Genomic DNA, 144,179 nt, shown 5'->3' on the forward strand with positions numbered 1-144,179 from the left:
GGATGAGAGGGGTGTGGAGGGGTGTGGATTCAAGTGCAGGTCAGTGGGACTAGGCAAAAAATAGTTCAGCACAGACAAGAAGGGCCAAAAGGCCTGTTTCTGAGCTGTAATTTTCTATGGTTCTAAGTACATGGGGTTATGGGAAAGGGCTTTGGTGGGGTCCTCTACCGGAGAGTTGGCGGAGACTCGATGGGCCGAATGGCCTCCTTCTGCACTGTAGGGATTCTGTGATGGGGCTGCACGTTGCTCTGGGACATTCCTAATGAGGAGGACCTTAGGGGGCAGCCAGGACGAAACTCCTGGCTTGTAGCTAATGAACGGCAGTCCAGACGCGCTTTAAATACGGAGACGAGCCCTGTAACCTCATGAGGTAACAGTGAGGACCGCAAATTCATTCCTGTCCCTGCCCCAAAATTCAACAAGTTACACACGGATGCAAAAATAATAAGCCAAACGGCGCAAGATTGCTGGTGGCCATCCCGCTCGTGGAATTCACTCAGATTTCATATCTGAAACCAAACTTTCGACTCCAGAATCAACGGCAGCGTTGGGTTCATGTTTTCTGGTGAGGAAGATCATCTGGAATGCTGAATTAACTGGAAACTGCAGCAACTGGGAAAAATAAACTACTGGGTCACCTAATCAACAGTGATGTTGAACCAATCGAATAAACTGGAACGTGGGAGCCACTGAAAAGCAGAATCCTCTGGAATGCAGACTTACCTCAAACTGGAACACCCAATCGATTGGTCTCATCGGACCAGAGTCAAGTGGAACACAATCAATAGGAGCAACAGAGTCAACTGGGTCTAAATTTCACCTCTTTTTGAAGGGATATGAGACATTTACTTCTAAATTCTGAGCTGTTGGGGTTTATTTTCAGAGGGTTGGGGCCCCATTTTACTATTTTGATTCTAAGTGCTGAATCTGGGCGCAATTCTGATCAGACTTGGAAATCCGCTCTCAGGAGCCACCAATGGCACTGAGCCCGAAGAAAAAAAATGGCGAGTCTGAATTGCGCTGTGGGTGGGGCTTCTCGCACCCGAATCGTCGCAGCTCCGGTCAGAGATGGAACTGGGCGTGCGCTGTGAAAACAAAGTCGAAAAACGCGCCCCCATCGCGTCGCTCCCGGGCCACGGAAAGCCAATGAAGCAGTCCGGGAGCGAGAAGCGGGAACGATAGCCCCCACAGACATCGCCCCCACCCCCAGAGCGTAACTGTTCCCCTTATCCACCCACCTCCCCCGTCACCCAGACCAATCGAGACCCCCTGCCCCCTCCCCCCTTCCACTGCTGCCGATCACCCGCAGAGTGGCAGCATTCCCCCTCTCCTCCCCCGCACCAGAGATCCACCTAGCCCCCCTCCCCCCCCCCACTCCTCCACCTTTCTCCCCCCACACCAGAGAATGATCGAGCCTCCTTCCTTCAGCCCCCAATCCGCCCCTGCCCCCCCCCCCACCAAACAGTGATCTGGTCTCCCTCCTCTCTCCCCTTCCACCCGAGAATGATCGGGCCTCCTTCCTCCCCCACCTCCACCAGACAGCAATCTGGCCTCCCCCTGCCCCCTCCCCACCAGAGGATAATCTGGCTGCCTCCCTTCCTACCCCCTCCCCTGCCCCAACCGCTGATCTGAGTCAGGGAAGCTCTGAACTTACGTCTTCTGAAGCTGCAGCGCCCAAAACAGACCTTTGACCAGCTTGACTGTTTCGCACTGAATCTGGACGGGCGAACGTGATGGTAAAGGGGGAAATGCTGGTCAAGTTGGGCTGGCAGCCCACTAATTCAATTTAAATGCGTGAAAATGCATTTAAATCACCATTGCACCTGCTGCGGGGGCAGTTTGGATCGCGGCCATTTTCAGACTTTGGTAAAATGGGCATCTGCGTGGACGTGGGTGTGGATCGCACTAATAGCCTCACGCCCAACTTTACCAAGTTTTCGTGCATGGTAAAATCGGGCCCTAGGTATTGCCAGGTTTTATATTGGCCTTGGAGGGAGTGCAGAGGAGGTTCACTCGGCTGATACCGGAGATGAGGGGGTTAGCTTATGAAGAGAGACTGAATAGACTGGGTCTGTACCTGTTGGAGTTTAGAAGGATGAGGGGGAATCTTGTAGAGACGTATAAGATAATGAAAGGGATGGATAGGGTAGAGGTAGAGAGATTCTTCCCACTTAGAAAGGATAGCAGGACTCGAGGGCACAGCCTCAAGATATGGGGGGGTTGTTTAGATCAGAGTTGAGGAGGAACTTCTTCACTCAAAGGGTGGTGAATCTCTGGAATTCTCTGCCCGTTGAAGTGGTGGAGGCTACCTCGCTAAATATATTTAAGTCATGGGTAGATAGGTTTCTGACAGACAAGGGGAATTAAGGGTTATGGGGAGAGAGTGGGAAAGTGGAACTGATCCACTTCAGATCAGCCATGACCTTATTGAATGGCGGGGCAGGCTCGAAGGGCTAGATGGCCTACTCCTGCTCCTATTTCTTATGTTCTTAAACCTCTATGACTCTATAAGTAAATATTCTTAAATCCCGAAGGGTGATTTGGCCTCCGGGAACGCTATTCCTTACTCTGACTGTCATCACTAATGCTGTACCTTTTGTGGACTTTATTACTTGTGCACCGCCACATTTGCGCAGGTTTATAATTAACGCTAATGCTAAGGTCACAATGAAAAATAATACAATCTCTTGCAGGATTGGTGTTCCCAGCGAGCTTCGCCCACCTGAGAACCAACCACCCTGAGTAAATGGTTGAGATTGCTTAAGTTTCTCCATCTCTTTTTCGATGTGGGCAACCAGATTGGTTGTGTTTTCTGAATTATCTGGTCTGCATGTGCGACACTTTACCACACATGTTCCACCCCTGAATGCCAAGACATAAACTGTTGCCATTTAATAATGAAGTATTGCAGTGCGTATGGCAACATCATTGACCTTAATAAGGATCTTACTGCTCACTTGATAATGGCTGCATTATTGGCAACTTGTTCCAAAATCAAGCGTGCAGCTCAGTTTCTCGCATTTCTCTCCCAACTCCATATGAGAGAAACATTATGCCAAAAAACTGTTCTGTCTCTGTAATAGCTTGCTGATATCTTGGTAAGAGAGGGAGTTTAGGAATGTGACTATATGTATGGTTTACATATCCAAGGTAATATGATCCCTTCCATTCGACAGGGAGCCAAGGATATGCCCTATTCCCACAAATCCAATACGTACCTTTGAGAGTTGGGTAAGCGTTGCCTCCCTTAAAACTATAAGAGATGTTGCAAGATTGCTCGTTACTGGGTGGACTCAGGCACAGCCGACTAGTTCGATCTACCGTGTAGTGACATTCACTTCTGCTTAGGTTTCTCCCAGTGCCTCCCATATTCTAAGCATAATATATCTCTTTTGGCTTTGGTGTTGTCTGTCTTAGGCTGGGAGATGTTTTATCAAGGTTGTCGAGAGGTGTGTTTCTCTTCATACGGCTCAAACTCCCTGTACAAGACTCACTGCTATTCCTTTCTCTCTGCTAAAGAATCCTAATATTCAGTGTTCAGAATACTTGGAATTCTGGGTTGTTTGGTCCGCCATTATGAACTCTGCTCATGACAGGGGCAATGGTTGGATAAGTATTCCCATCCCCTTTTGCATGGATGAGGATATATGAGCAAATCCAACACTTTGATTGGTTGGCTAATTTAGTATATGAATCTGCCAGGTATGAATAAGTATTAACACGTATTTCCTGAGGGGAGCATTGAATGACATTAAATGCTGGTCCTATCTCAGCCAGAATCTGTATACTCAATGTTAACAAGAACCATAGAACCCTACAGTGCAGAAAGAGGCCCTTCGGCCCATCGTGTCTGCACCGAACACAATCCCACCTAGGCCCTTCCCCCATACCCCTACATATTATACCCACTAATCCCTCTAACCTACACATCCCTGGACACTAAGGGGCAATTTCTTAGCATGGCCAATCAACCTAACCCGCACATCTTTGGACTGTGGGAAGAAACCGGAGCACCCGGAGGAAACCCACGCAGACACGAGGAGAATGTGCAAACTCCACACAGACAGTGACCCGAGCCAGGAATCGAACCCAGGACCCTGGAGCTATGAAGCAGCAGTACTAACCACTGTGCTACCGTGCCACCCTAAGGTATAAATAAGATATATGTAAGATATATATAAGATATACAAGATATAAACACATGTATTCTTCATGATAGTTTCTACAGCCCTTGAAAAAAATTCCAGCGATTGGTCAATATCATGTAAGTGAAATTTATTTGCAGATTTGTGTAGCAACCATGTTACACTTTGTTACATGCCATTTACTTGACATCAGTCTTGGGTATTGTCTGTTGATTCTTGCTTGATCTTGCTGTAGATCCAGAGATCTTGGCGCACAGGTAATATTCCGTAATATAAACAAAATGCCTTTCAGCTTTAAGTTAGTATCTTATCAGTTGGATTATTCTACCTCCTCTCTTCTAATACGCTCCTGATTTTCTTGTGCCATGACCTGACCCAATCTAGTAGCTCGTCTGCAAAACCCTGTTATCATTATGGCCATTATAATAACCCCTGGTTAGATGGGATCATTCATTCACTGGGGCAATTCCATTGTTGCTGGATTGCTCATTAGGATATGGTTTCAGCTGTTCCAGTGCTGCCATCACGGACTGGATTTTTCATCAACTAGGACGCATATTTGTCCTGTGACAACCACTTCATAGGGTCCCTTCCAATAGCCCATCACCCTTTCTTGTCTGTCATGAGTTTGGGTGGCACGGTAGCATATTGGTTAGCATTGCTACCTCACAGTTCTAGGGTCCTGGGTTTGATTCCCAGCTCGCATCACTGTTTGTGTGGTGTTTGCGCATTCTCCTTGTGTCCATGTGGGTTTCCTCCGGGTGCTCTGGTTTCCTCCCACAGTCCAAAGATGTGCGGGTTAGGTTGATTAGCTGTGCTAAAATTGCCCCTTAGTGTCCTGAGATGCATGGATTAGTGGATAAATATGTAGGGATATGGGGATAGGACCTGGGTGGGTTTATGGTTGGTACAGACTCTCGGACCATATGGCCTCTTTCTGCCCTTTAGGGATTCTCTGAGTTTCACCATTACCTTATTTGCTGATGTTGGTAATGTAGGAGTATTCTCTGCTGCCATTTTCACCCAGTCTTTATGCTGCTGTTGAATGATTCCCTGTTTTTTGAGGCAATGTAGGTAGTCTACTAAATCCCTCATGCATTGAAGTACTGCTCCTCAACCGATTTCAAGTTCCCCTCTCCCTGTTATTGCCTCCTCTGGGGGGGTGCAATGCTGTTCCTGTCATTAGTTCACAGGATTAACCCTGTGCTCTGTTGCAGCAATATTGCAGGCAAAGTATGTACCCAATTGTTTCCTTCTTCTAAAATAGCCTTAGCTAAACTTATTCTTCAATGTACAGTTCATCCATTCTACTATTCCTGAACTCTGAGGATGGTATGCTATGTATGAAACCTTTGTCTTATCCTGAACATCTGGCAATCTTCTCTTAAGAGTCTTCCTGTAAAGTGAGTTCCCTGGTCAGAGTCTAACTGGAGAGGCATTCTCCACCTCGGTATTATTTCATTCGCTAATATCAAAGCTACAGTTCTGGTTGTGGCATCTTTACACCGAGATGTTCCTATTCATCCGGTAAACAGATTGACAATTACTGAACAATCTGTTTTTCCTTTCACTGGGGGCGATGGTCCTGTAAAATCCATTTGTAAGTTTTCCCAAGACCCATTGGCTGATTTCCCATTTTAAACCTGGAGGGAGACCAGACCACACCATAATCATCGCTGGCAGATTCTGCCATGTCCCTTCCCATGCCTTTCCAACACCAGCAGTCTATAAGTAATTTGGTCGTGTTATCTCTCCCTGTATGAGCTAGTCTTTGGTATACTTTTAACAATGTTTGCTGTATTGTTATTCTTTCCCTTCTCCATAATCCATCATGGCCTTTCTCTGTCCTCTGTAATTCTCCCATCTTTGTTTCTCTTCTACTGATGTTTCACATCAATGTCTGTGCTATCCCTAGCTTGCAGTGCTGCTACTCCTGAAGTTTGCATCCATTCTCAATCCTGTTCTAGTAAATATTTTGCTGCCTGACCTGCCCAGCTTTCTGTGCTTGACTTTTAATCCTTCTATGGACCTACACTTTTATTACAGCTGTTTCTAGGGGGCCATGGTTTGGTTGGATTAAATCTCTAATCAAAATCTTTTCTGTATGCGTCCTCTGCTAGAACTTATGAAAGCACGCCTACTCCAAGCTGTCATGTAACCCTGCATTACACCAAATGCATATCTGCTGTCAGTATAGACGTTAACTCGCTTCCCTTTGCCCCACTCTAAAGGTTTTTTGGAATCTCTTTCTTACCTTGGGATGACATGTCCTGGGTATGTCACTTGTAGTTCCTCCAACTGAACCTTTCTGGGATTCAACTTAAATCTGGCTTATTGAATGACCTGAGAGGACCCTATGGAGGGCTAAACAATGTGATATTGAACTGTCTGACGCTATCAGACTGTCATCCACATATTGTAAGATAGTTGTTCCTGCACAGTCTAAAAGATTGATTATCTGCACCATTTATTTATGAGAAATTATTGTGGACTGTTGTGGAATCCCTGTGGCAGAAGAATCCAAATATACTGCAAGTTCGCAACTGTGAATGCTGTGCTCCTCAGTTATAGGAATCGATCAGAATCCATTAGTTATATCTAGTACTTTGAATATCATCTGTTTTGGCCCAAAGCTATTCAGAATGCTAGCTAGATTTGTCACCATGAGATACTCTCAAGTCACGTAGGGTGGTTTAAGGCAGTATAATTCATGGTCAATCAATTTGTAGCTGCCATCTGATTTTGTTAACCGACCAGATGGGTGAATTAGTTTCGGAAGAGGTCTTAGTTACTTTGTTTCTTCTCCAAATCTACAATGATTTTGACAACCTCCATTGCGTCTGATTTAATGGGATACTGTTTATGTGGAGGATGAACTTTTCCATGGATTGTTGTGTGAGGAATGGCTACGTACCCACAATCCTGTTTATGTATGGCTCAAACCTTTCTCCCTGAAAGTTGGCACCCAGGTTGATAAGGTTGTTAAGAAGGCGTACGGTGTGCTAGCTTTTATTGGTAGAGGGATTGAATTTCGGAGCCGTGAGGTCATGTTACAACTGTACAAAACTCTGGTGCGGCCGCACTTGGAGTATTGCGTACAGTTCTGGTCGCCGCATTATAAGAAAGATGTGGAGGCATTGGAAAGGGTGCAGAGGAGGTTTACCAGGATGTTGCCTGGTATGGTGGGAAGGTCTTATGAGGAAAGGCTGAGGGACTTGAGGTTATTTTCATTAGAGAGAAGAAGGTTACGAGTTGACCTAATTGAGACATACAAGATGATCAGAGGGTTAGATAGGGTGGACAGTGAGAGCCTTTTTCCTCAGATGGTGATGGCTAACACGAGGGGACATAGCTCTAAATTAAGGGGTAGTAATTATAGGACGGATGTCAGAGGTAGGTTCTTTACTCAGAGGGTAGTAAGGGTGTGGAATGCCCTGCCTGCGGCAGTTGTGGACTCGCCAACTTTAAGGGTGTTCAAATGGTCAGTGGATAGGCATATGGATAATATTGGAATAGTTTAAGTTAGAGGGTCATTAGATTGGTTCCACTGGTCAACGCAACATCGAGGGCCAAAGGGCCTGTACTGCGCTGGAATGTTCCATGTTCTAAGGATACAGTGCAGCTCAATTTCCCCAAACTGTCCCACTCTCCCAGTTTGGTCAGAGTCACTATCCTAGAAATATTACATCCTTTCTTCTGACCCCATCGATTCTGCTTACAAGGCTTGCACAACTTTATAAAGCCCGCCTTGGCATCAATTATAGCTCCCAATTGTTCTAGCAGTCTATTCCTAAAATACTTCCTTCCCCCATTGCTCATGTCCAAATCTGGACCTGTTCCTCTTTACCCTCAATCTCCAATATAGTGAGTTCACTTATGTTATGGTTCAGCTCAGAAACTTCAAAGTGTTGTATGGAGCCCGCCTGAATCATAAGTTTTGCACCTTGTATTTGGTTAGGGTAAGCATGGTAGGTTTCACTTCAGGAACGATTCAAATGACCCACTAGGGAGCTTTTATCAAAGAATGTGTATTTAAGAATATAGTTAACATTTATAGTAAGAAAATTAGCAAGAACTTTTATCAATCACAAACAAGAAACAAAACAACCACGGTAAACAACTCCTAACAAATATATCTAAGATGTTCCAATTAAAACCAAAACCTTCCATGGACAAAACCCTTTAAACAAGTTCAACATAGCAAAGACTAATGCTCACATGATAATGGAAACTGAGACCTTTGGCTGAAGTGTTCAGTGCTCTGGATTCACTCAGAATGAGTTAAAGACATAGCAGCTTCTCAGAACCTCAGGGAAAGACTCTCTGGTTAAGCTACCAATTGCAGAATCTTTGTGCAGGGATCCAAGGGCTTTCTTTAGATAACCAGCAGAACTTCCAAACCAACAGGGAGAGGGAAAACACTCCTTTTTAGCTTACTGTCCCTTCTAAAACTAGCTCAGAACTGAAAATGAAAGATCTGTCAAGCAGCTCTTTTCTCCCCTCCTAACAATGCAGGGTCATAAAACCAATCCCAGAGAAAACACAAACAACTCCCATTTAAAGCACTTAAGGAGTAAAAAAAGGACTCATTGTAGTCAGCCCAGCAATAATGCGAAAAACAAACTGAGGCTGTGAGCTGAGGAACACTGAAGCTGTGGGTGATGATAGAAAAAAACTCTTAAAGGTACACCAACATCACACTTAATACTGTGGTCTTAGTTCCTCCAGTTACTCCTTGCAGTATGGTTTGGTGAGTTTCCTGCAAGTTTAAATCTGTTATAGATATAGTTGCTCCTGTGTCTACCAACATGATACAAGACTGGCCTCCTAATGCTGCTTCCACACTCATCCAGGGATCTCGATAGAGGCGAATTGTCATTTCAGCCCTAACAACTTCTGCAACTCAGCTGCTGTCACCTGGATTACCGGCTATGACAACTGCTGTGGGGTTTTGGGGTTGAGCCCCTGGAGGGTGACCTCATCCACACGGGACCCTGTTCTTCCCTACCCTGCCCCTTCAACCAGCAATCTTTTAGATCATAACCTGACCTGTGGCAATCGTGGCATTGGCAATTGTATGGGTTTCTATGGGTTGACTTTGGCATTCCCTGGCAATATACCCTCTCTTGCTACACACAAAGCATGTTCCTCTAATTCTAGGCTGTGACTTGTTGATCTGTACCAGGCTTAATTTGGGATTTTTCTGGTTTCTGCTTTCATTGCCCAATTCATAACTCCCCAGTAATAATTTCCTACTGGGAGATCCATTTGTATAAATTGAGTCAGGGCCGGGTTAGATCCGTCCTTGAGTAGGCCTAGAAACGTATCATCATCTCTCATAGGTTCGTCCATCCCTCCTTCATCCACTTAAGCCCTAATCTTTCTTTCTCCATATTCTTTTCCAGTTTCCTTGGGACTTTGTTTAATGAAAGTAGTTTGTGTGTTCGCTACCTGTAGCTCACAATGTATCTCACTTAAATCTCTCATATTCTATATTCTATAACCTACTGCAGTTATCCATTCTCTCCCTCTTAAAGCATCGGGCAACATTTGTCACACTAGTCCAGCTAATTTTCTCTTTATTAACAACCTTACATTATCTAGCATTAGATTATCAACCTCTCTTAATTCCTCCATGTTTTCCCAAAAAGCCGAATTCTGGTGGTTACAGTATAACGGATCTAACTTATCCATAAACATGTTTCTCAGCTGCCGTCTGCAGCAAGTCTTGGATCGTTGTGATGGATGCTCCTCCCGCGTTTGCAAACATTTTCACTCTGGTTTGGATTGGTGCTATGGGGACGGACGGGGCTATCGCACTGTAGGAACTACTTCCTCCGATGAATCTTCCAAACCTACTTCCTTTTCATCGAATTCCCCTGGGAGTGGGGGATATAATCGTCCTGTCACCAGCCTTCCTCCGGGGGTATTTTTGGTTTCTTCCTGTGCTGCCTTTACCACACACCTCCCTCTGGAGGAGGTTTCTCATCGTAGCTGCTGATATAATGGCAGCCATCTCGAGTTTATATTTCACTTGATCTTTCCACCACGCCTTCTGCTTGGCAGCAGGCACTTCTGGATTATACCCTTTCTCTACAATTTTCTTTATTGATTTTCCATGCTCTGTCACTACTGCTTGTATCAGATTATCTTCACCTCCCCACTGAAAATTTCTCACTGCTGGATTGACTGTCACCATCATGCAGTCCCCTGGATAGCGAACGCGGTACCGTTGTTTAAAAAGGGTAGGAGGGATAACCCGGGTAACTATAGGCCAGTGAGTTTAACGTCAGTGGTAGGCAAGTTGATGGAGAGGATTCTTAGGGATAGGATGTATGCGCACTTAGAGCGTTGCGATCTGATTAAGGATACGCAGCATGGCTTTGTCAAGGGGAGGTCTTGCCTTACGAATCTGGTAGAATTTTTTGAGAAGCTGACAAAAACGGTCGACAAAGGACGAGCCGTTGATGTCGTCTATATGGATTTCAGTAAGGCGTTTGACAAAGTCCCTCATGGTAGGTTGGTAGAAAAGATTAAGGCTCACGGGATACGTGGCCAGGTATCTAGATGGGTAGAGAACTGGCTTGCAAAGAGGAGACAGAGAGTAGTAGTGGAGGGGTTCTTTTCTAGCTGGAGGTCTGTCACTAGTGGTGTGCCGCAGGGCTCAGTACTGGGACCTCTTCTCTTTGTAGTGTATATAAATGACTTGGAAGAGGGAGTAAGTGGTGTGATCAGCAAATTTGCTGATGACACCAAGTTGGCTGGGTTGGCGGGCAGTGAGGAGCAGTGTCTGGCAATACAACGGGATATTGATAGGCTGGTATATTGGGCAGATACATGGCAAATGGAGTTTAATCCGGATAAATGTGAGGTGATGCATTTTGGCCGGAATAATGTAGGGGGGAGTTATACGATTAAGGGTAAGCCCATAAGGAGTGTAGAATCGCAGCGAGACCTGGGGGTGCAAGTGCACAAGTGTTTGAAGGTGGCAGTACAAGTGGAGAAGGTTGTGAAGAAAGCCTATGGTATGTTAACCTCTATAGGAAGGGGTATAGAATATAAGAGCTGGAGTCTAATGGTGCAGTTGTACAGAATGTTGGTTAGGCCGTATTTAGAGTACTGCATCCAGTTCTGGTCGCCTTACTACCGGAAGGACATGGAGACTCTGGAGAGAGTGCAGAGGAGGTTTACCAGGATATTGCCTGGTATGGAAGGACTGGGTTGAAGAAATTGGGGCTCTTTTCCCTTGAAAGACGGCGACTGAGGGGGGATCTAATAGAGGTATATAAGATTATGAAGGGTATAGATAGAGTAAACAGAGGTAAGCTATTTCCTATGTTAGAGACACACAGGACAAGGGGCCATGGGTTTAAGGTGAGGGGGGGAGCGGTATAACACAGATATTAGAGGGAGGTTTTTCACACAGAGGGTAGTGGGGGTATGGAATGCTCTGCCAAATAAGGTGGTGGAGGCAAACACGCTAGAGTCATTTAAGAGTAACTTAGACAGGCACATGAGTGGGTTGGAGATGGGTGGATATAGGAGATTGTTTTAAATAAGGTTCATTAGCATTGGGGCGTCCCTGGTAATGTAAATGGATATGGTATGATAATAATGTTTTTTCTCCTTTTCATTCACAGGTTTTAAGTCGGTCCGCCTTGTTGCCCAACGAGGGGCATACACGCGATGGGTCGTACTTGGGCTTCTCTTGGTTGTTCGAGATTGGCCTCGTGCTTCATGTCAAAGAACAAACAACAAAGAACAAAACAGCCCGGGAAACAGGCCCTTTGGCCCAACGAGCCCGTGCTGCCATTTTAACACCACCCATCCCCCCCTCCACCCACGACCCCTGTCTAATGTTTTATGGCCATCCACATTGAGGGAAACTGATTTAGGGACAATTTATTCCTGCCAATCAGCCTAACAGCACATCTTTGGGGTGTGGGAGGAAACCGGAGCATCCGGAGAAAACCCACGCAAGCACGGGGAGAATGCGCAAACTCCCACAGACACCGACCCAAATCCATGTGTCTGCACAGCAATCAGCGATAGTCACTGAGCTGTCGTCTTGCCCAGTATCTGGTCCAGTTTAGGCACACACTAACGACATGAAGCACTAGGCCAATCTCGAACAACCAAGAGCAGCCCCAGTACGACCCATCACGTGTATGCCCCTCGTTGGACACAAGGTGGACCGACTTAAAACCTGTGAATGAAAAGAGAAAAAAAGACACTATTGTTGTACCATATCCATTTACATTACCAGGGACGTCCCAATGCTAATGAACCTTATTTAAAACAATCTCCTATATCCACCCATCTCCAACCCACTCATGTGCCTGTCTAAGTTACTCTTAAATGACTCTAGCGTGTTTGCCTCCACCACCTTACTTGGCAGAGCATTCCATACCCCCACTACCCTCTGTGTGAAAAACCTCCCTCTAACATCCGTGTTATACCTCTCCCCCCTCACCTTAAGCCCATGGCCCCTTGTCCTACATGTCTCTATCATAGGAAATAGCTTACCTCTGTTTACTCTATCTATACCCTTCATAATCTTATATACCTCTATTAGATACCCCCTCAGTCGGCATCTTTCAAGGGAAAAGAGCCCCAATTTATTCAATCTTTCCTCATACCCCAGTCCTTCCATACCAGGCAACATCCTGGTAAACCTCCTCTGCACTCTCTCATTAGTGTACGCTTAAACTGGACCAGATACTGGGCAAGACGACAGCTCAGTGACTATCACTGTTTGCTGTGCAGATACATGGATTTGGGCCGGTGTCTGTGGGAGTTTGCGCATTCTCCCCGTGCTTGCGTGGGTTTTCTCCGGGTGCTCCGGTTTCCTCCCACACCCCAAAGATGTGCTGTTAGGCTGATTGGCAGGAATAAATTGTCCCTAAATTAGTTTCCCTCAATGTGGATGGCCATAAAACATTAGATAAGGGTCATGGGTGGAGGGGGGGACTGGTGGTGTTAAGATGGCAGCGCAGGCTCGTTGGGCCGAAGGGCCTGTTTCCCGGGCTGTTTTTGTTCTTTGTTCTTTGTCTCATAATTTTTTCTCTATTCTTGAGTCCCTCTCTAGAGACCTGAGATCCCTACATTTGGACTTACTGTTCCCCATCTCTGTGTGACCCCATTCCCTGGATGCCTCCCAGGTGTGTAGCTTTTCAGCTCTGCTACTTGGAGTGTGCCAGGATTCCGTCCCTGGTTCCCCGCATTAAATGCACCCATGCCTCATGTCTTTTTCTATCATGCGGCTTTATCACTCTGCTGTACAGACCAGCACTGCAAGAGTCTGTCCTTGTTCCCCACCCCCCCTCCTTTAAGTGTGATTTCTTTACAACCCCTCACACTTGTTTTTGTAGGCTAACTTATTGCTCTGACAGGTTGATGCATTCTCCTCTAACTATTTGGGTGATAACAATAAAATATACTCACCTTCTTGTAGCAGATGCATCCTGCTGCAGACTCCTGAGCCTCTACCCTGCTCGCAGCACCAAAATTGCTAGGAGCTTTTTTTCAGAGGTTAGGTATCGCCAAAACTTCAGCTAATACAAAGACTCATGGAGACAGTGACCCGGATAAAGACATATCTTTATTTGACCAAGGATCAATGGGAGAAGTAGCACTGGGCAGTCCAGAAGAAAGGTCTTGAACATTCCAATACGACTCTGAAGTTACAATGCATCAAACAGATCAACCATACATTTCTCAGGTTTCACTTTTCCCACCCATCCAATGAACCAATCATTATTAGTACAAATCAATCACTATTAACAATTGTCATATACCTTAGCCAATTGCATTCTGTCCTCTGACATTATGGGATTTTGTTGGTCTGTAGAATCCGGATGCTTCTTCCCCCTGTCGCTCAGCAAACCCAGACGCTTAGCTACAAAGGTCAAAGTTACCGTTCCCACCAATTCTCATTCACATCAGTGGCCAGACCAGGCAGCTGACGTTCTGACATCTGAGAAGAGCTGCCTTCTCAGGACAGCCCTGTTGATGAAGTGGTTTTGAGAATCAGACTGTTCGTAACTTTTACTGATAAAACTGTGCACATTCTGTGGTTTCATTGTTCCAAAGAATTTGGTCTGTCTGCTAAGTCTTCATCCCACGATGCCTCGCACCTGCCTGCCTTTGGCAAAAGTGCACAGTTACTTTAAAAATACGTTTTAGAATCCAAAATACGTTTAAATCGGGAATACTTGTTCAAATCTCATACTTACTTAAATCTCTTACTGTGTTCATACTGTCTTCATGTAGACAGTTCCTTTGTTAGACTGCGGGCAGAATTTTCCCAGCACGTCCTCCCAAGGTTCAGACGATCCCACCTGAGGCCAATGGAGAACGTTATTCTCCGAGCCTCGCCCACCCCCGGAATCGGGACAGGTATGCCGGTAAAATTCCGGTCTGTGAATCTGATCCGAGGTTATTCCACTCAGTGCTGGTAGTTTTATTAGTGTCTTAAATCCCTGATTATTTGAAATTTCTCTAACCTACTATGAATTCCTCCAACATGGGCCATGTCTCTGAGACTTTTCATTCTTCTTCACTGCATGGCTACAGATGAACTCTGTAGAAAATAAGTGACTGAACTCAGGTAAAGTGGCTCGAGAAGGGAGAGCTGAGTTGGTCTGTACTATCTGATATGAACCAAAGTGAGTTCCTGAGCATGTCATCTTTCTGGTGCCTGTGTATCTAACACTACAACTCCACACTGTCTCCTTGGTTAGTGACACAGTGTGGCTGAAGTTAATCCTTCGATCTTGATTGTTGTGACAACTGTTTCCAGTCTCGACAGGATTTCTAAATATCACAGAGAACACAGACAGTCAACGTGACAACAGCAATGGTCACCATACCTAACACAGCACATCTACATATATTACATGTTCGGAAGGTTCTCATATTTCCACCATGATGTTATTATGTTCCAAAAGCTTGGTGTCTAGCTGATCCTATTCAACAGGGTAGAGTTGAGGAAAAAACAAATGGTCAGTTGAGCTGGAGTTGGAAGTTAGCTGTGATGTCCAGATTATATTACAGTCTTCTCTGACTCTGCTACTATTCATTCCTCTCTTCATGCTCCTGCTTCTCGCTGGCCAACTAGTTGGCATGAATTACGCTGGTCAGTCAATCCAATATTCAGTAGGCTTGGAGTGAGAGGAATACACTCAGCTGGGGAGAAGCTTAATGGAGGGCCAGAGTGAGCTGGGTCAGTTAGAGGGACAGAGTGAGCTGGGTCAGTTAGAGGGACAGAGTGAGCTGGGTCAGTTAGAGGGACAGAGTGAGCTGGGTCAGTTAGAGGGACAGAGTGAGCTGGGTCAGTTAGAGGGTCAGAGTGAGCTGGGTCAGTTGGAGGGACAGAGTGAGCTGGGTCAGTGAGAGGGACAGAGTGAGCTGGGTCAGTTAGAGGGACAGAGTGAGCTGGGTCAGTGAGAGGGACAGAGTGAGCTGGGTCAGTTAGAGGGTCAGAGTGAGCTGGGTCAGTTAGAGGGACAGAGTGAGCTGGGTCAGTGAGAGGGACAGAGTGAGCTGGGTCAGTTAAAGGGTCAGAGTGAGCTGGGTCAGTTAGAGGGCCAGAGTGAGCTGGGTCAGTTAGAGGGACAGAGTGAGCTGGGTCAGTTAGAGGGACAGAGTGAGCTGGGTCAGTTGGAGGGACAGAGTGAGCTGGGTCAGTTAGAGGGACAGAGTGAGCTGGGTCAGTTAGAGGGTCAGAGTGAGCTGGGTCAGTTAGAGGGACAGAGTGAGCTGGGTCAGTTAGAGGGACAGAGTGAGCTGGGTCAGTTAGAGGGACAGAGTGAGCTGGGTCAGTTAGAGGGTCAGAGTGAGCTGGGTCAGTTAGAGGGCCAGAGTGAGCTGGGTCAGTTAGAGGGCTAGAGTGAGCTGGGTCAGTTGGAGGGCCAGAGTGAGCTGGGTCAGTTAGAGGGATAGAGTGAATTGGGTCAGTGAGAGGGACAGAGTGAGCTAGGTCAGTTAGAGGAACAGAGTGAGCTGGGTCAGTTAGAGGAACAGAGTGAGCTGGGTCAGTTAGAGGGATAGAGTGAATTGGGTCAGTGAGAGGGACAGAGTGAGCTAGGTCAGTTAGAGGAACAGAGTGAGCTGGGTCAGTTAGAGGGATAGAGTGAATTGGGTCAGTGAGAGGGACAGAGTGAGCTGGGTCAGTTAGAGGAACAGAGTGAGCTGGGTCAGTTGGAGGGACAGAGTGAGCTGGGTCAGTTAGAGGGACAGAGTGAGCTGGGTCAGTTGGAGGGACAGAGTGAGCTGGGTCAGTTGGAGGAACAGAGTGAGCTGGGTCAGTTGGAGGGACAGAGTGAGCTGGGTCAGTTAGAGGGACAGAGTGAGCTGGGTCAGTTAGAGGGACAGAGTGAGCTGGGTCAGTTAGAGGGACAGAGTGAGCTGGGTCAGTTAGAGGAACAGAGTGAGCTGGGTCAGTTGGAGGGACAGAGTGAGCTGGGTCAGTTAGAGGGACAGAGTGAGCTGGGTCAGTTGGAGGGACAGAGTGAGCTGGGTCAGTTAGAGGGACGGAGTGAGCTGGGTCAGTTATAGGGACAGAGTGAGCTGGGTCAGTTAGAGGGACAGAGTGAGCTGGGTCAGTTAGAGGGCTAGAGTGAGCTGGGTCAGTTGGAGGGCCAGAGTGAGCTGGGTCAGTTAGAGGGCTAGAGTGAGCTGGGTCAGTTGCAGGGCCAGAGTGAGCTGGGTCAGTTAGAGGGACAGAGTGAGCTGGGTCAGTTAGAGGGTCAGAGTGAGCTGGGTCAGTTAGAGGGATAGAGTGAGCTGGGTCAGTGAGAGGGACAGAGTGAGCTGGGTCAGTTAAAGGGTCAGAGTGAGCTGGGTCAGTTAGAGGGACAGAGTGAGCTGGGTCAGTTGGAGGGACAGAGTGAGCTGGGTCAGTTAGAGGGACAGAGTGAGCTGGGTCAGTTAGAGGGACAGAGTGAGCTGGGTCAGTTAGAGGAACAGAGTGAGCTGGGTCAGTTGGAGGGACAGAGTGAGCTGGGTCAGTTAGAGGGACAGAGTGAGCTGGGTCAGTTAGAGGAACAGAGTGAGCTGGGTCAGTTGGAGGGACAGAGTGAGCTGGGTCAGTTAGAGGGACAGAGTGAGCTGGGTCAGTTGGAGGGACAGAGTGAGCTGGGTCAGTTAGAGGGACGGAGTGAGCTGGGTCAGTTATAGGGACAGAGTGAGCTGGGTCAGTTAGAGGGACAGAGTGAGCTGGGTCAGTTAGAGGGCTAGAGTGAGCTGGGTCAGTTGGAGGGCCAGAGTGAGCTGGGTCAGTTAGAGGGCTAGAGTGAGCTGGGTCAGTTGCAGGGCCAGAGTGAGCTGGGTCAGTTAGAGGGACAGAGTGAGCTGGGTCAGTTAGAGGGTCAGAGTGAGCTGGGTCAGTTAGAGGGACAGAGTGAGCTGGGTCAGTTAGAGGGTCAGAGTGAGCTGGGTCAGTTAGAGGGACAGAGTGAGCTGGGTCAGTTAGAGGAACAGAGTGAACTGGGTCAGTTGGAGGGACAGAGTGAGCTGGGTCAGTTAGAGGGACAGAGTGAGCTGGGTCAGTTAGAGGGACAGAGTGAGCTGGGTCAGTTAGAGGAACAGAGTGAGCTGGGTCAGTTGGAGGGACAGAGTGAGCTGGGTCAGTTAGAGGGACAGAGTGAGCTGGGTCAGTTAGAGGGACAGAGTGAGCTGGGTCAGTTATAGGGACAGAGTGAGCTGGGTCAGTTAGAGGGATAGAGTGAGCTGGGTCAGGTAGAGGGACAGAGTGAGCTGGATCAGTTAGAGGGACAGAGTGAGCTGGGTCAGTTAGAGGGCTAGAGTGAGCTGGGTCAGTTAGAGGGACAGAGTGAGCTGGGTCAGTTAGAGGGACAGAGTGAGCTGGGTCAGTTAGAGGGACAGAGTGAGCTGGGTCAGTTAGAGGGACAGAGTGAGCTGGGTCAGTTAGAGGGATAGAGTGAATTGGGTCAGTGAGAGGGACAGAGTGAGCTAGGTCAGTTAGAGGAACAGAGTGAGCTGGGTCAGTTAGAGGAACAGAGTGAGCTGGGTCAGTTGGAGGGACAGAGTGAGCTGGGTCAGTTAGAGGGACAGAGTGAGCTGGGTCAGTTGGAGGGACAGAGTGAGCTGGGTCAGTTGGAGGAACAGAGTGAGCTGGGTCAGTTGGAGGGACAGAGTGAGCTGGGTCAGTTAGAGGGACAGAGTGAGCTGGGTCAGTTAGAGGGACAGAGTGAGCTGGGTCAGTTAGAGGAACAGAGTGAGCTGGGTCAGTTGGAGGGACAAAGTGAGCTGGGTCAGTTAGAGGGACAGAGTGAGCTGGGTCAGTTGGAGGGACAGAGTGAGCTGGGTCAGTTAGAGGGACAGAGTGAGCTGGGTCAGTTATAGGGACAGAGTGAGCTGGGTCAGTTACAGGGACAGAGTGAGCTGGGTCAGTTAGAGGGCTAGAGTGAGCTGGGTCAGTTGGAGGGCCAGAGTGAGCTGGGTCAGTTAGAGGGCTAGAGTGAGCTGGGTCAGTTGCAGGGCCAGAGTGAGCTGGGTCAGTTAGAGGGACAGAGTGAGCTGGGTCAGTTAGAGGGTCAGAGTGAGCTGGGTCAGTTAGAGGGACAGAGTGAGCTGGGTCAGTTAGAGGGTCAGAGTGAGCTGGGTCAGTTAGACGGACAGAGTGAGCTGGGTCAGTTAGAGGGACAGAGTGAGCTGGGTCAGTTGGAGGGACAGAGTGAGCTGGGTCAGTTAGAGGGACAGAGTGAGCTGGGTCAGTTAGAGGGACAGAGTGAGCTGGGTCAGTTAGAGGAACAGAGTGAGCTGGGTCAGTTGGAGGGACAGAGTGAGCTGGGTCAGTTAGAGGGACAGAGTGAGCTGGGTCAGTTAGAGGGACAGAGTGAGCTGGGTCAGTTATAGGGACAGAGTGAGCTGGGTCAGTTAGAGGGATAGAGTGAGCTGGGTCAGGTAGAGGGACAGAGTGAGCTGGATCAGTTAGAGGGACAGAGTGAGCTGGGTCAGTTAGAGGGCTAGAGTGAGCTGGGTCAGTTAGAGGGACAGAGTGAGCTGGGTCAGTTAGAGGGACAGAGTGAGCTGGGTCAGTTATAGGGATAGAGTGAGCTGGGTCAGTTAGAGGGATAGAGTGAGCTGGGTCAGTTAGAGGGACAGAGTGAGCTGGATCAGTTAAAGGGACAGAGTGAGCTGGGTCAGTTAGAGGGACAGAGTGAGCTGGGTCAGTTAGAGGGCTAGAGTGAGCTGGGTCAGTTGGAGGGCCAGAGTGAGCTGGGTCAGTTAGAGGGCTAGAGTGAGCTGGGTCAGTTGCAGGGCCAGAGTGAGCTGGGTCAGTTAGAGGGACAGAGTGAGCTGGGTCAGTTAGAGGGTCAGAGTGAGCTGGGTCAGTTAGAGGGACAGAGTGAGCTGGGTCAGTTAGAGGGTCAGAGTGAGCTGGGTCAGTTAGAGGGATAGAGTGAGCTGGGTCAGTTAGAGGGCTAGAGTGAGCTGGGTCAGTTAGAGGGACAGAGTGAGCTGGGTCAGTTAGAGGGTCAGAGTGAGCTGGGTCAGTTAGAGGGACAGAGTGAGCTGGGTCAGTTGCAGGGCCAGAGTGAGCTGGGTCAGTTAGAGGGACAGAGTGAGCTGGGTCAGTTAGAGGGTCAGAGTGAGCTGGGTCAGTTAGAGGGACAGAGTGAGCTGGGTCAGTTAGAGGGTCAGAGTGAGCTGGGTCAGTTAGAGGGACAGAGTGAGCTGGGTCAGTTAGAGGGCCGGAGTGAGCTGGGTCAGTCAGAGGAACAGAGTGAGCTGGGTCAGTCAGAGGGACAGAGTGAGCTGGGTCAGTTAGAGGGACAGAGTGAGCTGGGTCAGTTAGAGGGCCGGAGTGGCCTGGGTCAGTTAGAGGAACAGAGTGAGCTGGGTCAGTTAGAGGGTCAGAGTGAGCTGGGTCAGTTAGAGGGACAGAGTGAGCTGGGTCAGTTAGAGGGCCGGAGTGAGCTGGGTCAGTCAGAGGAACAGAGTGAGCGGGGTCAGTTACAGGGACAGAGTGAGCTGGGTCAGTTAGAGGGACAGAGTGAGCTGGGTCAGTTAGAGGGCCGGAGTGAGCTGGGTCAGTTAGAGGGACAGAGTGAGCTGGGTCAGTTAGAGGGACAGAGTGAGCTGGGTCAGCTAGAGGAACAGAGTGAGCTGGGTCAGTTAGAGGGACAGAGTGAGCTGGGTCAGTTAGAGGGACAGAGTGAGCTGGGTCAGTTAGAGGGCCAGGGTGAGCTGGGTCAGTTAGAGGGCCGGAGTGAGCTGGGTCAGTTAGAGGGACAGAGTGAGCTGGGTCAGTTAGAGGGACAGAGTGAGCTGGGTCAGGTAGAGGGACAGAGTGAGCTGGGTCAGTTAGAGGGACAGAGTGAGCTGGGTCAGTTAGAGGGACAGAGTGAGCTGGGTCAGTTAGAGGGACAGAGTGAGCTGGGTCAGTTAGAGGGATAGAGTGAGCTGGGTCAGTTAGAGGGACAGAGTGAGCTGGGTCAGTTAGAGGGACAGAGTGAGCTGGGTCAGTTAGAGGGACAGAGTGAGCTGGGTCAGTTAGAGGACCGGAGTGAGCTGGGTCAGTTAGAGGGACAGAGTGAGCTGGGTCAGTTAGAGGGACAGAGTGAGCTGGGTCAGTTAGAGGAACAGAGTGAGCTGGGTCAGTTAGAGGGACAGAGTGAGCTGGGTCAGTTAGAGGACAGAGTGAGCTGGGTCAGTTAGAGGGACAGAGTGAGCTGGGTCAGTTAGAGAGAGAGTGAGCTGGGTCAGTTAGAGGGACAGAGTGAGCTGGGTCAGTTAGAGGCCCAGAGAGAGCTCGGTCAGTTGGAGGGACAGAGTGAGCTGGGTCAGTTAGAGAGACAGAGTGAGCTGGGTCAGTTAGAGGGACAGAGTGAGCTGGGTCAGTTAGAGGGACAGAGTGAGCTGGGTCAGTTAGAGGGTCAGAGTGAGCTGGGTCAGTTAGAGGGACAGAGTGAGCTGGGTCAGTTAGAGGGACAGAGTGAGCTGGGTCAGTTAGAGGGTCAGAGTGAGCTGGGTCAGTTAGAGGGACAGAGTGAGCTGGGTCAGTTAGTGGGACAGAGTGAGCTGGGTCAGTTAGAGGGTCAGAGTGAGCTGGGTCAGTTAGAGGGACAGAGTGAGCTGTGTCAGTTAGTGGGACAGAGAGAGCTGGGTCAGTTAGAGGGACAGAGTGAGCTGGGTCAGTTAGAGGGACAGAGTGAGCTGGGTCAGTTAGTGGGACAGAGAGAGCTGGGTCAGTTAGTGGGACAGAGTGAGCTGGGTCAGTTAGAGGGTCAGAGTGAGCTGGGTCAGTTAGAGGGACAGAGTGAGCTGGGTCAGTTAGTGGGACAGAGTGAGCTGGGTCAGTTAGAGGGTCAGAGTGAGCTGGGTCAGGTAGAGGGACAGAGTGAGCTGGGTGAGTTAGTGGGACAGAGAGAGCTGGGTCAGTTAGTGGGACAGAGTGAGCTGGGTCAGTTAGAGGGTCAGAGTGAGCTGGGTCAGTTAGAGGGACAGAGTGAGCTGGGTCAGTTAGTGGGACAGAGTGAGCTGGGTCAGTTAGAGGGTCAGAGTGAGCTGGGTCAGTTAGAGGGACAGAGTGAGCTGGGTCAGTTAGTGGGACAGAGAGAGCTGGGTCAGTTAGAGGGACAGAGTGAGCTGGGTCAGTTAGAGGGACAGAGTGAGCTGGGTCAGTTAGTGGGACAGAGAGAGCTGGGTCAGTTAGTGGGACAGAGTGAGCTGGGTCAGTTAGAGGGTCAGAGTGAGCTGGGTCAGTTAGTGGGACAGAGTGAGCTGGGTCAGTTGCAGGGCCAGAGTGAGCTGGGTCAGTTAGAGGGACAGAGTGAGCTGGGTCAGTTAGAGGGTCAGAGTGAGCTGGGTCAGTTAGAGGGACAGAGTGAGCTGGGTCAGTTAGAGGGCCGGAGTGAGCTGGGTCAGTCAGAGGAACAGAGTGAGCTGGGTCAGTTAGAGGGACAGAGTGAGCTGGGTCAGTTAGAGGGCCAGAGTGGCCTGGGTCAGTTAGAGGAACAGAGTGAGCTGGATCAGTTAGAGGGACAGAGTGAGCTGGCTCAGTTAGAGGGACAGAGTGAGCTGGGTCAGTTAGAGGGTCAGAGTGAGCTGGGTCAGTTAGAGGGACAGAGTGAGCTGGGTCAGTTAGAGGGCCGGAGTGAGCTGGGTCAGTCAGAGGAACAGAGTGAGCTGGGTCAGTTAGAGGGCTAGAGTGAGCTGGGTCAGTTAGAGGGACAGAGTGAGCTGGGTCAGTTAGAGGGCCGGAGTGAGCTGGGTCAGTTAGAGGAACAGAGTGAGCTGGGTCAGTTAGAGGGACAGACTGAGCTGGGTCAGTTAGAGGGACAGAGTGAGCTGGGTCAGTTAGAGGGCCAGGGTGAGCTGGGTCAGTTAGAGGGCCGGAGTGAGCTGGGTCAGTTAGAGGGACAGAGTGAGCTGGGTCAGTTAGAGGGACAGAGTGAGCTGGGTCAGGTAGAGGGACAGAGTGAGCTGGGTCAGTTAGAGGGACAGATTGAGCTGGGTCAGTTGGAGGGACAGAGTGAGCTGGGTCAGTTAGAGGGACAGAGTGAGCTGGGTCAGTTAGAGGGACAGAGTGAGCTGGGTCAGTTAGAGGGACAGAGTGAGCTGGGTCAGTTAGAGGGACAGAGTGAGCTGGGTCAGTTAGAGGACCGGAGTGAGCTGGGTCAGTTAGAGGGCCGGAGTGAGCTGGGTCAGTTAGAGGGACAGAGTGAGCTGGGTCAGTTAGAGGGACAGAGTGAGCTGGGTCAGTTAGAGGGCTAGAGTGACCTGGGTCAGTTAGAGGGCCGGAGTGAGCTGGGTCAGTTAGAGGGACAGAGTGAGCTGGGTCAGTTAGAGGGACAGAGTGAGCTGGGTCAGTTAGAGCGACAGAGTGAGCTGGGTCAGTTAGAGGGATAGAGTGAGCTGGGTCAGTTAGAGGGCCAGGGTGAGCTGGGTCAGTTAGAGGGCCAGAGTGAGCTGGGTCAGTTAGAGGGACAGAGTGAGCTGGGTCAGTTAGAGGGACAGAGTGAGCTGAGTCAGTTAGAGGGACAGAGTGAGCTGGGTCAGTTAGAGGGACAGAGTGAGCTGAGTCAGTTAGAGGGACAGAGTGAGCTGGGTCAGTTAGTGGGACAGAGTGAGCTAGGTCAGTTAGAGGGACATATCGAGGTCAGCTTGTTCCATGTATAAAAGCTTAGACAGCTGTTGTCTGTTTGATGCTCTGGAAACTGACCCTCGTGGGTGACGTTGGAATGGACATTGCCCTGGCGACCCGAGTCCGGATCGAGTGGTTGTCTTGCCAACGATGCCATCTTTTTCTCACCGCTGATCGTACCTGTGAGAGGATACATTCGGGTTAGAGTTTGGAACAGCTTTCTTTGATTCATCTTCATTGAAGGAAGTTTATACATTCTTGAGAAATGATTCTATGTGGAACCTGTATTCCAGTTATATAGAACATAGAACATAGAACATTACAGCGCAGAACAGGCCCTTCGGCCCACGATGTTGCGCCGACCAGTTAAAAAAACAATGACCCTCTAACCTAAACCAATCCCTTTTCGTCCATAAACCTATCCACGGATCTCTTAAACGCCCCCAAACTAGGCGCATTTACAACTGCAGCAGGCAGGGCATTCCAATCCCTCACCACCCTCTGGGTAAAGAACCTACCCCTGACATCCGTCCTATAACTACCCCCCCTTAATTTAAAGCCATGCCCCCTCGTGCTAGCTTTCTCCATCCGAGGAAAAAGGCTATCACTATCCACCCTATCTAAACCTCTAATCATCTTATATGTTTCAATAAGATCCCCTCTTAGCCGCCTTCTTTCTAGCGAAAACAACCCCAAATCCCTCAGTCTCTCCTCATAGGACCTCCCCTCCATACCAGGCAACATCCTGGTAAACCTCCTCTGCACCCTCTCCAAAGCCTCCACATCCTTCCTGTAATGTGGGGACCAGAACTGCACACAATACTCCAAGTGCGGCCGCACCAGAGTTGCGTACAGTTGCAACATGACGCTGCGACTCCTAAATTCAATCCCCCTACCAATAAACGCCAAGACACCGTATGCCTTCTTAACAACCTTATCTACTTGATTCCCAACTTTCAGGGATCTATGTACACATACACCTAGATCCCTCTGCTCATCCACACTATTCAGAGTCCTCCCGTTAGCCCTATACTCGACACATCTGTTATTCCTACCAAAGTGAATTACCTCACACTTCTCCGCATTAAACTCCATCCGCCACCTCTCGGCCCAGCTCTGCAACCTGTCTAAGTCTCCCTGCAAACTATGACACCCTTCCTCACAATCTACCACACCTCCGACTTTGGTGTCATCAGCAAATTTACTAATCCACCCAACTATACCCTCATCCAGATCATTAATAAAAATTACAAACAGCAGTGGCCCCAAAACAGATCCCTGAGGCACACCACTCGTAACCGAACTCCATGACGAATATTTACCATCAACCACCACCCTCTGTCTCCTATCTGCTAGCCAATTCCTGATCCAATTTCCTAGATTACCCTCAATCCCATACATCTGCATTTTCTGCAGAAGCCTACCATGGTGAACCTTATCAAACGCCTTACTAAAATCCATATATACCACGTCAACTGCCTTACCCCCATCCACCTCTTTGGTCACTTTCTCAAAAAACTCAATAAGGTTAGTAAGGCACGACCTTCCCGCTACAAAACCATGCTGACTATCTACAATCAATTCATTACTCTCCAAATAACTATAAATCCTATCCCTAATAATTTTTTCTAAAACCTTGCCCACAACAGAAGTAAGACTCACCGGTCTATAATTCCCGGGGAAGTCTCTGTTCCCCTTCTTAAACAATGGGACAACATTCGTTAACCTCCAATCTTCCGGTACTATACCAGAGACCAACGACGACCTGAAGATCAGAGCCAGAGGCTCTGCAATCACCTCTCTTGCCTCCCAGAGAATCCTAGGGTAAATCCCATCCGGACCAGGGGACTTATCTATTTTCAAACCCTCAAGAATATCCAGCACATCCCCCCAGTTACTCTGTCTGGTTACTCCAATTTTTGATCTAGTCTTCAGAAATGAAGAAGAGCAAGTGGGTGAAGTAATAGTTGGCGACCAAATCAAGGATGGTGGTCATAATTCAGTTAAATTTAGCATTCCCATGGAAAAGGACAGAGATAAAGCAGGAGTCAAAGGTGCGAACTGGGATAAGGCAAATTTTGCAGGAATGAGAAGGGACTTGGCTGATATGGGCAGGACAGCACTGTGAGAGGATCAGTTAGTGAAAAACCAGTGGGATGCGCTAAAAAATGAGATTCTAAATGTACAAAGTAGACACGTCCCTTCCAAAAAAAAGAGTGGTACTGCGAAGTCTAGAACCCTTGGTTGTCTAGAACAATATAGAGGAGGAGTATTCAGGAAAAGGAATTATAGGTCAGTTAGTTTAACGTCTGTTGTGGGTAAAATGTTAGAATCCGTCATCAAGGAGGAAATAGCGAGGCATCTTGAGGGGAATTGCTTGATAGAGCAGACGCAGCACGGTTTCGTTCAGGGGAAGTCGTGTCTGACAAATTTACTGGAGTTCTATGAGGATGTGTCTGGGATGGTGGATAGAGGAGAGCCGGTGGATGTGGTGTTTCTTGATTTTCAGAAGGCGTTTGACAAGGTGCCTCACAAGAGGTTATTGCAGAAGGTCAGGGGGCATGGAGTTGGGGGTAGGGTGTTAGCGTGGATGGAGGATTGGTTGTCAAATAGGAGGCAGAGAGTGGGGGTCAATGGGTGCTATTCGGATTGGCGGTTGGTGACCAGTGGAGTGCCCCAGGGGTCGGTGCTGGGGCCTCAGCTATTCACCATTTATATAGATGATCTGGAGGAGGGAACCGAGTGTATGGTGTCAAAATTTGCTGATGACACCAAGATTGGTGGAACGGCAAATTGTGCGGAGGGTGTGGAGAGTCTGCAGAAGGATCTAGATAGGCTGGACGAATGGGCCAGGAACTGGCAAATGGAATTTAATGTTGGCAAGTGCAAGGTGGTCCACTTTGGTAGGAATAATGGTAGGAAGGATTATTACTTACGTGGAGAAAAACTGCAGCAGGCGACGGTGCAGAGGGACCTCGGGGTCCTTGTGCATGAGTCGCAAAAACCCGGCTTGCAGGTGCAGCAGGTGGTCAGGAAGGCGAATGGGATGCTGGCCTTCATAGCGAGGGGGATTGAATATAAAAGTAGGGAGGTCTTGCTGCGGCTGTATAGGGTATTGGTGAGGCCGCAGCTGGAGTACTGTGTGCAGTTTTGGTTGCCGCACTTACGCAAGGATATTTTGGCCTTGGAGGGAGTGCAGAGGAGGTTTACTAGGCTGATACTGGAGTTGAGGGGGTTGAGCTATGAGGAGAGGCTGAATAAACTAGGCTTGTACTCGTTAGAGTTTAGAAGAATGAGGGGAGATCTCATTGAGACGGATAAGATGATGAATGGGATGGATAGGATAGAGGTGGAAAGACTCTTCCCGCTCAGAAAGGACAGTAGGACTAGGGGGCACAGCCTCAAGATAAAGGGGGGGCGGTTTAGAACGGAGTTGAGGAGGAACTTCTTCACTCAAAGGGTGGTGAATCTCTGGAATTCTCTGCCCGTTGAGTTGGTGGAGGCTGCCTTGCTAAATATTTTTAAGACGCGGGTTGATGAGTTTTTGATGAGGGGATTAAGGGTTATGGGGAGAGGGCGGGAATGTGGAACTGAGCCACGACAGATCAGCCATGATCTTATTGAATGGCGGGGCAGGCTCGAGGGGCTGGATGGCCTACTCCTGCTCCTATTTCTTATGTTCTTATGTTCTTAAAAGAATACCGAGTAAAGTTAAAGAAAACCTAAAGAATCTTTACCAACATATTAAAACATTCGATAAGGAAAAGTGGAACCTATCAGAGATGAAGCAGGAAACTTTTGTGTTGGTGCAGAGGACATGGAAAGGATTTTAAATGTATACTTGTGTCAGCATTTACAAAGGAAAGAGATGTTACAGATTTATTAGTCCAGGAGGAAGACTGAGATATTGGATGGGATAATCATAAAGAAAAGAAGAACTTGCAAGGTTGGGATCCTTGCAAGTCGGTAAGTTGCCAGGGCCAGATGGATTGTTTCCGAGGCTTCTGCAGGATGTCAGGGAGATAGCAGATGCTCCGAGGGTGATTTCCCAATCCTCATTTGCTACTGGGGAGGCACCAGAGGAGAAATGCAAATGTAGTTCCATTGTTTGAAAAGTGATAGAAGAAAATGCCAAACAATTATAGACCAGTTAGTCTTACACATTGGTGGACAAATTACTAGAATCTATCCTGAGAGTTAGCATTAACTGTCACATAGAAAGGCATGGGTTTGTCAGGGATGGTCAGCATGGATTTGTTAAAGGAAAGTCTTGCCCCACAAACATGACTGAATTATTTGAGGAAGTGACACACATGGTTGATGAAGGTAGTGCAGTGGATGTTGTGTACATGGATTTTAGCAAGGTGTTTGACAAGGTCCAACATGACAGTTTGGTCAAAAAAAGTAAAAGCCAATGGCAACATGGCAAACTAAATCAAAAGTTGGCTTAGTAACAGGAAACAAAGAGTAGTGGTCGATGGATGCTCTTGTGAATGGAAAGTTGTTACAAGTGGTGTTCCACAGGGCTCAGTGTGGGACCCTGCTTTTTGTGTTATATATTAGCAATCTGGATATGAACGTGGGGGGCACATTGGGAAATTTGCAGATGACACAAAGATTGGCTGAGTAGTGGATAGTGTAGAGGATAGCAATAATCTACAAAATGATAACGGTAGTTGGAGGAATGGGCGGTTAGGTGGCAGATGGATTTTAACATGGAGAATTGTGAGGTAATATATTTTGGGAGGTCAATCAGTTAGAGAGAATACATAATAAACAGGAATATACTGAGAGGGGTAGATGAAATAAGAGATCTTGGTGTGTGAGTACACAGGTCCCTAAAGGGAGTAGTTCAAGTAGGCAACATTGTAAAGAAGGCATATGGAATGCTCTCTTTCATTGGCAGAGGTATAAAATATAAAAGTAAGAAAATAATGTTGGAATTGTATAAAACACTGGTGAAACCACAACTGGAGTCATAAAGTCATAGAGGTTACCACGTGGAAACAGGCCCTTTGGCCCAACTTTTCCATACTGTCCAGTTTTTACCACTAAGCTAGTCCCAACTGCCCGCATTTGGCCCATATCCCTCTATACCCATCTTACCCACGTAACTGTCCAAATGCTTTTTAAAAAACAAAATTGTACCTGCCTCAACTACTGCCTCTGGCAGCTCGTCCCAGACACTCATCGCCCTCTGTGTGAAAAAATTGTCCCTCTGGACCCTTTGGTATCTCTCCCCTCTCACCTTAAACCTGTGCCCTCTAGTTTTAGACTCCCTTACCTTTGGGAAAAGATGTTGACCATCTACCTTATCTGCACTCCTCATTATTTTACAGACCTCTATAAGATCACTCCTAAGTCTCTTACACTCCAGAGAAAAAAGTCCCAGTCTATCCAGCCTCTCCTTATAACTCAATCCATCAAGTCCCGGTAGCATCCTAGTAAATCTTTTCTGCACTCTTTCTAGTTTAATAATATCCTTTCTATAATAGGGTGACCAGAACTGTACACAGTATTCCAAGTAACTGAATAAGTCCCGCCCTGGTTCCATCTACCAAAATGCATCACCTTGTATTTATCTAAATTAAACTCCATCTGCCATTCATCAGCCTACTGGCCCAATTGATCAAGATTCCATTGTTATCGTAGATAACCCTCTTTACTGTCCACTATGCTACCAATCTCGGTGTCGTCTGTAAACTTACTAATCATGTGTCCTAAATTTCCACCCAAATCATTAATATAAATGACAACTAACAGTGGACCCAGCGCCGATCCCTGAGGCACACCGCTGGTCACAGGCCTCCAGTTTGAAAAACAACTCTCTACAACCATTCTCTGTCTTCTGTCATCAAGCCAATTTTGTATCCAATTGGCCACCTCACCCTGGATCCCGTGAGATTTAACCTTATGTAACAACCTACCATGCGGTACCTTGTCAAAGGCCTTGCTAAAGTCCATGTAGACAATATCAACTGTACTACCCTCATCTACCTTCTTGGTTACCCCTTCAAAAAACTCAATCAGATTCATGAGACATGATTTTCCACTCACAAAGCCATGCTGACTGTCCCTAATTAGTCCTTGCCTCACTAAATCCAGCATACCTTCTGACAACTTACCCATGATAGATGTGAAGCCCACCACCTGTAGTTCCCAGACTTTTCCCTGCAGTCCTTCTTAAACAAGGGCATAACATTTACCACCCTCCAATCTTCAGGCACCTCTCCTGTGGCTGTCCCTTATTCAAATATCTCTGCTAGGGGACCCGCAATTTCCTCCCTAGCTCCCACAACATCCTGGGATATACTTCATCAGGTCCTGGGGATTTATCTGCCTTGATGCGTTTTATGACTTCAGCACCTCCTTCTCTGTAATATGTACACTCCTCAAAACATCACTATTTATTTCCCCAAGTTCATCAGTAAATACAGATGAGAAATATTCATTTAGGATCTCATCTATCTCTTGTAGATCCGCACATAGATGACCTTTTTGATCCTTAAGATGCCCTACTCTCTCCCTGGTTACTGTTTTGCCTTTTATGTATTTGTAGAAGATTTGGGTGGCATGGTAACACAGTGGTTAGCACTGCTGCTTCACAGCTCCAGGGACCTGGGTTCAATTCCTGGCTCGGGTCACTGTCTGTGTGGAGTTTGTACATTCTCCTCGTGCCTGCGTGGGTTTCCTCCGGGTGCTCTGGTTTCCTCCCACAGTCCAAAGATGTGAGGGTTAGATTGATTGGCCATGCTAAAAATTACCCTTAGTGTCCTGAAATGCATGGATTAGTGGGTAAATGTGTCGGGATATGGGGGGGTAGGGCCTGGGTGGGATTGTGGTCGGTGCAGACTTGATGGGCCAAATGGCCTCTTTCTGTACCGTAGGGTTTTTATGATTTTTTTTGGATTCTCCTTTACCGTATCTGTCAAAACAATATTGTGTCTCCTTTCGCCCTTCTGATTTATCTCTTAACTCTATTCTTGACACCCTCTATACTCCTCAAGCATCCAATCCCACGTAATTTTCCTGCTAATCTTCCTGACACTAAGGGGCAATTTAGTATGGCCAATTGACCTAACCAGCAGAGCCTTGGCATGTGGGATGAAACGAGCACCCTTGGGAAACCCACGCAGACATGGGGAGAGAACATGCAAACTCCACACAGTCACCCTAGGTCAAAATCGAACGCAGGTTCCTGGCACCACGAGGCAGCAATTTTAACCACTGTGCCGCCAACTTGATACAGGTGCCCAAAGTTGAGGGAAAGGGATAGAGTGGACAGGATAAAATGGTTTCCCTTGGTGGAGAATTATAGAACCTGGGGACATAGATTCAAGATAAGTGGTAGAAGGATTAGAGGGGTCATGAGGAAAAACTTCTTTACACAGAGGGTAGTGGGTGTCTGGAATTTGCAGTCCAAGTTGGTAGTTGAGGCAGAGACCCTAAACTCTTTTAAAAAAGTATGTGGATCTGCACCTTAAGTACTGTAAACTACAGGCCTATGGGCCACTTGTAGAAAGGTGGGATTAGTAAGGACACCTTGATGTCCTTGGACTGGCATGGACAAGATGGGGCAAATAGCTTCCTTCTGTGCTGTAACACTTCTGTGGTTCTATGGATGTTCTGGGGGAGGAGCGGTGGTTTTCCTGCATATCTTTGAGGTACACTCAGCTATCCAGTTCACTAACATCCCCTGTAATCCCATGATGACTCTTCATCAATACCACACACACACACACACACACACACACACACACACACACACACACACACACACACACACACACACACACACACACACACACACACACACACACACACACACACCACCTCCTGGTATACAGCTGTTGGGAATCTTACATTTTACTGATTAATTCTGTTTCTCGCTCCATACTTGTTGCCTGACCCGCTGTGTATCTCTAGTGTTATCTGTTTTTATTTATAATCTAACAATGGTGTGTCTAAGTGCTAATCTCATCATCACATTTCCTGTAAAAGCTTAATTTGCAGTTGTCAATTACCAAGAATGTTACTCACTTTAGCTTTTCATTTTAGTTAAGGTCAAAGCATTCACTTGAAAATCTGCCTCAGGGCTCACATCATGCTGCTGTGATTCTGGTAATGGAGTTATATGTGGTTGCACTCTGTAATTGGTGTTGTCAACCTATTACAAGTCAACCATGAAAATGTTGCAAGTCAATGAGCTACACAATGAAAAGATCACTGGGAGCAAACAGAAAATCTGAAAAAGGGGTGTTTTACTGCATAAATCATCCGAGAACAAAGGCTAATACTTCACAAGCCCTGTGCATCTGAATTCACAGTGTAGCTGGATGCTCTTAATGGAAGAGTGAGGATACTTGTGGACTGGGCACTGATGAGCTAATGCCCTTTTCTCAATTGTCTTAGAATAGGTTGAGCTTCAAGCTATGAGAGAGGTGTAGAGTCACAGTCATAGAGTCACAGAGGTATACAACACAGAACAAGACCCTTTGACCCATTGTGTCTGCAGAGACAAGTGGTCAGGGACAAACCACAGGATTATTCGAATGCCATTTTCCAGCACTTGGGCAAATGCATGCCTTGGTATCGGAAGAACACATCTAAATACTTCTTGAATCATTTTCAGGCAGTGAGTTCTAGATTTCCACCAAAGTTTGGTTGAAAAGGTTTTTCTCCACATTCCCCCCAAACCTCCTGCCCCTCACATTCAACCTACACCCCCTGGTAACTGATCCCTTCATCAAGGGGAAAGGTTTCCTCCTGCCCAATCTAAGCTCCTCATAATTTTGCACATCTCGATCACGTTTCCCCCCCCCCCTCAGTCTCTCTGCTCCAAGGAAAACAATCCCAATCTATCCAGTCTCTCTTCAAAACTAAAACTCTCCAGACCCAGCAACATCCTGGGAAATCTCCTCTACACCATTTCCAGTGCGATCACCTCCCTCCTATAATGTGGATTCCAGAACTGCACACAATGCTTTGGCTATGGGATAACAAATGCTTTATATAATTCCAGCATAACCTCCCTGCTCTTAAGCTCTATGCCTTGGCGAATAAATGCAAATATACCATATACCTTCTTAACAATTTAATTTAACTGTCCTGTTACCTTAAGGAACTGGTCTACATGCACATCAAGATCCCTCTGATCCTCAGTGCTACCAAGGTTCCTGCGATTCACCATGTGTTCTTTTGCCTTATTTGTCCTGCCCGAGTGCATCACCTCACACCTATCCAAATTGAATTCCATTTGCCACTGATCAGCCCATCTATATCCTCCTGTAATCTAAGACTATCCTCACTATTTATGACCCTACCAATTTTTCTATCTTCTGCAAATTTATTGATCAACTCTCCTGCATTCAAGTCTAAATCATTTATATCAACCACAAATAGCAAGGGTCCCAACACTGATCCCTTGGTATCCCACTGGACCCCACTGGACACAGTCTTCCAGTCTGAAAACCACCCCTTGACCATCACCCTCTACTTCTTGCCACTCAAGCAATTCTGGATCTAATTTGCCCAATTTCCTGGGATCCCATGGGCTCTTACCTTTGCTTTCAGTCTCCCACATGGGACTTTATCAAAAACCTTGCTGAAGTCCAAGTAGACTACATCAGATACATTGTCCTCATCTACACATCTGGGGTCACATCTCTGAAAAATTCAATCAAGTTAGTCTGTCATGACCTTCCCTGAACAAAACCATGCTGACTGTTGATTAATCCCTGTCTCTCCAAACACAGATTAATCCTGTTTCTCAGAATTGCTTCCAATAGTTAGCCCACCACTGAGGTTAGACTGACTGGCCTCTAGTTTCCTGGTTTAGCCCTTCCTCCCTTCCTGAATAATGATCCCACGCTGGCTGTCCTCCTGTCTCCAGCACCTCTCCTGTGGACAGACAGGAATTGAAAATTATGCCAGTGTCTCTGCTAATTCCTCTCTTGCTTCACTCAACAGCCTGGGATACATTTCATCTGGTCCTGGACATCTTTCTACCTTTAAGCTTGTCAGACCACTCAGAACCCCCTCGCTGCCTATATTAATTCATTTAATCCCATCACAGTCCTTCTCCCTGATTTCTCTACCCATATCGTCTCTTTAACTAGTGAACACTGATACAAGTATTCATTTAGAATCCTGCCTCCGTCCTCTGGCTCCACACACATATTGCCTCTGTGGTCCTACTCTTTCCCTAGTAATCCATTTGCCCTTCACGTATGTGTCAATCAGCTCAGAATTTTCCTTTATTTCACCTGCCAGTGTCCTTTCATGCCCCCTTTTTGATCTCCTAATTTCCTCTTACAGCTTGCTCTTGTACATCAAGCATTCCTCTCATATTTTTGTTGTATCCGTCTCCCTTTTTCTTTTTTCTCTCCAATGCCGTACATCTCTCAGTCTATATTGTTCGCTGTTCACATGTGTTCACTGGATTTGTGGGCCCCATATCTTTTCTTCATTGGATCATGCTGGCCCCGCACCCTCCCTATTTCTTTCTTGAATGTGTCCCACTGTTTCATCACAGATTTACGCAAATGTATCTGCTCCCAGTCCACTCTGGCCAAATCATATCAGATCGTATTAAAATCAGACAAATGCAAAATACTGCGGACGCTGGGGCCTGAAACACAAACAGGAAAATGCTGGAAAACCTCAGCAGGTCTGACAGCAGCTGTGGAGAGCTAACATTTCAAATCTGGAAGACCCTTCTCCAGAGCTGAAAGGACAGAGTCAGCAGAGATTTAAACTCGGGGGGTGGGGAGGGAGGGATGTGGAATTGGACAAAGGAAACGTAAATGAGCATGCAGAAGGCTGAGAAGGTGTTGAAAAGTGTCCATTAAGTTATCAGAATGCGTGAACGGCAAATGCGTGTACAACTTGGTAAAGGACTGCCTGAGGAATGTAGCAGTTGGCCCAAAGAAGGGAGGTGGGAGGAGAGAAGGGTGGAAAGGAGTGCGATAAAATGAGAATGAGATGAAACGAAATGAAACGAAATAAATGGAAATAGGGTGGAGGTGGAGGGGAAAGTTGATGCTTTGAGGTTGTTGAACTCAGTGTTTAGTCTGGAAGGCTGTAAAGTGCCCAATCGGAAAATGAGGTGCTGTCCCTCCAGTTTGCGTTGGGGTTTGTGAGAACATTGCAAAAGGCAAAGGATAGACATGTGGAGAGCAGGGTGGGGTGTTGAAGTGGTAAGTGACAGGAAGGTCTGGGTCCTGCTTGCAGACGGACCCCAAGCTGTTCAGCAAAGTGGTCACCCCGTCTGCGTTTGGTCTCTCTGATGTAGTCGGCCACACTGGGAGCAGCGAGTGCAATGGACCAGATTGAAGGAGGTGCATACAAAACTCTGCTTCACCTGAAAGGGCTGTTTAGGACCTGATATAGTGAGGAGGGAGGAGGTAAAGGGGCAGGTGTTACACCTTCTGTGAGTGCATGGGAAGGTGCCGTGGGCAGGGGGTGAGGTGTTGGGTGTGATGGAGGAGTGGACCAGGGTGTCCCAGAGAGAGCGGTCACTGCAGAATGCTGACCGAGGGTGAGAGGAACATGTATCGAGCGGTGGCATTGTGCTGGAGTTGGCGGAAATGACGGAAGATGATCCTTTAAATATGGAGACTGATGAGGTGAAAAGTAAGGACAAGGGGAAGTCTATCCTGGTCCTGGGAGGGAACGGAAGGGTGAGAGCAGTGGTCTGGGGGATAGGTTGGACACTGTCAATCACAGTGGGTGGAAAACCATGATTGAGGAAGAAGGAAGAGATATCAGCCATGATAGTTTGGAAAGTGACATCATCAGAACAGGTCCGGCGGAGACAAAGGAACAGAGAGAATGGGATGGAGTCCTTACAGGACGTGTCCGCTTACTAAAATCAACCTTCCCCCCAGTTTAGATCTTTGATTTCTGACCCTTGTTCTTTTGCATCACAGTTTTGAATCTAATGGAGTTGTGAGCATTATCTGCAAAATGCTCCCCCATTGAAGATGGTGTCTTGAGAGTTGTCCCCACCATACCCTCTCCTCCTATCTTCACCTCTTGTTCTATACTCTTAAAACTGAATTCTAACTCTCTTAAATTCTGACCTTTCTCTGTACCCTAGCTATGACTGTAACACTACATTCTGCATCCTCTCCTTTCCTGCTCCCCTGTGTACTCTATGAACGGTATGTTTTGTCTGTATAGCGCGCAAGAAACAATGCTTTTCATTGTATCCCAATACACGTGACAATAATAAACCAAACCAAACCAAATCATTGACAGTTCAACCACATGTCTGGCTTTGTTGCCTAAAGCTACGTCCAGCCCCTTCTAGGACCTTCTACCTACTGGATTAAAAAGTTCTCCTGGATGCATTTTAAGAATTCTGCTTCCTCTAAAGCTTTCAGATTAGCCCAGATAATGTTGGGAAAATTGAAATCCCCCAATACCACCACACTATTACACTTTGTGGGAATTTGTCTACATATCCACTCTTCTATATTTGTTAGGGGGCCTAGAGAACAGTCCCAGTGATGTGATTGCCCCCTTTTGGTTTTTGCCTGAATGGCTTCAATTGAAGAGTTTTCTAGGATATTGTCCCTCTTTACTGCTGCAATTAATTCCCCGATCAAAATTCCAATCTCTCCTATTTTTACCTCCTTCCTATACTCTGGACTACCAATCCTCCTCCTCTCTAAACCATGTCTCACTGACGGCAATGTTTGTACTTGTTTTAATTTGTGCCTCAACTCATCTGCTTTTGTCAGACCCCTCATTAAAATAAATACCAGGCAACCTTGCCAAATTCCCTCGTGCATTAACTGGCCTGTAACATATTTGCCTTTCTGACTCACTTGCTGTCTTGAGTCACATTGCAACTGGTAAGTTTCAGAGGGTAAAGAAAAGACAGAGTTAGAGACTGGAACCTAATCAAAGGGATTTGTTGTTTCATTTATACAATAACAGATAACAGGTTGTGTCGGGAGTCTAATTGAGGGTTTTGGGTGGTTTATATATAGAATAAGATACACTCCGGATTGAGGTACAGACTGGAATCTAATTGAATTGATGAAATATTTCTTAATCTTTAGGTAGAATAGAATCTAATCTTTAATCTGGAATCTAATAGATGTGATCAACCAATTAATATATAAAATAACAAATAGCTGACAGTAAATTACTGATTGGAACCTAATTGAGGAGTGCTACTAATTCATGTGTATAGAATAAGAGACATCCAGGAGTCAGCTGCAGCTGGTAATTAAATTGAGCTAAACATAAGAACATAAGAAATAGGAGCAGGAGTAGGCCATCTAGCCCTTCGAGCCTGCCCCGCCATTCAATAAGATCATGGCTGATCTGAAGTGGCTCAGTTCCACTTTCCCGATTTCTCCCCTTAAGCTGTTTAGCTTTAGTTTAGTCAGTTATAGCTTTGATTTGATTTATTATTGTCAAATGTATTAGGATAATGGGAAGTATTGTTTCTTCTGTGCTATACAGACAAAGCATACTGTACTTAGAGAATGAAAGAATAGCTAGGGTGTAGAGAAAGATCAGCTTATTGCAAGGTAAGTCCATTCAAAAGCCTTATGGCAGCAGGGAAGAAGCTGTTCTTGAGTTGGTTGGTGCATGATCTCAGACCTTGGTATCTTTTTCCTAGCAGAAGAAGGTGGAAGAGAGAACGTCTGGGTGTGTGGGGTCCTTAATTATGCTGGCCACTTTTCCAAGGCAGCGGGAAGTGTAGACAGAGTTAGTGGATGGGAGGCTGGTTTGCAACATGGACTGGGCTACATTCACAATCTTTTATATAATTGAGAGCTGGGTTGGGAAATACAAACCAAATATTGCTGAGGATGTCCTTGGAGTATATGTGAGATCATATACTTGAAATATGAACTTGACATATTCAAATTCCTGAGAAAATGAGTGTGGGCCTTTTTAGTTAGCTGACTAAAACAGACCTATAGATTTAGAATATCTTGTTACAAGCTTTGGAAATAATATGTGCCATAAAGGTGTGTCAATTATAAAGTAATAGAATAATAATAGAACCCTACAGTGCAGGAAGAGGCCATTCAGCCCATCGAGTCTGCACTGACCACAATTCCACCCAGGCCCTATCCCTGTAACCCCACATATTTACCCTGCTAATCCCTATGAATCTAGGGTCAATTTAGCATGGCCAGTCAACCTAACCAGCACATCTTTGGACTGTGGGAGGAAACCAGAGCACCTGGAGAAAACCCATGCAGACACAGGGAGAACATGCAAACTCCACACAGACAGTGACCCAAGCCAGAAATTGAACCCGAGTCCCTGGCACTGTGAGGCAGCAGTGCTAACCACTGTGCTACCTGACACGGTATAATGTTTGTACCATGATGATATTAAAATATAACTGGGACATCAGGGGGTCAGATGGGAGGCTCCAGGAAAGCTAGATGGATTGAGTAGACTGGAACTTTTTTCTCTGGAGCGTAGAAGGCTGAGGGGTGATCTTATAGCAGTCAATAAAATAATGAGGGGCAGAGATCAGCTAGATAGTCAATATTTTTTCCCAAAGGTAGGGGAGTCTAAAACTAGAGGGCGTGGGTTTAAGGTGAGAGGGGAGAGATACAGAAGTGTCCAGAGGGGCAATTTTTTCACACAGAGGGTGGTGAGTGTCTGGGACAAGCTGCCAGAGGTAGTAGTAGAGGCAGGTACAATTTTGTCTTTTAAAAAGCATTTAGACAGTTACATGGATAAGATGGGTATAGAGGGGTATGGACCAAATGCGGGCAATTGGGATTAGTTTAGGGGTTTATAAAGAAAGGGTGGCATGGACAAGTTGCCTGTTTCCATGCTGTAAACCTCTATGACTCTAGAAGAGCGGTCTATGTCCAGATTACCAGGTCCTCCTTATAAATAGTGTAAATAATAGTTTAAGTGAATCTGTACTGTCTATCTCAAGACATCTGTTGCTGAAGTAAAACATCTGGCAGCATTGGAGGCCAGAGTCTATCAAATTGTGGCCACACATTGGCAATGCATGAGCAGCGAAAACATCTCCAAAGATTCATTCCAAGAAAATGCCACTGTTGGAGCACAGGAAGAAACACAGTGCTGGTTGCCACTAAGCAGCCAAGAGCCCCTCCACAACCTTTCCAAAACATTGGAGATTTATGGCAAGTGCAGTGATGGGAGCTCTGGAAGAAATAGTTTGTAAGGACCTGAATGGCTTCAGATCAGGGCAGCGTGGTGGCACAATGGTCAGCACTGCTGCCTCACAGTGCCAGGGAGCCAGGTTCAACCCTGGCCTTGGGTGCCTGTGTAGTGTTTGCACATTCTCCCAATGTCTATGTGAGTTTCCTCTGGGTGCTCCAGTTTCCTCTCACAGTTCAAAGTTGTGCAGGTTAGGTAGATTTACCAATGCTCAATTGTCACTTGTATCCAAAGATGCATATAGATTAATGGGATTAGCAGGGTAAATATGTGGGATTACAGGGTAAACTTGGATAAGAGTTGGTGCAGACTCGATGGGCCAAATGGCTTCCTTCTTCACTATAGGAGTTCTATGAATTCTACTACTGTGAAACTCCAGGCCAGTACACTTTTGTCTACAGTGTGGGCCATAGCTGATGACGTCTTGTGTTAGCGAAGTATCTTGGAATTATATGACAAGGTTATAAGTGCCTTTGATAAGAACCTTCAAGGCCTAATAAAGAGTTTGGTTAAAGAGGGTGTGAGATTCAGCCAGAGGAGCGATACACATCCACTGCTGCCTCACAGTGCCAGGGTCCCGGGTTCGATTCCGGCCTCAGGTCACTGTCTGTGTGGAGCTCTCCTCGTATCTGCGGGATTTCCTTTGGGTGTTCCAGTTTCCTCTCACATTTCAAAGATTTGAGTCTTAGGTGGATTGGCCACGTTAAATTGCCCCTTAATGTCAAAGACAACAAAGAGAACAACAGAGAACACAGGAACAGACCCTCGGTGCTCCAAAGCTGTGCCAATCATGATATCCTAACTAAAAAAAAATTCTGCCCTTACTCAGTCCGTATTCCCTCCGTATTCAGTCTTCCATTCCCTCCCTATTCCTGCACCCATCCAGATGCCTCTTAAATGTTGCTACTGTGCTTGTTTCCACCATATCCTTTGTCAGTGTGTCTAAGGCACCCACTACTCTGTGTGAAAAACTTCCCCTGTACATCTTCCTTCAACTTATCCCCTCTCATCTTGAAACTGTGCCCCCTTGTAATTGACATTCCCACCTCAGGAAAAAGCCTCTGACTGTCCACCCAGTCCGTGCCTCCCATATTTCTGTAGACCTCTATCAGGTCTCCCCTCAGTCTCTGCCTTTCCAGTGTCAGGGTACTGGCAGGGTAAGTAAATGGGGAAGGGCCTGGGTAGAATTGTTTTCGGTGTAGGCTCAACTGGTTGAGTGGTTCCCTTCTACACTGTCGGGACTCTATGATTCCTGCCAGTTCCTCCGTTAATGAGTTGTATCAATCCCAAGCCGTTACAGAATCTCCAAACATGGGATTCGAAACAGCTGCAATAATGGGCTTGATGATGCAAGGTCAGAGTTTTCACAATTGATAATGATTCAACTTGATAGCTGCAGGCAGGGTTGCAACAGCAGACTTGGTTACAATCTGGGTTAACGTAGAGGCTTAGGAGGGGTGAATCCTGTATGTAGGCCCGAGTGGCACACCAACCAGAAATCCCAAGGAAAAGTCCTCCAAAACTGCCAAAGGGGCAGGAAGGCGGGAGTAACTATGACTCTCTTAGAAGGGTCTCGCTGGAGTCAACTCTGGGTAGTTACCGCGGTGACCGTTTTGGCTTGTTTTTGTCACTCACAGTGCAATCGTGCCTCCTCGCTGGCCCCGCTGGTAACCTTGGCAACCTAGCTTGGTAAAAAAACCACACGAAGACTGGAGGTCCGTGGAGATTCGTGAAGAGATTCGCGGAGATTTGGAATGAAGGTCAGCGTAAAAATGAACATTCCCCCTGGAAAGGTGGAGTCCAGATGGGATTGGTCCCGGATAACCAACTACCCCCCAGCTGAGTATGTAGCCGCTCTCTGAGAACAGTTCAAAAAGTTTGGCTACACAAAGCTCGTGACAAGATCCATCTCTACACAAACTGAAGAGGTGGTCTTGAGACCCGATACATCTCACTGGCACTATTGGGTGGTGCACTCTGGACCCAGACCAAATGGGTTGGCCACCACAGTAGTTGATGACAATAAACCCATTGTAGAAGAGCCTGTTTGGATGACCCATCCAGCAGATGGTAATGTAGAGATAGCTACAATGGCCTTCTACAATAAGGCCTATCAAGCCCGGAATTTGGGAATGGGAACTATGGCAAACACGGCCTATACCAAAAGCGATGGGGGTGTTGAGAATGTAGATACCTTTATCGAGACAGTGTGCACCAAACCATCTCAGGACTGTTCAGGAGGAGGTTATCCAGTATCCTCCTGATGCTTTATTTTGCAAGTCCTGCGACACCATTCTGCCCACAGTCGGAGCATTTCGTAATCATCTTCAGTCAGTGCGTAACATCAAGAATATCCGTACCAAACGTTCACGGTGCGGTAAAGCCGGAGAGTATCACTCTGTTGCTTGTCATTATCCGAAGTGTGAAGATGAGAGCTTACCTTCGGTGGTTGGTCAATTTCATTGCAGTGTAGGTGAACTCACGTCCACATCGGAAAGTTGACTCTCTCAACACGAAAGGCACTGCCCTTCCTTCCTGTCCTTTGTAAAGCTGAGCGGCTGAAACAGGCACTGCCGGCTCCGACCAAAACACTGCAGAGAGAGGCCATTCGGCCCATCGAGTCCCCACTGACCACAATCCCACCCGGGCCCTACCTCCCAGATCCTTATATATTTACCTGCTAATCCCTCTAACCTATGCATCTCAGAGACACGAAGAAGCCATTTGGTCTCTATATTAAAATAGATAAAGCTGTACGTATAGATACCTGCTATCCTCGCTCGAGAACAATTAGGTGAAATTGCCCAAAAGTGTCCTTTTTGTGAAGCTGGTGACAATAGGTTGCAGCAGTGGTTCCATGGCTGGCTCTGTTGTCAAGCAGGGAGGGGCAAAGAGCGCTGGAGCAATAGTTATCATAGAAATCATAGAAACCCTACAGTGCAGAAAGAGGCCATTGGGCCCATCGAGTCTGCACTGACCCCAACCCCACCCAGGCCCTACTCCCATATCCTTATATATTTACCCACTAATCCCTCTAACCTCCGCATCCCTGGACACTAAGGGGCAATTTCTTAGCATGGCCAATCAACCTAACCCGCACATCTTTGGACTGTGGGAGGAAACCGGAGCACCCGGAGGAAACCCACGCAGACACGAGGAGAATGTCCACACAGACAGTGACCCAAGTTATAGGGGACTCTATAATTAGGGGTACAGATAGGTGCCTCTGTGGATGTGAAAGAGATGGAATGTTGCCTCCCTGGTGCCAGGGTCCATCATATCTCTGAATGGGCAGAAAGCATTCTGAAGGGAGAGGATGAACAGCCAGAGATTCTGGTACATATTGGTACTAACGACATAGGCAGGAAGAGTGATGAGGTCCTGCAGCAGCAGGAGCTTCAGGAGTTAGGTAGGAAGTTAAAAAGCAGGACCTCTAGGATTGTAATCTCAGGATTACTCCCTGTGCCATGTGCCAGTGAGGCTAAGAATAAGAAGATAGTGCAGCTCAACATGTGGCTAAACAGCTGGTGTAGGAGGGAGAGTTTCAGATATCTGGATCCTTGGGATTTCTTTAGGGGCAGGTGGAACCTGTACAAGAAAAATGGATTGCATCTAAACTGGAGGGGCATAAATATTCTGGCCGGGAGATTTACCGGTGTCACATGGGAGGATTTAAACTCGTTTGGCAGTAAGACCCAAACCAAAGGTGAATTAACTGAAGGGGAACTAGAGAGTAGGGCCAGTAAGACTCAGAGGAAGAGCAGACAGGCTGAGGTTGCTGATCAAAGAGGTTCTGGTGCACTGAGATGCATTTGTTTCAATGCGAGAAGTGTAACAGGAATGGCAGGTGAACTTAGAGCTTGGATTAGTACTTGGAACTATGATGTTGTTGCCATTGCAGAGACTTGGTTAAAGGAAGAACAGGATTGGCAGCTTAATGTTCCAGGATACAGATGTTTCAGGTGGGACAGAGGCGAATGTTAAAGGGCTGGGGGAGTTGCACGACTGGTTAAGAAGAATATCACAGCCGCACTGCGGGAGGATACCTCGGAGGGTTCATACGGCGAGGTAATATAGGGAAAGCTCAGGAATAGGTGTGTAGTCATTGATAGTCACAATGTTGGGGGTTTACTGTAAGCCTCCCAATAGCCAATGGGAGACAGAGGAACAAATATGTAGACAGATTTGGCAAGGTGTAAAAGTAACAGGGTTGTTGTGGGAGATTTTAACTTCCCCTATATTGACTGGGACTCACTTGGTGCTAAGGGCCTGGATGGCGTAGAGTTTGTAAGGAGCATCTAGGAGAGTTTCCTGAAACATAATGTAGATAGTCCAATTAGTGAAGGGGCCATACTGGACCTGGTATTGGGGAATGAGCCCAGCAATTTTGATGTTTCAGTAGGGGAGCAGCTGGGGAACAGTGACCACAATTCAGTAAGCTTTAAGGTACTAATGGATAAAGATAAGAATAGTCATCAGGTGAAGGTGCTAAATTGGAAGAAGGCTAATTACAATAATATTAGGCAGGAATTGAAGAATGTAGATTGGGGACAGATGTTTGAGGGCAAATCAACATCTGGCACGTGGGAGGCTTTCAAGTGTAAGTTGATAGGGATTCAGGACCGGCACATTGCTGTAAGGATGAAGGATAAGTATGGCAAGTTTTAGGAACTTGGATAATGAGAGATATTGTGAGCCGAGTTAAAGACAAAAAGGAAGCATTTGTCAAGGCCAGGAGGCTGGGAACACACAAAGCAAGTGTGGAATACAAGGAAAGTAGAAAGAAATTAAGCAAGGAGTAAGGAGGGATAAAAGGGGTCACGACAAGTCATTGCCGGCAGGATTAAGGAAAATCCCAAGGCTTTTTAATACATAAATAAAAAGCAAGAGGGTAGCCAAGGAGAGGGTTGGCCCATTCAAGGACAGGGGAGGGAATCTATGCATGGAGGAATGGTGAGGTATTAAATGAGTACTTTGTGTCAGTATTCACCAAAGAGTAAGACTTGGTGGATGATGAATCTGGGAAAGTCTATGTAGTTTGAGTCATGTTGAGATCAAAAAGGGGGAGGTAGGGAAATTATTGGAGAGGATTCTTCGAGACAGGATTTACTCCTACTTGGAAATAAGTGGACATCTTAGTAAGAGACACCATGGTTTTGTGAATGGGAGGTTGTGTCTCACTAAATTGATTGAGTTTTTCGAGGAAGTGACGAAGATGATTGATGTGGGTAGGGCAACATGGACTTCAGTAAGGCCTTTGACAAGGTCCCTCATGGCAGGCTGGTGCAGAAGGTGAAGTCACATAGGATCAGAGGTGAGCTGGCAAGGTGGATACAGATCTGGCTCGGTCATAGAAGACAGAGGGTAGCTGTGGAAGGGTGTGTTTCTGAATGGAGGGCTGTGACAAATGGCATTGCTCAGGGATCAATGCTGGGACCTTTGCTTTTTGTAATGTATATGGATGATTTGAAGGGAAATATAACTGGTTTGATTAGTAAGTTTACGGATGACACAAAGGTTGGTGGAATTGTGAATAGTGATGAGGCTATAGATTGGTTGAAGACTCAGAGAGATGGCAGATGGAGTTTAATCCAGACAAATGTGAGGTAATGCATTTTGGAAGACCTAATACAAATAGTAAATGTACAGTAAATGGCAGAACCCTTAAGAGTATTGAATGGCAGAGGGATCTGGGTGTACAGATACACAGGTCACTGAAAGTGGCAATGCAGGTGGAGAAGGTAGTCAAGAAGACGTACGGCATGCTTGTCTTCATCGGCTGGGGCACTGAGTTTAAAAATTGATAAGTCATGTTGCAGCTTTATAGAACCTTAGTTAGGCCACGCTTGGAATACAGTGTTCAATTCTGCTTGCCACACTAGGATGTGGAAGCTCTGGAGAGGGTTCCAAAAAGACTAACCAGGATGTTGCCTGGTGTGGAGGACATTAGCTATGAGGAGAGGTTGGAGAAACTTGGTTTGTTCTCATTGGAACGACGGAGGTTGAGGGGCAACTTGATAGAAGTCTATAAGATTACGAGGAGCATGGACAGAGTGGATAGTCAGAAGCTTTTTCCCAGCGAGAAAGAGTCAGTCACTAGAGGGTATAGGTTTAAGGTGCAAGGGGCAAGGTTTAAAGGAGATGTATGAGGCAAATGTTTTACACAGAGGGTGGTGGGTGCCTGGAACTCACTGCCAGAGGAGGTAGCGGAAGTAAGTACGGTAGTGAGTTTTAAGGGGCATCTTGACAACTACATGAATTGGTTGAGAATAACGCGATATGGTCCCTGGAAGGGTAGGGGGTTTTAGTTCAGTCGGGCAGCAGGGTCGGTGCAGGCTTGGAGGGCCGAATGGCCTGTTCCTGTGCTGTAATTTTCTTTGTTCTTCTGGCCGATGCCCCATGACCAAGAATCCAGGTTGTTAACCACTTTCGTACTCTCTTTGGCCACTTTTATTTCTATTATTTTACTTCCAGCATAACCTCCACAACCAGAAATCTTTCAGTGGACTATGTCCCATATCCTTGAAGACAAGGAAGGCATTATTTGCCACATGGATGAATCACTCATCCTTGATGTTATTCTGAAAGAACATGACCATAATACAATTCCAATAAGCAGGTCTCAGCTTGAATCATCAAATTATAAAATCCCAACATTGCAGAGAGAGGCCATTTGGTCCAATGAGTCTGCACCGACTGTCAGAAAGAGCACCTTCCTCAGGCCCACTCCCCCGTCCTATCCCCATAACCCCACACGTTGAGCATGACCAATGTATTGTATTTGGATATTGTTGTAATGCATAAACAGACCACCAGGTGGTCCTGTAGACCTTAAAAACAGGGAGCCGTCTATTCCCGGTCCCCACAGTTTGACAGTCAGTCCCAGACGGACGCACAGCAGTCACCTGACCCACATTCTTAAAGGGGCAGCACGTAACCCAACCTACTGATATAACACCACCAACACCCCCCCCCCACTTTATTTCAAAAACTCCCAGAAAAGGAATATATGGACAAATATGACACAGGCATTGTAGCCAATATATAGAGTGAAGCTTATTTATAAAAGCACGGAATTACAACCATCCCCACGCAACATGTCCTTTCAGTAGTCTCCATAGATGTGATATGCCTCTCAGGGGGTTGGTGCTTTGGGAAGACCGTCTCCTAGTCTCAGGAGCCTTCTCTGATGTAATCTCCCAGACTTTTAAGAAGCTCCTTTTCCTAAATTCATTCATGGGACATGAGCGATGCTGGCTGGCCAGGGTCCCTAGTCACTTTTGGACTGAGTGGCTTAGAGACCATTTCAGAGGGCAGTTGAGAGTCAACCACATTGCTGTGGTTCTGGAGTCACACGTAGGCCAGACCAGGTAAGGACGGCAGATTTCCTTCCCTAAAGGACATGAGTGAACCAGATGGGTTTTCCCGACAATCGGCAGTGGTTTCACGGTCATCAGTAGGTTCTTAATTCCAGATATTTGTTTCTAGAGAATTCAAATTTCACCATCTGCCACAGCAGGATTTGAACCTGGCTCCCCAGAACATTGGCTGAGTTTCTGGATGAATAGTCCAGCGTTAATACCATTAGCCACCGCTCTGCTGTTTGATCATAGATCATAGAACCCTACAGTGCAGAAAGAGGCCCTTCAGCCCATCGAGTCTGCACTGAACACAATCCCACCCAGGCCCTACCCCCATATCCCTACACATTTTCCCTGCTAATCCCTCTAACCTACACATCCCAGGACACTAAGGGGCAATTTCAGCACGGCCAATCAACCTAACCCGCACATCTTTGGACTGTGGGAGGAAACCGGAGGAAACCCACGCAGACACGAGGAGAATGTGCAAACTCCACACAGACAGTGACCCGAGCCGGGAATCGAACCCAGGACCCTGGAGCTGTGAAGCAGCAGTGCTGACCCACTGTGCTACTGTGATTTGGTGGAATCATTCCTTTCTGACTGGCCGCTGGTGTCCAGTGGCGCTGCTGCTGCCTCCTCCCTAGGGATGACCAAGCCTGGTTTGGAGACGGGCGGCTCAGGCGACACCACTGGTTCTACCCTGGCCAGCTCTGGATTTTAATGAACTTCACATTGTTGGTGAGGTGCGGCAACCAACTGGTCCACATCTCTCCTCCAGAATCCTGGTCTGAATCCTCCATCCCTGGTCTGAACCATATACCACAACAGTCCCGTTTGAACCCCCACAATGCTGGAACCCACTTTTCCCTGACATCTAGTTTCCGGCCAAGACGATCTCCCCTCTTCGGAAAGCCCTCGACTTTGAGGTTCCTGCCCTTCTGGCCATCTGTCCTCCTGGTTTTCGCCATGCCACCTCTCTGGTCTCCTCTGGCCACAGCAGGTCAGGCAAGGTCCTCAGCTGTGGATTGAACACTAAGGAAGCCAGTGAGCACTGAGTTGTCGCATGTGGTGTGTTGCGATATATGCTCAGGAACTTGCTGATTCACTGCCCAAGCATTCTCTCCCGTGGTGAGGCTTTTCGAGCTTGTTTCGGGGTTTGCATAAATCTCTGCCCCTGGCCATTTGTTACCGTGTGATGAGGAGCCAATCTCACCTGTCTGACTCTGTGGAATTCCAGCTATTCCCAAATTCTTTTGCCACAAAATGTGCACCGTGATCACTAATGGCTTGTTCTGGGTTTTGGAACCTGGTGAATATTTCATCAGTTGCTCTATCATTGCTGCAACTGTACAGGGCACTGGTGAGGCTGCAGCTGGAGTACTGTGTGCAGTTTTGGTCGCCGTACTTACACAAGGATATTTTGGCCTTGGAGGGAGTGCAGAGGAGGTTTACTAGGCTGATACTGGAGTTGAGGGGGTTGAGCTATGAGGAGAGGCTAAATAAACTAGGCTTGTACTCGTTAGAGTTTAGAAGAATGAGGGGAGATCTCATTGAGACGTATAAGATGATGAATGGGATGGATAGGATAGAGGTGGAGAGACTCTTCCCGCTCAGAAAGGACAGTAGGACTAGAGGGCACAGCCTCAAGATAAAGGGGGGGCAGTTTAGAAAGGAGTTGAGGAGGAATTTCTTCACTCAAAGGGTAGTGAATTATGGGAGAGGGCAGGAAAGTGGAACTGAGCCACGACAGATCAGCCATGATCTTATTGAGTAGCGGGGCAGGCTTGAAGGGCTAGATGGCCTACTCCTGCTCCTATTTCTTACGTTCTTATGTTCTGATACCGATTTCATGACCAGTACCTTCGACCACTTGCAGTGGGCATCGACAACCATGAGTAGCATCTATCCCTCCAGCGGCCCAGCAAAGGCGATATGGATCCACTGATACGGTGACTGGATGAAAGGTTGACACCTTCTGTTTCAATCTGCAGGATTCGCTCTGGTAACTCTGGGCTTTCTGCATCTTACGCAGACCTGGCTGACTCTCTGTCCTCTCCATGGTGGCGACACTTGCTTATCCTGTGTATTGCTTCTTTTTTGTCTCCCAGGCTGTTGTTTGGGTATTTGCTAATTATGGGCAATGTAGCTCACTTGCTTGCATTGGCGACACTGGGCTTCTCGAGTCCAACACTTGGACTCCTCACGGCCTGATGACTCCTGGTGGCAAGACATGTAATTTTGGAGGCATTCTGCGGTTAGTGCTGCACTCTGTGGAGTTCCCGTTATCTTACGCAGCCAACTGTGTTACTTCTCTGGTGGCCAATTCCATCGAGACAGAAATCTGGAAAGCTGGTTTGAAATCCAGGTTCCTTCCAGTTAGTAACTTCCACTCAATGGTTCCATGTTGGAGACCACAAACCAGCAGCCCTATGAGGCATCCTGGAGGCAACTTCCGAATTCACAATGTTGCACTAACCTCGTTAAGGTACAAATTAGGTGCTGGACTTTCTTTCACATTGGCCCAGTTAGTAAAACCGGAATCGGTCTGCAATCTTCAGTGGCTTTGGTGGAAAGTGGTTTTTCAGCACATCGCATTTTGATTTGATTTGATTCTTTATTGTCACATGGGGCGGCACAGTAGCACAGTGGTTAGCACTGCTGCTTCACAGCTCCAGGGACTTGGGTTCGATTCCCGGCTTGAGTCACTGTCTGTGTGGAGTTTGCACATTCTCCTCATCTCTGCGTGGGTTTCCTCAGGGTACTTCAGTTTCCTCCCACAGTCCAAAGATGTGCGAGTTAGGTTGATTGGCCATGCTAAGAAATTGCCCCTTAGTGTCCAGGGATGTGTAGGTCAGAGGGATTAGCGGGTAAATATGTAGGGATATGGGGATAGGGCCTGGGTGGGATTGTGGTCAGTGCAGACTCGATGGGCCGAAGGGCCTCTTTCTGCAGGGTTTCTATGATTCTATGTATTGGAATACAGTGAAAAGTATTGTTTCTGCATGCTATACCAACAAGTCAAACTGTTCATAGAGTACATTCAGGAGTAGGAAAGGAGAGAATGCAGAATGTAGTGTTACAATCATAGCTAGGGTGTAGAGAAAGATCAACTTAATTGATCGATTCAAAGTCTGGCAGTCGGGAGAAGCTGTTCTTGAATCGATTGGTACGTACATAACACAATCCACCTCACCCACACATCTTAAGAATGCGATAAGAAGCCGGAGCACGCAGAGGAAACCCATACTTACGCAGGGAAAATGTACAAACTCCACACAGGTAGTGACCCACACAGGACTAGTGGGCACAGCCTCAAGATAAGTGGGGGGGTGCAGTTTAGAACGGAGTTGAGGAGGAACTTCTTCACTCAAAGGGTGGTGAATCTCTGGAATTCTCTGCCCGTTGAAGTGGTGGAGGCTACCTTGCTAAATATATTTAAGACGTGGGTAGATAGGTTTTTGGTAGGCAAGGGGATTAAGGGTTATGGGGAGAAAGCGGGAAAGTGGAACTGATCCACTTCAGATCAGCCATGATCTTATTGAATGACGGGGCAGGCTCGAGGGGCTAGATGGCCTACTCCTGCTCCTATTTCTTATGTTCTTATGACCCAAAGCTGGAATCGTAATCGGGTCCCTGGCACTATGAGGTAGCTGTGCTAACCACTGTGCCACCGTGCGATCAATCTCTTCCAAAATGCTTTCACATTACAACCCAAAAGGGCTAACAATAGGAGCATTTGCCACGTCAGTGACAAAGCTGCAGATCCAGGAGAAAACAAATTCATTACACTTCTCGATATTAACAGAAAACAGACAGCAGCATGCAACAACTGGAAAAGAGACAATGGCCAGGACGTGGCCCTGTGAAAAATTCTCCAATTAGTTGACGGGCCAGCAATTTAATATGGAGACGGACCATAAATATCTCGTCTTTGAAACTTAAAGGAGATTACTAAGATGCCATCAAGGTTACAGCAGTTCTGGCTCAGGCTTATTGCAATACGATTATAACACACAGAGTATGTGCCAGGCAAAAGGCAAATAACGGCTGACACAATATAGACAGTGACAGCTGAACAGGCCACACAACAGCAACTGCTTACAGACTCACAGAATTGTTATGACGCAGGAGGAAACTATTGGCTCTCTGTACCTGCTCTGGCTCTGCAAACAAGCGTTATGACTTCATGCTATTCTTCTACCTTTCCCCCCGTATCCCTGTGTATTACTTCTGTTCAAATAACCATCTACTGCCCTGTGACTGCCTCGATTGAACCTGCCTCCACCACACTCCCGGGCAATGTATTCCAGACCTGAACCAGTCATTGTGGGAAGTCTTTTCTCACATCACTTTAAATCCGTGCCTTCTCATTCTCAATCCTTTTATGAGCAGGAATATTTTCTCCCGATCTAGCCCCTCATGACTTTGAGCACCTCTATCAAATCTCCTCTTAGCTTTCTTCTCTCCAAGGAGAACAGTCTTAACTTCTCCAAGATTTTCATCCCTGGAGCCATTCTCGTAAACCTCCTCTGCACTCTCTCCAATGTGATCCCAACCTTCCTATAGTGCAGTGTGCAAAATTGTACATAATATTCCTGCTGAGGTCTAACTAGTGTCTTGTATAAGTTTAGCATAACCTCCTTGTTCTTGTATCTGTGCCCCTATTAGTAAAGCCCAGGATTTGTATGCTTCATTAACTGTACACAATTTCACCTGTCCTGCCATCTCCAATCCACCTACATTCCAGCTCCCCCTGCTCCTCCTGTAGAATTTTATCCCTTGTTTTATTTTGTCTCTCCATGTTCTTTCGACCAAAATGCATCAGTTCACATTTTTCCACATTGAACCTCATTTGCCATCTATCTGCCCACTCCACCAACTTGTCTATGTCCTTTTGCAATGCGACACTGTCCTCTTCACAGTTTACAATACTCCAAGTTTTGTGTCATCCACAAACTGTTCCAAGATCTAGGTCATTAATATATATCGGGAAAAGTAAGGGTTCAAATACTGATCCCTGGGGAACTCCAATACAAACCTTCTTCCAGCCTGAAAAATATCCACTGACTGTTACTCCACACTTCTTATTATTCAGTCAACAATTTATTCACCTTGCTAATTTTTTTTTATTAAAATTTTTTTTGTAAACTTTATTCCAATCCAATCAAGTCAAATTAAATCCAATTCAGGGTCCCAACAAGTTGGGACATTCCTGATCCAAGCTGACAAGATAGGGCTCTTACCTCCTGTCTTGGGCTTGATCTACATGATCCAAGTATTTGGAGTAGGTGTAGCTCCTCCTCCAAGACTCAAACTCATTTGCCTCTTAGCCAGAAGGCCGAGATGCCGCTTTTAAAAATTGCTTCAAATGAAGCTGAAATGTAACCCAATGACTTCAACCAAGTGCAGCATGTCCATACTACACTGCCTGTTCTTCCTGGACTATCTGGTGGTCACCCATTCCCTTCTTTCCTCTAGTCCCTTGAGCTGTGAGCACCTCTCTATCCACGTCACTCCCAGCCTCCCGGATCTGCCACAGTGTCTCCAGCCGCTACTCCAGCTCCTAATCCTGGAGTTTCTGCAGCTGGGAGCACTTCCCTCACATGTGGTCACCGAGGAGACTGGAACCATCCAGGACTCCCCACGTGTAACTCTAGGCAGCGCAGTGGCACAGTGGTTAGCACTGCTGCCTCACAGCACCAAGGACCTGGGTTCAATTCCGGCCTCGGGTCACTGTCTGTGTGGAGTTTGCACATTCTCCTCGTGTCTGCGTGGGTTTCCTCCGGGTGCTCCAGTTTCCTCCTGCACTCCAAAGATGTACGGGTTAGGTTGATTGGCCATGATAAATTGACCCTAGTGTCAGGGAGATTAGTAGGGTAAATATGAGTGGCTATGGGAATAGTGCCTGGGTGGGATTGTGGTTGATGCAGATTCGATGGGCTGAATGGCTTCCTTCTACACTGTAGGGATTCTATAATCTTTAGATCTGAAAGTCTGGGCCCGACAAGCAGTCAGGAGGATGACTTTCATTGTCCTCATCTATCCCGTTTGCCCGAGAAATATATCTCATTCTCTCAGCATACTGGGGGCCAATCCTCCAAAACCACATCATAATGTTCCAGTTTCCCAAACAGCGGCATTTCCAATATCTCCCCGTCACTGTCGTACTGAGTTAATTGAAAGGCAAGATTTTCCAACCTTTCCTTGTTCCTCAAGGCCAATGTAATAACTCAGGAAGTCCGAATGGAAAGGAATGGTATTTATTGTTAAAGATAAAATTGGACCATTACTCCATGGCGTTCATACGTAAGTCCCAGCAGGGACACAATTCCACAGACCCTTTCAGTCTTGTAAAGGACTCAAGTGATGAGTTCAAGCAGGAACTCAAACCCTGAGCTGGTTACCAGGGGAACTCATACTCAACAAGCCCTTAAGGGAGGTTAGTTAGTGTTTCCCCATCGAACTCCTGGAGTTATTACACCTGGACATTGCGTAAATTTAAGGAGGTGATAGGCAGATTTTTAATCAGTCATAGAATCATAGAACAAACAAACCATTGTTACATTTGCCATTCCCCTTCATGCTCTGGCAATGGCTTGGCATGGATCTCCCTGAATTCAGAGGACTAGGTTTACCTTCTAATCGTTAATTATTATTTGCCTGGTTGAAAGCAGCAACTTCACACCCCAACCATGAGACCAATGGTCAAAGCTCTGTTACACGTATGCATCCGAGGTAATGTCAGAAAATTTTGCAATGACTATTTCCATCTATTGAGTGACAATATAGCTTCCACCACATCACCAGTTCACCACACCAGCCACCGGTAAATGGTGAAGCAGAAAGTGGGGTCAAAGCCATTACAATATTGAAGAAGACCAATGACCTGGAATTATCCTTGTTCAACTCCAGGGCTTTGGCATTGAGCTTCTTGCCAGTCAAATTATTCATAGGCAATAAACTGAAAACACAAATCTCTTTACTCCAACGTCAAGTCAGACCTAACATCGCTTGCTGAGACGATGACCAAGTAAGGTGCCATGAGCAAATGTTCAACGAGAGATGGTACATTTGGTATAACCACTGACAAAGGGCACAGCCACTGCCCACACCAGCACCAGAACCTCAGGGTCAAAGTACAGTCACCAAATCCATCAGCCATGGTCACAGCTTTGCAAAACACCACTCAGAACTTTCAAGCAAAATAAAAAGACTCTGCTTCCCCAGGACATTGTAAGGGGCCAGTTTCAAATTTCATCACCACTGACGACGTGGCTTCAATCGATAAGAATCCAGATTCAGGTCCAGGAGTTGGGTGTACACAGCAACCCCCAACTGAGGATATGCAGGACAAGATTGGAGAGAGCTCTCTGACAATTTCAACCACTGGAATTCTGATTGTGGGGAAAATGATGGAAACATAAATGATTTTGTAAATAGCACAAGAACAGAATTCGATCATTTCAAGGTAATATCTCAGGAACATGTGTTAATGATTATGTTAATGAAACCACAATGATCTAACTGTGACAGCAGGGATCAGATGACTGAAAGGCTCCAAGAGAAGAGGACAGAGAGCAGTCTAGCTGTCATTAATTGGGAAGAAAGTGGGGAAGTGGGATTGTCACTGGAAGAGTTAAACAGAAAGGTAGGGAATCCCGGGTTCGAAACCTACCACAGCAGACGTGGAAATTTGAATTCAATAAAGATTCTGAATTAAAAGTCTCATGATGACTGTGAAAGCATTGCTGATTGTTGCAAAAACCCATCTGGGTCACTAATATCCTTTAGGGAAGGAAATCTGCTGTCCTTACTTTGTCTACATGTGACACCGATTCCACAATAATGTACTGTCTGAAATGGCCTCTCAGGGCAATTAGCGACAGGCCCAGCGATGCCCATATCCCGTGAATGAATAAAAAATATATTTTGCGTCCTGATTACCTTGAGTTCGTCGATGCAAACTGTGTAAATCAATAATTTTATCTCAAGGCGCCCATTGCTGGGGTAAAGCATCACCAAGATAATAAAAGCAATGAGGGGAATTATCATGTGTCACTAATATGTTGGATACATGATGATTCCTCTCATTGCTTTTATTGTTTTGGTGATGCTATCACTTACATGTTGGATAGGGAAAGAAGAAGTGATTCAGAGGGATGACCAAATATCTGAGAGGAGAGAAAATTGAAGAGGTGGGGTCTTGGTGATTGATGGTCTATCTGCCAATGATGGTGTATGAATGGACATTGTCAATCCAATATCTGCCCTGTTGAAGCAGAGATTCAGTTTGCTTACCTCACCGTTCAAGAAGCAGTAAAAGACAGAGACAAAGAAACCCTGTGAGGAGAAAAGAGACAGCGTAACCACCATCGGCTCATTACGTTCCAACATTACACACTCTTACGGACATGTTACTTCACTTAGCTCAGAGCAGGAGTTGAACATCTTTCAGGTACAGCAATAAATTAGGAAAGTCAGTGAAATGCTAGCCCGTATTATAAATCAATTAGAGGATCAGAGTGATGACGTTTCAATGCAATTTTATTGGTCCTTGGTGAGGCCCTACCTGGGGCACTGCATAAAGTTTTTTTCTTCTTAAACTAACGAACCAAACACTTGTCTTGCAATTAATTACACGGATTCCTGGGAAGACGGGATCAGCCCACAAGGAGTGTTTGAGTAGGTTAGACATATCGGTTGGAATAATGAGGCATCAACTTATTGAGCGACTAAGGGGGAGGGGATATTCTGTCCTGCTTGCCACGGGAGTCTTAGTGGGAGGGGTGCAGACCACGAAAAGATCTGTAACCCCGGGCAGGATTTTCCGGTTTTGGGGTGAGTACAGCCGGAAAATCCCGACCTAAGGGATTTGATAAGCTGGGAAAATGCTTCACCTGCCTGGGGAATCTAGAATTAAAGGTCACAGTCTCAGCATAAGGTCACTTAGATCAAAATCAGGAGATTAGAGATCTTTGAAATAGTTGTGGGAAAAAAAAATCAGCTGCTTTCAGATTCCGTCCCCTTGAGAGACCAGATGGAGAATTTCAAAGTTTTAAAATTGGCCTTTACTTTTTCTATAGCAAGAGACCTGATACACCAGGAGGTGGCGCACCAGGGGGCACTGAATAAAGTATTATACAGACAGTTAGACTTGTTCATAAAAACATAGAAACATAGAAGACAGGAGCAGGAGGAAGCTATTTGACCCTTCAAGCCTGCTCCGCCATTCATTACGATCATGGCTGATTGTCCAACTCAATAGCCTAATCCTGCTTTCTCCCCATAACCTTTGATCCCTTGTAACTTGTTTGGTTACAAGTAATTAGCATATAATAAACTTACTGATCATCAAACCAGTTTAAAAATCAGCCCAGCTGTAGCTGCTGAACTCAATCACACAGGGAAACTACAAAAATCCATAGGCCTCGATTCTAAGCAGACCTAGATCAGAGCCAAGGACAATAAAATTCCCAATTCCGAGGGAGTCCACAAGACCAGCACTGAATGGTGCACGGCTTGTTAGTATTTGTTCCAACAAAGGACAATGAACGTGGGAGGACACAGGGGAACATGGGGAGGTTAACCTTTCACCCCCTCCTTAAAGAAAAATATATCCAGCTTTGCCTTAAAAATATTCAAAGAGTTTGTCTTAAATGAATAACCCCTTATTTTTAAATTGTGACTCCTAGTCCAAGATTCTCCCAGAAGAGGAAACATCCTGTCAATACCCCTCAGGGTCTTCAAAGATTTTGATCAAGTTGCCTCTTAAGCTTCTAAAATCTAGTGGATACAAACCTAACCTTTCATCATGAGTTAACCTGCCCATTCCACATGTTATGCTAGTAAAGTATCTCTGAATTGCTTTGATTGTATTTACATCTTTCCATTAATAAGGAGGCCAGTAGTGTACACAACACACAAAATATGGTCACACCAATGCCCTCTATAATTGAAAAATAACCCCCCTACTTTTATAATCAATTCTGCTCACAATAAGTGATAACACTCTACTAGCTTTCCTCATTACTAGTTGTACCTGCACACTAGCCTTTTATGATTTCATGGATTAGGACACCCAGATCCCTCTGCGCCTCAGAGCCCTGCAACCCCTCATCATTTAGGTAACAAGCTGCTTTATTATTCTTCCTGTCAAATTTCACATTTGCCCACATTATAGTCCATATGCCAGATATTTGGCCACTCACTTAACCTATCTATATTCCTTTGTCTTCTTCATAGAATCACAGAATACTACATCGCAGAAGAGGTCCGTCGGCCCATTGAGTCTGCACTAACACATGAAAGGCCCTGACCTGCCCACGTAATATCACTTGCCAGCACTTGATCCATATCCTTGAATGTTATGACGTGCCACATACTCATCCAGGTACTTTTTAAAGGATGTGAGGCATTCTGCCTCCACCACCCTCCCAGGTAGCGCATTCCTCACCGTCACCACCCTCTGAGTAAAAAAACCTTTTCTTCAAGTTCCCCCTAAACCTCCCATCCCTCACTTTTAACCTGCGTCATAATTGACTTTTCAACTAAGCTGCTCCCGATCCACTCTGTCCATGCCCCTCATAATCTTGAACACTCAATCAAGTCACCCTTCAGTCTTCTTTGCTCCAGAGAAAATAACCCAAGCCTAGCTCTTTACAACTCAAATGCTCCATCCCAGGCAACATACTCCTCGGCACCCCTTCCAGTGTGTTCCTATAACGTGGCGACCAGATCTGCTCACAGTGCTCCAGCTGTAGCCTCACAAAAAGTTCTATACAACTCCATCATGATCTCTCTGTTTTTGTAATCTATACCCCGATTGATAAAGGTGAGTGTCCCTTTTTCACCACCCTATTAACCTGCCTTTCTGCCTTCAGAGATCTATGGACAAACGCGTCAAGGTCCCTTTGTTCTTTGGAACTTCCCAGTGTTAGACCTTTCATAGTCAAATTACTCCTTCCAAAATGTATCACCTCACACGTTTCAGGGTTAAATTCCATCTGCCACTTATCCGCCCATTTGACCATCTCGTCTATATCATCCTGCAACCCAAGACACTCAACCTCACTGTTAACCACCCGGCCAATCTTTGTGTCATCATCAAACTTACTGATCCTACCCCCTACATGATCATCACTGTCATTAAATAAATGACTAACAATAGAGAACAATGAGATAGAGAATCTGGTGCACTGGATAATCTTTCCCTCAATGTCAACACAACAAAGGAGTTTTTTTTTGTCATCGACTTCAGGAAGCGTAAAGGAGAACATGCCCCTGTCTAGATCAATGGGAATGAAGTAGAAATGATCGAAAGCTTCAGTTTTTTAGGTGCCCAGATCACCAAAACCTGTCCTGGACCACCCACCACCCCCCTCTCCTCCCTCCATGCATAGTTAAAAAACCCCACCAACGCCTCTACTTTCTCAGAAGGCTAAGGAAATTTGGCATGTCCGCTACAACTCTCACTAACTTTTACAGATGCACCATAGAAAGCATTCTTTCTGGGTGTATCACAGCTTGGTATGGGCTCCTGCTCTGCCCAAGACTGCAAGGAACTACAAAAGGTTGTGAATATAGCCCAATCCATCATGCAAATTCTCCCAATCATTTACTCTGTTGGCACTTCTCGCTGCCTTGGAAAAGCAGCCAGCATAATTAAGGACTCCACGCACCCTGGACATTCTCTCTTCCACCTTCTTCTGTCAGGAAAACGATACAAAAGTCTGAGGTTGCGTACCAATCAACTCAAGAACAGCTTCTTCCCTGCTGCCATCAGACTTTTGAATGGATCCACCTCACATTAAGTTGATACTTCTCTACACCCTAGCTATGACTGTAACACTACATTCTGTACTCTCTCGTTTCCTTTTCTATGAATGGTGTTTCTGTCTGTGTAGCGTGTAAAACCAATGCTTTTCACTGTATGTTAATACATGTGACAATAATAAATCAAATCAAATCAAATGTTAATAAAGACTTGCTTTAATAGAGGGCCCTGCGTGAATCCCTGTGGTACATCACTACTGGCTTCCAGTCTTTAAAGCAGCCATATGACATCACTCTCTGTCTCCTATCGCTAAGCCAATTATGATTCCGCCTTGTTAGATCACCCTGTATCCCATGTGCAGTAGTTTTCTTAATAAGTCTCCCATGTGGGACATTGACAAAGTCTTTGCTGAAATCCATGTAAACTACATCAACCGCACTACCCTCATCCACACACTTGTTTATATGCTCAAAAAATTCAATCAAATTTGTTAGGCATGATCTCCCTCTGACAAAACCATGCTGATCAAACCTTGCCACTCCAAATGGAGATAGATTCTTTTCGTCAGAATCTCCAGTAGATTCCCTACCACAGTATGTAGTTTCCCAGTTTGTCTCTACAACCTTTCTTAAATAGTGGAACCACATTGACTGTTCTTCCCAGTTGCCAGGGAGGAATTAAAACTTTGGGTCAGAGCCGCTGCAATATCCTCCCTTGCCTCCCATAACAACCTGGGACACAATTCATCCGGATCTGCAGATTTGTCCACTTTTAAGTCCACTAATCCCTCCAATACCTTAACACTCCCTATGACAATTTTGTCTAGAGCCTCACAATCTTTCCCCCCAAGTTCCATAATTACCTCCTCGTTCTCATGGGTGAAGACAGATATGAAATATACATTTAACACCCTGCCAATGTCCTCTGTCTCCACCCACAGATTTCCCCCTTGCTCCTGAATGGGCCCGACTCTTTCCCGCCTCACAATTTATTTTCCTACCTACCTTTGTGTTGTCAACAAATTTCACAACCATACCTTCAGTCTCTTCATCCAAGTCATTTAGATAAATTGTCAAAAGTTGCGGTCCCAGCACTGATCCCTGTGGCACACCACTCGTTACATCCTGCTAACCAGAGAAAGACCCATTTATGCCAACTCTCCGTTTCCTGACAGCTAGCCAAACTTCAATCCCCTGGATGAGCATATGAGGAGAATTGAATGAGTTAGGATTATATTTGCTGGATTTTCTCCAGGACTGGATAGAGTAGATGCAGGAAGGATGTTCCTGATTTAGCGTATGAGAGGGAGGGTGGACATCCAGAACTAGGGATAACATTCCAAGGATACAGAATAAAGCTTTTAGGACTGAGATGAGGGAAATTTATCTCCCAGAGAGCAGTGAGCTTGTGGAACGCAGCTGAGGCCAAAACTATTCATTATTTGGATGGATGTTGTATTGTTGTTCTGTCATTTCAGGAGTTTAATCACATGTTTAGTTTGTGATGACATCAGCTGCTTTTAGCCTAGTCGAAGCCTTTGTATGGTGAATAACTACTCAATAAATCTGCTTTGTTTAGTGCAACAAGCCCGTGTGCTACAACTCCACTTTCTATTCTCCCCACAAGTGCTACATAAACAACAGGAGAAATGGAAAACTGGCCCCAAGGAGCAGATTAAAAATTATCTTCAAACAAAAGGAAGAAGGAAACATTTGGAGTTGCACTTACTTGTTGAAGGACTGATCTCTTTTTGATGTTTCCAATGATCGGAGTAGAATCAGCAGCAGGTCAAGGATTGTACCTGACAGTAGACTGGTAAAGTACTGGGATAGAAAGAAAGGTCCCCTCCAAAAAGTAAAATCTTTGCGATCCAGGATGTTCAGGGCGCAGAGCTCGCCACGTGTGTAGTTTAAGTAAGGCACAGAGGTGGAGTGAAAAATAGATCTTCACTGAAACTTAAACATGTCTTATCAAGAGGGAAAAGGAGGTGTATGTAAGGATAAGAAAACAAGGTTCAGTTGGGTCATTTGAGGGTTACTAGGAATGAGCTGAAAAAAGGGCTTAGGAGAGCTAGGAGGGGGCATGAGAAGTCCTTGGCGGATCGGATCAAGGAAAACCCCGAGGCTTTTTACTCTATGTGAGAAATAAAAGAACGACCAGGGTAAGGTTAAGGATCGTAGTGGGAACTTGTGCATGGATTCAGAAGAGATAGGGGAAGCGATGAATGAATACTTTTCTTCAGTGTTCAACAAGGAGAGGGGCCACGTTTTTGAGGCGGAGTGCAGGATACAGGCTGATAGGATGGAGGAGATAGATGTTCTGAGGGAAGATGTATTAGCAATTTTGAAAGACCTGAGAGTCAATACATTCCCTGGGCCAGATGGGATACATCCTAGAATACTTCGGGAGGCAAGGCATGAGATTGTGGAGCCTTTACCTTTGGTCTTTGGGCCTTCACTGTCCATGGGGATTGTGTCAGAGGACTGGAGAGTGGTAAATGTTGAGAGTGGTGAATGTTATAATTACCAGGGAATGAACCTGGTGATTATAGGCCAGTTAGTCTTACTTCGGTTGTTGGTAAGTTAATGGAAAAGGTCCCGAGGGTTAGGATTTATGACCATTTGGAAAGATGCAGTTTAATCCGGGATAGTCAGCACGGATTCGTGGAGGGTAAGTCTTGCCTCACAAATTTGATTGAATTCTTTGAGGAGGTAATTAAGTGTGTAAATGAAGGTAGAGCAATTGGTGTTGTATACATGGGTTATAGTAAGGCCTTTGATAAGATTCCCCATGGTGGGCTCATGAAGAAAGTAAGGAGCTGTGGGATAGAGAGAAATTTAGCCGATTGGATAAGTGACTAGCTGTCTCATAGAAGACAGAAGGTGGTGGTGGAAGGGAAATTTTCCGACTGGAGGCCAGTTACCAGCGGTGTACCACAGGGGTCAGTATTGGGTCCTCTGCTACTTGTGATTTTTATCAATGACTTGCAAGAGGGGGCTGAAGGGTGGGTTAGTAAATTTGCTGATGACACCAAGATTGGGGAGTAGTGGATGAGGTGGAGGACTCTTGCAGGCTGCAAAGAGACATTGACAGGATGCAGAGCTGGGCAGAAAAGTGGCAGATGGAGTTTAATCCTGATAAGTGTGAGGTGATTCATTTTGATAGGACAAACTTGAATGCAGATTACAGGGTCAATGGCAGGGTTCTGAGGAACGTGGAGGAACAGAGAGATCTTGGGGTTCATATCCACAGATCCCTGAAGGTTGCCATTCAAGTGGATAGAGCTGTGAAGAAGGCTTATAGTGAGTTAGCATTTATTAACAGGGGGTTTGAGTTTAAGAGCCGTGGGGTTACGCTGCAACTATACTGGATGTTGATGAGACCACATTTGGAATATTGTGTTCAGTTCTGGACACCTCACTATAAGAAGGATGTGGAAGCATTGGAGAGAGTGCAGAGGAGATTTACCAGGATGCTGCCTGGTTTGGAGGGTAGGTCTTATGAGGAAAGGTTGAGGGAGCTGGGGCTTTTCTCTTTAGAGCGGAGGAGGACGAGAGGCGACTTAATAGAGGTTTATAAGATGATGAGGGGGATAGATAGAGTGAACACTCAGAGACTATTTCCTCAGGTGGATGTAGCTGTTATTAGGAGGCGTAACTATAAGGCTCATGGTGGGAGATATAGGAGGGATGTCCGAGGTAGATTCTTCACTCAGAGAGTGGTTGGGGTGTGGAATACACTGCCTGCTGTGATAGTGGAGTCGGACACTTTAGGAACTTTCAAGTGGTTATTGGATAGGCACATGGAGCATATCAGAATGATAAGGAGTGGGTTAGCTTGATCTTGGGTTCGGACAAAGCTCGGCACAACATCGAGGGCCAAAGGGCCTGTACTGTGCTGTACTGTTCTACATTTCTAGTAGAGTTAGTTGTTAGCTTGGCTCACATGGAAAAGTAAAACTAGACCATTTGTTATCAAAGGAAGCTCCTGAAAAAAGTGACTGTGCAGCTCGCAATAACCCAGTGGGAAAATTTGGTGCTATTGGCTCAGTTGAGGAAGAATTGAAGATCTGGAAGCCTAACGATTTCATTACTACATAGCCACACAAAATATTCCAGTGGATATTACAGTCCCAGCACAAAATATTCCAGTGGATATTACAGTCCCAGCACAAAATATTCCAGTGGATATTACAGTCCCAGCACAAAATATTCCAGTGGATATTACAGTCCCAGCACAAAATATTCCAGTGGATATTACAGTCCCAGCACAAAATATTCCAGTGGATATTACAGTCCCAGCATTTCTTGGTACCTTTCAACTTATTCTGGAGTCTGGCCCAATCCGAGAAACCCGACAGCAAAACGTACAAAGAATTAACTAAGATATTGGAGGACCCATTGTTGACCCAAGACACTAATTATGCTGTGACAAAGGATCATCCAGGCTCTATTCTCTCTCCACAGATGCTGTCAGACTTGCTGAGATTTTCCAGCATTTTGTTTTTCAGTTACCTTGATTATGCAGAGTGCTTAAGGTTCCACGCACGAAGTGAGCTATAAGGAAATAAAACGGCAACCCTAAAGCACTTGACAGAACATTATGAATTTGGTGACCCTCTGAAAGATACAATTAGAGAGTGTTTGGTTTGTGGGATAAGGAATGAGGCTATATGGCAGAACGGAATGTTAAATCTTAAGACAGCCAAAGAAATAGTCATTTGAATGGAGCTTGTTGCTAAGGAGGTTTATCAGCTCAGGGCAGGCATGTGGATTTATAACACGCGTACCACCCCGTGGAAGTCTACCCAGCAGGAACTGTGTCATCACGGTGTAAACACAAGCCGTTCACAGGTTGAATGTTGGTGCAGAGAAAACCACTGCAAAAATTGTGGAAAAATTGGTCACGTGGCATGAGCTTGCTGGAGGAAACCAACTTCCCCAGGAGCGAGTGTTCAATAAAAAAACCAAAATATGTCAAAGAGGAAAAAAACAGAATGTATTTCACCAAACTAATTCACAACATGGAAGAGGAAATTCATCATAGAATCATACAGGATAGAAGAGGATCTTTGACCCATTGAGTCCCCACTGACACGGGAGAAATACCTGGGGTGGAATTCTCCCCAAAAAAATTCGAAGTGTTGAATTTACAGGAAAACTGGAGTAATTTGTGCTGGTTTTTTCAGTGGGAGTTCAGAGAAGAATCTCTCACACCTTGTGTGCAGCAGAGGCCACCGGTGTGAACATCATTACGTTTCAGGTCCGGGAGGCTAAAACCAGTGGGCCTCTGCACATGCGGATTGCAGACCCTCCCTGACCATTCCTGGCCTCCCTATCCCGGACTGTACTGATCTCCAGCTCACCCCCCATTCCCCCTGCAGTGCCACTCCCCTGGCAAACCCCCACCCTCCCGCAGATCCCCACCCAGCCTACCCCGATCACTGGCTGATTGGTGAGGGGGGGGGTACTATAGAATTCTTAGTGTGAGGCCCTTCAGTTTAGTTTTACTATCATAAATAGATTAGGTTAAGGCAATGATAAAGTGTCTTATGCATCGTGAGGATTCACAATGTGCCTGGAACAAAATATGTAAAGGTATTCTAAACTGCAAAGGTATTGTAACTGTGTAAGCACAAATGAACCGAGTATTATAAGCTGAAACTACATTTTTATTTTATATGTATTGTGCGTCTTGGCCAGTTTCATTCTGAGTGCAGCCGGGTAAGAAACACAGCGGTCGTCAGGCTGAATTCTTTCAATACAACAGAAAGGCAGTTTCTTTCAGCGACACGAAAACAAGTTTAATCACAGGCCTGAGATGTAAGGGGATGGATTCGTTCATGTGTGGCAATGCACGAGAAGTCTCGCAATCTGATAAGGAGAATGACTCCTTTTGCCAATTAAGATTTGCAGCTGCACGCAGTGGCCTTTGTTATCAGCATTGATGAAGGTTAGGTTTCCTAGATAACGGGGGAGGAACTTACAGGGGCAGTGAGCTAATGATCTCCTATTCCTGCGGACAGATGGAACATTATTGGTTAAGGTAATAATCTGTAATGTTGTGATTGGATTCTCCAGTCTGATTGACAAGGTTGGGCGGGTTATTGAAATGTTCAGAATAAAAAATAATTTTACAATTGCGAGACTAGAGAATTAAGGGTTATGGGGAGAAAGCGGGAAAGTGGAACTGATCCACTTCAGATCAGCCATGATCTTATTGAATGGCGGGGCAGGCTCGAAGGGCTAGATGGCCTACTCCTGCTCCTATTTCTTATGTAACTAACTGAGAAAGGAGAGTCAATCCTTATTGACTGTGTCTTTCTCCTGATGCATGAATTAACAAATAAATTCCTTTTCATTCTTTAACTATGTACTGTTTTTCGCAATCTATGGATTGGCTGAATGAGGTCAACTCAATACAGAGCACCCCAGGGGGACACCACAGAAAATTACTCTGGCCTCCCTCCTGTCTCTATTGATCCCAATACAGAGTGGCAGTGGGACTCCCCACCGGGACCATTCACTCTCTAGGCCCTGCATCAAACCATGCCCCCTAGGCCCCGCTCCTCAATTTATCCTGCCGCTTTGGCACTGACCCATGTCACTTGGACAGTGCCAAGATGTTCCCAGGGCATTGGCATTTTTCGCCATGGGCAGTGCCCCAGGCATACTCTCTTCCATCTTCTGAGATCCCCTCTCATTCGTCTGAACTCCAGCGAAAACAATCCTAACCTGGTCAATCTCTCCTCGTACATCAGTCCCGCCATCCCCGGAATCAGCCTGGGAAACCTTCACTGCACTCCCTCGAGAGCAAGAACATCCTTCCGCAGAGAAGGAGACCAAAACTGCACACAATACTCTAGGTGTGGTCTCACCAGGCCCTGTATGATTACAACAATACATTCCAGCTCCTGTACTCGAAACCTCTCGCAATGAAGGCCAACAGACCATTTGTCTTCTTTATCGCCTGCTGTACCTGCACGCTTACCGTCAGTGGCTGGTGCACAAGGACACCCAGATCCCTCTGCACACTCCCCTCTCCCAATTTACAGCCATTCTGCTCTGGTGTTTTTGCTTCCAAAGTGAATAAGCTCACATTTGTCCAAATTATAAATCCCCCCCTTCAGAATGATCTGGATAGGTTGGGCGAGTGGGTGAATCAATGGCAGATGCAGTATAATTTTGATAAATGTGAGCTTATTCACTTTGGAAGCAAAAACAAGAAGGCAGATTATGACCTGAATGGCTGTAAAAGAAGGGGGCAGTGAGACAAAAAGAAAAAAGCAACTGCCACCTGTCAGAGATAACATCTGGAGAGAGAGAATCGCTGGCTCGCAAAGCTTCATCTATGCCTTAGAGAAAGTACCATCCAGATAGCATAGGTAACAAAGAAGAAAGAAGTTCCAGACAGAAGAATCAATAGAGAAGGCCCAGAATATTCCAGAAAACACGAAACCTGGTTTTAATTTAGAGAGTGACTAAATTCTGCTTTGGTTAATGAATGGGAATTGTATTTATTGAGCATTAGAATCTTGTTTTATTTGGGAATAGTTAATAGTTTGAAGGGAGTTATTTAATTTGTTAATAGTTTAGGTAATTTCTCACTGTTAAATAAATAAATGGTAACGTATTAATTTTAGAGAAATTTTAAGGATTTATTTTGTACTTAATCGCTAGAAGTTGCTGAGGGGAGATTATAAGGCGAGATACTCCTCTTTGGGTATCTTGGTGTTAGTTCTCTGAAGGCGGGATCAACCTTCGCTTTGTAACAGTAGTCAGGAAGGCAAGTGCAATGCTAGCATCCATTTCGAGAGGATTAGAATACAAAGGCAGGATGGACTGCTGAGCCTTTATAAAGCTCGGGTCAGCCTACATTTCGAATATTGTGAGCACCTTTGGGCCCCATATCTGGGGAAGGATGTGCTGGTGTTGTAGAGGATCCAGAAGAGTCCACTTTGGTACGAATAATGGTAGGAAGGACTATTACTTACGTGGCGAAAAACTGCAGCAGGCGACGGTGCAGAGGGACCTCGGGGTCCTTGTGCATGAGTCGCAAAAACCCAGCTTGCAGGTGCAGCAGGTGGTCAGGAAGGCGAATGGGATGCTGGCCTTCATAGCGAGGGGGATTGAATATAAAAGTAGGGAGGTCTTGCTGCGGCTGTATAGGGCATTGGTGAGGCCGCAGCTGGAGTACTGTGTGCAGTTTTGGGCGCCGCACCTGCGCAAGGATATTTTGGCCTTGGAGGGAGTGCAGAGGAGGTTTACTAGGCTGATACCGGAGTTGAGGGGATTGAGCTATGAGGAGAGGCTGAATAAACTAGGCTTGTACTCGTTAGAGTTTAGAAGAATGAGGGGAGATCTCATTGAGACGTATAAGATGATGAATGGGATGGATAGGATAGAGGTGGAGAGACTCTTCCCACTCAAAAAAGACAGTAGGACTAGGGGGCACAGCCTCAAGATAAAGGGGAGGCGGTTTAGAACGGAGTTGAGGAGGAACTTCTTCACTCAAAGGGTGGTGAATCTCTGGAATTCTCTGCCCGTTGAAGTGGTGGAGGCTGCCTCGCTAAATATTTTTAAGTCACGGGTAGATAGGTTTCTGATAGACAAGGGAATTAAGGGTTATGGGGAGAAAGCGGGAAAGTGGAACTGAGCCACAACAGATCAGCCATGATCTTATTGAATGGCGGGGCAGGCTCGAAGGGCTGGATGGCCTACTCCTGCTCCTATTTCTTATGTTCTTATATTCTTATGTTCTTATGTTCTTAAGAGTTTCACAAGAACGATCCTGGGAATGAAAAGCTTGATGTCTGAGGAGTGTCTGAGGACTCTGGGTCTGTACTCAATAGAGTTTAGAAGAATGAGGGAGGGGGGGGGAATCTCATTGAAACTTACAACTAATGAAAGGCCTGGATTGAGGGGACGTGAGGAAGATGTTTCACTAGTAGGGGAGACTAGGATCCCACGGCACTGCCTCAGAGTGAAGGGACGACCCTTTAGAACTGAAATGAGGAAGAATACCTCCAGCCAGAGGGTGGTGAACTGTGGAATTCTTCGCTACAGAAGGCTGTGGAGGGCAGGTCAGGAGTTCATTTAAGACAGAGACAGATAGGTTCTTGATTGATAAAGGGATCAAAGGCTACAGGGAAAAAGCGAGAGAAGGGGGTTGAGAAACTTATTAGCCTTGATTGAATGGTGGAGCAGTCTCGATGGGCCAAATAGCCTAAATCTGCTCCTGTGTCTCAAGGTCTTAAACTACAAAAGGTTATTTATGTAGCCCAATCCATCGTGCAAATCAGCTTCCCATCCATTGACTCTGTCTACACTTCCCACTGCCTTGGGAAAAGCAGCCGGCATAATCAAAGACCCCACACACCCTGGACTTAACTCTCTTCCACCTTCTGTCAGGAAAACGATACAAAAGCCTGAGAACACCTACCAACAAACTCAAGACCAGTTTCTTCCCTGCTGTGATCAGAATTTTGAACTGTTCTATCATATATTAAGCTGACCTTTTAATTCACTCTATCTATAACAGCAGCATTATATTCTGCACCCTTCCCTTTCCTTCTCCCCTATTACTCTATGAACAGTATGTTTTGTCTGTATAGCGCGCAAGAAACAATACTTTCCATCATATTCCAATACATGTGACAATAATAAATCAAATCTTTTTGTGTCCACAGCAGCTGCCACTAGGAGAGTTTCCAAAATGTTTATCGTAATCATCGTCTCCTCATTGGGGGGTACCCCCGATGGGGTGTCTGCTAACGGGAGCCAACTCAAGGCATCTGCATTAGTGACTCAGCCTCCGGGATGGTGTTGTACTTGATAATTGTAGGCGGTCAGTAATAAAGCCCCCTGCTGGACTCAGGCCGATGCTATGGGTGGCACCACCTTGTCCCTCCTTCAACACCCCAGTAGTGGCTTGTGGTTTGTGCCAGTGATGAATTTCAGCCGTACAGGTACTGGTGAAATTTCTTAAACATGAATATCACCGCAAACAATTCTTCTTCAATGTGGGCTATTTGTGTCTGCAATAGGCAAAGTCCTGGAAGCATCGCAATTGGGTGTTCATCTCGGTTTGGCCACCTTTGTTCCAATACCACCCAGATTCCATGCGGGAATACATCACGGGTTAGTAACAGTTCTTTCCTGGGATTATAATGTGCCAGAACGTTCAATAGGAAAGCTTTTGTTTTACTTCACTGAAAGCTGAGGATTGACCTGTAGCCCACTCCCAAGACTGATCCTTTTTTAGTAGTTGGTGTAATGGGGTCAGGATGGGGCAAGGTTGGGTAGAAATTTCCACCAGTAGCTTGCCAACCTCAGAAATGATCTTAGCTCCTGGACGGGTCTGGGAGCCGGGTCACCTTCGATTGCCCACACTTGTCTTCCAAAGGGTGCAGACCGGAATTATCTGCTCTATAGCCCAGATCAGTCTCATGGGATCCTGGAATATACATTTCTCCCTTCTTAGGCATGTGTCTACCTTAGAAAATGGACTTAGAACTTCCTCGTGGTTCGCTCAGTGTTTTCCAGTAATGCAGACATCATCCAGGTAAATAGCAACCTGAGGTAGACCTCTTGTAAGATGTTCTCCATTATTTACTGGAAAATTGTGTAGGCTGATGATACCCCAATGACAATCTAGTTTATTGATAAAGGCCCTTGGATATGAATTGTTGAATATCTCTGGGAAATCTTATCCAGCAGTAATAGTGAATACACATAACTCATATCAAGTTTTAAGGATGAGAGTTTTCCAGCCAGCTGGAAGACTCCCATTTATCCAGCTGGGAGGAACAGTTCCCATGGGGCCAGCTCCCATTTATCCAGCTGGGAGAAACAGTTTACCATTTGTCTAAAATCCCTGCAAAGGTGGACTGGTCCCTCTGGCTTTGGAATTGGTACAACCGATGTTGCCCATTCTGCAAATTGGACTGTTTTGATGATCCCTTCACATTCCAGTCTCCGGATTTCTGCTTCAACTTTTTCCCAAGAGGCAAATGGTTCTGGACGGGCCTTGCAAAATTGTGGAATTGCTTCCTGGTCAACATGTGAGATCAACTTGGCCCCTTTGATATTCCCTAGACCTTCCTGGAAAATTTCAGGCTATTTAACAAGAACTTCACCACTAAAGTGACCATTATCTTGGTGGAATTTGTTGAGCCAATCCATGTGGATCTCTCACAACCAAATTCATCTCATTAGGCTTGGGCCCTTCACTACAATCTCTGGTAACGGAACCAGCTGCCTTACACAGGAGACAGGGACAGAGGATACACCCATAATTCACTAAGGTTCCCCTGTGTGGGTTCTCAGCCTTGCTGAGGTCTTGAGTAAAATTAGGGGCTGGAGTCCAGAGTGAATTTTACTGAGCATTGATTCTCCAACCACTGATACGGCTGCATCTGTATCGACCTCCATTGCTACTGGATGTCCATTTATCCTTGATTGAGTCTGGTTTCGATATCGCTAATGCAACTTAATTGTTGTAAATCGGAAATGGGTGAACCTTCCAGGGCTTGAACTCTCCTGGATACCGGCCTCCAGTTTGTTTCTCTAAATCTCGGTCTTGTAGGTCTCCTTTGTCATTTCGAATATCTGTAACAATTACAATGCAGGACAGGGTGGGATTCTGAAGGAATTTTGGGGCTGTACTGTGGACAGATCTGGAGTTACGTGTACCTGGATACATCCTGAGTGAGGCTATGTAATCAACTGCACTCAAGTTATGGCCCCGAACTCAGTCAAACTGGAGTGGGAATCCATTTCCCTTGGAATACCTCAAAACTGATATGTTCCACTTGTGGCATTTTCAGGCTGGGTGTAGCACTTGTTTGAAATCCTGTTGGGTTTCAGCTAATGGATGTTTTTGAATGATTACTTTATTAATTCCGAAATCTAGACAGTTTCTAAGCATCTCGTTAAGGGTTAAACCAAATTCACATGCTTCTGCCAGTTATCTTAACCTAGTCAGGAAACCCATAACCAATTCCACTCGGATTGCTGAGTTAAAACGATAACATCTCAGAATCGGAGGTGGATTGGACTCACAGTATTCTCTAACCAGTTCAGTCAATTCTTGATCCTAGTATCGGGTGCCTCAGGGAAAGTTAAACTCCAAATGACAGCAACTGCTAAAACCCCACAGGAGAATTACTCATTGCTTTTTGTCTGGCATAATGTCATTAGCCTGATAAAAGTAACACATGTGTTCCACATATCGGGTCCAGTCCGCGACAGCACGGTAAGAGCAGTCTCACCTTCCAAACAAAGGCATGATGCATAAGAATGGCTTACCCTAACTGAGGCCAACTGTTACAAGAGAGCTCCTTCAGAATCGTGCTTTACCTGAACTGGCTCCCATGAGGCCAGGGTCCCTTCAAATCCAGACTTATTTCCTATAGTTAGTAATGCTCAGACAGGTACTTCCCAGTACAGGGTAAACACCCTGAGTCACACTCCACGCTACATACCGCTGTAGAACATAGAACATAGATAGAACATGGAACATTACAGCGCAGAACAGGCCCTTCGGCCCACAATGTTGCGCCGAACAATTAAAAAAACAATGACCCTCTAACCTAAACCAATCCCTTTCCATCCATAAACCTATCCACGGATCTCTTAAACGCCCCCAAACTAGGCGCATCTACAACTGCAGCAGGCAGGGCATTCCAATCCCTCACCACCCTCTGGGTAAAGAACCTACCTCTGACATCCGTCCTATATCTACCCCCCCTTAATTTAAAGCTATGCCCCCTCGTGCTAGCTTTCTCCATCCGAGGAAAAAGGCTATCACTGTCCGCCCTATCTAAACCTCTAATCATCTTATATGTTTCAATAAGGTCCCCTCGCAGCCGCCTTCTTTCTAATGAAAACAACCTCAAATCCCTCAGTGTCTCCTCATAGGACCTTCCCTCCATACCAGGCAACATCCTGGTAAACCTCCTCTGCACCCTCTCCAATGCCTCCACATCCTTCCTATAATGTGGGGACCAGAACTGCACACAGTACTCCAAGTGCGGACGCACCAGAGTTGTGTACAGTTGCAACATGACGCTGCGGCTCCTAAATTCAATCCCCCTACCAATAAACGCCAAGACACCGTATGCCTTCCTAACAACCCTATCTACTTGATTCCCAACGTTCAGGGATCTATGTACACACACACCTAGATCTCTCTGTTCATCAACACTGTTCAGAGTCCTACTGTTAGCCCGATACTCGACACATCTGTTATTCCTGCCAAAGTGAATTACCTCACACTTTTCCGCATTAAACTCCATCCGCCACCTCTTGGCCCAGCTCCCGGAGGGGACAGCTTCAATCAGGGAGCTCATACTCTAACAGGTCCAGCATGTGGACCTCATGAAATGCATTATAATTACAAACACGGACCTTCTAATCCAAAAAGTTCTTTTTCTAAGGCACAAAGTGAATCTCTGATCACTACCCACCATCTGCATATAATTAATTAAAAGTTTTTAAAGTTTATTTGGTTGTGTCACAAGTATACATACATTAACACTACAATGAAGTAACTGTGAAAGTCCCCCAGTCGCCAGAGTCTGGCGCTTGTTCGAGTATGAGTCAGAATTTAGCATGGCCAATGCACCTAACCAGCACGCCTTTCGGACTGTGGGAGGAAACCGGAGCACCCAGAGGACACCCACGCAGACACAGGGAGGATGTGCAGTCTCCACACGAGCAGTGACCCTAGCTGGGAATTGAAGCCGGGTCCTTGGCGCTGTGAGCTAACCCACTGTGCCACCCCATAAATGCAATGAATATACAATGAACATATCCCATCCAAAATTTCACACTGCTCCACTTTAACACTGCTTGTATCATTCTACACTTTTCTGAAGACAAAGTATTCAGCAAGAACCATGCCCAAACTTTACCTCCAGCCACATATCCATCTGCACTGTCATTCTATCTTTATACAAACATTTTAAAAGATGATGTCTAAGATTCCAATCCTCTCTGTTATATTTGTATGGAGTCTGAATCTCAATAACCCGATAGACCAAGTGTCTGCTGTGTAGGACAGTAACAATATTCACATGTACCTGAGGACAAAACTACATTGAATCATAGAAAACTGAACCATAAGAGCTCATTTCCTAATTAATTTTTGCCAGGTCTGTAAAGAGTAATCCAGTTAGTCCTACAACCCTGTCCTTTCCCCATATCGCTGCAGCTTTTCTCTTCTGCATATATACCCAGCTCACTTTTGAAAGCTTGTTGTTGTGACAAAAATGGAGGCCACAGGGGCCATCAGTAGATCCACCTATGGGCCTTGCAGAATACAAACTGCCTTACTGAACAAGCAAAGACTCGCCCAATGGGAAGCAGTCAGTGAGGGAACATTGGCTGGACCAGCGACATAGGTCCCCAGGTGAAGACGGTCTGACAGTTAACCGTGGGAATAGCCTCTCCCTCTGGTTCACAATAAGTGGTGTTGGTGACGGGTAACCGGTGTGTGGCTGAATTACTACACCCGTGTTTGACACTTTGGCACCTCCCGATTAGGCAAGTGCATTAGAATTATTTGTTCTAATAAAAACACTTTTCTAATGTTCTCCTGGCTCTTTATGTTAAGTATGCGCTCTCTGTGCCTGGTATTTGTAGAATTTGGCTGCCTCACAGCACCAGTCCTGGGTTCAATTTCAGCCTTGGGTGACTGTGCACAGTGTGTATGTTCTCCCCATGTCTGCGTGGGTTTCCTCCGGGTGCTCCAGTTTTCTCCCACAGTCTACAGGTATGCAGGTTGGGTTGATTGGCCGTGCCAAATGCATGGGGTAATGGGGATAGGGTCGGCCTGGGTAAGATGCTCTTTCAGAGAGTCAGTGTAGACTCAAAGAACCAAATGGTCTCCTTATAGGGCATCACAGAGGTTGGCACTCCTACTTCACAGCGCCAGGTACCTGGGTTCAATTCCCACCTTGGATCACTGTCTGTGCACAGTCTGCACGTTCTCCCCATGTCTGCGTGGGTTTCCTCCAGGTGCTCCAGTTTCCTCCCACAGTCCATAGACATGCTGGTTAGGTGCATTTGCCACACTAAATTCTCTCTCAGTGTACCCAAACAGGCGCCGGAGTGTGGCGACTAGGAGATTTTCACAGTAACTTGATTGCAGTGTTAATGTAAGTCTAGTTGTGACACTAATAAACTAAACTAAAACTTTTGCACTGCAGGGATTACGTGGAAATACTGGTCACTTGTTCAAAAGGCAATTTTTATCTATTTACTTATTACACAAACTGGTGAGCCTTACATCAGTGGTAGAGAAATTATTGGAGGGGATTCTTCAAGACAGGATTTATTCCTACTTGGAAATAAGTGGATGTATTAGTGAGAGGCAACATGGTTTTGTGAAAAGGAGGTTGTGTCTGACGAACTTGATCGAGTTTTTCGAGGAAGTGACAAAGATGATTGATGAGGGTAGGGCAGTGGATGTTGTCTATATGGACTTCAGCAAGGCCTTTGACGAGGTCCCTCATGGCAGACTAGTGCAGGAGGTGAAGTTGCATGAGATCAGAAGTGAGCTGGTAAGATGGATACAAAACTGGCTCGGTCAAAGAAGAAGTCTCACAACACCAGGTTAAAGTCCAACAGTTTTACTTGGTTGCAAACGCCACTCAAAGAAGACAGAGGGTAGCAGTGGAAGGGAGCGTTTCTGAATGGAGGGTGTTGAACAAGTGGTGTTCCTCAGGGATCAGTGCTGGGACCTTTGTTATTTTTAATATATATAAATGATTTGGAGGAAAATGTAACTGGATTTATTAGTAAGTTTGTGGACCTTACAAAGGTTTGTAGACTTGTGGATAGCAATGAGGACCATCAGAGGATACTTGGGTGGAGAGATGGCAGATGGAGTTTAATCTGGACAAATGTGATGTAATGCATTTTGGAAGGTCTAATACAGATAGGAAATATACAGTAAATGGCAGAACCCTTAAGAGTATTGATAGGTAGAGGGATCTGGGTGTACAGGTACACAGGACACTGAAAGTGGCAATGCAGGTGGAGAAGGTAGTCAGGAAGGCATACGGCTGCTTGCCTTCATCAGCCGGGGCACTGAGTTTAAAAACTGGCAAGTCATGTTGCAGCTTTATAGACCACACTTGGATATAGTGTTCAATTCTGGTCGCCAAACAACGAGAAGGATGTGGAGACTTTGGAAAGGGTACAGAAAAGATTTGGTATGAAGGGCATTAGCTATGAGGAGAGGTTGGAGAAACTTGGTTTGTTCTCATTGGAGCGACGGAGGTTGAGGGGGAGACCTGATAGAAGTCTACAGGATTATGAGAGGCATGGACAGAGTGGATAGTCAAAAGCTTTTTCCCAGGATGGAAGAGTCACTTATTAAAGGGCATGGGTTTAAGGGGCAAGGTTTAAAGGAGATGTACAAGGCAGATCTTGTACATAGAAAGTAGTGGGTGCCTGGAACTCGTTGCTGGGGCAGGAAATGGAAGCGGATACGGTAGTGACTTTTAAGGAGCGTCTTGACAAATACATGAATAGGATGGGAATAGAGGGATATGGTCCATGGAAGGGAAGGGGGTTTTAGTTAAGACGGGCAGCATGGTTGGTACAGGCTTGGAGGGCCGAAGGGCCTGTTCCTGTGCTGTAATTTTCTTTGCTCTTTGGTTCCAGATTTACCTCCCCCAAGCCCCCTTCAATGTCAATATCTAACAGCAGGCCACACCTATACCTAGAACGCACTGTAACACTGCTCTCATGATGATGGTATTGATCCACATACATCTATTCCTCAATTTAACATCACTCAAGTCAGTGAGATCAGCACTCCCAAACCCCACTTCCTTATAATCGAATATATGAATAGGATGGGAATGGAAGTATAGGGACTCTGTAAGTGCAGGTTTAGTTCAGGCAGGCGTCATGATCGGGCCAGGCTTGGAGGGCCAAAGGGCCTGTTCCTGTGCTGTACTATTCTTTGCTCTTTGTTCTAATCCCTTCCTGAATCCGTCTCTACGAGGAGGAGGGATAAATGAGAAGAATATTCTTTTTACTTCCCGTTAAAACTAATCGCTCTTCAGGCTTGGAGATGTTTCTCCGTCCCTTACTCTGGTCCTAATTTACCCATGACTCACTGATTTAATCCTTGTACATATCTTCCAAATGCCTTGGTTATTTTTAGTGCCTTGTGCATTTGCAAGCGCTAATTTAAAACAGTTATTCCCACTCCTCTTGACCTCAATCATTGTTCCATTCGCGACAAATTTTCTATTTTCAGTCTGCTCACAGCTCTGACAATAAACTCCCATTGACACTTTCACCCAGACTCCATCATTCATTTCTCCAGGAAGAGAGATCCTATAATGAGTAGCAACAACAATGACAACCTGCATTTATATAGCACCATAACCTACTGAAGGATCTCAGGGCTTTCCAGGCGAGCCTTTTTTGTCATTTTTTTTATTCGTGGGACATGGGCATCCCTGTCTGGCCAACATTTATTGTAAAAAGTCTGACAACACCAGGTTTTAGTCCAACCTATTTATTTGATAATATTCTCACTAGCTTTCGAGGGGACAGCCTCTTCGTCAGGTGAATGGAGAGTTCTGGCCTCAGACAGAGCATATAAAGCACAGACAGTTTAGAGATTACTGATCAGTAATCTCTAAACTGTCTGTGCTTTATATGCTCTGTCTGAGGCCAGAACTCTCCATTCACCTGATGAAGAGGCTGTCCCCTTGAAAGCTAGTGAGAATATTATCAAATAAATAGGTTGGACTAAAACCTGGTGTTGTCAGACTTTTTACTGTGTTTACGCCAGTCCAACGCCGGCATACCCACATCATGACAACATTTATTGCCCATCTCTAATTGCCCAAGGAGCAGTTGAGAGTCAGTGACATGTCTCTGGAGTCACATGTAGGCCAGACCAGGTAAGGAAGGCAGATTCACTCATTTATCAAGTGAAGCTTGCCCTTGGGAAACTTTCAGTGCTTGCTGCAAGGTTTGGACGAACCTCTCTGCCTAGTCATTTGTTGCCAGGTAGTACGAAGCCAACCTCACCTCTCTGACTCCTTGTGGTCAAGTCAATCTTCATCATAAACTGGGGTCCGTTGTCGCTCACCCCTTGTCCAGGAATCTTGAATCTGGCAAAGAGCTCAACAAGTTCAACTAATGTCGCAACTGCAGACACGGACTTCATGATTGCCACCTCGGGCGATTTGGAGTGGGCATCTACTACCACCAATCACATCAGTCCCTCTACTGGACCCTGGAAAGTCAACACGGATCCTTTGTAGCAGAGATTGGGCTCATTCCCATGGGTTAAGGGACAGTGTTAACACTGGCTAGTGCACTGGGTTAACAATATCTCCTCGATCTGGGAATCTACACTTAGCCACCAAACATAGTTCTTCGTCTTTCACACCACATCTCAGTGCCTTTGGTGCAGTTGTTCCAGCTCTTTCCCTCTCAATGGGAGAAGAATGGCCACTTACCCCCCCACAGTACAGACAACTCCTATCTCCTGGACAGGTAGGGATATAAATCTGACTGATATTATGACTGGCCCTCCTTTTTGGGACTAAATTCATCATTTGACTTAAAACTGGGTCATTCCTGGTAGCGTTCCTGGGTTATGGATGCGGGTACCTTCTTTTCTTGAGAAAAATCCATTATGTTTAAATTCCAATCAGGAGTATCTTTTCCCCAGGTAGAGACAGCCTTGAAGGAACATCTATGTTGCCATGATTGTCAATATCCTTTGTCATAGGAGTAGGCTGATGGAAGTAGTGACCATCTTGGTAGGCGTCCTGCCTCCATGAGGGTATTCCTGTATACGGCCCAAAAATGGTGGTAAAGGGCCTGTGATTGGTCAGCAGCACGAAATTCCAGCCGTTTAAAAAATGTGAGAATTTCTTCACCCCAAATACAATACTCAATCCTTCCTTTTTTTGATCTGGACGTGGCTTTCTTCCATTTTTGTTGAAGAATTTGACACGAGGGCAATGGGGTCTTCCCTCTCCATTAGACAATATGTGTGATAATACAGCACCAACACCAAAAGGCAAGGCTTCGCAGGTGAATTGCAGTGGCTACTTCAGGTCAAAATGGGTTAGCACTTCTGACCTGTTTTACCTCCTGGTAAGCTTCCTCATAGCCTTGGGTCCATTCCCATGACTGCTCCTTCCCAAGTCACCTGCGTAAGGAGTTTAACGTGGTTGCCAGATCTGACACAAACTTGCCACACTAGGTTACCAACCCCAGGTACAATTATAATTGAGAGACATTCTCGAGCCTAGGGACCTTCCTGATGATCTCCATTTTCTTGGGCACCATTGATAGCATGATTTGATGGACTCTTTAAAGAATTCACATTTCTATTTATTTTTAACTTGCAGGCCGTGCTCCTGCAAACTTCTGAGAGCCTCTTCTATGTTCTTCACAGGATCATAGAACCCCTACAGTGGGGAAGGAGGCCATTTGGCCCATCTAGCCTGCAGTAACAGCAATCCCACTATCCCAGTGACTGTGGCGTATTTACCTTGCTAATTCCCCTGACTTGAAGGGGCAATTTAGCATGGCCGATCCACCTAAATTGCACATCTTTGGAGTGTGACGGAAAACCGGAGCACCCGGAGGAAACCCACGCAGAAATGGGGAGAATGTGCAAACTCCACACAGACAGACACCAAAGGTCAGGATTGAACCCTAGCACTGTAAGGCAGCAATGCTCACTGCTCCTGTTCAGTGAACCTGTTGTGGAGATGCCGGCGTTGGACTGGGGTAAACACAGCAAGAAGTCTCACAACACCAGGTTAAAGTCCAACAGGTTTACTTGATAGTCATCGCACCGTTTCCAAAAGCTTGGCTGGACTGGAACCTGGTGTTGTGAGACTTCTTACTAAAATATCATCCAGATAACACTGGAGCCCCGGTAACCCATTCAAATTTGGACTAGGGTTGGTGCTGACGTGATGCCAAAAGGAAGCAGAAATAGGCGTAGCTGGGACCCTTCTGTAGATAGGCGTGTGACAGGAACTTCTTTGAAAATCCCTTTCCTCCTGCCAATCCACTGAACAAGTCCATTTTACACAATTCATTCATTTGTGGGTGTTGCTGGCCTGCCAGCACCTGTGACACCACCTGTTCCGTGTGGGACAAGATTAATCTTGGCACCCTTCAGTGGCAGTATACTTAATTGATCTTTATACACGGAGTCAGGGCTCTGTCACACCGCTGACCCCGTATCCACCTCCAACTTAATTATCTTAATAAGCACAGTGGCACAGTGGTTAACGCTGCTGCCTCACAGCACCAGGGGCACAAGTTCGATTCTGGCCTCAGGTGGTTGTCTGTGTGGAGTTTACATGTTCTCCCCATGTCTGCGTGGGTTTCCTCTGGGTACTCTCACACTCCAAAGATGTGCGGGTTAAGGGGATTGGCCACGGTAACTTGTCCCTTGGCATCCCGAGATGTGTAGGTTAGGTAGATTAGCCATGTTAATTTGCCATTTAATGTGCAAAAATAGAATCATAGAATCCTTACAGTGCAGAGGGACCAATCGAATCTGACCAAGTCTCCAACTGAGCATCTTACCCAGGCCCTATCCCCATAACCCCACATATTTACCCCACTAATCCAGCTAAACTGTATACCTTGGGATACCTAAGGGATAATTTAACACGCCCAATCAACCTGACACACACATCTTTGGACTGTGGGAGGAAACAGGAGCACCCAAAGGAAACCCGCACAGACACGAGGAGAATGTGTAAACTCTGCGCAGACAGTGACCCAAGGCCGGATTCCTACCCAGGTCCCTGGCGCTGTGAGGGGGCAGTGGTAACCATTGTGCCACCATGCCATCTATTGTGGGTTAGGTGGATTGGCCGTGGTAAATGAGATAGAGGAGAAGAGAGGGCTTGGTTAAGATGCCCTTTCAGAGAGTCAATGCCCACTCGATGGGCCAGATGACCTCCTTCTGCACTGTAGGGATTTTCTATGGTCTTCCCTCTCTCTTGGGAAGGATCAAAACCAATCGGCCTCTCCTCGGACTGATCAGATTTTTAGCCGATGTTCAATAGACTAGGTTCTCCTGCTGTCTCCGCAGATTCTTGTCTCCCTCCGGCTGGAAGCATGTATCTCATGCCTTGTCCTCTGGTTTGTCTCTTTCCGACTCCCCTTCTTGAAGCTGTGCCCTACAATTCTGTCAATATGCCCCACTCTCTTAAATCTGAGGCATTGGCCTTCACGAATCCAACTTGTTGAATCTCTACAGTCAGATTTGCCACGTCAGTGGCATTTCTAAGTTGACACCACGTTCTGCTGCGGGTCGGCTCGAGTTCACAATGTAGCCAACTCTGTTGCTTCATTAGTGGCCAACTCCACTGCCGCAATTATTTCGAAAGCTGCTTTAAAGTCCAGGACTCTTTTTGTTCGAAATTTCCGTTGGATGGCTTTGGTACTAAATGGTCCCGTAAATCATTCTGGAGAAACCTCCAAATTCGCAATGCTCCACCAAACCTTTTAAAATGGCCACAAATTGAGTGACGGACTCTCCTCCCTCCTGTGCCCATTTATAAAACCAAAAATATTCCACAATCATCAGTGGTTCAGGTGTAAAATAATTTCCTAACTGCTTGCACAATTCTCCGGAGAATTTCTCCTTGGACTGTTCTGGCTGGATCAGACTGGATGTTGCTCATTTCCTTTGACACTGGTCACCAGTCCTCCATGCCAGTCCGTGGGCACTCACAGTTGCTGTCACTCCTTCAGGCCATATTGCAGCCCAACCTCTGAGTCGTCATCGTCTGCAGGGTGAACGATGGCCCTCCGATCATTAATGGAATCCACCAGGTGGCCCAGCTCTCCCTCTGTGAACCGTAGCACAGCTCCTTGTGGTGCTATCTTCCTGCTGTGACTGACTGAGTGTCCATCATTCGTGCGTATATTCTCCCTTGTTAATGTACAATTGTGGACACTTTGGGCGAGTCACACACCTGGAGAGTCCGTTCCTGCAAGAATCACCTGGCAGCTCTTTCATTGCACGAACGGTCAAAGGATTGTGGAGCAAACCAGGGCAAATAACCTTCGTTTTCTCACTCATTCAACACTTAGAATGTGTTTAGACTCAGAGTCACAGAGGTTTACAGCACAGAAACAGGCCCTTCGGCCCAAATTGTCCATGCTGCCCTTTTCTCAAACCCCAAAGCTAATCCCAATTGCCCACATTTGGCCCCTATCCCTCTGTACCCATTTTACCCATGTAACTGTCTAAATGCTTTTTAAAAGACAAAATTGTACCTGCCTCTACTACTACCTCTGGCAGCTTGTTCCAGACACTCACCATCCTCTGTGTGAAAAAATTGTTCCTCTGGACACATTTGTATGTCTCCCCTCTCACCTTAAACCTGTGCCCTCTAGTTTTAGACTGGACTTTTGGGAAAAGATATTGATTATCTAGCTGATCTATGCCCCTCATTATTTTATAGACCTCTATAAGATCACCCCTCAGCCTCCTACGCTCCAGAGAAAAAGGTCCCAGTCTATCCAGCCTCTCCTTATAACTCAAACCATCAAGTCCCGGTAGCATCCTAGTAAATCTTTTCTGCACTCTTTCTAGTTTAATAATATCCTTTCTATAATAGGGTGACCAGAACTGTACACAGTATTCCAAGTGTGACCTTACCAATGTCCTTTACAAGTTTAACAAGACGTCCCAACTCCTGTATTCAATGTTCTGACCGATGAAACCAAGCATGCCGAATGCCTTCTTCACCACTCTGTCCACCTGAGACTCCACTTTCAAGGAGCGATGAACCTGTACCCTCAGATCTCTCTGTTCTGTAATAGGCATCGCTGGTTGGCCAGCATTTATTGTCCATCTCTAATTGCCAGCGAGTGCTTTTATAAAAATTATTAGTTCGTGGGATGTGGGCTTTGTTGATTGGGCCAGCATTTATTACCCATCCCTGAGAACATTTAAGAGTCAACCACATTGTTGAGGCTCTGGAGTCACATATAGGCCAGACCAGGTAAGGATGGCAGATTTCCTTCCCCTGAAGGATATTAATGAACCAGATGGGTTTTTATGACAATCAACAATGGTCTCATGGCTATCAGTCGATTCTTAGGGGACGGTTCTCCCAAAAATATCCTAAGTGTTGAATTTGTGGGAAAAGTGGAGTAATTCTGGTTTTTTCAGTGGGAGTTCAGATGAGAATCTTGCACACTCTGTGCATTGCAGAGGCCACCAGTGTGAATTTTGGGGGTGAGGCCAATTCAGGCTGGAGAGTCTGAAATCAGCAGGCCCCGTGCAGACCCCCCCCCTGCTGGTTGACCACCACAGCCCCTCACCCACGATCACAGGCCTCCATCCAATCTCCCCTAGGCACTGCACCCAGTAGGGCATGTCCTTAGGCCTCATCCCAATAGGCCCCACCCCCTCTTGGCACAGCCCCATGCCCCTTGGGCAGTGCAAGGGTGCACAGGTTGGCGGCGCAGGCTTGTAGGGCCAAAGGGCCTGTTTCCTGTGCTGTGTTGTTCTTTGTTCTTGTTCTTTGTACCAGGGTACCCAAGCCCAGGAGGCACCACCACCTCCACTTGACCTCCTGGGGGGCCCCGATTGCCCCCCCTTTCATTCTAGCGGGATCCTTTTGATGTTTCCCCGAAACTGAGGCGCTATAGTAATCCCCACTGGAGTAAAACACTCTGGCGGGGTGGGATATGCACGGGGGCTCGGAGAATTCAGTCCCAGGCCCACTAATAGCATTTTAACAGTATGTAAAATACTATTTAAATGCTAGCCCCACCTCCCAGCCGATTTCCGCAGAGCGCAGATACTGGCGGAACTCCAGGCCTGGGAGACGCCAGCGCAGCGTGAACACTCGTAGGTATCCCATGAATTGGCCGATGTGTGATTCTCCCAGCTTGCTGCACTAAAAAAAGTGGGATTGGAGAATCGCTCCCTCAATTCCAGATTTTTTTTAATGAATTCAAATTCCACTATCTGCCTTGGTGAGATTTGAACCCAGGTCCCCAGTACATTAGCTGAGTTTCTGGATTGATAGTCTAGCGATAATTCCACTAGGCCATCACCTCCCCCATCACCTCTCTAAATGTGCTATCCACAATGCTCTCAGACCCGCAGATGCTGCATAATGTCCCCGGCCCCTGTTCCAGCTCCAAATCTCGAACTTGCAGGGACTGCAGCTGGATGACACACATGCTGGTTCTGACTTCCCACATGGAGCATGATGAGCAAACCATGGCTTGGAGCTCTCCTACAATGATGAAACCATTTTAGGTTTAAAACTTTAAAGGCCATCTTTTTATAAATAAATCAAACAAGCATTTACCCTTGCTAAAACACTAAGTTACAATTTAATATATATTCAGTTTTAATTTAATTTTGCATCGTTTAGTGGGTGAATGCTGTCCCTCTACATTGGAAGGAGCAGCAAGCACTTTGAAAGCTTTTGCTACCAAATAAACCTGTTGGAATTTAACTTGGTGTTGTAAGACTTCTTCCTTTGTACATTTGCCATCAGGGGTGGGGGGATTAGGAGTGGGGGCATTAGGGGGTGGTCATTTATTTCATTCTCACAATACACTGTTATCTGACAGCAACAGTCACCGTGACACAAATCAATCGACCCAGAACATATCCCAGACTGGATCTCAAACTGATTAAATTCTGCAAACGATGTGCACTTTTCTGTCGAAGAATGGAATAAGGAATGTGAGGGATAGGGACACAGAACACAAAGGTGTAGAGAGAAGGGTGGACAGTGAGAGCCTTTTTCCTCGGATGGTGATGGCTAACACGAGGGGACATAGCTTTAAACTGAGGGGTGGTAATTATAGGACGGATGTCAGAGGTAGGTTCTTTACTCAGAGGGTAGTAAGGGCGTGGAATGCCCTGCCTGCAGCAGTTGTGGACTCGCCAACCTTAAGGGCGTTCAAATGGTCAGTGGATAGGCATATGGATAACATTGGAATAGTTTAGGTTAGAGGGTCATTAGATTGGTTCCACTGGTCGGTGCAACATCGAGGGCCGAAGGGCCTGTACTGCGCTGTAATGTTGTATGATACGAGTGAGGGAGAGAGGCAAGGGGAGGTGAGTGTAAAGATGAAGTGGAAGGTGTGAGGGGCAGAGGCAGGGTGAGGATAGTTGTGAGGGCAGGGGACGGAGGGGGAGGCAGGGAGCAAGGGAGGGAGGAAGGGGAGAGCGTAGGTGAGGAGGAGGTTGGAGGAAGTGGTAACCACCCCTCGATGGGCGACACACTCAGCAGCTGATGGTAACTAGGAGAAACTGTGTTAGTGAGCTGTACGTGACTGCGGTGAGCTCATGTGTGTTCAGTATGTCAACGGTGTGTTTTGGTGATGTAACTAGGACCCGGCTTAGTCATGATGATCTGGGAAGTCGTGTCAGCAACATGGAAAACAAAGAACTGGAGATGTAGGCGTTCACCAGGTAAATGTAACAATTTAACTGCACCACGATACAGGCAGCACGGTGACACAGTGGTTAGCACTGCTGCCTCACAGTGCCAGGGGTCTGGGTTCAATTCCCAGCTTGGGTCACTGTCTGTGCGGAGTCTGCGCAATCTCCCCGTGTCTGAGTGGGTTTCGTCCAGGAGCTTTGGTTTCCTCCTACAGAAGTGCTGGTTAGGTGCATTGGCCGTGCTAAATTCTCCCTTGGTGTACCCAAACAGGTGCTGGAGTGTGGTGACCAGGGGATTTTCACAGTAACTTCATTGCAGCATCAATGTAAGCCTACTTGTGACAATAATAAATACATTTAAAAAATAAACAATCTGTGGTCTCTGAGAGGTTTCAGTACATCCTGTCATTCTACTGGCGGACAACCAAATATCGAACAAAATTCGGTCCGCCTTGTTGTCCAATAAGGGGCATACACGTGATGGGTCGTGCAAGGGCTGCTCTTAGATGTTGCTTCAAGAGTTGCCTAGTGCTTCACGTCATTAGTGTACGCTTAAACTGGACCAACTGACGGGCAACACGACAGCTCAGTGACTATCACTGTTTGCTGTGCAGATACATGGATTTGGGCCAGTATCTGTGGGAGTTTGCGCATTCTCCCCGTGCTTGCGTGGGTTTTCTCCGGGTGCTCCGGTTTCCTCCCACACCCCAAAAACGTGCTCATAGGCTGATTGGAGGTAATAAATTGTCCCTAAATTAGTTTCCCCTCAATCTTCCCCAATAAGCGTAGACTAAGGTCATGAGTAGAGGAGGGCGTAATTTTAAAATGGCGGCGCGGGCTCGTTGGGCCGAAGGGCCTGTTTCCCTGTGCTGTGTTGTTCTTTGTTCTTAAAAGTCAGGAGTCTAAAGTTTCATCCAGAATTCTTCCAAGCTCAACTGTGATTTTTACATCTCTATGAGAATTAAACATTGCCAACAATCAGGAAAGATTTTCTCGCTGCTCTGTTTGAGTGCAGACACAGCAGTACCTGGAGAGAGATAGGAACTGACAGTGGCCTCACGTCTGTACCTGAAAGGACTGGAGGAATGAATTGAAGTAGATGAAGACAATCTGGGAGACATCATCTTCACCAGGATTCACGAAGAACAGCATGTAGGTGATCCCCAGCAATGGCAACAGAACCAGTGTAGCCTTTACAGCCTTCCTGTGAAGTGAAACAGAATGAACAACCATCAGAATACTCAGCAGCTCTGTGGCTGAGCCCAGGTTTGCTGGGGTCTCTACTCACTAATCCCCCCCCTCTCCCATCAATGCCGCGTGATCCAGACATTTAACTGGAGACCCTGCCAGTTAATCCAAACATCGACACAATAAGATCAGAAAGAATGGGATGAAAGTAGAGGGAAGGATTCATATAATGACACAATCTGTACAAAGCAGAAGAATGCCATTCAGCCCATCGAGTAACTCTCAGAGAACATTCTCCCCCCTGCCTTATCCCTGTAACCTTGTACATTCTTTCTTTTCCGATAGCAATCCCTTTGAATACCTCGATCGAATGTACCTCCACCACCCTCTCAGGAAGTTTGTTCCAGACTCCAATCACTCTCTACACTTCCCTCACATCACGGCTATTCACTTTGCCAATTATTTTGAATCTATTTCTTGATGCTTTCTTGAGTGGGGACAGTTTCCCACAATCTACTCCGTCCATATCCCTCAGCACCTTGAAAACCTCTATCATATCTCATCTCAGCTTTCCTTCCAATCTTTTCAAGCTATCCTCATGGCTACAGTTGTTTATCATTGGAATTGGATAGAAAACCATCGAGAATAGGAGCAGGAAGAGGCCATTTGGCCCCTCAAGCCTGCTCCTCCATTCATTATAACCATGGCTGACCATACAACTCAGTAACCTGTCCTGCTTTCTCCCCATATCCTTAGATGTAACTCCTGGGGCAAAGGAGATCAAGCTGCTTCTTGAAAATGTACAATGTTTTGGCCTCAGTTGCTTTCTGTAGGTTCCACAGGCTGGGTGAAGAAATTTCTCTTCATCTCACTCCTAAAAGGTTTACCGTCAGACTGTGACCCCTGGTTCTGGACTCCCCCACCAGCAGGAACATCCTTCCTGCATCCACCCTGTCTAGCTCTGTTAGAATTTTATAGATTGCTATGAGACCTCCCCTCGTTCTTATGAACTCCAATGAATATAATCCTCACCGACTCGAGCTCTCCTCACGTGTCAGTGCCACCTTACTAGGAATCAGACTGGAAACCCTCACTGCACTCCCTCTATAGTAAAAACATGCTTCCTCAGGGAAGGAGACCAGACTGCACACAGTTTTGTAACTATGGGTCACCTACAATCTGCAGGAACTGTTCCAGAGTCCATAGAATGTTGGGAGATGATCATCAATGCAACCATTATTTCTAGAGTCACTTCCTTAAGTACTCTGAATATCGATTATCAGTCCACGGGAATTTATTGGCTTTCAATCCCATCAATTTCACTAACACCTTTTCTCTGCCATTTCTCAAATGGGTATATTGGGTTCAAGTAACAGGAGCAGGAATGCCTTGGTGCAATGATACAGGGTTAGGGTTATATAGGGTGAGGCCACACCTGTGTTCAATACAATAATTCATGCTACTATTTTTTAAAAAACATAGCAACATAAATTGGAGCAGAAATGGACCATTTGCCCTGCTTTGCCATTCTGTATGATCACAGTTGGTGATCTAGAAATCTGTTTTCTTCTTAAATATCTTCAGTGTCTTGGCCTCCACCGCCTTCTGTGATAGAGAATTCCACACATTCACCACCCTCCAAGTGAAGACATTTCTTCTTGTCTCAGTCCTAAATGGCCCACCCCATATTCTGAGGCTGTGAACCTTGTTCTAGACCCCCAGCCAGAGGAAACAACATCTCTGCATTCAATCTGTGCAGTCCTGTTAGTGTTTTAGACTTCCTTTCATTCTTTGAAATTCCAGTGAGTACAGGCCTGGTATCAATCTCTCTTCATACAACATCCCATTCTTGCTCCTGTACTCCAGTCTTCTTGCAATGAAGGCCAACGTACCATTTGCCTTTCTCACTGCTTGCTGTATCTGCACGCTTGCTTTCAGTGATTGGTGTACAAGGACACCTAGGTCCCTTTGTACACCAACACTTCACCATTAAAATAATTCTCTGCTGTTCTGTTTCTCCATTCAGTTTCTCCAAGAATACTGAGGGAGGCGAGGGAGGAAATTACTGGGGTCTTGTACAAATTCTTTGTATCCTCTTTAGTGATAATAAATGTCCCAGAGGATTGGAGAATCACCAATGTTGTTCCTTTGTTTAAGAAGGGCAACAGGGATAATCCACAAAATTACAGGCCGGAGAGCCTTACGTCAGTGTAAAGGAAATTAGAACATAGAACATAGAACACTACAGCACAAACAGGCCCTTCGGCCCACAAGTTGCGCTGACCACATCCATACCTACCAGGCCATAGAACTATCTGTAACTCCCAATCCCATTAAATCCCATATACTCATCCAGAAGTCTCTTAAAAGACCCCAGCGAGTTTGCCTCTACCACCACCGACGGCAGCCGATTCCACTCACTCACCACCCTCTGAGTGAAAAACTCACCCCTGACATCTCCTCTGTACCTGCTCCCCAGCACCTTAAACCTGTGTCCTCTCATAGCGACCATTTCAGCCCTGGGAAATAGCCTCCGAGAATCCACCCTATCTATTCCTCTCAACATTTTATAAACCTCTATCAGGTCGCCTCTCAACCTTCGTCTCTCCAGGGAGAAGAGTTCCAGCTCCCTCAACCTATCCTCATAAGGCATGCCTCGCAATCCAGACAACATCCTTGTAAATCTCCTCTGCACCCTCTCAATAGCTTCCACATCCTTCCTGTAGTGAGGCGACCAGAACTGCGCACAGTGCTCCAAGTGGGGTCTGACAAGGGTCTTATAAAGTGGGGTCTTAAATTATTGGAGAAGATTCTTAAAGACGGGATCTGTTCACATTTGGAAAAATATTGACTTATTAGTGATAGGCAGCTTTTTGCAGGGGAAATCATTTCTCACAAATTTAATTGAGTCTTTGAGGAAATGACAGATGATTGATGAGGGCAGGGTGGTGGATGTTGTCTACATGGACTATAATAGCAAGGGCTTTGACAAGGCCCCTCATGGCAGGCTGATACAGAAGGTGAAGAAAATGGGACCTGTGGTGAGCTAAGAGGAATGGATACAGAACCGACTTGGTCTTAGAAGGAGGGAGGGTATTTTTCTGGCTGGAGACCTGTGACCAGCGGTGTTCCACAGGGATCAGTGCTGGGAACCCTGTTGATTTTAATTTATATAAATGATTTGGAGGAAAATGTAAATGGTCTGATTAGTAAGTTCGCAGACAATAAAATGATTGGGGGAACTGCAGAGACTGAGGAGGATTGTCAGAGGATACAGCAGGATGTAGATAGACTGGAAATTGGTCAAAGAAATGGCAGAAGGAATTTAATCCAGACAAAAGCAAGATGATGCATTTTGGAAGGCCTAATGCAGGGAGGAAGTATACGGTAAATGGCAGAACCCTTAGAAGCATTAACACAGAGGGATCGAGGATTAGAGGTCGACAGTTTCCTGAAAGTGGCAACACAAGAGGATAAGGTGGTCAAGAAGGCATATGGTTTGCCTTCATCAGTAGGAGCACAGAGTATAAAAATTAGCAAGCCACGTTGCAGCTTTATAGAACTTTAGTTAGGCCACATTTGGAATATTGCATACGGTTCTGTCATCACACTACCTGAAGGATATAGAGGCTTTGGAGAGGGTACAGTAAAGATTTCTCTGGATGTTGCCTGGTATGGAGCTATGAGGAGAGATTGGACAAACTTACTTTGTTTCCACTTGAACATCGGAGGCTGGCGGGGCGACCTGATAGAAGTTTTCAAAATTATGAGAGGCAAGGATAGAATGGATAGTCGGAGTCTCTTTCCCAGAATAGAAATGTCATTTACTAGGGGACATAGGCTTAAGGTAAAAGGGAGAAAGTTTAAAGGAGATGTGAGGGAGAGGTTCTTTACACAGAGGGTGGTAAGTGCCTGGAATGCGCTGCCGGAGGAGACAGTAGAAGCAGATACCATAGTAACATTTAAGAGGCTTCTTGACAGATACATGAATAGGCCGGGAATAGAGAGATGTGGGCTGTATAGAGGCTTTTTAGAAAGGCATCATGTGTTGGCGCAGGACTGGTGGGTGTTATAAAGTGGCAGTGGATTCCTCTTCTGAGAACTAATACCTAACAACTCAAACAGGAGTACCTCGCCCTACAATCTGTAAAAAGTGAGTTAAGTAGTACGATCTGCTCTTCAGTGGTTAAATCAAAATAACTCCCACTCAAATCAGCAAGGAACAATTTATTTATCTAATTAACAGTGAACAAGTTAATTAAACGATTAACAAACCAAATAAAACATGATTCTAATGGAATGCCGTTCTAATTCCCACTCATTAACAAAATATAGAATTTTAGCCACTTTCTAAACTACAACAAGGTTTTATATCGTCTGGAATATTTTGGGTCTTTGTTGATTCTTCTTTCTTCTTTGATACCTCTGCTATCTGGATGAGGCACTGAGCTAAGGGTGGTGGCAGTTGCTCTCCCTCTCTGTGCCACTGCCCCCTTCCTTTTATTTCTGTGATGACATATCAAATCCCCCCACAATAGAATTGGTCCTAGGGGATGGCGAAGGCATCAGATTTAAATTTATTAGGTTTTTGGACTTTAAGTGCCTAATTCAAATTGATTGGCTGAATTCAAAAGAATTCAAAAGCCTGAAAGGCTGTTGATTGGTAACACTGCTGCTTGGCCCTTTGGTACAAATGTTTCATTTCGGGCACTCTGTTTGTACTTGAATTTTTCTAACTTTCTAAGCACAGGAAAAGCATCACCTTTTAAAGGGACCATGTAATGGTCCCGAGCATTTTACAATTTTACAAACACTAATCAACAGTTACTCTACTCAGTTTGATAATGTGGCCAAAGGTTCTGTTCCTGTGCTCTGTTCTTTGTTCCATCCAAAGTGGCTAACCTCACATTAAACTTGAATCCACATTATACTGCACCTACCATGTATATTCCTGCTCACTCAAATTGTCTGAATTGCCTTGCAGACTCTTAGCAGGCTCCTCACTATTCATTTTCACCTGTCATCAGCAAATTTGGGAATATTACATTTGGTTCCCTCATCCTGTGTATATACTAGAACCCCAGTTCCTTGGATTTCTGGGTAGTCATGTGTCTCTTAGAAACACATAGAAACATAGAACATTACAGCACAGTACAGGCCCTTCGGCCCTCAATGTTGTGCCGAGCTATGTCCAATCCCAAGGTCAGTCTATCCCACTCCCTATCATTCTGGTGTGCTCCATGTGCCTATCCAATAACCACGTGAAAGTTCCTAAAGTGTCCGGCTCCACTATCACAGCAGGCAGTGCATTCCATACCCCAACCACTCTCTGAGTAAAGAATCTACCTCGGACATCCCTCCTATATCTCCCACCATCAACCTTATAGTTATGGATGTAGTACCAGCTACATCCACCCGAGGAAATAGTCTCTGCACGTCCACTCTATCTATCTCCCTCTCATCATCTTATAAACCTCTATTAAGTCGCCTCTCATCCTCCTCTGCTCCAAAGAGAAAAGCCCCAGCTCCCTCAACCTTTCCTCTTAAGACCTCCCCTCCAAACCAGGCAGCATCCTGGTAAATCTTCTTTTCTGAAGACAGAACTAAAGTTAATTGCTGTTCCAGCCTCTGTGCTATGCTGTTCTCTGTTCTTAATGTCACTAAGGGAAACATTCCATGATGGGAAGTATCCTTCCAGGGATCGCTCCGTCAACTCAGGATCTAATACGGAGAATTCACCAATTTTCAAGCTAAGTGGCAGAAAAACTCGAGTGTTTCCTGCTGCTGCTGGCAACATCTGTTTAACCCCCCCGAAAGATGCAAATGAATCCACCTCGTGGAACCTGCCGGCCAACCCCACTTTTCAGAGATTAGGGCGCTGTTTAAAATGAGTGCCTCGATCTCTCCGCTTGGAGATTAGCCCCCTCCTGCAAAAAAATGAAATGTTGCCCCCTTGCCCCATTGACCAGGGGAATGCTATCATTCCCTCACCAAAGAGAGGCCTCCTCCACCCCACCCCATCACCACCTGCTTGAATGTATCTCAAGTACCTCCATTTTTTCCAAACTGAGATGTTTACAATGCCGCTAAGTGCATTGGCAGCTCTGATTTCTTTAAAAGGAACCATTGGTTTACAAAAGAGGAAGTTAAACCAATTATTCCCTTTGAAGAAACCACAGCTGTCAATCAAGCTCAGAGTCAATATTGCGGTTAGGAACAATGTAGGTACTTGAGATACATTCAAGCATGAAGGGAAATGTAAATAAACAAAACAAATGGCCGCTTGTCCTATCTCCTTGAGCCCCATTAAGGTTTAAAGTACCAGGTCAGGTGCCAAAGTTAGGATGCCAGAGGCAATGCACCACTGGCACTGCCAAAGCACATGGCCTGAAGGGAAGCTAAGTGGGGTTTCTAAGGAGGGAGGCAGTCTGAAGCGGAAAGCTCTCCGTGGGGGAAGGATGGCTAAGGTCTGACTGGGGGGGGGGGGAGGAGGGGGTTAGGGGAGAGTGGAAATAAGGGCTCTGGGGGAGATCTGATGGGAGGAATACTGAATGGGGCTTTTGACAAGGCTGAGTAGAGGTCGGAGGGGTAAGGGGACTGCGTGGGTGTCTAAGGAGGGGATGGCCTGTGGAGAGTCTGAGGAGGAGGAGGAGGGCTGAGTGAGGGGGCGGGGTGATGTCGGGGGAGGGGGCCTGATAGGTAGTGTGAGGCAGGAGGAGGGGGTCAGGTCTTATACTGAAGGGCACCTTTTCCTATTTTATGTTTCTCCAGGACCAATGACCCCTCTCTTGGTCTCAGGCACACACACATACACACATGTACACACACACATCCACACACACGTACACACACACGTACACACACACATACACACACACGTACACACACACGTACACACACACATACACACACATGTACACACACACATGCACGCACATACACACACACATGTATGCACATATACACGCACACACACACACGCACACACACATGCACGCACATACACACACACATGCATGCACACACACATGCACGCACATACACACACACATGTATGCACATATACACGCACACACACACACACACATGCACGCACATATACACACACACACACACACACACACACACGTGTACAGTTGGCTGTTTCCCATTTACCTGTACTGCATGGTTTCTGAAGTTGTGGACGCTCGTAGTTTTGTCATCAATATCCTCACAATGTTAAAAAGAAAGATGAAATTAATCTGAGAAGGAAAAAGAAACAAAGATCTTTAAATGAGGAGCATTATATGTCGATGGGTGGATAAACTGTGTTTCTGGATTCAAATCCCAGTTCATATTATCCAATGCAATCCACAAGCGTTCTTCAACAAACCCACAAACAGGGTCATCGAGAGAGCATGAAAACAGGCCCTTCAGCCCACCAGCATTCTTAAAATGAACCTGTCCAATTTGCCTGCGTTTGGCCCATATCCCTCTAAACCTTTCCCATCCATTTACCTGTCTTTTAAATAATGTAGCAGTGAAAGCTTTTAGTTTGCCAAAGGACTCACTCTATCTTACTGAGCACAGCTTGATAAATATTCTCCAACCAGCCAAAACGCAACACTGATTAAAAGCCACTTGCAGCAGAGCTCAGCAGATACTAAGGAATGAAAATTATGTCTCAAACGTATTAAATGTCCCAAGAGGGAATGAGAGCAAGACGGAGGAAATTGCCACAATGATTGGCGGAGAATTCCTATTTGCAGTTATTTAGCAGCTTTAACAGAGTGAAATATCTCAAGGATTCAGGAATATTATAAAAGGAAACATTTAACATCAAGGCCTGAATTTTACACTCTGCTGCCCGAATTCAGAGTGGCGAAAGATGAATGCAAAATCCAATCCCTGCCAAGATTAGTGAAACCGCCCACTAAGTGGCCGCGGTGGGGGAGGGGGGGAGACTGGAATGGACCTTCAGGGAGATAGAGCACAAATGGGGCTTTCCATTCCCCCTGGTAGGAGGAGAGAAACCTTATCATTGTAGACAGGGTGCTGAGGCTCCAAGCCTTTTACATCCTCACCGGACACGGAAGTCATTCACTGCAACTGGAGGGTCCCCAGCCAGCTCGTTCCTCTGGTCATGGTGAGGCAGGGGTCTCCGAGGAGAGTTAGAGTGCTGGTCACAGATGCGTGTACATTGGGCGCAGGGCACACGACAGATTCCTCTCATCGGAAACAGGATTGTCACAACCAGAAAGCCCCATTAAAGCTCCAATACAGATGGCAGTATTTAGCCACTCTCTGTGGTACTGCCCAGTGTGCTCAGTGATTATACTGATTGAATTTTCCGATATTTTGTCCTCCCCCTGCAGACACAGGCACTGTCAGCAACCCTGAGCACCACCACCAACCCCTGGATTCACAGGAAGGTCTTCCACCTGCACTGGCATCACATCACACCCTCTCTTAGAAGCAGGCAACACTGTGAGGCAGCAGCGCTAACCACTGTACCACCATGGGTGGCACAGTAGCACAGCAGTTAGCACTGCTGCCTCACAGCGCCAGGGACCCGTGCGCGATTCCCGGCTCAGGTCACTGTCTGTGTGGAGTTTGCACATTCTCCCCGTGTCTGCGTGGGTTTCCCCCGGGTGCTCCGGTTTCCTCCCACAATCCAAAGATGTGCGGGTTAGGTGGATTGGCCATGCTAAATTGCCCTTTAGTGTCAGGGAGACTAGCTTGGGTAAATGATGGGATTTTGGGGATAAGACCTGAGTGGGATTGTGGTCAGTGCAGACTCAATGGGCCAAATGGCCTCCCTCTGCACTGTAGAATTGTATGGTTCTATGATTCGATACCAGTCAGATACTCAGACATTGGTAGGCAGTAGATTGCAAGCTCCATGGATAATGAGGAGAGGGGGCATTAGGGGCAGCACTCATAAACAAAAGTTGAAGGTAGCTTAAGCACAACCGGGTCATGCCATAGAGGTTTACAGCACAGAAACAGGCCCTTCAGCCCAACTTGTCCATGCCACCCAGTTTTTACTATTAAACTAATCCCAATTGCCCACATTTGGCCCATACCCCTCCATACCCATCCTACCCATGTCATTATCTAAATGCTTTTTAAAAGACAATATTGTACCCGCCTCTACTACTGCCTCTGGCAGCTCACTCCAGACACTCAGCACCCTCTGTGTGAAAAAATTGCCCCTCAGGGCCCTTTTGTATCTCTCCCCTCTCACCTTAAACCTACGCCCTCCAGTTTTAGACTTCCTTACCTTTGGGAAAAGATAGACTATCTAATGTATCTATGCTTCTTATTATTTTATACACCTCTATTGGATCATCTGCTAAGCCTCCTATACTCTAGGGAAAATATTCTCTATGTGGATACATATAACTCCTATACCTTGATTAGTATATGATAATTACTTGTAATCAAATTTGAAACTATAATTGCTTGTGTATTCCTGAGAAAGTAGAGTCGCTTTCAGTGTATTGACTTTCAAGAAAGTTGGTCTTTTAGCTGCGATGATGACCTCGGAAACTGGTTCAGCTGAGGCTTCCAGGACGGAGGGCATCCCCTCACTGACCTCTCATCAAAACGGGCATAGAATGCCTTGAGCTCATTGGGGAGGGGTGCATTGTTGCTGGCGATTCTGCATGCCTTTGCCTTTTCTTCTTCTTTTTTTTTCTTTTAAACCCTCCAGTGCAGAAAGAGACCCTTCAGCCCATCGAGTCTGCACTGAACACAATCCCACCCAGACCCTATCTCCATATCCCTACATATTATACCCCACTAATCCCTCTAACCTACACTATCCTGGACACTAAGCGGCAATTTCTTAGCACGGCCAATCAGTCTAACTTGCACATCTTTGGACTGTGGGAGGAAACCGGAGTACCTGGAGGAAACCCACGCAGACACGAGGAGAATGTGCAAACTCCACACAGACAGTGACCTGAGCCGAGAATCGAACCCAGGACCGTGGAACTGTGAAGCAGCAGTGCTAACCACTGTGCTACCCTATAACCTGTTATGTCTTGTAGACCTTGCCATAATTGGTGGGTGTTTGTGTGTCTAGCCTGGGTCTCCAGCTTGGTCCTGTGTTGTCCTTTGGCATCTTTGATGGATCTCTGTAGATTGCGTTTGGATTTCTTATATAGGTCAGGGTCACCTGACTGGAACGCCTCAGGCCTGGACTTCAGTGTAATAACTTCAAAGGACATTTGTTGTGGCTTCAGGTTATAAAAGGGATTATTACCAACAATATTTTTATATGTACAAGCGATGGTCTAGAGAACTGAACACATGATTAGTCTCCTGCTCCCTAGCTCTAACTCAGATTCCTCTACGACGCAGGACGTGTGCACCTGATTGGCTAAGTTTCCCAAGCTGCTTCTCCACAGGGCCAAGCCCCATCACATGGCCCTCAGGGATCGCCCCACCCCCCCTTAAAGGGACCACGCTATCACAAGGAATATTCAGTATTTAGGAAGGACAGGCAAGAAGAAAAAGGCAGTGGAATTGCATTGATGGTTAAAGAGGAAATTAATACAATATTGAGGAAGGATATTAGCTCTAATAATGTGGAGGCTGTATGGATAGTGCTGAAAGATGGTACGGGGCAAAAAACATCCATGGAGCTTGTATTAAACCCCCCCAGCTGTAATGGTGATGTTGGGAATGGCATTAGACACAAAGTTAAAGATGTGTTTGATAAAGGAGCATCTGTAATTATAAAGAACAAAAACAGCCCGGGAAACAGGCCCTTCGGCCCAACGAGCCCGCGCCGCCATTTTAAAATTACCAGTCCCCCCCCTCCACCCATGACCCTTATAAATTATTAACTAATTATGGGTGACTTTAATCTACATATAGATTAGTAACAGTACTATAGAGGAGGAATTCCTGGAGTGTATACAGGATGGTTTTTTGGGCCAATACACTGAGGAACCAACTGGAGAACAGGCCATCGGAGGCTGGGTATTGTGTAATGAGAAAGGAATCATTGGTAATCCAGTTATATGAGACCCCTTGGAGATTAGTGACCATAACATGATAGAATTCACCATCTAGGTGGAGAGTAACATGGTTCATTCTAAAACTAGGGTTCTGAATCTTAATGAAGGAAACTATGAGGATATGAGGCATGAGGGGGCAAATGAGGGGGGGGGGGAAGTTTAGAACGGAGTTGAGGAGGAACTTCTTCACTCAAAGGGTGGTGAATCTCTGGAATTCTCTGCCCGTTGAAGTGGTGGAGGCTGCCTCGCTGAATATATTTAAGTCACGGGTAGATAGGTTTCTGATAGACAAGGGAATTAAGGGCTATGGGGAGAGAGTGGGAAAGTGGAACTGATCCACTTCAGATCAGCCACGATCTTATTGAATGGCGGGGCAGGCTCGAAGGGTTAGATGGCCGACTCCTGCTCCTATTTCTTATGTTCTTATGAGTTGGCTCTGATAGATTGGGAAACTTAAATGGATGACAGTGAATAGGCAATGACAAACATTCAAAGAGCACGTGGGTGAACTGCAACAATTGTTCATTCCTCTCTGGCACAAAAGTAAAAGGTGACCAAACCATAGCTTACAAAGGAAATTAAAGATAGCATTAGATCCAAAGAAAACACATACAAATTAGCCAGAAAAAAAACCTACAGATCTGAGGATCAGGAACAGTTCAGAATTCAGCAAAGGAAGATCAAGGAATTGATTAATAAAGGGAAAATAGAGTACGAGAGTAAGCCTTGGAACGGTAAAGTTTCTATTGGTATATGAAGAGAAATGGATAGAAGAAGACAAATGTAGGTCCCTTAGTGAGAAACAGGGGAATTTATGATGGGGAACAGAGAAATGACTGACCAACTCAATACATACTTTACTTCTGTCTTCACAAAGGGAGGTATAAATAATGTATCAGAAATGTTGTGGAACACAGGGTTTAGTGAGAGAGAGGAACTGAAGGAGATCAGTATCGGTAGGGAAATGGAGCAGGAGATACTGATGGAACTGAAGGCCGATAAATCCGCATCCTGGAGTATTTCAGGAAGTGGCCTGAGAAATAATGGATGTATTGGTGATCATCTTCCAAGATTCTATGGACTCTGGAACAGTTCCTGCAGGTTGGAGGGTAGCTAATGTAACCCCGCTATTTTAAAAAGGAATGAAAACAGGGAATAATTCACCAGTTTCACACCACTATTTAAACAGGAAAGTAGAGAGAAAACAGAATTATAGACCAGTCAGTCTAATGTCAGTCACAGGGAAGATTTTAGAATCCATTATCAGAGATTTTATAGCAGAGCACTTGGAAAATAGTGGCAGGATTGGACAGGGTCAGTGTGGATTTATGAAAGGGTTTATGATGTTTAACAAACCCACTGGCGTTCTTTGAGAATGTAATAGTAGAGTTGATGAGGGGGAGCCGATGGATGTGGTTCATTTGAACTTTCGGAAAGATTTTGACAAAGCACACTGGAGTTGTTTAAGAGATACTTAGATAGGCACATGAGCGGAATAGGGATGGAGGAATATAGGAGACTGTTTTAAATGAGGATCAAGAGCCTTGGGACGTCCCTGGAAATCAACTGATTCCTATGGACCTTCCAACATATTTTCTGGCTCACTTGTTTTACTTTCGAGCTTCTGCGGATTCCCTTGAATGTTTGCATAAGATGTGCATGTTATTGATGTTTTTCTCTTTTAATCCACAGGTGATTCAGTCTGCCTTGTTGTCCAACAAGGGGCATACATGCAATGGGTCGTGCGAGGGCTGCTCTTGGATGTTTCGAGAGTTGCCTAGTGCTTCACGTTGTTAGTGTACGCTTAAACTGGACAAGCTGATGGGCACCACGACAGCTCAGTGACTATCGCTGATTGCTGTGCAGATACATGGATTTGGGCCGGTGTCTGCGGGAGTTTGCACATTCTCCCCGTGCTTGCGTGGGTTTTCTCTGGGTGCTCCGGTTTCATCCCACACCCCAAAAAACGTGCTCTTAGGCTGATTGGTGTAACAAATTGTCCCTAAATTAGTCTCCCCTCAATCTGGTTTCCAATGTGGAGTGCCATAAGTGCAGACAAGGGTCATGGGTGGAAGAGGGGACTCACAATGTTGAAATGGTGGCGTGGGCTCGTTGGGCCGAAGGGCCTGTTTCCAGTGCTGTGTTGTTCTTTGTTCTTTGTTTGTATAAGAGATTAGCATGTAAAATCAAAGTGCATGGGATTGGGGGAAGTGTATTGAGATGGATAGAAAACTGATTGGCAGAGGGGAAGAAACAAAGAGTAGGAATGAACAAGTCTTTTATTTCAAATGGTAGGCAGTGACAAGTGGGATATCACAAGGATTGGAGCTGGGACCCCAACTATTCAATATATATACTAATGACTTCAATAAGGGAATGATATGCAATGTCTCCAAATTTTGCAGGTGACACAAAGCTGGCTGGGAGAGTGAGCTGTGAGGAGGATGCAGAGATGCTTCAGTATGATTTGGACAAGTGAGTGAGCGAGTGAGTGGGCAAATGAATGGCAGGTGAAGCATAATTTGGACAAATCTGAGATTTGGTAGCAAAAGCAGGAGGGTAGATTACTACCAGGATGACCATGAATTAGGAGAGGGGAAGGTGCAATGAGACCTGGGTGTCCTCGTACACCCATCTTTGAAGGGAAGCGTGCAGCAAAAAAGTCAAATGCGATGGTGGCCTTCATAGCAAGAGGATTTGAGTACAGGAACAGGGATGTCTTGCTGAAATTATACAGGATAATCAATGTGAAGAGCTGAGAAAATAGTACACAAAGCTCAGAATCATATTCATGCCCAGTTTCCAATGTCCCCAGCCCCTTTGCAAACACCCAGGACACCCTGAAAGGGTGCAATGTTTATTAGCACGTGACTGACTGGATTTCAGTATCATTTGGCTTGTATGCTTCCCGCCTGTCTGGTGAGGCAGCACACCAGCACAAATCACTACCGGTCTACACTAGCGCACACCTAGTGAGCTGGTCACACCTGGGGCTCGGAGACCATTGAAGCCCACAGATGGTCAGGAATATGGCCCACAGTGCCCATCAGGCCGTGTCCACTGGACACCCCAGCAGCAGACATTAGGCACCACTGATATGCCATGAGCAGTGCCAGTGGGGTGGACCTGGGTGGGGCAATGAAGGAGGGGGGAGCACGTAGAGAGCTGTGCAGGTAGGTCATGCAGACGTATCATGCAGGGGTGGATCATGAAGGTATCATGCTGGAGGGAAGGGGAGGAGGGCATGCCTGGAGTCGTGATGGGGTGGGCATGTCGGGGTCAGCTAGGGGACCCATTGGGAGGGCCTTGATGCCCCGGTGCGGGTGGGGGAGAACATGCCACTGCTGATGGAGGGCACTCCCCCCTTCCTGGGGGTCCGATGTCTGTGGAGGGTGGGTCTCCCAGTGCATCGTGAGATTGGAGTGCCTCGTGGTGGGATTTTCCAGCTATTCTCGCCCCAAAGCCGGAAATTCCCGTCTGAGGTCAACGGACCTTTGAACATTCCGCGAATTTTTTTGTCCCGCCTGATACGATTTGGGAAAATTTTATCCTTTATGTTAGGAATTAGATACAACTCTTAGGGGTGAAAGGAATCAAAGGCTATGGGGGAAAGTGGGAACAGTTGGATTGAGTTGGATGATCAGCCATGATCATAATGAATGAAGGAACAGACTGGATGGCCTGAATGGTCTCCTCCAATGTTATATTTCTCAATGGAAATACACTTACCAGTAACACGAGGATCACCGGGGCTTGGTAGATGTAGTCAATGTACTTTCCTGACCTCTTACCAAACCAGCACCTGTTGGTCAATCAAATAAATCATTTCACAAGTGAACCAAACTATACACAAATCCCTTGACTGCTCTCTGGTAACTTTCCCCCACTAACTGACCCCCAGCTAACCTCGTAACTCCAACATTTTGAAACCTGTACGCGTGCTATCCATGAAAAGTGGGGTGTGAACATTGCAGCTGATATCATTCATTTAATAAAATCACAGCAAAAAAAATCATCGAATACAGAGAGGAACTTACTGCTCATTTTCATAGTATAGCTTCCCAATTGACCATGCCGTGATGATGGGGAGTGGGATACCTGCCAATATAAATCACAGAACAAGATCACACTGACACCATACCACACCATCACTTCAGCTGGGGTATTCTTTACTGTGGTCACTGACTCACAATAATGCATAAATCTGGTTAGCAGACAGGAAGCTGAGAGTTGGCATAAATGGGTCTTTTCTGATTAGCAGTTGTGACTTGTGGGATTCCGCAGGGATCTGTGCTGGGACCCCAACTGTTCACATTATATATTAATGATTTGGAAGAGGAAACTAAATATATTGTTTCCAAATTTGCAGATGATACAAAGTTGGGAGGGAGGGTGAGCTGTGAGGAGGATGCAGAGGTGTTTCAGTGTGATTTGGACAGGCTGAGTGTGTGGGTATCTGCATGGCAAATGCAGTATAATGTGGATCAATGTGAGGTTATCCGCTTTGGTAGCAATAATAGGAAGACAGATTACTTGAATGGGTGTAAATTGAGAGAGGTGGATTCTCAGTGAGACATAAGAACATAAGAACATAAGAAATAGGAGCAGGAGTAGGCCATCTAGCCCTTCGAGCCTGCCCCGCCATTCAATAAGATCATGGCTGATCTGTTGTGGCTCAGTTCCACTTTCCCGCCCTCTCCCCATAACCCTTAATCCCCTCTCTTATCAAAAACCCATCAACCCGCTTCTTAAAAATATTTAGCGAGGCAGCCTCCACCACTTCAACGGGCAGAGAATTCCAGAGATTCACCACCCTTTGAGTGAAGAAGTTCCTCCTCAACTCCGTTCTAAACCGCCTCCCCTTTATCTTGAGGCTGTGCCCCCTAGTCCTACTGTCTTTTTTAAGCGGGAAGAGTCACTCCACCTCTATCCTATCCATCCCATTCATCATCTTATATGTCTCAATGAGATCTCCCCTCATTCTTCTAAACTCTAACGAGTACAAGCCTAGTTTATTCAGCCTCTCCTCATAGCTCAATCCCCTCAACTCCGGTATCAGCCTAGTAAACCTCCTCTGCACTCCCTCCAGGGCCAAAATATCCTTGCGCAGGTGCGGCGCCCAAAACTGCACACAGTACTCCAGCTGCGGCCTCACCAATGCCCTATACAGCTGCAGCAAGACCTCCCTACTTTTATATTCAATCCCCCTCGCTATGAAGGCCAGCATCCCATTCGCCTTCCTGACCACCTGCTGCACCTGCAAGCTGGGTTTTTGCGACTCATGCACAAGGACCCCGAGGTCCCTCTGCACCGTCGCCTGCTGCAGTTTTTCGCCACGTAAGTAATAGTCCTTCCTACCATTATTCCTACCAAAGTGGACCACCTCACACTTGCCAACATTAAATTCCATTTGCCATTTCCTGGCCCATTCGCCCAGCCTATCTAGATCCTTCTGCAGACTCTCCACACCCTCCGCACAATTTGCCTTTCCCCCAATCTTGGTGTGATCAGCAAATTTCGACACCCTACACTCGGTTCCCTCCTCCAGATCATCTATATAAATGGTTGCAGAAAGTAAGGGTGTGGGTACAGCAGGCAGTAAAGAAGACAAATGATATATTGGCATTAATAGTGAGATGACTTGTGTATAGGGATAGGGATGTTTTATTGCGATTGTATAGAACGTTGGTGAGGCCACACCTGGAGGATTGTGTGCAGTTTTGGTGTCCTTATCTGAGGAAGGATGTCCTTGCTACAGAACGGAGTACAGCGAATCAGGCTGCTTCCTAGGATGGTAGTTCTGTCATATGAGGAGACATTAAGTCGGTTAGGATTATATTCACTGTTTAAGAGATGAGAGGGGATCTCATAGAATTTTTTAATATTGTAACAGGGTTAGACAGGGTAGATTCAGAAAGAATGTTCCCAATGGTGATGCATTTTAGTAGATCAAACCAGGGCAGGACTTACTCAGTTAATGGTAAGATGTTGGAGAGATTTATAGAACAAAAAGATCTAAGAGTACAGGCTCATAGCTCCTTGAAAGTGGAGTCACAGGTGGATTTGGCATGCTTGTTTCATCGGTCAGAGCATGGAATACAGGAGTTGGGATGTCTTGTTGAAGTTGTGCAAGACATTGGTAAGGCCACACTTGGAACATTGTGTACAGTTCTGATCACCCTATTGTAGAAAGGATATTATTAAACTAGAAAAAAGTGTAGCAAAGATTTACGAGGGTGCTGCCGGGATTTGATGGTTTGAGTTATAAGGAGAGGCTGGATAGACTGGGACTGTTTTCCCTGGAGTGTAGGAGACCTAGGGGTGATCTTATAGAAGTCTATAAAATAATGAGCAGCATTGATCAGCTTGATAGTCAATATCTTTTCCCAAAGGTAGAGGAGTCTAAAACTAGAGGTTTAAGGTGAGAGGAGAGAGATACAGAAGGGCCCTGAGGGGCAATTTTTTCACACAGAGGGTGGTGAGTGTCTGGAACAAGCTGCCAGAGATAGTAGTAGAGGCGGGTACAATTTTGTCTTTTAAAAAGCATTTAGACAGTTACATGGTTAGGGTAGGTATAGAGGGATAGGGGCCAAATGTGGGCAATTGGGATGAGCTGAATGGTTGAAAAAAAGGGTGGCATGGACAAGTTGGGCCAAAGAGCCTGTTTCCATGCTGTAAACCTCTATGACTCAATGACTTCTGCTTAATTGCAGTTACAGCTGGATGAGGATTCACAGAAATATTCCACTATCAATACTCGAAAGAGCCTCTGTCAATACACAAGGTTACCTTTTGGGGTATCAAATTTTCCAGAGAACAATGGAGAACATATTACAAGGCTTACCTCAGATGGCCATTTACCTGGGTGACGTTCTCATTGCAGGTAAAACAAAGGCAGAATGTCTACAGAATCTGGAGGAAGTGCTTAGTTTTTGAAGTACCACATGTGTTTAAGGAGGGAGAAAAGCTTTTTCCTGGTACCTCTATGGTGAGGGAGGTCAGAACTTGGGAATATAGTTTGAGAATAAGGGGTAAACCTTTTAGAACTAAGGTGAAGAGAAATTTCTTCATCCAATGAGTGATGAATGTGTGGAATTCACTCCCACAGAATGTAGTTGAGGCCAAAACATTGTCTGATTTCAAAAAGGAATTAGATAAAGCTCTTGGGGCTAAAGGGATCAAGAGATACAGGAGGAAAGGGGAGAGTAAGGATATTGAATTTGATCATCCATGATCAAAATGAATGGCGGACCAATCTCGAAAGGTTTAATGGCCAACTCCTGCTTCTAGTTTTGATGTTTCGAAGGCAGAAATCAGGAGTGTGATGGAATACCCTCCACTTGCGTAGATGTGTGCAGCTCCAATAACACTCAGGAAGCTCAACACCATTGTGGACAAAGCAGCCCACTCGATTGATACCCACTGCACAAATATTGGCTTCCTCCACCAGTGATGAACAGCAGCTGTGTCTACCGCCTTGGGGAAGGAGGTTCACGAGAAAGTTCCCAGGAACAGAAGCCTTGACATATGAATAGTGTTTGAGGACTCGGGGTCTGCACTTGACGGAGTTTAGAAGGATGTGGGGGTGAGCTGGGGGGGGGGCATCTCATTGAAACTTACAGAGCACTGAAAGACCTGGATCGAGTGGACATGGAAGTTTCTATTAATAGGAGGAACTAGGATCCCAGCTCTCAAAGTAAAGTTTTAAGTTTAAATTTATTCGTTAGGGTCATAGGTAGGCTTACATTAACACTGTGTCACTGTGAGAATCCCCGAGTCGGCACACACTGGTACCTCTTTGGTTACACAGAGGGTGAATTTAACATTCCCTTTCAGACAGCCCTTTAAAACTGCGATGAGGAGGAACCTCTTCAGCCAGAAGGTGGTGAATCTGTGGAATTCATTGCCACAGTAGGTTGTGGAGGCCAGGTTAGTGAGTATACTTAATTCAGAGATAGACAAGTTCTTGATTGGGAAGGGGATCAAAGTATATGGGGAAAAGGCAGGAGAATGGGGTCGAGAAACTTTTCGGCCATGATTGAATGGCGAAGCAAACCTGATGGGCCAAATGGCCTAATTCTGCTCCGATATCTGATAGCCCTATGATCTACAAGAATTACATAGAATCAAAGAGCAGGGAAGTTGTGCTGGAACAAAATAAAACATTGGTTGGGCCACAGCTAGAGTACTGAGTGCGGTTCTGGAATCCACATTAGCGGAGGGATGTGAAAGGGTGCGGAGGAGATTTTCCAGGGTGCTGTCAGGTCTGGAGAATTGTAGTTAGGGAGAGAGATTGGATAGACTGAGTTTGTTTTCCTTGGCGCAGAGGAGGACATGATTGAGATGTATATAATTATGAGGAGCATAGACAGAGTAGACAAAAATAAAGGTTACCCCTTAGTGGAGTGATCGATAACTAGAGGGCTTAAGGAAAAGGCAGGAGATTTAGAGGGAAAACCTTTACACTGAAGGTGGTGGAGTCTGGAACTCAGTGCCCGAATGGGTGGTGGAGGCAGAGACCCTCATATCATTGAAAAAGTATTTAGATGTTTACTTGCGATGCCAAGGCAATGGGCTAAGTCCTGGAAAATGGGATTAGAATGGTTAGGTGGTTTGTCTTTGACACAATGGGCTGACAAGTCTTTTTCCCTGCTGTATATCTCTGTGACCCTATGCCTAAGATACACTGCAGGATGTCTCCAAGGTTCCAACCTTCCAAACCCACAAATACTACCAGCTCCCAAGGGTAATAGATACCTGGGAACACCATCAGCTGGAGGTTCCCTTCCAACCCACTCACCATCCTGACTTGGAAACATAATCACCATTCCTTCACTGACACTGAGTCAAAATCCTGGAACTCCCTCCCTAACAGCACTGTGTGTGTACCTACACCGCAGGGACGCAACACCTCAAAAAGGAAGCTCTGCAGCACCATCTCCAGGTTAACAGAGCTGCCTCACAGCGCTTGGGACCCAGGTTCGATTCCCAGCTTGGGGCACTGTCTGTTGGGATGGGTAACAAATACTGGTCCAGCCAGTGAAGCGTACGTCCCGGAAATGAAACAAAAATAAAAATCTGCAGGGACCTGACTTTTTTATCAAAGCATTCAGGAAGTCACAAGAATATTTCTGATCGAACCAAGCTGGGTTTAAAAACTCCACATGCAAAGCTTGAACAGTGAGGAATTGGGAAACTCACACCAGCCAATGCAGAGGAACATCCATTTCCGCAGTTTATCAGTGGAGTAAGTCAGGACGATCGCTGTGTGGAGGTAACAGCCCTCACCAAACATCCAGAAGAAATTCGTCACACAAAAATAATTATACAAAGCTGTGACCAATCGACACCAGACCTGAAATCAAAGAGATATGTACAACAATTAAAATCATTGGCTGCTAACTTTCTCCACTGATCAATAATTATTGGTTACTAATTCTAACTACAGATGTTGGTTACTAAATGGCCTCAAAGGGAACCAGTTAGCAACAATCTCCATGTGCATTCCAGGAGGAATATCTGTTCCTGAAGTTTAATGTTTATTTGTTAGTGTCACAAGTCGGCTTACATTAACACTGCAATGAAATTACTGTGAAAATCCCCTAGCCGCCACACTCCGGCGCCTGTTTGGGTACACTGGTGGAGAATTTAGCACAGCCAATGCACCCTAACCAGCACGTCTTTCAGACTGTGGGAGGAAACCGGAGCACCCGGAGGAAACCCACGCAGACATGAGGAGAATGTGCAAACACCACACAGTCAGTGACCCAAGCTGGGAATCGAACCTGGGTCCCTAACGCTGTGAGACAGCTCTGTTAATCACTGTGCTACTGTACCAACAGACTCGCTGTGTGATGCCCCCATTGTGTAATGCACAATCAGCCTGAACCACAGCGATGTTTATCTCAGGTTACCGATGCCCTCAATGTATCTGCTCAGACGTCCCCTTCTCATCCCAACTGTTTCCATCATCTCCATTTCTGCTCCCACTCAGCTCCCCCCCTCACCCCATTCCTCTCCCAATACTCCAGTCCCTTCCCACTGCCCCCTGTCCGATATTCTGTCACGGCACAGCACATCTTGTAATAACTGGATCAAACCCTGCCCCAGAGGGAACTCTCCAGCTGCTGTGGGCTCCCTGCAATGTGGACATCACAAACCTCATTACTGGCATGAATTCTGGGGTCAATCATCTGTAGCCCGAACCAAGTGGCATTGCGAAGAATGAAGGTGGAAATCAGGTTCCAGTGGATGATGTTCCTGATACACCGGATACTCCTGAGGATAAAAGGACATGAACACATTAATGTGCAGTCACTCTGCATCAGCGTGTCCAGGGACAGTCACACTGACTGTATGTTTGAGCACAAGCATTGTATCTATGACACTTTATTCAGATATAATCAATCTCAGGGCGCAATCGTATGAAAAAAAATTCTCAGTGCCAAACAAGAGGGAGAATGGAAGTGAATGGTGCCAGTTCTTCCTGTGAGTCGCCACTCACAGTTTGACAGCACTTAGGAACTCTTTTATTGCCCTATTGGGATTTTTGGTGGATGGACCCTCTGGACTCCCCCAAATCCACTGGAGCTGTACAGCGTTAACAACGGAGAGCTGCGTCAGAGTGTTAATGATGGACAATGCAGACAGTCACACCAGGAAGATGGAACCGAGAGCGACTGCCCCAATGTAAACGGAGGGAGAGCTGGAATGGCTGTTGGACTCTGGGGCAAAGAGGAGGGGCATTCTTTCCTCCTCTCCCCCCCCGCCACCCCAGATGGGCAACGAGCCAAGTGTTACCCTGCAGCGCCTCCCTCCAACCCCTCTGGCACCCACTGTCACAGCCTGAGACAGAGACCTGACACACCCCACTCAACCACGCCCAACATCCTGTGCCCTTCCAGACATTGGGCTTTCAAGCCCCCACTTCTGCCCCCACAGGTGAAGATGGTCCATAAGCACTGGGAGCAGGTGAAAGCAGGAGGTGGGGTCTCTGACCTGCCAATCCTCACTGTGTTTGAGGAGGCACCTATTGATCTGATGGGGAGGAGGATGACGCGAGGATGGGAGGAGGACAGGACGCTCCCCACCCCCACACTATTCTCTCCCATCTTCTTGCTTGTTTGGCACAAGGTGTGACCTTACCAAAAAGTGCTGAACGGGTGTGAAAATAGGAGAGAATCGCACCTTTTTTTTGGGTGAGCTCCCAGACAAAATCATATAGCAGTTAGAAAAAAAAGAGTTTAAGTGTGATTTTTGCCAATAGAGGGAGTGGACAGAATCTATTCATGCTGGGAAGCCGGCTGCAGGCTGTTAGGGTGCGCTATTGTGTATGCGCCCTGATCTCCCAGTGCACTGTGAACAAGTCTACACAGTGCATTGGGAATCTGTCAGTCACCCCCATCCAACCCACCCCCAGCTCCCAATTATCACCGCCCCCCCCACCAAGCCAATCACTGCCCCCGAGTTGGGGGGAGGGGAGAGCTTAACCCCACCCGCCATCATTGGTGTTAGTATAAACCCTCTCTCCCCTGACCCATGGCAACAGGGGTTGCCAGCATCGGGATATCAGGATCCTCCTGGTGGGTCCCCTATTGCGGCCTGTCCACAGACCAACCACCCTTCACAGTCCCTTCACCACCCACCCGCCCCCCCCCCCCCCCCCAACTTCCCCACCCCACCACCACCATGTTGTTGTTCTCCGTCACCCACTGCAAACTGCTCCCAGTGCCGGTTCTGCCCCCATGCGCCCTCGTCCCTACCCCCTTCCACTCACACCCCCACCATGTGGCGAGCTGGTAAGATGGTGCCCTTGATGTACAATACTCCGAATAAAGCTGCTGTCTGGCTTTTTTCCAACTACAGTAAGAAGCCTCACAGCACCAGGTTAAAGTCCAACAGGTTTATTTGGTAGTAAACGCCACGAGCTTTCGGAGCTTTGCCCCTTTGTCAGGTGAGTTCTGATCACAAACAGGGCGTGCCCACTCACCTGGCGAAGGAGCAGCGCTCCAAAAGCTAGTGGTGTTGACTATTAAATAAACCTGTTGGGCTTTAACCTGGTGTTGTGAGACTTCTTACTGTGTCTACCCCAGTCCAACGCCGGCATCTCCACATCAGGACTACCATTTTTTCCAATTGTCAGGGTGCCTGCAATTTACTTTGTGCCTGTCAGTGAAACACTTAGACACAAGTGAATAGCTTTAGCTTCTGGAGTGTAAGTTATGGGAGGAAGTCACTCCATTCCAACATTTCAGAAGATTATGGCTGATCTGTGAATGATCCTCCTACGTGGTTCTCCCCCAGATTCTTTATCATAGAATCATAGAATCCCTACAGTGCAGAAAGATACCCTTCGGCCCATCGAGTCTGCACCGAACACAATCCCACCCAGGCCCTATCCCCATATCCCTACATATTATACCCTCTAATCCCTGCTACACTGGACACTAAGGGGCAATTTCTTAGCATGGCCAATCAACCTAATCCGCACATCTTTGGACAGTGGGAGGAAACCGGAGCACCCGGAGGAAACCCACGCAGACACGAGGAGAATGTGCAAACTCCACACAGACAGTGACCCGAGCCGAGAATCGAACCCAGGACCCTGGAGCTGTGAAGCAGCAGTGCTAACCCACTGTGCTACCGTGCCGCCCACGGTAATATCTTTAATATCTTTGAATAATAGAGATGTGTCAAAGTTGGTTTGTAAATTTACAATTTGTCAAACATCGATTGACATTTGTGGAAGAGAGCTCAAAACATTTCTGGACCACATTGAAACTCTGGCACAAATATTTAAACTCTTTCTCCCTCATCCTCACCAATGGTTATAGCTTCTCTTTATCTTGGACAGTTCAATCAAAACACCCTCTGCCTTTCTCAATTCCAGAGAGCACAATCTTCATTTCTTTTACCTTCCTCAGAGTTTAATCCAGGCATCACCTTAGTAATCAACCCTGCAGTCTCTCTCGCTGTCTTTCAAAATGAGGGCAATATTTAGCATGAGCTGTGGTTGGTGTGAAGACCTACCTGTGGGGAGGCTGTTGTGTTGAGCTGGACCAGGGCACTCTCTCCCTCTTACCGGAGGTTTATTAGGAGAATATTCATGTTGATGGCCAACCAGCCTGGCCAACATTATGAATGCATCTCTCACAGCCAACAAATCTCAGATTGAGACCCAAGCCAGGAACTTTTGGCTCAGAGATAAACCTCACTCCATGCACATTTGTGCCAGGTATCCAAATGCCTCAGATATTCAAAAGATGCAGTGTTTACAGGACTAGCTACTTGGCTGATACTCCATGGCCCATGATACCAATGCATCGTCCTCAAAGGTAGCACAGTGGTTAGTACTGCTGCTTCACAGCTCCAGGGACCCGGGTTCGATTCCCGGCTCAGGTCACTGTCTGGGTAGAGTCTGCACATTCTCCTCGTGTCTGCGTGGGTTCCCTCTGGGTACTCCAGTTTCCTCCCACAGTCCAAAGATGTGCAGGTTAGGTTGATTGGCCATGCTAAGAAATTGCCCCTTAGTGTCCAGGGATGTGTAGGATAGAGGGATTAGAGGGTATAAAATGTAGGGATATGGGGGTAGGGCCTGGGTGGGATTGTGTTCTGTGCAGACTCGATGGGCCGAAGGGCCTCTTTCTGCACTGTAGGGTTTCTATGATCTATAAAGTGCCTCTCAAGGGAGATACAGTGCAGAGCATTCTTCAACAAGATCCATCATGGTGCAGACTATTGACATCCTGAAGATGTGCTTTCCAATATTTCAAGTGGAGCTTGTAATATGTGTTTTGGGGTTTGGCGTGCGTGCTGCCCCTTTAAGAGCATGGGTCAGGTGACCCCCTTGGGGGGATTAGCTGCTGGCACTGTGGGACCTGGTTGTACAGCCTTAAATCTGACTATGGAACTGCGCACACTGACAATAAAGAACTCCCGGTGTTCAAGTTACCAAGCCTACCTTATAGTTCTTTAGGAAACCTGAGTTGATAAGTGCGTGACAACTGGCAACGAGGCTGCGTAATGGTCTATGCATTCTGCTGGTGTTTCATTCCGGCAAAGGGGGGAGGGATCGAGCGTCACCATGGACTCTGTAGAATGGTGCTGGGAAGGAACCGAAGCCTGGCAAACCCCTGTGAAGAATGGGCAGGAGTGTTCTGCCCGCTGTTGATCAGTTTGATCAGGGGGAAGGTAGTACTTATCTGGGAGCTGACTGAAATTGTTGCTGGAACGGTTGCAGAGGGTCCCGGGCTACAGTCGATATCGGGGAAGGGGTGCTAACCACGGTCATCGAGGAAGCGGGAGCTGGGGAAAGGCAGGCTGTGGGCGGATGCTGGTGATGGCAGCAGGAGATTTCAGGCCTAGGTTTATATGGCGGGTAAAATTCCTGGCAGCAGTGAAACATGGCGGCCAGGCCTAGTGCCATAGCCCCCTTTCACAAAGAGGCAGAGAGCTGGGTGCCTTAGAGCGATTCAGACGGGCTAATAATGTGGAAGATGACTGGCTGTACTGGATTTCTTAACTAACAGAAAGCCAAGAGTGGGGATAAATGGGTGTTTTTCTGGTCAGTGGCTAGTGGTGTGCCTCAGGGATCAGGGTTGGGACCGCAATTATTTATGATTTACACAGGTGATTTGGAGTTGGGGACCAAGTGCAGTGTGTCAAAATTTGCAGATGACACTAAGATGAGAGAGAATGAAGTGTGCAGAGGATGCTGAAAGTCTGCAAAGGGATATAGATAGTCTAAGTGAGTGGGCGAGGGTCTGGCAGATGGAGTACAATGTTGGTAAATGTGAGATTATCCATTTTGGTAGGAATAACAGCAAAATGGACGATTATTTAAATGGTAAAAAATTGCAGCATGCTGCTGTGCAGAGGGACCCGGGTGTCCTTGTGCAGGAATCTCAAGGAGTTGGTTTGCAGGTGCAGTAGGTAATTAAAAAGGCAAATGGAATTTTGTCCTTTATTATTAGAGGGATGGGGTTTAAAAACAGCGAGATTATGTTGCAGCTGTATAAGGTTCTGGTGAGGCCACACCTGGAGTACTGTGTACAGTTTTGGTCTCCTTACTTGAGAAAGGATATACTGGCACTGGAGGGGGTGCAGAGGAGATTCACTAGGTTGATTCCAGAGTTGAGAGGGTTGGATTATGAGGAGAGACTGAGTAGACTGGGGCTATACTCATTGGAATTCAGAAGAATGAGGGGAGATCTTATAGAAACATATAAGATTATGAAGGGAATCGATAAGGTAGAAGCAGGGAGGTTGTTTCCACTGGCAGGTGAAACTAGAACTAGGGGCATGGCCTCAAAATAAGGGGGAGCAGGTTTAGGACTGAGTTGAGGAGGAACTTCTTCACACAAAGGGTTGTGAATCTGTGGAATTCCCTGCCCAGTTGAGGCTCCCTCATTGAATGTTTTTAAGGCAAGGATAGATAGATTTTTGAACAGTAAAGGAATTAAGGGTTATGGTGAGCGGGTGGGTAAGTGGAGCTGAGTCCACAAAAAGATCAGCCATGATCTTATTAATTGGTGGAGCAGGCTCGAGGGGACTGATGGCCGACTCCTGCTCCTGGTTCTTATGATCTTGAGCACCACAGGGAGCAAGATCTTCACTGTGACAGCCTAAGAAACTGCCTGAGATGATTGGCCAAATATCGTGCAATGTATTAAAAGATCACCTGCCCCCCCGAACCATTGCAACCATTATAAACACCACCAACCTGAAGGGGAGTCCACTTCTCAATCTGTGGCAGCTCTGAACAGATTGACAAAGCACTGTGAGTACAGAAACCTACTCTGGGATGCCTTATGGACCGGCTGCTTTGTGGTCTCTGGCACAATGCCACCCGGCAGAAGTTATTAGCTGAAAGAATTTACAGTTAAACCTGCATCAGAGATCGTAACTCCCATGGAGCTAGCCGCCAGAGAAGCAGTGCAGTTGGGTATCAGTGCCCCGGGTACACAAGGTAGCAGAAGCCCCACAGAGTTTGGTGCTGCCAGTGGAAGGTCACTGGTGTGGCAGGACAGGTCACAGAGAGTCGAATTGCTGGACACGAGCAGTCCAATGCCACAACTGCAAGCGCGTTGGTCACCTTGCCCGGAATTGCTGGGTGCAAATAAACCCAGGGAGAGGGAAACAAACGGAAGCTTAGAAGGACAAAACAAAAGGTCCATGTTGCCAGCCACGGAGAGGATAGGGAGTCAAGTCCAGAGAAACAAGAGTTCAGACTGAACTTTGCGTCGGTACAGGATGAAGCTGGTCGTCTCTCGTTCTACCGAAAGTGGAAATGAAAACAGTGAAAATGGAAGTTGATAGAGAGACAGCAGTGTCCTTGATATCTGAACCAGTAAACAGGGAGAAATTAAAAACCTCGCCATTAAAGCTTGCCAAGATCACATTGCGAATGCATACAGAGCATATATACAGGGTTATATACTGGTGAAGGGACAGTTAAGGGACGAGTGTGCAGAATTGCCACGATATGTGATAAAAGGCCCAGCACTATTAGAACGCTCCTGGTTACAGAATTTAAATTGGGCTGGGGCATGGTTAATAGGCTAGCAAACACAAACACGAGGTTATAAGACATTCTGGAAACAGTTAAAGATGTCTTTCAAGGAAACCTTGGAGAGATGAAGGGTATCGAGGATACATTATGGCTGAAGCTGGATGCTTGTCCAACGAGTGGTGTCACGGGTACAGTGATTAGCACTGCTGCCTCACAGCCCTGGGGATCCAGGTTCCATTCCGGCCTTGGGTCACTGTCCGTGTGGAGTTCACACATTCTCCCTGTGTCTCCTCTGGGTGCTCCAGTTTCCTCTCACAGCCCAAAGATGTGCGAGTTATGTTGATTGGCCGTGCTAAATTGACCCTAATGTCAGGGGGATTAACAGGGTAAATGCATGGTGTTGCAGGAATAGGGCTTAGCTGGGATTGCGGTTGGTGAAGAGTCAATGGGCTGAATGGTCTCTTTCTGCCCTTTTGGGATTCTATGATCGAAAGGCACATTTGGTATGATACACTATTAGGCCGATGGTGGAGGCTGAATTGAAACGGTTGGTGGATCTCTGAGGTTTATCTCTGAGCCAGAGGTTCCTGGCTTGGGTCTCAATCTGAGATTTGTTGGCCGTGAGAGATGCATTCATAATGTTGGCCAGGCTGGTTGGTCATCAACCTGAATATTCTCCTAATAAACCTCCGGTAAGAGGGAGTGTCCATGGTGATGGGCGGCACGGTAGCACAGTGGTTAGCACTGCTGCTTCACACCTCCAGGGTCCTGGGTTCGATTCCCGGCTCGGGTCACTGTCTGTGTGGAGTTTGCACATTCTCCTTGTGTCTGCATGGGTTTCCTCCGGGTACTCCGGTTTCCTCCCACAGTCCAAAGATGTGTGGGTTAGGTTGATTGGCCATGCTAAGAAATTGCCCCTTAGAGTCTAGGGATGCGTAGGTTAGAGGGATTAGTGAGTATAACGCGTAGGGATATGGGGGTAGGGCCTGGGTGGGATTGTGTTTGGTGCAGACTCGATGGGCCGAAGGGCCTCTTTCTGCACTGTAGGGTTCTATGATTCTATGATCTGATCTCTGGGCTTTGGAATCAGTGACTGGATCACATCAGTTGTTCTGATTCTGAAATCAGATGATGAGTGGGATTTTAAAGTGACAGTGAAGTCAGCCCTCAGTGTAGACCAAACCTGGGTCCCCGGCACTGTGAGGCAGCACTGTGTGTGCCACCGTGCTCCCGGCTGGAATCTGGAGATAACGTTCTTCACACAAGCAGATAAAGTTTCAGTAAGTGCTAAGCAGGTGTGGAATGCCACTCCGAACGATCCCATTGTGAGACAGGGCCTGAGGGGGAGGTCCAGTAATAGAAACCAGCTCGAGGTCTGGCTGTTTATTTTCCAAAGATGGGAGTTGTCCGTAATGGATGGGCGTTTAGTGCGGGGTATGGGAGTTGTCATTCCCTCAGAGGAAAGGTGCTGGAAGAGGTGCACCCAGGGTACCCAGAGGAGGTGCAAATAAAAGAAATAACTAGAAGTTACGTTTGGTAGCTGAACGCTGATGTCCACATTGAAGAGGAAGCAGGGTTGTGTGGACGGTGCCACCTTTGTCACCTCTCCATCTGTGGGAATGGTCCCAGTTGCCATGGCAGTGAGTCCACATTGACTCTGCCAGTGGAAGGACAGATGCTCCTCGTGGGAATTGATGCCCATTCCAAGTAACCGGAGATTGAGAGGATGAAGTCCATGTCGGCAGAGACAACGCTGGACAAACTCAACGGAATATTTGCCCAGTTTAGCAATCCAGAACAAGAGAACATAGAACATAGAACATTCCAGTGCAGTACAGGCCCTTCGGCCCTCGATGTTGCGCCGACCAGTGGAACCAATCTAATGACCCTCTATCCTAAACTATTCCAATATTATCCATATGTCTATCCACTGACCATTTGAACGCCCTTAAAGTTGGCGAGTCCACAACTGCTGCAGGCAGGGCATCCCACGCCCTTACTACCCTCTGAGTAAAGAACTTACCTCTGACATCCGTCCTATAATTACCACCCCTTAATTTAAAGCTATGTCCCCTTGTGTTAGCCATCACCATCCGAGGAAAAAGGCTCTCACTGTCCACCCTATCTAACCCTCTGATCATCTTGTATGCCTCAATTAGGTCACCTCGTAACCTTCTTCTCTCTAATGAGAACAACCTCAAGTCCCTCAGCCTTTCCTCATAAGACCTTCCCACCATACCAGGCAACATCCTGGTAAACCTCCTCTGCACCCTTTCCAATGTGGTCAGTGACAATGAACCCCAGTTTATGGCACAGGATTTCACAGAGTACGTGGAGCACCCCAGAATCAGACATGTGAGGTTGGCACCGTATCACCCAGTGACAAATGGTCTGGTAGAATGATTTGTTCAGACCTCGAAACAGACTCTGAAGTCTGAAGTGGATAAATAAATTCCTGAGTAAGTACCGCAACACGTCAGTCACGGCAACCCCAATGCTCGCCAGCCTTGTAGGTGTTTACTGGAAATTGGGAACTAGATTCGATGTGGCTGGAGGAGACCCGGGGTGTGGTTGAGTGGAACGGAGAAGGATAGGTGGCTGGAGAGCAGGAAGTATGAAGACAAGGACTTTTCTGAAAGAGGCGTTTGTTCTGGGGAGAAGTGGATACTGGCTATCATTGTTCGTCACCGTACAGAGCAGGGATGAGCTGGTTTGGTGTAAACATGCTGATCAATTGGTAATAGCACCGCATCAAAGGTGGGAAGCCTCCTCCCCCCCCACCCCCCAAACAACAGAACCGTCCAGGGTGGCGCCAATGGTGTGACCGAGGCTCGGGTTCCAGAGATAGGGTCGGCCACCCCATCCCAAGCAGCAGCAGTGACACCAGCCACCTACACCCCATCGGAAACAGACCCCCACACTGAGCAGTGGGATCTTCCTGATTCCTAGCAGACCACTCAGGGAAAGTTTCCTGAAACGGGGAAGAAGCCTGTACGAAACCACCATCCCCCGATTGACCCACTGGCTGGGATTTCCAGCCGTGCTCTCCCCAAAGCTGGAAAATGCTGCTCGGGATCGATGGACCTTTGCATGGTTTGTGTCCCGCCCGTTATGATTCCCTGTGGTTTTGGCCTTGGTGAAGACAAAGTGGATGAGATGTGATGAGGGATAAAGCAGAGGTTGGGAAACATTGGTGCCAGCAGCTTCAAGCTGAAGATGTGAGAAGCCGACAAGTTAATCAGCGGGAAAATGACCACGAACCCTGACCACCACAGCATTTCCTCTCCAGGATGGGAAACTGTGTCCGCAGTCTCTGAATTATTCTGGGAGACCTGTTTCAACCTATCCCAAAGCAACCAAACAGAAAAAAATACTCAGTAAAGGAAAACATCCGCTATTCATGAGTGGTTTGCCCTATGTGTGACTCCAGATCCACGGCACTGCCCTCTGAAATAGCCCAACAAAGATTCTGTCAAACCAGAACAGAAAACTTGTTCAGTTGGACTTACCTGCCGTCACTCCAGGCATCAAGAACATCCTCTCCAATCAGCCCTGGAGGATTAGCAGATTTAACTCTGCTGAGAGAACTGAGCAACAACCTGACAGTCATACTCACCAATTCTACCTTACAGCCAATGGCCAAGACACTGTGCCAGCGAGCATCCTGTCCTCCAGGCAGAGAGAGGCAGCAGGGAGAGTGGTGGGCAGTCAGGAGGAACTGATCTTGGAATTAATCTGATGAATCAGTTTTCCATCAGGTCAGAAACAACTTACAAGGACGCAGAACGGATTGTGAATGAAGGATTGCAATGTCTGACACCAAGACTGATCAACAGCAACCAAAGTGGCGGAGTCCTAAAGGGCAGTCCTGCCAGACTGGGTCTGCAGCGGGTAGTGAGTGAACTAACAACCAACTTCACCCCTTTCTCATCAATCTATCTGTTGCAGCTATAACTGTTCGTGGCAGTGTTGATAGTGTAATCACCACTCAGTCCTTGTGAAAACAAAATCCCACCTTCACACTGAAGGCATACTCCATTTAGCTTCCTGTGATAACCACTCTACTAAACAGATTAGACCCAAAACACAAAGATCACAATGCCGACCTAAACTAAAACTGTACGCACTTACAGAATCTGGATCTGAGCATTCCCATTGAAGTAGGGAAAGTGTTCATGCATTTTGTACCTTGAAGAAGGAAAAGACTTAATGGATTTTGTACCTAGAATATGTCACAAACATAACCCTTCATCATGATTGATCTTGTCAAGCTTATACTGCTCCTGACAGTAATATAAGTTATGTGTTCATGGCTTACATGCTTTAACTCTCATTTTTATAAAGACAGATAGTTTAACAGCTAGACTTTGTAGACTTTGCAAATCTTACCTGTTTGTGTTAGTTGGACATCGTTACACAGATGGTAGTTTACGATACCGGCTTTTGACAGGAAGAGTCCTGCTGGGACACTGCGATCGCACAAGTAACTTCAAAGACAGGGATGCAGAGAGGGTTTGAATTGTGACCAGATTGAAGACTGTGTCATGACTGCAGGATTGTAATTCCTGATTAAATCCGGGGCTGAATCACGACCAAGGAAGGAAGACCTGGAGGTCTGGCCAGAATTGGAACTTTGAATCATGATTACTGCTGGAGCTGATAATGTATAAATGCCCGCTTGTGTTTGTGTTCTGTGAGAAGCCTGGTAGTCCCTGGTTGGAGTTCTCCCAAAGCTCTGGAATAAACGCCAGAGCTTTGAAATAAAAACCATTGTATTTTGACTCACTAATAGTCTTTGATGTATTATTTTACCTACAACACCATCCTATTCAGGTATTTGTCTAGTTGCCCCTTAGATGCCACTATCTCTCCCACCACTTCCCCAGGCAGCACATTCCAGACGTTCACCACCCTCTGCGTAAAAAACTTGCCTTAAACCTATGTCCCCTAGTATTTGACTTTTCTACCCAAGGAAAGAGCATCTGACTATCCACTCTGTCCATGCCACTCAATCTTGTAAACCTCTATCAGGTCACCCCTTAACCCCCGTCATTCCATTGAGAACAAACTGAGTTTATCTGACCTCTCCTCATAGCTAATGGCCTCCAGACCAGGCAACATCCTGGTAAACCTCTTCTGTATCCTCTCCAAAGCATCCACATCCTTCTGGTAATGTGGTGACCAGAATTGTACGCAATTTTCTAAATGAGGCCAAACTAAGGTTCTGTACAGCTGCAGCATGACCTGCCGATTTTTATACTCAATGCCCTTCCGATTAAGGCAAGCATACTGGATGTTTTCTTGACTACATTATCCACCTTCTTTGCCATTTTCAGTGATCGGTGGACATGTACACCCAGATCGCTCTCCCTACTATTTACTGTATAATCCCTACATGCATTGGACCTTCCAAAATGCATTACCTCACACTTGTCCGGATTAAACTCCGTCTGCCATTTCTCTGCCCAAGTCTCCAACCGGTCTATATCTTGCTGTACCCTCTGACAATCCTCTTCACTATCTGCAAATCCACCAATTTTTGTGTCATCTGTGAACTTACTAATCAGACCAGTTACTCTTTTCTCTAAATCATTTACGCATACACAACAAACAACAAAAGTCCCAGAATTGATCCCGGTGGAACACCGCAAGTCACAACTTTCCATTCAGAAATGCACCCCTGTACCACTACCCTCTCTCTTCCGTGGCCAAGCCAGTTCCATATCCATCTTGCCAGCTCTCCTCTGATCCCATGTGACATCACCTTTCATACCAGTCCACCATGAGGTACCTTGTCAAAAGCTTTACTGAAGTCCATGTACACCGCATCCAACGCATTTCCCTCATCTATCACCTTCATCACTTCCTCAACACTCGATCGAGTTAGTGAGGCGCGTCCTCCCTCTGATTTCAAGAAGAAATTAGCTATATCTGGTGGGGCTAAAGAGATCAAGAGATATGGAAGGAAGGGGGCATCAGGAAATTGAAATTGATAATCAGCCTTGATCAAGATGAATGGCAGAGCAGGCTCAACGGGCCAAATGGCCTACTCCTTCTAGTTTCTATGTCTGATGTGGAAGGGAGTGAATCTAACAGAGGCTGTCTCTTATGATACGAGTGCCAAAGTTTAGGTTTGCCTCTTCCCTTAGACAGCAGAGTAGAGTACCCCCATTGGCATCCTGGCTGGTGTGCCAACTGATAGCTGTAAGCTGCCAATAATAATGCCCACCGTTGGATCCCAGCCGATGCTATCGGTGGCACTGCTTTGTCCTGTCTTAGCAGCCCCGATAACGGCTGGCGATCGGTGACAATCACAAATTTCCACCCATAAAGATATTGATGAAATTTCTTCACTCCGAATATTGCTGCCAACCACTCTTTCTCAATGCGGGTGTACTTTCTTTCTGCCAAGGTCCCGGAGGCATACACTATGTGGCCACATATGTGCTAATACTGCCCCGATGCTGTATGGAGATGCATCGCAGGTTAGCACTAACTCTTTTCTGGGATTATAATGTGCTGAGACATTTGACGATGACAGCGGTTGCTTTATTTTCTTAAGATCAAGGTGCTGGCGGGCAAACCATTCCCAAACATAACCGTTTTTTAGCAGTTGATGTGGCGGAACCAAAATGGAGGTCCAGTTTGGTATGAATTTTCCACAGCACGTCACCAGCCCTAAAAATGCCTTTAATCTCTCACAGGGAGGTGATAGCATAGTGCCCCAGGGACCCAGGTTCAAATCCCACCATGACGGATGGTGAAGTTTGAATTCAATAAAAATCTAGAATTAAAAAATTCTACTGATAAACCACGGAACCATTGATGAAAAACTCAATGCCATCCTTACCTGATCTGACCTACATGCGACACCAGATCCACAGCAATGTGGTTGACTCTTAAATGTTCTCAGCGATGGGCAATAGATGCTGGACCAGCCAGCGACACCAACGTCCCAAGAACTAATAATTTTGAGAAAGCTTCTTTCCATAATAGGGTGACCAGAATTTGTAGACCGTATTACAAGTATGGCCTTATTAATGTCCCCAGAAGGAGGGGAACCACCCGAAACAAAAGACAAAGTGGAAAGGAAACTTAAACGTAAACTAAAATGTGATTAAAGGGATCAATAATGCACCCCAGCCCCTGCGGTGCCCAGCAGGCATGGAAAATGTTGCAATTATGACCTCAATCAGGGAGCTCATACTCAAAAAGACCAACCTCATATACCTCATTGAAGTCAATACAGAGAGTGGTGAATCTTTGGAACTTTTACACTGAATATTTTAAAGTAGTGATGGGTGAATGGTTATTGGGAGTAGGTGGAATGCTATCAGACCAGCTTATTATCAGAACAGCCATGATCTTATTAAATGGTGGAGCAGGGTCAAGGGGCCGAATGGCCTACCCCTGCTCCTTGATTGTAATTTTGTCAATTTAAAGTGAATGTTGTAAGAATCTGGCGGCATGGTAGCACAGTGGTTAGCACTGCTGCTTCACAGCTCCAGGGTCCTGGGTTCGATTCCCGGCTCAGGTCACTGTCTGTGCGGAGTTTGCACATTCTCCTCGTGTCTGTGTGGGTTTCCTCCGGGTGCTCCGGTTTCCTCCCACAGTCCAAAGATGTGCGGGATAGGTTGATTGGCCATGCTAAGAAATTGCCCCTTAGTGTCCAGGGATTAGTGAGTATAATGTGTAGGGATATGGGGGTAGGGCCTGGGTGGGATTGTGTTCGGTGCAGACTCGATGGGCCGAAGGGCCTCTTTCTGCACTGTAGGGTTCTATAGTGAAGTATTTAATGCAGTGGAGATTGGTTAGGATCTGAAATGCACACTCTGTGATGGTCGAGGAGTAATTATGACTTTTGACACGAAATTGTGTGAGCCAATAAAATAAATAATTAGCAGGACTCTGGGGAAAATGTGGGGGGAGTGGTGTTAGCTGAGTTGCTCCGGTGGAGAGTGGGTATAGATTTTATCATCAAATAACTGGAACCATTCAACGATTTCACAGATTTGCTTACCTCAAACGCATAAAAAGCATGAAGGCAATGATGAGAGCAGCTAAGGAGAGGTAATGTCCCAGGTAGTTGATGATTACTGCAAGTCTGTAGTGAATCTGATGCTTTCTCTGAAAGACAAGCAAAAATGTTTGAAAAATCACAACGAGAGGGAGAGCTCGCTCCACTCCCGATCTGCGTTTCGCAAACCTTTCCCATCCAGCAGGCTGACGGCTTTCAAGGCTGAGGTCTCTTCCATGTATGGTCAATAAAATGTCTTCCCAGGCCAGGCAAGATTTCAATGTTTCCAATGCGAAGAACATTTTTAAACTCAGACACTAAAACAAAATGGAAAGCTTCCTGCAGGAGTCTAATCATGCAGGACCCGAGCACTCTTCCCCTTTGTGCCCAATTACTAAATCCGTTTAGCCAGGTTTCCCTGAATTCCATGTGCTTTAAGTTTCTCAATCAGTCTCCCTTGTGGGACCTTGTCAAAGGCTTTGCTAAAATCCACATCGGCTGAACTTCCTGTATCCGCACGCTTGATCACTTTTTCTAAGAATTCTAACAGATTTGTTAGGTGTGACCTCCCCCTGACAAAGCCACGCTGACCATCTCTAATTACAGTAAAAAGTCTGACAACACCAGGTTTTAGTCCAACCTATTTATTTGATAATATACTCACAAGCTTTCAAGGGACACCCTCTTCGTCAGGTGGGTTCTCCATTCACCTGACGAAGAGGGTGTCCCTCGAAAGCTTGTGAGTATATTATCAAATAAATCGGTTGGACTAAAACCTGGTGTTGTCAGACTTTTTACTGTGTTTACGCCAGTCCAACGCCGGCATACCCACATCATCTCTAATTAACCCTTGTCCTTCCAAGTGGAGATTAATTCTCTGCTTCAGAATTTTCTCCATCAGTTTCCCCACCACTGACGTGAGGCTCACCGGTCTGTAATTCCCTGATTTGTCTCTACTGCCCTTCTTGAAAAGTGGAACCACATTTTCCATCCTCTGGCACTGCCCCCATCGCCAGAGAGAAATTAAAAAATTGTGTCAGAGCCCCTGCGATTTCCTGTTCGCCTCCCACACCAGCCTGGGATGTAATTCATCCGGGCCTGGGGATTTAATGGTTTTTAATCCCGTCAGAGCCTCCAATACCTCCCCATTTCCTATATCAAACCGTGCAACCTCCTCATGGTCCCTTTCCCTGAATTCCGTACCTGCGTTCTGCAGAGTGAGCACAGATGAATCATAATTTGGAATCTATGTCATGGAGACAGACCCTTCAGACCAAGCTGGTCCATTAGATCAAAAAGCCCATCTAAGTTAACCCCATTTGCCTTCTAAACCTTTCCGATCCATCCTTTCTGATCCATGTCTAAATGCCTTTTAAATGTTGCCAAACATTCATCGACCAATGAGAAATATTAATTTAACATCCTCCCAATGTCCAGTGGCTTCACATACAGATTGCCCCCTTGGTCTCTTATGGGCCCTACTCTTTCCCTAGTTTACCTCTTCCCTTTAAAGTACTTACAAAATATCTAAGGATTCTCCATAATCATGTCCACAACTCATTGTTTATGCATCCTTTTTGCTCTTTTAATTGCTTTATTAAATTCCTTCTCATGCTATTCATTGAATACTTCCGCGTTAACTTAGTTCTTCCAAAGTGTATCACCTCACACTTAAATTCCATCTGCCCCTTATCTGCCCATTTGACCATCCCGTCTATATCTTCCTGCAACCCAAGACACTCAACCTCACTGTTAACCACCCGGCCAATCTTTGTGTCATCCGCAAACTTACTGATCCTACTTCCATATGGTCATCAATGTCACTTATATAAATGACGAATAATAGGGGACCCAATACAGATCCCTGTGGTATGCTACTGGACATTGGCTGCCAATCACTAATGTGGCCTTCTGTCATCGCGCTCTGTCTCTGACAACTGAGCCAATTTTGAATCCACTTTATCAAATTACCCTGTATCCCGTGTGAATTCACCTTCTTTACAAACCTCCCTTATGGGACCTTGTCAAAGGCTTTCTTGAAATCCATATAAACTACATCGACTGCACTACCCTCATCTACACACCTGGTCATCTCCTCAAAAAATTCAATCAAATTAGTTAGGCATGACCTCCCTCTGACGAAGGACTCTCCCTGATCAAACCTTGCCTCTCTAAGTGGAGATAGATTCTCTCATTCAGAAGTTTCTCTAATAGTTTCCCTACCACTGACATGAGACTCATTGGTCTGTAGTTCCTTGGTTTATCCCTACAACTCTTCTGAAATAGTGGGACCATATTAACTGTTCTCCAGGGAGTTACATTACTCCCTGGTAATGTAAATGGGTATAGTATGATAATAATGTTTTTCTCTTTTCATTCACAGGTTTTAAGTCGGTCCACCTCGTGTCCAATGAGGGGCATACACACGATGGGTCGTACTGGGGCTGCTCTTGGTTGTTCGAGATTGGCCTAGTGCTTCATGTCGTTAGTGTGTGCCTAAACTGGACAAGATACTGGGCAAGACGACAGCTCAGTGACTATCACTGATTGCTGTGCAGACACATGGATTTGGGCCGGTGTCTGTGGGAGTTTGCACATTCTCCCCGTGCTTGCGTGGGTTTTCTCCGGGTGCTCCGGTTTCCTCCCACACCCCAAAGATGTGCTGTTAGGCTGACTGGCAGGAATAAATTGTCCCTAAATCAGTTTCCCTCAATCTGGATGGCCATAAAACATTAGACAGGGGTCGTGGGTGGAGAGGGGGACTGGTGGTGTTAAAATGGTGGCGCGGGCTCGTTGGGCCGAAGGGCCTGTTTCCCGGGCTGATTTTGTTCTTTGTTTTGTTCTTTGTTTAGTCATCTAGAACCTCCCCCATGGCCAGACAGGAATTGAAAGTTTAGGTCAGAGTCGCTGCAATCCTTGCCTCCCACAGCAGTCTAGGGCACAATTCATCTGGACTTGGATATTTGTTCAGTTTTAAGGCTGCTAATCTCTCTAATACCTTATCCTTCCCTACATCAAATTGCTCAAGAACCTCACAGTCTCTCTCTCTAAATTCCATACCATCATCCTCATTCTCTTAGGTAAAGATGAATGTGAAGTATTCATTCAACCAATGTCCTTGGGCTCCACCCATAGATTGTCCCCTTGGTTTCCAGTGGGTGCTACTCTCTCTCTGGTTATCCTCTTCCCATTGGTGTACTTATTAGAATATCTTGGGATTTTCCCTACTTTTACCAGCCAGAGCTTTCTCATATCCCCTCTTTGCATTCCTAATTGCTTTTTTTAAGCTCCACCCTACACTTTCTGTACTTCACTAGTGCCTCCATTGATTTGCTCCCTTTTTACTTTTTAAAAGCTTTTCTTTTCCTTCTCATTGTATCATGAATATCTCTGGTCATCCATGGTTCTCTGGGCTTCTGATTTCTACATATCACCCTAGAGGAAACATGCTGGGCTTGCACCCTCCCCATTTCCTTTTTGAACGCCCCCCCATTGCTCTTCTGTAAATTTTCCAGTTCGTAGCTGTTCCCAGCCTGCCTTGGCTAGATCTAGTCTTATTTTACTAAAATCCACTCTCACCCAAGCCAAAACATTTTTTTGCAGTTTGTCTATTTCTTTGTCGATAACAAGTCTAAATTGTACTGTGTTGTGATCACTATCACTAAAATGCTCCCCACCACCGCCTCACCCACCTGTCCAGCTTCATTCCCCAGAATCAGGTCCAACACAGCTCCCTCCCTTGTTGGACCCTCTACATATTGATCTGGGTCCAATTCCAGCCTTGGGGGTCTGTTTCCTCCCACAGCCCAAAGATGTGTGGGTTAGGTTGATTGGCCATGCTAAATTGCCCTTAAATCGGGGGGATTAGCAGGGTAGATTTGTGCAGTTATGGAGATAGAGCCTGGGTGCGATTGCGGTCGGTGCATGTATGATGGGCTGAATGTTACCCTTCTGCACTGCAGGGAGTCAATAATTCTATGTCTCAGTATTTCACTGATCCCCCTAGTTACTGAGTCCTTTTATAGTTACTCTGCTTGTTACGGGAGATATTTATGAAGTTTCTCAGAGTATGGTTGATGTTGTAAAATTATTCCTTTGTTGTTGGTGTCAAAATGTCTCAGGATGCACAAACCTTCTGCTGCAGGATTGGCTGGCATTGGGAATAATTGATCTTGCTTGCCCACGTTCCATTTCCGAGGCATTCTCTGAACACACTGTCTGTAGGGAAATGATAGTGAAATGTTATCCAATTGTCTTTGGGGAACAAGCGTCAAAGTCAGGGATATCTGAAAATTCAAAAATAGGAGCTAGAACAGGTCCTTTAAGGCAGCGATTAACAAGATCGTAACTTCATCCCCACTTTCCTGCACCATCAAATCACCTCTGGTTCTGCTTACAGGTCCCACAGACAAAAGTTAAGGCTAGCACTCCAATATTGAGGGAATGTTGCAATGTTGCATTCCCAGTCTTTTGGATAAAATGTTAAAGCAAGGCCCCCTCTGTCTGTTTGGTGAGTGCCAAACATTCTAGAACATTACTTCAATAAATATAAATAGAGGCACAAAGTATAAAAGCAAGGAAGTGATGCTGCACTTCAACAAAACATTAATCGGTCAACATTTGGAGTATTGTGTTGGGTTCTGGGCACCTTATTTGAGGAAGGATGTTAAAGCCCTCGAGAGAGTGTGAAGGAGATTGACTGGAAAGATACCAGGAATGGGGAATTTTGGATACAAGGCAAGAATGGAAAAATTGAGCTTATTCTCCTCGGAGCAGAGAAGATTGCTCAAAACTATGAACAATTTTGACTGGGTAAAGAAGCATATTGGTCGGCGCAACATCGTGGGCCGAAGGGCCTGTTCTGCGCTGTAATGTTCTATGTTCTATGTTCTATATTCTGTTTCCAGTCGTTGACAGATCAATGACTTGGGATCACAATTTCAAAATATTCAGTAAGAGAGCTCAGGGTGAGATGAGGAGAAACGTCTTTGAACAAAGTACAGTACAGCACAGGAAACAGGCCCTTCGGCCCTCCAAGCCTGCGTTGCTCATTGGTCCAACTAGACCATTCTTCTGTATCCCTCCATTCCCAGTCTGTCCATGTGACTATCCAGATAAGTCTTAAACGATCCCAGTGTTTCCGCCTCCCCCACCCTGCTTGGCAGTGCATTCCAGACCCCCACCACCCTCTGTGTAAAATACGTCCCTCTGAGATCTGTGTTAAACCTCGCCCCCCTCACCTTGAACCTGTGACCCCTTTGGTCAGACAGTTGTTGGGATTTGGAATGTGCTACCTGGGAGTGTGCTGGAGGTGGACTCCATAAGTGCTTGCAAAAAAGAATTGGATATATATTTGAAAGTGATGCATTTAGAGGGCAACAGAGAGAGGGCTGGAGGATGGGATTAATTCAGTAGCTCTTTCAGGAGAAAGTACTGACACAATGGGCCAAATGGACTTCTGTGCTGTAAAATTCAATGTTTCTATGATTCTATCGGGAGAGCTAAGTCCTGGCCTATATTTGCCTTGAAATAAACATCAAAAATGGGCCATAATAACACTGCTCTTTGTGGGAGCTTGCTGTGCAGATAACTGTACATTTCCTTTGTTAGGTGGATAGGCTATGCTAAATTGGTGTTGGTGGGGGAGCATTTTAGTGACAGCGATCACATCATGGTACAATTTAAGTTTGTTACAGACAGGTTAATAGTCAAGTTGGATTGGAGAGAGTGGATTTTAATAAGGCAAGATATGGTCAACACAAACTGAGAACAGCTACTAATAGGGAAATCTACTGAAGAACAGTGGGGGCAGTCAAAAAAGAAATGGAAGGGAACAAGACCAGAATGCTCCCTCCAGGGTGATAGGAAGCAGTAACAAGCCCAGAGAACCATGGCTGACCAGAGATATTCAGGATATGATGAGAAGGAAAAGAGAGGGTTTTAGCACGTACAAGGGGAGCAAATCAGCAGAGGCATTAGTGAAGTGTAGAAAGTGCAGGGTGGAGCTTAAGAAAGCAATTAGGAAAGTGAAGAGGAGATAGGTGAAAGCTCTGGCTGGTAACAGTAGAGAAAATCCCAAGATATTCTGTAAGTACATCAATGGATACCCAAGGAAAGAGTAGGGCTCATTGGTAGTCTAGGGCCCAGAAACTCAGCTAACGTTCCAGAGACCCAGGTTCGAATCCTGCCACAGCACATAGTGGAATTTGAATTCAATAAAAGAAATCTGGAATTCAGAATCTGCTGACAACCATGAAATCATTATCAATTGTTGGAAAAACCCATCTGGTTCACCAATGTCCTTTAGGGAAGGAAATCTGGCCTACATGTAATTCCAGAGCTACAGCAATGTGGTTGACTCTTAACTGCCCTCCAAGGGCAACTAGGGGTGGCAATAAATGCTGACCAGCCAGTGATACCCATGTCCCATGAATGAATGTTAAAAAAGGGGCAATCTGTGTGTGGAGCCAGGGGACAGTGATAGAGTTGAATGAATAGAACATAGAACATTACAGCGCAGAATAGGCCCTTCGGCCCACGATGTTGCGCCGACCAGTTACAAAACAATGACCCACTAACCTAAACCAATCCCTTCTCGTCCATAAACCTATCCACGGATCTCTTAAACGCCCCCAAACTAGGCGCATTTACAACTGCAGCAGGCAGGGCATTCCAATCCCTCACCACCCTCTGGGTAAAGAACCTACCCCTGACATCTGTCCTATAACTACCACCCCTTAATTTAAAGCCATGCCCCCTCGTGCTAGATTTCTCCATCAGAGGAAAAAGGCTATTACTATCCACCCTATCTAAACCTCTAATCATCTTATATGTTTCAATAAGATCCCCTCTTAGCCGCCTTCTTTCCAGCGAAAACAACCCCAAATCCCTCAGCCTCTCCTCATAGGACCTCCCCTCCATACCAGGCAACATCCTGGTAAACCTCCTCTGTACCCTCTCCAAAGCCTCAACATCCTTCCTGTAATGTGGGGACCAGAACTGCACACAGTACTCCAAGTGCGGCCGCACCAGAGTTGTGTACAGTTGCATCATGACGCTGCGACTCCTAAATTCAATCCCCCTACCAATAAACGCCAAGACACCGTATGCCTTCTTAACAACCTTATCTACTTGACTCCCAACTTTCAGGGATCTATGTACACATACACCTAGATCCCTCTGTTCATCCACACTATTCAAAGTCCTCCCGTTAGCCCTATACTCGACACATCTGTTATTCCTACCAAAGTGAATTACCTTACACTTCTCCGCATTAAACTCCATCCGCCACCTCTCGGCCCAGCTCTGCAACCTGTCTAAGTCTTCCTGCAAACTATGACACCCTTCCTCACAATCTACCACACCTCCGACTTTGGTGTCTTCAGCAAACTTACTAATCCACCCAACTATACCCTCATCCAGATCATTAATAAAAATTACAAACAGCAGTGGCCCCAAAACAGATCCCTGAGGCGCACCACTCGAAACCGAACTCCATGATGAATATTTACCATCAACCACCACCCTCTGTCTCCTATCCGCTAGCCAATTCCTGATCCAATTCCCTAGATCACCCCCAATCCCATACATCTGCATTTTCTGCAGAAGCCTACCATGGTGAACCTTATCAAACGCCTTACTAAAATCCATATACACCACGTCCACTGCCTTACTCCCATCCACCTCTTTGGTCACTTTCTCAAAAAACTCAATAAGGTTAGTAAGGCACGACCTACCCGCCACAAAACCATGCTGACTATCTCCAATCAATTCATTACTCTCCAAATAACTATAAATCCTATCCCGAATAATTTTTTCTAAAACCTTGCCCACAACAGAAGTGAGACTCACCGGTCTATAATTCCCGGGGAAGTCTCTGTTCCCCTTCTTAAACAATGGGACAACATTCGCTAACCTCCAATCTTCCGGTACTATACCAGAGGCCAACGACGACCTGAAGATCAGAGCCAGAGGCTCTGCAATCACTTCTCTTGCCTCCCAGAGAATCCTGGGGTAAATCCCATCCGGACCAGGGGACTTATCTATTTTCAGACCCTCCAGAATATCTAGCACATCCTCCTTATCAACTGCAACACTGTCAATTCTACTCCCCTGCAATCCAGTGTCCTCCTCAGCTATATTCATGTCCCCCTGCGTGAACGCCGAAGAGAAATATTGGTTCAATGCCTCTCCAATCTCCTCCGGTTCCACACATAACTTCCCTCTGCTGTCTATAACTGGCCCTAATCTTGCCGCCTATTCTGTGCCCTCTAGTCCGAATATTCCGCCTTTACCCAAGAGAATATGGACGATTCAGGGAGAGAGACTGTGAGATTCTTGAGCACATAGACGTAGAGAAGGACAAGGTACTGAAGATTTTGGCAGCCTTAAAAAATGGATAAACGTCCAGGTCCAGATGAATTGCATCCCAGTCTGCAGTGGGAGGCAAGGGAGAAGATTGTAGGGGCTCTGACCCAAATTCTTAATTCTCTCTGGCCATGAAGGAGGTGCCAGATGACTGGAGAACAGCGAATTTGGTTCCGCTATTTAAGAAGGGTTGTCAAGGTAAACCAGGGAACTACAGACTCCCACCTGTAGAGGGGAAACTATTGGAGAAACTTCTGAAAAAGAGCATCCATCTCCACTTGGAGAGGCAAAACTTGGTCAGGGATAGTCAGCATGGCTTTGTCAGTGGGAGGTCATAACTAACAAATTTAATTGAATTTTCTGAGGAGGTGACCAGGTGTGTAGCTGCGGATAATCCAGTTAATGTAACTTATTTGGATTTGAGCAATGTCTTTGACAAGGTCCCACATGGGAGACTTGTAAAGAAACAAAATTCACACGGGATACAGGGGTAATTAGATAAAGTGGATTTAAAATTGGCTCAGTTGTAGGAGACAAAGAATGGTGACAGAAGGCTGCTTTAGTGGCTGGAAACCAGTAGCATACCACAGGGTCCTCTATTATTCAACCTTTATATAAACAACATAGATGACTACGTAGGGGGTAGGATTTCAAATTTGCAGATGACACAAAGATTGGATGAGTTGATCACAGTGAGGCTGAGTGTCTTGGGCAATAAGAAAATATTGATGGAATGGTCAAATGGGCAGATAAGGGGCAGATGGAATTTAACACTGAAAAGTGTGCAGTGATACACTTTAGAAAAAGTAATTTGACAAAGAAGTACTCAATGAATAGTAGGACACTCGGAAGTTCTATGGAATAAAGGGATCTTGATGTGTTTGTTCATAGATCTCTGAAGGTAGAAGGGCGTGTTAGTACGGTGGTGACTAAGGCACATGGGACACTTGCCTTTATCAATAGAGGCATAGATTATAAAAGCAGGGAGGTCATGTTGGAGTTGTTTAGAACTTTGGTGAGGCCAGAGCTAGAGTATTGTGTGCAATTCTGGTCAACACATTACAGGAAGGATGTGATTGCGCTGGAGGGGGTGCAGAGAAGATTTAGCAGGATGTTGCCTGGGGTGAAATATTTAAGTTATGAAGACAGGTTGGGTAGGCTGGGTTGTTTTTGCTTGTTTTTGTTTGGTGGAACAGCCAGTTACGAAAGCTAGTGGCATTTGCTCCAAATAAACCTGTTGGACTTTAACCTGGTGTTGTGAGACTTCTCACTGTGTTTACCCCAGTCCAACACCGGCATCTCCACATCATTGGTTTTGTTGGAGCAGAGAAGACTGAGGGGCAACCTGGTCAAGTTGTAGAAGATTATGAGGGGCCATGGACAGAGTGGATAAGAAGCTACTGTTCCCCTTAGATGAAGGGTCAGTCACGAGGGGACACAGATTCAAGGTGAGGGGCAGGAAGTTTAGGGGGGATTTGAGGAAAAACATTTTTACCCAGGGGGTGGTGACAGTCTGGAATGTGCTGTCTGGGAGGGTGGTGGAGGTGGGTTGTCTCCCATCTTTTAAAAAGTATCTGGATGAGCAGTTGGTACATCATGTCATTCAAGGCTATGGGCCAAGTGCTGGCAGAAGGGATTAGGTGGGAGTTCAAGTGTTTCTCGCGTGTCAATGGAGACTTGATGGGACGAAAGGCCTCTTCTTCATTGTATGATTCTATGATTCTTGTCATCTCTGGATTATTCCCAGAGCCATTTGCTGGTGAGTATAGACGTAGAAAAACAGTGCAGATGAATGCATCATTTAAGAGTTGGTGCAGGAGGGAGGGATTTAGATTCCTGGGTCACTGGGACTGTTTCTGGGGAAGGTGGGATGTGTACAAATGGGATGGTCTGCACTTTAACCACATTGGGGCCAACATCCTTGCAGGTAGATTTCTTAATGCTGTTAGGAGGAGCTTAAATTAGCCTGGCAGAGAGAGGGGGACACAGAATATTGATGAATTGAAGACACATTGTTCTATAGGAAAGAAAGCAAGTCAGAGTGAGTTCAACTATATTGAGTGTCAAGAGGATAAGGTAGGACTGGATGGTCTTTACTTCAATGGTAGGAGTGGAATAGGGAAGACTGATGTGGATTAACACACGGAAATGTGATATTGTTGCCATCACAGAAACATGTTTGCGGGAAGGGCAGGACTGGGAACTCAACATTCCGGGATATAGGATCTTTAGACAACACAGAAGAGAGTGTAAAAAGGGAGGTGATGTTTCACTATTAATTAAGGAATCAGTGCAATATGAAGAGATGATATCCTGATATCTTAATATCTTCAGATGAGGCTTTGTGTGCAGAGTTTAGGAATAGAGAGGGACAGCCACATTACTGGCAGTTATTACAGGCCCCCAAAGTGTCAGCAGGAAATAGAGGAGGAATTCACTGAGGTGTGTAAATAGAATAATCGGGTAATTATACTCAGGGATTTCAACCTTCCCAACACAAATTGGAATAGTCATAGGGTGGAAATTTCCACCTCCCTGCCACGGGAATCGTAGTGGGTGGGAATGGATGATGCAAAGGTCTGTTGACCTGGGGCAGGATTTTCCAGTCTTGGGGTGAGGCAGCTGGAAAATCCTGGCCGTAGTGTTAAAAGTTCAGAGGGGCCAGATTTCAGGGAGATTTCTGTGTCAATATGTACAATCCCAACAGGGAGTGGCGCAGTGCTGGATCTGGCTCTGAGGAATGAAGCCGGATAAGCGTTCAATGAGGCAGTGGGGGAGCATTTTAGCAATAGCGACCACAACACAGTAGGGTTCAAATGTGTTAGAGACAAGAAAAAAGATGGCCTGCTAAAGATAGTTTTGGATTGGGGAGGAAGGCAGATTTTATTAAAATAAGGCAGGGTCTGGCCAGCGTTGACTGGGAACAGTTCCTTGCAGGTAAGTCTACAGCGAACCGGTGTCGGGGGCGGGTGGGGGGGGTGGCATTCAAAAAGGAGCTGGGGAATGGACAGGTTCAACATGTTCCCCATAGGGGGAAATATAGGAGCAATAAGTTCAACAAAGCCTGAATGTCTCGGACTGTTAATGACTGGATGAGGAAGAAGAGAAAGGCTTTTAGCAAGTCAAAGGAACAATTCAGCTGTAGCCCTAGAGAAATATAGGAAGTGCAAGAGGGAACTTAAGGAAGCAATTAGAAGGGCAAAGGACTTCTAAACAGGATAAGGGAGAATCCCAAGATATTTTATAAATACGTTAAAGTGAAGAGGTTAACCAGGGAAAGAGTAGGGCCCATTCGAGACCAAGGGGACAATCTGTGTGTGAAGCTACAGGATATTGGAAGTCTGTAAAATGAATACTTCTCATTGGCCTTCACTCTGGAAATGGAGAATGTAGGTACAGAATTCAGGAGAAGGGACTGTGAGGAAATGTGCACAGTTTGACAAAGGGAATGGGGAGGTATTGGAAGCTCTGATGGGTTTTAAAAAATGGACAAATCCCCAGGCCCAGATGAATTGCGTTCCAGGCTGCTGTAGGAGGTGAGGCAGGAAACTGCAGGGGGCTCTGACCCAAATTTTTAATTCCTGTCTGGCAATGGGACAAGTTATAACGTGGACATGCCAGTGTTGGACTGGGGTAAGCACAGTAAGAAGTCTCACAATGCCAAGGATTTTTGGAAAATGATTGCCAATGTATCCATTATCTCTGTAATCACGGATCAAAAGCATACTAATCGGACTATGCTTGTCTTGTATTTTATTGCAAAATAAGTTATAGCCACTTGCTGGTTCATTTAACTGATCAGAGTTAAGCAGCCTGGTTTAAATTTAACAATTCTAGGCAGTTACCTGTCAGACACCATCAACTAGTGCATACTCCATAGCAATGGCTGTACCAATCAGCATCTACTTGCCAATGAATTAGCACTGTCATACAGTATAACTTTGTTGTCTCGCTTGGATTTATACTCTTGTGAAATGACCTGATGAGTGCAAGATGAAAAGTTTGACAAAAATTGTGTATCGTTTCAAGATATTAGTAAATTAACTGGCTGGATAAAAATGTGGCAAATGGATTTCGATGCTATGTGAAGTCAGCCTCTTTGGACCTTAAAAAAAGATGAAACAAAGCTCTTTCTAAATGCAACAAAGCATTTCACAAACGCACTCACCGATCCAGGCATGTGGATCAATAAGATGTCATGAACCGCTACAGAAAATAATCAAACAGGCCAATGGAAAACTGGCATCTTTAAGCTAGAAAACTCAAATACAAGGGGATACGAGACGTTTCAGCTGCACAAAGTCCATAGTGTCACTGCGAGCAATTATGGACAGCACACTATCAGAAGGATATATTGTCTTTGGAGAGAGTGTGGCATTACCAGGTTGACACTCATACTCCAAAGCTGTGATTGATAACATTTTGTGAAGCAAAGATTTGAGGGATATTGAGCAGTCTCAGCTTATCTCTGATCTAACTGATTCTTAGAACAGACTTGAGGGACTGAATGGCCTCCCTTGTTTTAGCTTGGGCAGGTTTGGATGGTCATGTGTCGACCCCTGCATCTCTCTCCTATCTAATTGCTTGATAGGGCAGACGCAACACGGTTTCATTAAAGGGAAGTCGTGTCTGACAAATTTACTGGAGTTCTATGAGGATGTGTCTAGGGCAGTGGATAGAGGAGAGCCGGTGGATGTGGTCTTTCTGGATTTTCAGAAGGCGTTTGATAAGGTACCTCACAAGAGGTTACTGCAGAAGGTCAGAGGACATGGAGTTGGGGGTAGGGTGTTAGCGTGGATAGAGGATTGGTTGTCAAATAGGAGGCAGAGAGTGGGGGTCAATGGGTGCTATTCGGATTGGCGGTTGGTGACTAGTGGGGTGCCCCAGGGGTCGGTGCTGGGGCCTCAGCTATTTACCATTTATATAGATGATCTGGAGGAGGGAACCGAGTGTAGGGTGTCGAAATTTGCTGATGACACCAAGATTGGGGGAAAGGCAAATTGTGCGGAGGGTGTGGAGAGTCTGCAGAAGGATCTAGATAGGCTGGGTGAATGGGCCAGGAAATGGCAAATGGAATTTAATGTTGGCAAGTGTGAGGTGGTCCACTTTGGTAGGAAGAATGGTAGGAAGGACTATTACTTACGTGGCGAAAAACTGCAGCAGGCGACGGTGCAGAGGGACCTCGGGGTCCTTGTGCATGAGTCGCAAAAACCCAGCCTGCAGGTGCAGCAGGTGGTCAGGAAGGCGAATGGGATGCTGGCCTTCATAGCGAGGGGGATTGAATATAAAAGTAGGGAGGTCTTGCTGCAGCTGTATAGGGCATTGGTGAGGCCGCAGCTGGAGTACTGTGTGCAGTTTTGGGCGCCGCACCTGCGCAAGGATATTTTGGCCTTGGAGGGAGTGCAGAGGAGGTTTACTAGGCTGATACCGGAGTTGAGGGGGTTGAGCTATGAGGAGAGGCTGAATAAACTAGGCTTGTACTCGTTAGAGTTTAGAAGAATGAGGGGAGATCTCATTGAGACGTATAAGATGATGAATGGGATGGATAGGATAGAGGTGGAAAGACTCTTCCCGCTCAAAAAAGACAGTAGGACTAGGGGGCACAGCCTCAAGATAAAGGGGGGGCAGTTCAGAACGGAGTTGAGGAGGAACTTCTTCACTCAAAGGGTGGTGAATCTCTGGAATTCTCTGCCCGTTGAAGTGGTGGAGGCTGCCTCGCTAAATATTTTTAAGAAGCGGGTTGATGGGTTTTTGATAAGAGAGGGGATTAAGGGTTATGGGGAGAGGGCGGGAAAGTGGAACTGAGCCACGACAGATCAGCCATGATCTTATTGAATGGCGGGGCAGGCTCGAAGGGCCAGATGGCCTACTCCTGCTCCTATTTCTTATGTTCTTATGTTCTTATGTTCTTAATACATCATCTCTAAGGCCACACTCATGTTCTTACTTGTGGTGTTGTACTGGATACCGTTAAAGTACTCCGGGCAAGGTCTTGTCACAAGTTGACCAACTGGGCTTTTGTACCAACATGTTCCGATCAGATCAGTCGAGGTGTTACAATATGGTCCTGAAAGAATAACATCAATTACTTGGATTAACATTTAACAAAATAACAAATATACAAATCTGAAACACGCTCTCCTTGATCCATTTGTTAAAATAAGGTTTCTACACCAAGGGTGCGATTTTCCCTTCTTTTTGGCTGTCGGTTTTGAGTGAGAAAAGAAGCTCGCTGGCAGCTTTGGCGAGGTTTCCCACTGTATTTTTAGGCTCTTTGAGTAAAGGTTATTGCTCGAGCTTCACGCCGTGTCTGTAAATGATCTGACTCTGATTACTCACCCTGGTTTCACTTCAGCTGATCTCAGGGGATAGGGGGGAACTCTGTTTAAATGCCTCCCCGGGACTTGTTCCAAGTCGAGTCAGGGGGAAGGCTGCTAGGAAGGTTACCCCGGGGTTTTCAGAGGGGACCCCCTGCCATCACAATGCTGGATGCAGAGCAGCAGAGACAGGACATCCTGGACCATCAAGCTGTGTGAAGGCCCTCCAGCAAGGTTATTAACCCAACATGAGAGGTGGTGGCAGCACTAGAAACTGCCAGCGCCCCCCCCCCCCCCACAGCTCCCACCCTCTGAATCCTCCAGGTCCAATAGCATCTCCCATCCCCTCAGTACAAATTCACTCGGTAGGGTTTAGAGTAGCTCCCCACTTTTGGGAAGAAGCAGGAGACCCCACTGGAGTGAAGGGTGTCTGGGGGGTTTTGGGGGGGGGGGGGGGGGGGGGGGGCGGTGCCTCCTAGGCATGGGCACCCTGGCAGTGCCAGCCTGTGCCCCCTGAACTTGGTCACCTTGAGGGCACCTTGGTCTGCCTCCCCCGTGGGGGGAGGTCTGCCTCTCAGGGTGGGGAGGGATTGCCACTGCTGAGGGGCAGGGCTGGAGATTGGTGTGCTCGGTGATTTGTGGGGGCGGGGGTGGGTGGTCGGGGCTGGCCTGGATGTTCTCATGGGGGCTACAATTGGGCTGTGGGAGGGGCTGAAGGGGCAGCACTGCGGGGGTCCCGGGCTGGCCAGTGATCAAGCTGGACAGCAAAGTGCAGGCGGACAGTTCAGGGGGCACTGCGCATGTGCAGAGTTCTGAAAGTGTCAGATTCTGGTGTGAATCGGCCCCCCCCCCCAACTCCCCGGAGCTTTTAATGAGATTCACAATTGTGATTTCTGTAGTACACAGAGTGTGGGAGATTCGAGTCTGAACTCCCACTGAGAAAATAATCGCGATATACACCATTTCCCCTGTGAATTCAGCTCTTAGAACTGTTTTGGGAGAATCACCCCCAGACTCTCTTCACTTCCTGAGCACAGCTGATACAGCCAAAGTGTAGAAGAATCATCCAGTTATAGAGGTGATCCTTTTTTGTTTTCTAACCAGGTTATCCTCCGAAGTTGGTCAAAGCTCCAGTCTTTTTTGTTGGTATCTTTTGGTACTTTATTTCTAATTAAAAAAGGCCAATTGGAATTAAGTCCAATCGTGGTCACCATGTAGGGGACAAACACGATCCAAGTGGACAGAATGAGGCAATACACGTCCTCCCGGGTTTGATCTAACTCTTCATCTTAGCCAAAAGGCCTCATTGGCTAATCCTTTACTCTACCCTGGCCTGGGCAAACCACCGTCGCAGGTATCAGCGAACCCAGGGTGCAATGGGCTGGCCTCGCCCTGTCCCTGATCATGGTTTCACAACCTGCCAGCTGGCCATTCAGCCAAAAGAATCAGCAAATTAGAACATAGAACATTCCGGCGCAGTACAGGCCCTTCGGCCCTCGATGTTGCGCCAACCAGTGGAACCAATCTAATGACCCTCTAACCTAAACTATTCCAATATTATCCATATGCCTATCCACTGACCATTTCAACGTCCTTGAAGTTGGCGAGTCCACAACTGCTGCAGGCAGGGCATCCCACGCCCTTACTACCCTCTGAGTAAAGAACCTACCTCTGACATCCATCCTATAATTACCACCCCTCAATTTAAAGCTATGTCCCCTCGTGTTAGCCATCACCATCCGAGGAAAAAGGCTCTCACTGTCCACCCTATCTAACCCTCTGATCATCTTATATGCCTCAATTCGGTCACCTCGTAACCTTCTTCTCTCTAACGAAAATAACCTCAAGTCCCTCAGCCTTTCCTCATTGGAATTGGTGCAGATTTGACAATATTGTTGTGACCGGATTGATTTCCCGGTGTTGGAGTTAACGCTGTTCAGCAGAATGTGTGTTTTACTCACCGGTGATGTTGCTTGCAGCTGAGAGAGCCTCACAGAACTGATTGAGTACAGTCGCTGAGCCCAGCATCGCCACCTGTTCAGGAAGAATAACACTTCACTAAATACCACAGCGGCAATAAGATGCTGCATATAACTTGGATTTGAGACACTTTTGTGTAGCAGTTAAAACTAGATATCAAACAACAGTTGGATTCAGAAATGCAACATACAACCGCTGGCATTGGTAACATACCTAAAAACACAGCCGCAAAACAGTTGGTGTGTGAGATTATCGGATATTGAGTTGGCAGCTTTCTGTGGCTATTAGAATGTGAGCTGGGAGGGCCTGAGACTAGAGACACTGCTGGCTGCAAGACTGAGAGATTGATAGGAGAAATAGTGTGACTGGGAGGCGATGGACTGTGAAGACACGAGGCTGCAGTGATATGTGGCCTTGTTGTTAACACAGCTGGAAGAAGGATTTGTCCGAGAACACAGTGAAGGTTCCGGTGATGAGGAGAGATTAAGCAGATCTGGCATCTAGAAGATTGAGAGCTGATCAAATAGGACTGGAACCAGGAGAATGGTTTTCATTCCAGGGATTGTGAAGCTTTGGCACTCTCTATCCCAGACAGTTGTGGATTCTCCAACAGATCTGAGTGGGAATAGTGTCAAAGTGGTTAGCACTGCTCCCTCACAGCGCCAGCGACCCAGGTTCGATTCCCAGGTCACTGTCTGTGCAGAGTCTGCACATTCTCCCCGTATCTGTTTGGGTTTCCTCCAGATGGTCCGATTTCCTCCCACACTCCAAAGATGTGTGGGTTAGATCGATTGGCCATGCTAAGTTGCCTGAATGTCAGGGGGATTAGCAGGGTAAATACGTGGGATAACAGGGTAAGCCTGGGTAAGAACTGGTTCAGACTCAATGGGCTGAATGGCCCCCTCCTGCACTGTAGGGATTATAAGTGTTAGATTCTAAGTGTTAAAAGTCAGAAGGAGGCCATTTGACCCATCGTGTTTGTACTGGCTATCCAAACGAGCATCATGACTTAGTGCCATTCTCCTGCCTTTTCCCCGTATCCCTCGTTTATATTCAAGTAATCATCTGATGTCCTTTTGAGTACCTGGATTAAACCTGCCTCCACCACGATCCTGGGCAGTGAATCCCAGACAACGATCACTCACTGTGTGAAAACGAACAAAGCTCAAAGAAAATCACAGCACAGATACAGGCCCTTCGGCCCTCCAAGCCTGCTCTGAATACGCTGCCCAACTGAACTCAAACCCCCTACCTTTCCGGGGACCATATCCCTCTATTCCCATCCTATTCATGTACTTGTCAAGATGCCCCTTAAAAGTTACTAACAAAGAATTGTTCTGAAGAACAGCCAGATAAACTCGAAGCATTTTCTCTCTCCACAGATGCTGCCAGACCTGCTGAGTTTATCCAGCATTATTTCACCGTAACCTCCATGGTCTTGTACTATTAATAAAGTCCTGAATACTAACTTTATTAACTCTGCTTTATTAACTGCTGTGTCCACAGCCTCTGTCACCTGTAATGACTGATTCACATGTAGACAGAATTCTCTCTGCCCCTGCACCCTCTTTAGAGTTTTATTCCTTATTTTGTTTTGTCTCTCTGTGTTCTTCCTGCCAAAATGCATCTGCTCACACCCTTCCACATTGAACTTTATCTGCCACCTATCTGCCCACTCTACCAACCTGTCTATGTCCTTTTGAAATTTGACACTGTCCTTTTCACAGTTTTCAAAGCATTCGGGTTTTGTATCAGGTTTTGTATCGGTCCCCTGCTCACCGAGATCGAGATGATTAGTAAATATCAGGAGAGCCTAGAGTCCCGATACTGAACGCTGAAACCTAGCCCCCCCCCGACCTCATAACCTCCCCAGATCGCAGAACTCCTCCTGCCCCAGGCGTCTTCCCCCCACTACCCAAGCCTGACCTCCAAGTCCCCCACCCCCCAACCTTTGACCCCCTTCCTCTATCCCTCAGTACTCTGTCATAACCAACCTCAGCCCCCACTGCTGACCCTGCATTCTCAACCTTAGGCACGCCCGCGCCCCACCCTCATTCTCACCCTGACCTCTGATCCCTGACCTCAAATTCCACCCCAAATCCCTGACCTCTGATCTCCCCACCAAAACATCTGAACCCTCATCCCCTCTTCCAGCTTCTGAAACCTCTGCACCTCTCCAATCTCTGACTGCCTGACCTCTGAAATCCTCCCGCACCTCATCTTCCAACCCACATTCCACTCTCAACACCTCCACCCCTAACTTCCCCAACTCACACACGACCCCCCCCCCATGCACACCTGACCTCTGACTACCCATAAAATCACAAACCCCAAAAGCTTGTGAGTTTCCTATCAAATAAACCTGTTGGACTTTAACCTGGTGTTGTGAGACTTCTTACTGTGTTTACCCCAGTCCAACTCTGGCATCTCTGCATCATGAGTACCCATAAAATCCACAGAATCTCTTCAGTGGAGAAGGAGACTATTCAGCCCATTGAGTCCACACCAACTCTCCCAAGAAGCGTCTTATCCAGGTCCTCTGCCCCACCTGCCCTTATCTCCATAATATTGCACATTTACCATGGCCAATCCACCAAACCAGCATATGTTTGGAGTCAAATCTATCCACTTACCTTAGATACAAACCTTCTCCCTGTCCTTTCCATTTCAATTTACCTGTTTTACAGCAGCGAGTGCAGATAAAAATAGAGGTGTGGCCTTCCTGAATCCTGTGGAGCTAGCCCATGCTGGGGTCTGTGGGAACCCTATCGATGGAGGCCCCAGACAACTCCAGCAATCAGAAGTTTCAGCGCAGTTTTCGATAGCAGAGAAATGTGAATGGAATTCCTCAAATTAGTGCAGCCCATTTCTTCCTGATGCTCATTTGGAGGTTATGGCCTCCAAAATTAAACTTACTGGGTTATCCTTTCAGTCCTCTGGCACCTCTCTGAGTCTAGAGAAGGCTGGAGGACTATGGCAGCACTCCTGCAGTTTCTATCCTCACTTCCTTCAATATCCTTGGATGAAGCTCATCCAGTCCCAGTGCCTTGGCAACTTTCAGTACCGACAGTCTATTCAATACTTCCTCCTGTCCAATATGGAATCCTCCCAGGGACAGAGTTTCTCACTGTGTCACCGTATCCCGGGTAGCATCTATATCCTTGGTAAAGACCAATGCAAAGTATTCATTTATTACCTCAGCCATGCCCCCTCTCTCCATTTTAATACCCTTTTAATACCCTCATCAGCCTTGCTTCCTTTATCACCCTTCTGCTATTTACACGCCTTTAGAAGATTTTGAGATCCCTCTTTATGTTGGCTGCCACTTTTTTCTCCCTGTTTCACCTCCCATCATAAATTTCTGTATTTCTCTTGGTTCTCAATTGTATTTTCTGCCTGACATCTGTCATAAGCACACTTATTCTTCCTTGTCTTAATTCCCATCTTCTTTTTTATCCAGGGAGTTCCAGATTTGTTTGCCTGGCCTTTCCGTTTAAGGAAATATTGACCGTGTCTGGAGCGTTTCTGTTTCGAAGGCAGCCCATTGTTCGGTGCTTCCTGTCTCTCCCGGTATTTTGTGCATCCTGGTATTTCTCTCTAGTATTCTCTCGTGGTTCCCACACCCCTGCTGAACTAGTTTAAAGCCCTCCCGACAGCAAAACATCCCGCAGGGAACTCAGTCCCGATTGTGTTCCGGTACAACCCATCCGCTTTGTATTGGGTGCCATCTGCCCCAGGGTCCCGGGAATCTAAACTTCTCCATCCTGCACCATCTTTCCAGCTACGCATCCAACTGCCTCATCCTTCTATTTCTAACCCACTTTGTCATGGCACTGGGAGTAATCTGGAGATTAATACATCTGGCTAATCATGCTTACTAATTTTCTGCTCCCTAAATTCTGATTGCAGTACCCCAGCCCCCTTCCTACCACTGGTACCAATATAGACTACAATCTCAGCCTGTTCACCATCCCCCAGAAGTATATCCTGTCCCTGTTCCCTGACCCTGGCATCAGACCATCCTGGAGTCACATCTACAGCCACAGAATTACCTGTCTGCTCCCCTAACTAATGAATCACTGATCAGTTTTCTTCCCCACCTCTTGTACAGCTGAGTCTCTCCGGGTGCCAGGAACCTGGTTCTGACTGTGCTCCTCTGAGGAACCAGCTTCCGAAATGGAAAATCAGTCAGTGTGCCAGAGCCAGGGGACTCCTGCACTACCTGCCTAGTTCTCTTACACTGACTGGTGATCACCAATTCCCTCTCTGCCTCCAGGCCCTTTCCGCTGAACCATAGAACCCTACAGTGCAGAAACAGGCCCCTCGAGTCCGCACCGACCACAATCCCACCCAGGCTCTATCCCCATATCCCTACACCTTTCCCCGCTAATCCCTCTAACCTACACATCCCTGGACACTAAGGGGCAATTTCTTAGCACGGCCAATCAACCTGACCCGCACATCTTTGGACTGTGGGAGGAAACCGGAGCACACGGAGGAAACCCACGGAGACACGAGGAGAATGTGCAAACTCCGCACAGACAGTGACCCGAGCCAGGAATCGAACCCAGGACCCTGGAGCTGTGAAGCAGCAGTGCTAACCCACTGTGCTACCGTGCCACCCCCACCGTGCTGTCCATGTCACTCTCAGCCTCACAGATTGTAAGAGGAATTTTCTGGGCAGTCTCTTGCGGGGTGCGATGAGAAGGTCTTGTACTTAGCTGAACTTAACCAATACAGAGACCATGAAAGACAGCATTTACTTAAAGAGTTAAAATCAGTTTATTGTTAATTCACAAATCAGGAGAGAAGATAATCAGCAAGCGCGGGCTGCCCCTTCTGCTATAACAGTACAAGTGTGAGATTGATACACTTTTCTGAACACTTTGATTTCCTGCGCAGTTTGTCACCCAAACTGGTGTGTCCAATTACAACATTAACATCATAACATTAGCCAATAACACTCTACCTGTCAACAGGATTAGGAGCTCATTAGTCTATGGCACATGGAAGTTCTTCCCTATTACTGGGAAACTTAACCACACAAATATGGTCGATTCAAGGATATTGCTATCATCTGCAAATTTTAATTGGTAAGGGGAATCAGTTCCCTGGCCTATGACCAGTCCCATTATCAGCCTGAGAAACCATACATTCCAAAGCCCTGATTAATTTGCGGCTGCCTGACTCAAGCTGATAAGGAGAACTGCTCTCCCTACACTCCATTGTCTCAAAAGAATTAGGTCTGTCTACTGCTGTCTATTTCCCACCATGCTGAGCGGTTAGTTCACCCATTGGCCAAGGTTTCCAAAACACATTAAGAATACAGTTTAGAATCACAGAACCCTACAGTGCAGAAAGAGGCCCTTCGGCCCATCGAGTCTGCACCGACCACAATCCCACCCATATCCCTGCACGTTCACCCACTAATCCCTCTAACCTACACATCCCAAGATACTAAGGGGTAATTTTAGCATGGCCAATCAACCTCACCCGCACATCTTTGGGCTATGGGAGGAAACTGGAGTGCCCGGAGGAAACCCACGCAGACACGAGGAGAATGTGCAAACTCCACACAGACAGTGACCCGAGCCAGGAATCGAACCCAGGTCCCTGGAGCTGTGAAGCAGCAGTGCTAACCACTGTGCTACTGTGCTGAATTTAATTTCATAATACTTGGTTAAGTTATGGTTACACAAACAATACCTTTGCATATTGTATTAGGCACATGATGAATCCTTAATCTATATATAAGACACCTAGTAATTTTAACCTTAATCTTAATTTATTATAGTAATTTTAAATTGAGGGGCTTTTATACTATAATTACCCTCCTTCAAAGTTACACCACAATAATTCCCGCTGTCATTGGAGCTCCAAATCCTAGAGCTCATGTGGTCATCTAGGACATCAAGAGCATCTGTGACTTCCCACATATTACAGGACACACATTCCACACAACACAGCTGCCCTACCATGGCTTCAAATTACTCTCAAGGATTCATACAGTGCAGAAGGAGGCCATTTGGCCCATTGAGTCTGCACTAACCACAATCCCACCTAAACCTTATCCCTATAATTCCATGCATTTACCTTAGCTAGTCCCCCTGACACCCGCACATCGTTGGACTGAGGGAGGAAACCAGAGCACCTGGAGGAAACCCACAAGGACATGGGGAGAATGTGCAAACTCCACACAGAGAGTGATCCAAGCCGGGAATTGAACCCAGGTCCCTGGCGCTGTGAGACAGTAGTGAGACAGCAGTGCTAACTACTGTGCCATCGCGTCTCCTTAGAAAGGCTACGCTATAACACTTAAGTACACTGATGGCTATACATACAGTATTGTAGAATCATAGAATCCCTACAGTGCAGAAGGAGGCCATTCGGCCCACCAAGCCTGCACTGGCAATAGTCCCGTCCTATTCCCATAACCCCATATATTTACCCTACTAATCCCCTGACACTAAAGGGCAATTTAATATGGCCAATCCACCTATCCTGCACATCGTTGGACTGTAGGAGGAAACTGGAACACCGGGACGAAACCTACACACACATGAGGAGAAGGTGCGGACTCCATACAGACAATCATCCGAGACTGGAATTGAACCCAGGTTCCTGGTGCTGTAAGACAGCAGTGATAAATACTGTGCCACGGTGCTGCTCTTTAATTAACACTGCATTGAAGTCCCCCTAGACATCACACCCCAGTATCTGTTCAGATATACTGAGGGAGAATTTAACACGGCCTGTCCACCTAACCAGCATGTCTTTTAGCCTATGCAAGGTAGCCATGATGTGGAGATGCCAACATTGGACTGGGGCGGGCACAGTAAGAAGTCTTACACCACCAGGTTAAAGTCCAACAGGTTTATTTGGTAGCACAAGCTACAAACTTTCGGAGCGCTGCCCCTTCATCAGGTGAGTGAGATTTCTGTTCACAAACAGGGTATATAAAGACACAAACTCAATTTACAAAATAATGATTGGAATGCAAATCTTTACAGGTAACCAAGTCTTAAAGGTATAGGCAATGTGAGTGGCGAGAGGGTTAAGCACAGGTTAAAGAGATGTGTATTGTCTCCAGACAGGACAGTTAGTGAGATTTTGCAAGCCCAGGCGAGTCGTGGGGGATTACAGATAGTGCGACATGAACCCAAGATCCAGGTTGAGACCGTCCTCATGTGTGCGGAACTTGGCTATCAGTCTCTGCCCAGCGACTCTGCGCTGTCGTGTGTCGTGAAGGCCGCCTTGGAGAACGCTTACCCGAAGATCAGAGACTGAATGCACTTTCTGACTTGTTTCTTCTCCTATTCTAATTTCTTCATCTTTATTATTTTTAATCATCCTTCTCTATCATCTGGGCTACCACTGACCTTCACCATATTCACACCTTTTCTTAGACATTAGTTTCAGAGCCAAGCTTCTCACCCTCACACTGAATGTGAAATTCCATTGCATTTTGATCACTTACCTAGAGATGTCCTTTACTATGGGATCATGAATTAATCCTGCCTCATTATAATTACCTGTCCTGCTACCTTAGGGGAATGGGTGAACATGCACACTAAGGTCTCTCTGCTCCTCAGAGCTTCCCAGGGTCCTGCCGTTCTGAATTCCAAGTAGTTCTCCCCTTAATCTGGTTTCCAATGGGGGTACCATAAGCATAGACATGGGTCAAGGGTGGAGGAGGAAAAACACATTGTTAAGATGGCGGCGCGGGCTCGGTGGGCCGAAGGGCCTGTTTCCCGTGCTGTGTTGCTCTT

The 144,179-nt window shown here is 46.4% G+C and overlaps 1 protein-coding gene across 1 annotated transcript; it reads right to left on the bottom strand.

The window, feature by feature from the left end:
* Window positions 1–23,298: 23,298 nt before the first annotated feature.
* Window positions 23,299–119,834, bottom strand: LOC145359285 (corticotropin-releasing factor receptor 1-like). Its single transcript, XM_080213833.1, has 9 exons — window positions 119,750–119,834; window positions 105,380–105,497; window positions 104,421–104,574; window positions 99,257–99,317; window positions 98,949–99,021; window positions 91,366–91,451; window positions 84,091–84,226; window positions 54,102–54,143; window positions 23,299–23,439 (listed from the first exon to the last, which is right to left on the bottom strand). Exons 1-9 carry the CDS (start codon window positions 119,767–119,769, stop codon window positions 23,299–23,301), a joined length of 831 nt encoding a protein of 276 aa, XP_080069959.1. The 5' UTR covers window positions 119,770–119,834.
* Window positions 119,835–144,179: the final 24,345 nt, after the last annotated feature.

The sequence above is a fragment of the Carcharhinus amblyrhynchos genome, chromosome 27 (genome assembly GCF_965287045.1).
Source record: "Carcharhinus amblyrhynchos chromosome 27, sCarAmb.v2.hapA, whole genome shotgun sequence".
Taxonomy (NCBI): Eukaryota; Metazoa; Chordata; class Chondrichthyes; order Carcharhiniformes; family Carcharhinidae; genus Carcharhinus; species Carcharhinus amblyrhynchos.

What these genes read in the sequence shown, in the direction of transcription:
- LOC145359285 (XM_080213833.1), bottom strand. Translation starts at nt 119,769, where the DNA reads ATGCTTTTTATGCGTTTGAG. An exon ending in CGGTGATCCTCGTGTTACTG is followed by an intron (nt 91,452 to 98,948) that starts GTAAGTGTATTT and finishes TTTCCTTCTCAG; the next exon opens with ATTAATTTCATCTTTCTTTT. An exon ending in TCAGAAACCATGCAGTACAG is followed by an intron (nt 84,227 to 91,365) that starts GTAAATGGGAAA and finishes TTCACTTCACAG; the next exon opens with GAAGGCTGTAAAGGCTACAC.